The sequence below is a fragment of the Chiroxiphia lanceolata genome, chromosome 8 (assembly GCF_009829145.1).
Source record: "Chiroxiphia lanceolata isolate bChiLan1 chromosome 8, bChiLan1.pri, whole genome shotgun sequence".
Taxonomy (NCBI): domain Eukaryota; kingdom Metazoa; phylum Chordata; class Aves; order Passeriformes; family Pipridae; genus Chiroxiphia; species Chiroxiphia lanceolata.
Genome location: NC_045644.1, coordinates 15,873,896 through 15,995,791, shown reverse-complemented (window position 1 = coordinate 15,995,791; position 121,896 = coordinate 15,873,896). Strand labels below are relative to the sequence as shown.

Genomic DNA, 121,896 nt, shown 5'->3' with positions numbered 1-121,896 from the left:
TTATTCCTTGTAGGGCTTGAGATAAAGTGTTTTACCAAGACTAGGAAAGCTCTAAACAGGGAAGTGACCAGTATTCAGTAGTTGATAAGAAGTCTGGAAAAAAGACATGGAACAACCAAAACAGATTGCTCAGCCTTAATGCTAGATCCATCACTATTAATTTTTTTTCTTCCTGCTGCTATTCTTTTGATTAAGCCTCTTAAAGTCTGCTTGTCCATTTTCCAGTTCCTATGAAAATATCTCATATAATTTCAAAATAACCTTGAAATGATTTATTTTGACAATTTTAATGTTATGAATTCGAAAGAGGAATAGATATATTGGCTTCTGGGTTATCCTTAGGCAAGGGAAGAAATGAATGGAGTCTAATCTATATACTGCACTGTGTATATATTTTCTTCATGCCCTCAGGAAGACCCCAGAACTGAAAACTCTATATTAATTTTTGATGGTTAGTTTCTATTTTGATGAAACATGTTTCTTTATATCTGCAATAATACAGTTGAAGCAGTAAGAGCTATAGGGCTTGGAAAATGTCAGTAATACTTTTATAATTTAATTTTAAACTCATGGCCATAATTGCAGGAAACAGGTTTTGACTCATTTTCCTGAAACTCAGGTTCTATATCCATCTATGATAAAATGACTGAAAATAAAATTGATAGATCTGACTTAGGCAGAGATTTTTCTACCTTGCTTCCTGGACATGAGCAGTGAGAATTGTAGGATATAACATTTTTGACGTGTTCTGAAGGACTGATAAAATCCAAATTCTCTGCTGCACTAAAAATAAAAATCAATCTTGACATGGGAAGGGGGATATTTACCACTGAAGTAGATTTGTGCTGAAATAGATGCAGATGCTGTAAACCTGGTTGTTTGTGCTCACCTTGCTCTAACAGAAATTCGGGGACATACCTAACTGGATCCAACACAACGTTGGCAACAAACTTTAGTGTAGTTCTGTGGTGAGCAATACCCCATAACCTAGGCCAGGATGGTACATAGCCTCCATCATCTCCTCTGTAGCTGTTTTTAGGTCACTGGGTGCTTAAAAGCAAAAAGGTAGTTATGTTTCACTTCTGTAACTGCCACAGATAGCAGTGCATTGCACGGTAAAAGTAGAGAGCAGTATTGGCAATGTGTGGTAAAGGTACATTTAAACACATCTCTAATGATTTTTCTTTTGTTGCTTTAATAACAAAACAGAAAGGGACTTGGTTTATTGTAAATTTAATTTCAAAAGTTGTTTTTCCTTTGCTCTCATAAAGTAAGATTCCTTTTTAATCCAGTTAATTACACAGAAGTAGCTAGTGTGTGGGCTATTCTACAACATATTTGTATACTGTTATTTGGTTGTATTCTAAAATATAGTTCCTGGCTAAAAATAGGCAAATTTTTTTTCCTGGTAAATGGAATGTAATTTAGTGAATTAATGTGCTCTGTGATATTGAAAAGGGAGATTTGGAAAAGATTTGAAAGTAGAAATTGATGAAACTGGACCATTAAAACAGCTGAAGACCTCGTTGATGTTCTGAGATAATTTTACTATGATCAATATTATTTGGATAAAGTCTTTATAGGCAATGGCTGTTTAAAGGAATGAAAGCATTTTTTGCACCTGTCTGGAGTATTTCTGTGCAAGAAGTCCCAGCTGGTAGAGATCAAGTGATGTTTCTGCTTGTGTAGCACCTGTTTTTGATTTCAGAAGGAAAACAAGAAAATTACTTCAATGGGTGGTGACATTAAATACAGCTGCTGCCTGGCAGAAAGCATGTTATCTCCATTTAACCCAAGTGAAAGCACTTCTACCTTTGCATCATGGATAAAATCAAAGCTTCAGGTGTAATCTCCCACAGGAAGAGACAGAAGGGGTTATATTCCCCAAAACTTTCCTGCAGTTATGAAATAAAATTTACTAAGTTTGTAATTTTTATTATGCAAAGGAAGATGGGGATAACCAGAAGGATGTTTTTGACAGAGCTGGCAAGAAGAAAAGGTTTCAGAGTAGAAAATGAGCTAAGGTAGGAAAGTGTTTGTGTGTTTTGAAATAACAATGCTGTTTGGAGCATTGTAATTTAATAAATGCAGTCATACAAGTGACTGTTATTGAAGTATTTGCCTATGTATTTGGTGGTTATACTTTGCTCTTCCCACTATAAAGATGCTTTAGGATTTCAATGGCTGTTCCTAGTGTGTGGTTCATTTCTTTTGTCTTCTGAGCAGAGAGCAGGGAGAGCACAAACCTTAGCAAAATTTCTGATTTTTTGCTTTTAAAATCTGTGGTTCTAATTTATCTCAAGTCTGTCAATTTGAATGCTTCTACCTATGAATCACATCTTAAGCTCATGTAAATCAGCCATTGTTTATGTCTCCCTTGAAGTCAGGTTAAAATTAATCTAGACTTCATGGTCAATTTCTAAAACAAAAAACCCCTAAATATACAGGAATGGAAAATGTGATGGGTTGAGGTGGGTATTTCTTTACGTCATTGACTGATATTATAGTATTTAAACTTTTTGTAGTACCCTGACATGAGTCTCAAAGTTACTGGCTTACACTGTGGTACAATCTGGAAGAGCACTGGAGAAAAAAAGCTTAGGAGTAAAATATGGCAGATGGAGCATTTTAGAGTGAAAATATATTCCACTTGCAGATTTGTCTGGTGGTGTTTCAATAAGCCAACTCATTCTGAAGGAAGCCTTCATCCAAACAGAGCTTTACATGAGTGCTAGTTATATCATTATACAGTTTTCCAAAAGCTACATTACTGTGTAGCTGAAGGAAAACTAAATATTGATCATGTGTCTGTATAAAGATTGTATACAACTGGATCCTCCCTATAAAAGCTCATTTCCACTGATTTTTTCAATCCCATCAACTTTGAAAACCTGAGAAAGAAGGGAGGATAAAATAATTAGTAAAGCAAGATTCAAGTAGGTATTGAACAGAAGCAGGCAATTAGCACCTGATACAAAACTAATTGGATTCTTGGGGAAAAAAAATAAAGTGTGCTGTTCTGAATCCCACATTAACAATCTGTTGAGATCTGAACAGAGGCTTTATCTGGGCTACTTTGACACACAGATATTTATTGTCAATATTTCAGACTTCTGTAAGTTGCATGAGCAGGTGTTATATTTAATTTCATCTTAGCTGCTACTGGATAAAACAGAACTATTTAACTGTTGATTTTTGGTTTTGAAAATGCCAGAGGAAATGTTAAATTTGTTATGTTCTGTGCCAAGAAAAAAGCACAGCTGTACAGGTACCAGAGGAAACTGGTGCACAGCAGCTAAACTGCTGCTGTGAGGATAGTGATGGCAAAGTTCCCAGATCTGCAGCTTGCTACAAATACATTACATATGAATATTTTATATGAAGTGAAATAAACCACAGGAAGCAGAAGTTCTATGTCTCTAACTGTTTTTGTTGTTTTTTTTTTTTTTTACTCAAGTAAAGATGTGACAGTTTAATTAAAGTAGGACTTAGCAGGGTTAAATAATAATAAACCAAGTAGTATTTAATGGAGATTCACTTTATTTACATTTGGAATCTTTTAGAATAAAATAAATTGGGATTTATTCTTTTTCAATGGACTCTGCTCTTCATGTTCCACTATGTGGAGAGAAAAAACCTGTGCTATATCATGACAATTTTCATGTTTCTGAAGTATAATACGTTCAGTACCTCTTTTATATTTCCAAAAAATAGTATGTTTATTGCATCAAAAAGTTATTTGACAACAGTTTCATGTGGAGTGATTCCAGTACTTTTCATTTTGCTTTCATGACTTGATGAATTCAGTGATTATTTGTTTGAACAAGGGTTACAGGGTTGGTTTTTTTTATTATTGGTCTTCTGGAAAGTACTGAAAGGTTGTGCAGTCTGCCTTTAACAGCACACATAATTTTTGAAGTCCATGCTAACCAGCTGTCTCTACCAGTGGTGCCCTGTCTGCTTGGACAGGTTGATGGCTTAACTTCTCCAGGTGTTACAGAGGGGTTGCAAAGCAATCTGTCAGCTCTGTTTGAAATTCACTGTATATGCACAAGGCTGACACCAACGTGGGCTAGCAGGAGGTCACAGAGGCTTACAAATGGAGGTGGCTGCCATCAAAATAATTTATGTTACAATTCTAACTTTACTTCTATAAAAATAGTGTCAAATAGTGACACTATCTGTCTGTGCCTTTCCCCCAAGAAGTTTAGGAATCTGTTGAATGATAGAAGTTAATGTTGACATATCCTTCAGAGATACTGAGGTCCTACAAATTCCTTGAAAATAAAGAATTTTCTACATTATCTCTGCTGGTTTTCTGTGTGACAGCACCCTCATGGAATGTGTGGGGAGAGGGAACATTCGGAATTATTCAAAATTTCCTATCAAGTTAGTAGTTTTCTAAAATTGCTGAGAAATATCAGCAGGCAGATAAAAGATTACAGATCATGCCGAGTATGTATGTAATCTTTTTCTGAAACACAACTTTGTCCCTGTCCATTATTTTCCTGTGACAGGTACAGAAATGTGTCTTTTTAATCATGTGATCATTTCCAGTGTTATTCTAGTACACCAACCAACTTCAGTAACCTTTGTGCTACCGTACTTTTAGGCAATGTACACCATATAGTCTATTGAACAACAACTGAAGTTGCAAATTTTATATTTACTAAACTGTCAGTTTTGTAAGAGACTTGGCAGCAAGGAAGTGGTGTTTAGATGGAGCATGTTATTCATAAGATTTAATTAATGAACATTTGACAATGCCATATGTAAAGAGCTTCGTGTAAGTACAGAAAACTTAAATATTCAAAAATATATTACTAGCTTTAAAGCTTTAAATAATTATCATTAACAAACTTAATATTGCAAAGCTTTCACTCATTAATGAGAGATATAGGGAAAGGGCTGTCAGGTATTATCAAGCAGCCTTTTCATTATGGTACTGCTTGTGCAAGCTAAATATTTTCAGAGTTGCAAAGAATATGTATTAGGATAGTGCCTTATGGAAGGTAAATGATGCTGAAAGAAAGAAAATGTTGCACTTACAGGAGCTGTCAGACTATAGTCTTTCCTCAAAACAGAGTCAGTGACTGGAATAGATTTATGGTGATATGAAAACATAACTGCTTCCCACATCCTAACATACAATATATACTACAATTTTCAGGAAGTAGATGGTAAGTAAATATGGAAATAACAGCTCTGTATCTGTATACTGTTGGATTCAGGAAAAAAAAGAAATATTTTTGTGTGCTTCCTAACAGTGACTCTGTCACTCATATTGTGGCTGAGAACAACTCTTACTTGGAGGTGCTGGACTGGCTGAAAGGACAGGCTGTGAGTGACAGCTCCAGGTTTGAACTACTGGATATCTCCTGGTTTACAGCCTGCATGGAAGCAGGAAGACCAGTTGATTCAGAAATGAAGTATCGTCTCATGGTAAGACAGATCCTGCAGTGTGAATACAGTAACATTCAAAATGAGCTGCTGCAATTTTCTTTTTTAATTTAACCTAAACTGTATAGACTTGTGATCAAATTCAAAAAAAATTCAGAAATTATAATTTTTTTCCCTGAAGTTTACATGAGCAATTCACACAGTTTTAAGAGATTGAAAACATCTTCCCTACCTTCTCTATCAGTGTCTGGTAACGTGAAGTTACTATGTCAGCATGTGTTACAAACTGGTAATACACAATCACAGAGTGGTTTGGGCTGAAAGATCATCTAACTCCCACTATCTTGCCATGGGCAGGGTCATCTTCCACTAGACCAGGTCACTTAAAGTCCCACCCAACCTGGCCTTGAACACTTTCAGGGATGGGACATCCACAACTTCTCTGGAGAACTTGTCACAATGTCTCACCACTGTCTCATAAAGAATTCCTTCTTTATATCTAATTCAAAACTCTCCTCTGTCAGTTTAAAGCCATTACCCCTTGTCCTGTCACTACATGTCCTTGTCAAAATTCTCTCTCCAGCTCTCTTGTAACACCTTTTAGGTACTGGAAGGCTGCTGTTCGGTCTTTCCAGAGCCTGAAGAGGCTGAACAACCCCAGCTTTCTCAGCCTGTAAAAGTTATCATGAAACATGCAACATTATCGTATTTAAAAAAAAAAAAAAAAAAAAAAAGGAGCACTATTAAAGGCAAAATATCCATCAATGAGTCTCTTGTTGCGGTTTTGGTACTTGTGGTATTTGTTCAAATACTTCAATATCATGGTAGATATCCCACTGAGAGAAGTGTATTTTAATGGGCTTTTGATGGAATACTTTGCCTCCTCAAAACAATGCGAAAGTACTAAAACTTTTGCTGTTGTGAGGTGATCAGCTAACTGCTGGGTCCTTGAAGGACGTGTGAAATGAAGCCTGCTGTAGTCTGTGGACATGCATTTACAAACTTGGCACCATCAAATAAAATTGTGCTAAGAGAAAGGAAGTTTTATTGTATTGATGATTTGGTGAATGGTGTTTGACCTTGGAGCAATGGATGATTAAGTTTTCCTCTGATCTATATCTGACAAAATCATCCCTAATTTCTTGGATTGGAGCATAGTGAGAAACAGTGTTATTCAATACCCCCAGTACAAACAATAAATGCTGAGGGTTTGGTAGGGATGTCTGGGCATGCTGTGCCCAGCACGGTGACACCATGTGCCACTGGGCCATGAAATGGGGTGTGTGTGGCAGCAGGATGAACCTGTGCCCTTGTTCTGCAAGCACTTGAGCCTCACAGTGATGGACTTGCACTGGTGAAGAAATTAATTCACGTGGCGAGAGACCTACAAGTCTGGTCTAAAACTCTGTGAAGTAAAATGAGGGATTCCCACTGATTTCTGAGGGTCTGGATTAGGCTCTGTGTGAACGGTGACCCCACTGCAAAATGGTAACTGCAAATGCTGGAACCGTGGCAGGATCTGCAGCGTGTGCTTCCTGTGAGGCAGAGAATGCCTGAATATTCAACAGCAATATTGCACTGTTGACTTCTTCTCCATCCTGATGTTTAGATTAGGAAGGATGATTGCTAAATGCCACCCTTCCCCAAGAAAAACTGTAGCTCCTGATTATCTTTTTCAGTCATCTTTCATTTTCATTGCCAGAAATTATTTTCCAGGTTTTTACATAAAAAAATTACTGTTTAATAACGCTGTGGGTTGGAGTGTGTGTGTGGGGAGAGTGAATACACCAGATGCAGCTGTCACTCTCAGACTCAGCGTGATTCCATGACAGAATATGTGTTTATATTTGAAATCCTTCCAATGAAATATTTTTGCAGTATATTTATAATATTTTCAGTGAATGTGCTGTAGGAAGAATAGACCAAAGAAATTAATATAAAAAGAAAAAAAAAGGGGAAACCTTGTAACTACTGCATTATGTTATCTTGCAGGCCATAAAAATATAAATTCAGGGAATGCAAAGAAGTTCTCTAAACAAGAAATCAGAAAAATGAGTTAAATCCTGTGAACTTTGCTGAGTTTCACATCAGCATTAAAAATAAATTGAAATACCTTTTATGTACATTCTTAATTGGAGCAGTGCATGAAGATCTCTAAATTCAGATATCTCAGGAAATGTCTTTTCATAATTTTTTTCTTTTCAAAGAAAGAAATGTCTTTGTCTTTCTCCAAAATTCCTCTATGTGTTTTGTTTGTTTGTTTGTTTGTTTGTTTGTTTTTAGTCAATGAGAAGTTCGCTGCCTTAGTTTTCTTTTTACATAAAAGTCCTTTTGGAGTACTCCTGAAGCATAAACTTCTGCAAAAGGTACCAGAACTATCAGGAGATGATTATTATACTTTGAGACTGGCTCTGCAAGTAAGAGCTTCTGTTTTTATTGCAACATAAAGATTTCATGCTAATAAATGTAGAGTACAATACAGAAGCCAGTGACAGCTATACCATTAACTTTAAAGCTTATAGTTAAGACCAATCTTAATTATATATTTACTTTAAAGTAACAAACATTTTTGTAAAGCAAACAAGGAAAAAAACCAGAAAGATTCTGGAAGTGCAGCAAATTTAAAAATAATTTTATTGTTGCAGTGTCACCATGCTAATTTTTTTTTTCTTCCTTGAGAAGCAAGGAAGGTGTGAACTAAAGGTTAATTTTCTTTTTAAGTACTAGACTGAACTCATACATAATGCAATTTAATTGGAGTTTCACTGAAGACAAATTTGGTCCATTATGTCAGACTTGTAAAATGTGAAATGAAAGTGAATTAACAAACCTTGAACTTGGGCTACATCATGAAGGTTTTGAGGTAAAAGGAATGGATTGCAGTGGGGGGATGTTTTGGGTGAAATCTCATCCATATGTAGTTAGCGGTAAAATTCCCATTAATATCAATAGCAGTAAGATTTCATCTTTCAGATCTTAAAGAAGCCTATTTGGAAGGTCATTCTTCATTCAGGACATTTGTTTTAATGCATTACTGGAAAGAAATGCCCTTCTCCATTCAAAACAAGGGGAATAAAGTCAGAGTTACAGACCATTAGCTAACATACTAATTACAATTGTCATTAAAGTACATCTTTCTGTGGTTGAGAATGATCCGAGAGATGCTCTGATGTTAATGATTTATAGAGTATAAAAGACTGGTTGACCAGATCTAAGATGGTCTGAATTATTATTGATGCATTTGGTAACAGTTGACTTTTATAGTTAATAACCATCATTTAATTTAATAGTTTTTGGAAATGCGGTAGCTGAACATCCATTTTAAAGGGAATTCAAAATATTTCTCAGGCTATGTCTTTGTCCAGAGGCACCTTTACCACCACAAGCAGATGGGTCTTCTTGACAATAGCAGGACACGGACATTGAGATGTATGCAAGGGCATCCCCATGTGCTAGAAAGTACAACTGTTTCCTGGGTAATGGAAAAGAAAGAGGCAAAGGGGAAGCTTTCAGAGGGACAAAAAGAAAAGAAGAGAACCATAACCGGCTTGGCACATTCAGCAGCCCTAAGAACTGTGCTGCATCTTTTCTGCCTTTTCCTCAGTTAGAACCCAAAAGATCGTAGTTATTTAGTTTGTTTGTGTTTTTAGTTGGTTTTTTGCTTGTTGTTTTTCTTTTGTTGTTGTTGTTGTTTTGGTTGGGTTTATTTTTTGTTTGGTTTGGGTTTTTTTTGTTTTGGTTTTTTTCTCCTAGAAGGCAAAAGAGACTTATTTCTTTGAACAAAGGATTTTCCTCCACATTAGGAAAAGGAAATGCCATCTTTTGATCCCTTGCCTTATCGTGTGTCAGGCAGCTCATATTTAACATTTTCTGAGGCCTTTCACTCTGTTTTCTTCTGAAAGAGAGAGGCTGCAACTAATGGAAGAGATTCTTCATACTGTCAGTCAGTTTCCCAGAAAATAAAACGAAACTTATAAACTGGCTGCTGCCTCTTTGTAAAATGCTGGGTATCAGCGGACTTTATTATTTGATCAATGCTGTCTGGACTTTACAAAACTGCTGGCTGGTTGATCTGTGCACCTTATTCACTGCTGCTTCATTTTCTCTCTGTTATTTCCCTGTGTCATTATACTTCTTTGTGTGTTAAAAAAATAATTTGACAAAGGGCAAAGTAGTCCTCCACAAGATTAATTCTGTAATGAAGCCTCTCTGCTGTACAAACTGATGTTAGTGGTACAGGCTGATTTTTCTGCTTATGCCATGTGTAAAATGTCACTGTGAAGGAGTAGCAAGTGACATTCACCGTTAGTGCAACCTGGATATGGGGTACAAACTTGGACTAGCTCTAGTGATTAAGTAACCCACATTTGGAAATTTTTCAGTGGTTGCCCCTGTGCAGTGTACCATAATTTCATTTTCATGTAGTAATCTGAAAAAAAAGAAAAAGAAGGAATTTTAATGCTTATATTTTTCTCATCCCTGTATTTGTTTCTTCTCAGTACTAGAAGTTATTTTTGATGTAGTGAGTTTACAGGATTCCCCACACTGTTCTACACTGTAATTGCTATTGATGGAACTTTTGGTTTGTCCCATAATCTGTACAAACAATTTTTTCCCATCTGGTTTTCCCACCAATAAGCAATATCAATCCTACTCATGTTCTACTGCTGATAGATCATCTCTATAGTTCTCACGCAGGCATCATAATGTTCCCTAAAAATCAGACTATAGTACTTACTGTTTGGTAGATGTTTTTGCTTTTTTTGTCTCCAAAGTTTCTTCTGTTGTTATATGTAATCAAGTCCCTCTAGTTAAACACAAAACTCTTACTGATTAAAAAAAATGCTCAAATATCTTTGCCAAGGCAGGAAGAGGATGTTTATGCCCAGTCTATCACCTTCTTAAATGCATAAATTTTCTACATTAATTTTGCTTTCATCCACAATGTCAGGTAATGCTGCATGTAGGGCTCTGTGCTTTGTGTGTCTGTGTCCTAATGAAGACAACAGCTTGTTATATATTCTGTTCAGTAACATTCTGTTTGTTCACTGTCTTTGCAGCTGACACTATATTTTCAAGCAGTATATTAGCACTCATCAATCATAGTTTATGTGATTTAAAATCAATTGAAAAATATAATTCATGAACGCGTGCAAAAGTGGATGAGTTGTGTTGTTGATCCTGACTGAAACTCATTTTGGTTATTCCCAAGAGTGGTCTTACACCTAAAATGGCTTTCTTCCTTTCATTGTATATTACGAAAACTACCATATAATTCACTGCTCCTTCAGTTGTGCAATGCATTTTGTGTGTGTGTGAATGCTGATATTTAACTACTCTATATCAAATACAAAGGCAATTTAGCATGAAATTATGTGGAGGAGGGGTGTGGTTGTGAAGGCACATGTTTATAGGTTTGCTAGCCTTTTGTCTGTGTCTTTGAATGCAGGGGAGAAAGGGCTCATCATGCCATTACTGGGGCAAAAATTTCTTCTATGTGACTTTGTGATTTTTTTATTGTTGTTGTTGAACCCTTTCCCTGTGGCTTTGGATAATGCACTGCAATATGTTTTTGACAGACCTGCCCAAAGTTTTCAGACAAAATGACAAATAGCAAAAAATACACAGAAATGCTGAGGACTCCGTGTGTTTCTGAAGTATTCCAGATTTGGCACATTTAATGAAAGCAAAGGAATTGGGTATATAAAGCAGCAGAAGAATCAGTGCAAAATTGTCTTTTTCCTGGTCCTCACTGGTCAGGACACTCACATATTGAGGACTCATGCTCAGGACTCTTTTGCTGGTGGGGATGTCTCTGTATCCTGTCTTTCAGGAGAATTCCCTTTCCATCCTTCAGAGGTGGATTGCCTGGTGATTAGGTAATGCCCATTAGAGATTTGGCATCTGGCTCCTTTTCCTAGATTCAGTGAACATCTGAAAATGATGTCTGAATTGGATCAGCATGTATGGGAATTGACTGAGTGAAAAACCACATTGTAAAGTGAACACTGTCTGTTGAATGAGAAGAGGATGGACATTACTCTTCTGTAGCTGTTTGTAAATGTTTCCTTCACTCTAAAATGACCCCAAAATAGAACATTTATCTTAGTGAATTAAATCCAAATAAAAAAGTTTTGTATCATTTTACCTGCAAGAGGGGAGAAAACCCTATTTTTGAGTCATACAAACATTTTTCCTCCACCACTGAATTTAGCTACAGACTGAAAAAGTCAGTTATTTGAGAATTTATCTTTTTTTAATTTTTGTCCCTTGGATCTAATATTTCTAATCTTACATTGAATAACCTAATGTTTTCTAGGAAAATTTTCTGTTCTTTTGAGCTTATCTGCTCTTAAAGCTTTGTAGTTTTTCAATCCTACTGCAATAGTAGGAGTAGTGGAGACATGCACCATTTAGATGGACTTTTTTTTTTTTTAAATGGCAGTGTTTTTGAAAACTCTCTGTAAGAACTTACTGCAGAAAATCAAAAATCCTAGTAACCACCAGATAAACTGGTACTGTCAGTGCAGGCAATGTGAAATCAAATGTTTTTCCTAGGAGGTATTTCCTAGGAGGTAGGAGCATTATTATTCTCTTGCCTTCTCTTTAAAAGTACATATTTTGGGCCCATGAAATGTATTTTTTGTATTTTTAAGCTATTTGACTGGTGTGTCACCAATCCTTTCTTTTTTTTTTTTTTTTTTTTTCTTTTTAGGACCAATGTCAATCTCCTTTGAATACGCCTGAATCAGAAGTGCCATCATGTATTGCAAGAAAAGTATCTCAGTATTCATGCCAGAGGAAGACAACTTTAAATAACTACAACAAGAAATTCACGGTAATACTAATTCCATCCATGAAATAAAAACTAGTATAAGTAAAATAATTAATATAGTACTTGCATCAGTATTTTCTATGATGCCCTCAGCAAATTTGTTAGTAAACAGGCAGCACAATAACAATTAAAAAAAGTTATAAATCTGCCATTCTTAAATTAAAATTGAGTGCAAGGTTAATTGCATCCTCTAAGTATTGCTGAAAGCTTAACACAGTGGATCTTTAAATACACTAATAGCTTGTAAACACATGAATTTTTAAAATAAATGATAGAACAATAATCTGAAAATGTCTTTTAGCCTTTCATCACAGTCTTATTTGACAAGTTAAAAGTGATGATAAGCAAAAGCTTGGTTTAGGTCAGTCCAGGGTACTTCACAATTGCTATGCTGTCTTCCAGTTTGCTCAGTTGTTTGCTTCAAAGTATGATTCTAAATTTTAGATTTTCAGTTCTGTAGTTATGAAAACAGACTGCATGTTAATTACTTTAACATGACAAAACCCCCTCTTGAATTGTCTAGTTAAATAAAAATCTTGGAGAATGCCTTATATCCTGGTTAATGCTCATAACATTACACATTTCAGTGGGTACGAAGAGCCTGAGACCTCTGGTCTAAATTCCACTTAAGTTTTATTGTGCCTAATGTCTCCTCTTGGCTGGCTCCAGGTACTCAGTGACCACTATGCAATAGGAAACATTTGTCAGAGACTGTGATGTAGTGTAGTCTGAATACATCTGGCATATTTGTATGCATATGTTTCGATTATAACATTAAATACTTCCTCATTTTTTCTAAAGCTTTATTATTTATTTTGTTATTATTTATAATTTTTATGATTCTGCTTTGTATCTGACTATAAATACACACAAATCTTTCAAGTAAATATTATTTGTAAGATCCATATGAAAAGAATAGCAATGGATACCATTTATTTGTGAATAAAAAACATTTACAAGGTAAATACTAAAACCTCTGAGAATTCAGAACTAAAGATAAACCTACAAGAAACTCCAAAATTATCTGAGAATGCACAGTTAAAAATTAAACAACTTAAAATCTACCTTGTAGTGATGCTTTGAAATAATCATCAATTATATCAATTATATAGTACTGTTTATGGTACTCAAACATGTTAAACTGTTTGCTTATTTAATAAAAGTCCCTTTTTGAGCAACATGATCGAGTTTTTGACCCTGTTTTGAGCCTGAGGTTGGACTAGAGACCTCTTGAGGTCCCTTCCAACCCCAGTGGTTCTAGGATTCCCCAAACTGCTTCTTTTGAACAGCCGTTGTGCCCCACCTCCTGTTAGAAAAACAAAGTTGTGAATGTTACCATTTAACCTCTTCAAAGCAGTCATTCTTTTTCACTGTTTACAAAGATCGAATACAAGCTTCTGTAGGGGAAAGTGTCAGACCAAACATTGTATGACTGAAAGATAATGTAAAATACCTTCTTGGAGAAAAAGGAATTAAGTGTCTTAGTTCTACACTTGCTGAAAACGGTGGAATGTGGGAGTCTGGCTCTTTATTGAATTTTCTGTATTATAACATTTTGTCAGACATTCTGAAGGTAAAAAAATTAAAAGTAATTATAAGATAATGGCAAAGTAAAATGATTGCCCTACAATGCACAAAGTTGTTGATTTTTAATTATCATTAACATTTTGAGCACATTCATGTTAAGTGGTTTCTGTTATACGTGTGTTTCACAGAGGTAATCCCTACATTACTTCTAGGTTTATCATTGCAGCGGTCTTAATGTCAGAGTACAACTTGGATTTGATAAACTAATTTAGCTGAACACATTAGAAGCAGGGCTGTTTGATGACTGGAGCACTGAGACTCCCTTCTGTTGTCCTATATATCAAACATTTCTGGGTAGAAATTAGGTTTTGTAGCAATAAAGGTGTCAGTTTTTCACCTTTGTACTTTGACAGCAACCATTCTGAGTTCATGCTATATTTTATTTCTAGAGATGCAACTTGATAATGCCTGTGAGTCTGCCTAACATCTGCATCTTGAGAGTTGTAATGGAAATCCTTAGGGCTGTTGCTCTTGTCTCTCACAATCAAAGTTTGCAATGACAGCTGAAGGACTTGGGTGTTTATGAACTACCAGTACTGACCCATTCCCTACAGGCCTGCCAGTTAGTCTGCCTAATGTCACAGGAGCCTGATTTTTATATTTGCTGTTGTTTTGTTGGTCTTATATTAAACTTGTAATTCACGTTCTTAAATAAAAGTGTTCCAACAGATTTTCAGTGCAAGCACTTAGCCAATGCACTGAAGCATCGGCATAATTCACTTGTGCATGCTGTGGGCAGCCAACCATTAAATGACAGATTTTCCCTGGCTCAATACCATACATCCTGAAAATTAGGTCCAAGCTATCTTGAATTATGTGTTGATGGTAGTATTTTATTATAACAACTTTATTTCATGAGCCTTGTTCCCTTTTCTTACGGATTTTCTGTTTTCTTTTGTTAGCTTGACAAAATTGCTTTCTGATCTTGACTGTAATAGAGGTACAAAGCTATTATTTGCTTACGCATTCTTGGATGAGCTCTTAGACTCTTCCTTTTGCTAGACTTTGCCCTGATATGCTGTATCAAATTCCTCTCTCTAATAAGTAGTAGTTGTGTTTGAGAAAGTTACATTGAGTTTGAGTTGTTACATTGGAACAGTCACTAATAGGCAGTGACATGCATACAAGGATTTGGATGTGCTTATTTCTTGGAAGAGGCACTTTTGGGGACTCGATTTTTGTAGAAATTGATAATTAGTGATAATTTTAGTCTGGAGTCCTGCATATATTTCCCCATGAAAGATCACTTATTAAAACAAAATAGCAGAGATTTGGTGAGAGCTCGTGAGGAAAATGTGGTAGATTAATACTCTAGATGCAATGTCTGTGTTCAACTGTCTCATGTTTCCTTTCTGTTGTAATAGCCAGAAAATAACTTGCAGAAAGTTGCAACAAACTGGTTTTATACCATGGAAGAAGTTACAGAAGGGTTGGCAAAAACTGTGGAGATGTCAAGATTTCGTTATTATGTTCAGTATGGGGCAAATCCTAGCCAGATTATTTTTTATGAGCTGTTGAGTGGTAAGGCTTGTTGTGTGAGGAACAGAGTAAGTATGTCAAATTGTGTGCTAAGGAGGAGACAGCGGCATTGTGTGTCAGTTCATGGACTAGAAACCCAACTGCTTCGGACTTGGGCTTCGTGCTGTCTTTGGGTCACTGTGCATCATGTACTGTGGCCTCATGGTGTGTAGGATGAGAACCACTGCCACAGGTTTTATTGATTTGGGTTGTTCCAGGAATGCACCTGAATGCATAAACCTGACTCCACAGGTGAACTGTAGTTGTTCAGATGGGTAAAGCTGCAAAACAAAAGAACAAATCCTTTCAGTGGAGTCTGTACCTTAGCATGTTTCCTTTATGTTTGTCTTAAACATTAATGTTATTATGGAATATAATATTACAATATTATTCTCTGGCTCGTTTGGAGCTAGCCTCCCTCTCCCACTGAAAATTTACACTTGGAGGCTGCATTGTGTTTTCTTGTGCTAAAATGAAAGGAGTCATTCTACTGTACCTGAGAGGGGTTGCTGGATTTGAATATTAATACCAGACTGCAATAAAATTCAGAAAGACATTCTTTGTGAGGAAAATACAATTTAATTCTTACAGAAGAAACTAATTAAGTCAGAGGCAAATGGTTCTGTGATTCTGAGGCTTATTGCTAATGCTACTGAATGTTACTTTGCTTCGGCTGTTACTCACGGTAATGAGACTGTGGATGTTTAGCATGGGAAAGACGCCTGGCTTCTTTTCTACTCTGTCAGACAAAAAATATTCCTTTTAAATTTTTTTTCTTTTCTATCTACAGAAACATGTATCAGTTATGCCAGTGGCTCAAGCAATTATTATTATTCCATTTTAAAATAGACCTCAGAAGAACCTCAACTTTAGTTTTATAATGAACTTGGGAGCTGTACAGTAGAAAACCACTAACTGAATGGATACTTTTAATAACATACAGTGTCTTACTGGCGTAGCTTACTTCAGTAAAAATTCTCCAGACTGCAGCTCCAAACTGCAAATTTTGTAAATGTATACAAAGTGTATACCTATTCAAAATTAACTGATGGTTTGGTCCTAGGAGTAAATTTCTCTTCTGATTTTTGAGGTAAGTGGGAGTGTGCTCCCTAAAATACAGAATATAAATACAGCTGTACCTTTCAGCAACCCAAATTTTTATATATATGTGAAGTCTATGCTGCTTTCTTGGATTTGTGTATATGTGTAATAGACATTTTGTATTTTATATTTCTTATCACACCATTTTTCATCTAGGGCAGTTATGCGATTAACTAACTGCATTTTTGTGCTGTGTCAGCAGATCTCTTTTCAAAATTGTATTGCTTTCTTTTACATTATGTAGAAAAATATGGAAACTTCTCGTGAGTTCCACTCTGTTTTAAGGAATGAACCTTATATTATTGGTTAATAGGAGGAGCAGCTGAAGCTAACATATTTATTTCTGGTAATGCAAGGACCCCGAGATCATGCACATTATTCTTTCAGCTTCTTTGTTTCTCCAGCTGTGTAAGATAACATGTTAAAATCTTTGCATCTGGGCAAGTATTGGGCTTTTCAGTTCAAATAAAAAAAAATCAGACTGAACAAAAAATAAATAATTTCATTTGGTTGGAAGTCACTTAAGTCAAGGCTATAGGTTGGCTCAAATTGTTTAATTCTTCTTGAAATAAGCACCTGAAAGTATTTATTTTCTCTCTTGGTCAATCCAAAAAGTGTTCACATGCCATTTATATCTTCCCACTGAAACACAAGTAAGGATTTACACTGGGGAAAGAGAGAAGAAAATTATTTGAATGAAAGAGGCATTCTAAAACTTTGATCAGTTTTGAATGGGCATCAAACACTAGTGACACTGATGTTATGAGAACTAGGACCCATCCTTTGGATTTATAATTTACTAAATAAACTTCAAGTAGAAAACAGTTAGTGAGAGGGAAAGCAATTTAACTCAAATTGCTTTTCAGAGTATAATAGTTTTTCAAACGAGTGTCATGTAGGATTTTAATTTTTTTTTTAATCACACTTTGCTGTTTAGCTCTTTGGTGAATTAAATTTACCTGTACAATGGTTTGTTCATATTTTTTTAATTTGTGCTGCAGTAATGTTTACAGGCTCAAGTGAAATAGGAGCCTTTTTTGTAAGAGATGCTGTACAAGCACTTTGTAAAAGACAGTTCAAGCCCTGGAGTGTTCACAGTTCTAATAGGCAGTGAATGAAAGATAACAACAGAAACAATGACAGGGAGGTGTGAAGCAGCTTTCCAAAGTCTCACAGCACAGGAGTTCAATGTAGGCAGGGGAATAAGATAAGTGCCCTGTCCATGAAGCTGTAATGATTTCCTTACAAAACAGGTTAGATTTAAAATATGTTTTTTGGTATGATAATACTGGTGACTTTTGTTCAGATGACTGGTGTTCAGATGGCAGAAACCACCATAGCCTTATGGATTATTATTTTTTTTCTGAGAATCATTCTCATATATTAGTTGAGAATCTTACTCTTTGTGTTGGTTCTACTTTTTTAATTTTTAGCAGTTATGGTATTTTAGTGTGCATTTTTACACATGTAAGATGCTTATGGTAACTTTGCATTGTTAATGACATTTTACCTCATTTTGAAATGAGTTTCTATGTCTCTACATATATCATCTTCCTTATTTTTAACACCACTCAACAAAATCTTTGTGTACTTTTGGATCTGACCCACCAGGATCTGGAGGTCCTTTTAACCCCCAGATTTTTTCCACAGTCCAAGTCTCACAAACATACATTCCACAATTTCAGACACAGAAGTAAAATTTGCAATAACTGAAGAACTAAAATATAGCCCAACTATCACATTTAATTAGAGCAGACCCTGCAGAATACTCTGAAGATTATGAAAATCCCATGTCCTGGAAATGTCTAGAAATTTAACTGGTACTTTTAAATGGGAAATCTGAATGTTAATCTGATTGATAAAGTAATGGCAAGGTGCTTAATGTAAGAAATATGTAGGTTTAGAATAAAGGAGGGGTCAGTAATCTTTCCTTTTTATATCACCATATGTAGACTTCACCAGAGATCTATTAGATTGCAAAGATTTTTCTCAGCTAATGTAGGAGTTTTATATGCTTTTCCCTCTGGAATATTGTTCATTGTGAACTATATCATTCTTAAAAAAAATAAAATAGAATAAAACTTTATCAAAAAGAATGTCAGAAGTAGTTTTATGTAAAAAGACATCTGTAATTAGTTGCAGCATTTGCAGGCAATGGTGTTTTTTTTGTACAGGGAATAATGAATATTCAATAATCTTTAATTGTTTATTTTAAGGAGCTTAATGAGCTTCACGAAGGCAGGAAAACACTGAAAAATGCAAACTAGAATCATAAAAAATGCAAACTAGAATCATAAAAAATGCTTTGATTGTATTTTCTCATTGACTGTCAATAACCTCTGAGTAAAATGCTACATGAGATTGTCTTTTTCAGTAGTGATGGTGACACAGCTTTTCTGAAAACTGCCCTCCTGCTAGTAGAAAGGGACTAATACCTCTCTACAGCAGTAGTGGTGCTGGTATATGCAGGCACGTTTATCATGATGGTTGATTATTCAGTGTAGAATACAACTATTTAGATGTGCATTTGAGAGGCTGCCTGCAGGGAGTGAGAAAAAAACATCCCCAGACTTTTTGAACATCCTAATCAAGAGCATGACTTTGCCAGTCTCTGTCATTAATACATACTGCTGAGCAGCTACTTTTGAGAACTATTTTCTGACAATGTTTATCAGTAGATATTTTAACAAGTAGGTAGCAATCAGTAGACTATTTTAACAAGAAGGTAGCAATTCTGTCTTTTTAGTTCTGCCTCTGATTAATGCTGAAATCTCTTGCCAAACACTGCTTTCTTGAGTATTCATGTGTACAGATTATAAAGAGAGAAAAAGAAAGCAAAAGTAATCGTAATTTTGTGAGTGGAACAGTAAATCTCACTTGAAGCAAGAATTAGCATCTTCTACGCCATAGTAGGAAAGAATTTTTGAAGCTGATAAAGAATAAAAATAGTAACAACTTGGGAGATCCAAAAAACCCCATAGCAGAGGAAACATCTGACTCCTGTCACCCCACTTGTAAAATATAATTTCCCATTTGCTTTTCAGTACTCTCAATGCTGTGTTTTTTCTTCCATATACAAACTGGGATGAATCCTTATTGCTCATGACCTCAAACTGGTAGTTTCACCTTTTCCTGCATTAGTTCTCGTTCTAAATGGAAACTATAATGTGCACCTGTCTTTTACCAAAAAGTATGTACTTGCATACAACATAAGTAAAGATCTCAAATGTGGAAAAAAGAATAGCAGTTGAATAAATCCAACAATTAGCCACTGTAAGAGTTTAAACACAGCTGTTAGGAAACTAAGGTTTGTGCATTATTTTTCTAATAGATTAGTTTGGGGATTTTTTTTGTTTGTTGGGGTTTTTTTGGTTTTGTTTTTTTCCCACCCAAAGGAGCACTCTCTCCTCTCCCTTTGATACCCTGTACCCAAGGGCTATTTGAATGTAAATGGTAGTCAAAACCTCCAAATCAAGCATGTTGCTAAACAGCTGTCTTTCTCATGAAGTCTTTCATGAAATGTTATGAAAATGGAATTGCACAGCCCTTACTGATCAGGGTAGCTGATAAATAAATATGCAGCTAAAGGGAGGATTACTCCAGTGAGAGAGACAACAGGTTTCTGATTCTTAGATCAAGGAGCGAAGTTATGCTGGTGATATAGAGTAAAGCAAATTATATCAAGGAGCGAAGTTATGCTGGTGATATAGAGTAAAGCAAATTATCTGCAGCAAGCCCTGATTATTTTTATACACTTTAATACATTAGTGTGGATAATGTGAAAAGGAATGTGATTTTGTTCAGCTAAGGTACCTATTTCTTCTAGAGAGATACTGTCAAACCCCTTAAGATCGATCTCATATATTTTTTTGTTGAGAGCGAAGTTTTGCAAATCCTAGGGTCAGTAAAGACAATGTTTTCTTGAAGATTTTGAGAAAAACTTTCATTTTGCTTCAATGAGACTATAATGTTTATAATCTAAACAACCCATCATGTCAGATGGTCTATTTTTATTAGGACTGACTAAACAATGATATGTAATATGTGAAAGGTACATTTAATTTGAAGTTGTTCTGTTTTAACAGTGCAAATGATGGTAGCTAAAGTAAAATCTTGTTGTTCTTTAAATCAGGCAGTATTCCCTCAATGCACGATGACAGATGCCATTCTCTATTCCACATTTGTAATAAAGAGTTGACTTCACTGGATTTGCTGTCACATCAGTTAGTGGGCTGGAGACAGACTCACCTGGAGATATTACACATGTAGCATTTAGGATGTACAAGGCCTGCTGGTTTTTACTTGGCTTTATCTTTGAATGCAAAGCACAGTAATGCTAAGATAAAAATCAGAGCAAAATCTAAAATCATTTTGCTTTATACAAGCTATATATTCATTACAAATTAAATTAAATTTGAGGCTGAACATGAACAGTGATCCCATAAACAGAGGACAGGAAAAAGAATTTTAATCTTACTCCTTCCTACTATCCACTGTAGTCATTGCTCTGGTAAGCCATTTGTTGTCTCTTGCTATCTGTATCACAAGGTGTTACTCATTCCAAAACATTTCTGAACAGGCACTTGGGCTACAGCTCCGTGAAGTGGTAATTGCAGGCAGATGCAAAGTGACAGCCACTTCTTTGGGGTTTTTTTTGTAATGCCTTGTGGGTCAAAGAGCAAACAAGAGTAAGGTGGAAAACAGGAAGGATATGCAACCAACTGATGCAGTGGAACACAAGGCTGGGATTTGCCAGCTGCTCTTGAGAGCCTGCCTGAAGAGTAGGAAATGGGGTCTCTGGCAGGAGGGCAGGACACGGTGCAGTGCGGGCGCTTTGCAAGGCTGGCTGGTTCCTAGTCTGTACTTAGCCTGCCCTGGGCCATTTGAATCATGCACAAAAGCATTCTGAATGGTCAAGTGTGGGATACATTTTAGGTAAATATTCTGAACAGTGTAAGTCTCTTCCGGAAACGATGTATTTTTAAACATTTCTGAAGAAACTGCTTAATTTTGCAGTCTTGAAAATTTTTGATATTTGTGAAAGGTTTCACTAAGAACTTGGATTTCTGGCTGCTAATCAGCTACAAACCTTTGTAAGTTCTTAGGTTATTCACAAACTTATTTTGCAGCATTTGTTCTCTCTCAAAACCTCGTATCTTGTAAGGGCAAACGACAACAAAAAATGCCTCTACACCACTGTGCGGTCTGTTCCCCGCATTTCATTTCTAAAAATTGCTGCTATCAAGATAGATAGATGGAGATATATTTATATATATAAGGAGGGAGATAGACCTCAAAGCTGCATAAATTGCACATGGGTAGTTTAAAATAAAAAATTTATATGGACATTCTCCAGGTATTTTTGAGTGCAATGTCAAATAAACCAAACCTTGGACAGCTGAAGAACCATAAAGAAAATGTGCTTCTATTTGCACGGGTTATACATGAGGAAAACGTCTGTTTGTTTCCTAAATTACTAAATAGAAGCATGGCTACATGTTCAAAAAGAAAGTGGTGGTTTCCAGTGTTGCCACAGACTCCTATTTGGTTGTGTCTGAAAGTGCAGATGTCACATATTGGCCTGCTGGATTATTAATGGTTGAACATAATTCTAAAAATTATGGCTCTATTTCACATTGATTTAATAAAATCTGCACAAAATGCAGAAAGCATATCTCACAAAATATCTTCAAATTTGTTACAGATCAAAATATTTTCATACATGTGTCTCTAAAATGAAATTTTTATGATCCCTGGAAAACTTCAAGTGGTTAGAAAATTAGGCTGTTTTATTATTTTTTAAATGAACTTTCTCTTTTCATGCTAGAATAAAGAAGTAATTCTTGAATTAGAATACAAAGTAACCTTTCTAAGGAGTATACTGAATATTTTAAGCTTTTATTAAACTTTAATTTTTTTTTCTATCCTCCCCCCACCCCAGGATGCATTTGAGATAATGGCTGAAAATTATGAGTTCAAAGAAAATGAAATATTCTGCCTGGAATTTCTGAGAGCAGCTTCTTTGCTGAAGTATCTTCCATTTGCAGTAACCAGAATGAAAGACATACAAGGGTTGCCCTGCATAGGAGACCAAGTCAGAGATGTCATTGAGGTAATGTACTTCTGAATTATCTCTCAATTGATTCTTTTACAGATCTACATTTAGAAGTCACAGAGAGCAGCATTGGTATCTGTGTGCATGTACACAGCCTTATGTATTTCCTGTAATAAGTATATATTTTCCTTGTTACTAAGAATGGAATCATTTCTGGAAATCCTTTGTAGTAATGTGAGGTTCTGCCATGGAATCCCCACCCTTAGGAGTAATGGTGACTAGTGAATAAATACAGTGTTAAATAGTGCAGTATCAACTTTGCATGTAATTTTTAAAGGCTTACACTGATTCGGATGCAACAGGTTAACTGTTAATAGTTTTGCTCATGTGACTACTCCCCTTTGCTCACCTGAATGCTTTATTAGAAATACTATTTTTGCAAAACTGCTAAATATTTTAGTACTTTAATGTTAAATCCTACCTTGCTATAGCCAGTTATATATAGTTGTAGCAGAGCCTTTTATCCAAGTGATGGATGAACTTTACATTCTTCTTGGAACTTTGAGTATTCCCTACATTTTTCTCTACTTCCTAACCTTTTCAGGACCCTACATCTTAGGTGCTGTTATTCCAGCAGGCAGCGATGAGAGGGTCTCGGCTGTCTGGAGGGGTCATTGCTAAGTGTTATGCTCCTTGTTTGCCTCATTCCATCAGTTAAGAATGTAGCCTCTGAAGTGCTTTTTGTACTTACTATCTGGGAGCTGGGAATTCAGTTATGATCCCACAGAAAATAGAGTGATTTATTGGGGTTATATTGATGAGGTTTTATGTTTGTTTTGGTTTTAGTTTTTATCAGAAAGACTAGAAGAACTGTACACTCAAGAAAAAATATGTTTGTTCTTACAATGCTTTTACTTTTAGGAGAAGTAAACTAAACCAAATAATGAAATCTAATTTTCAGGACAAGTCATTGATAGTTTATGATAAATAACTGCTTTCTGGCTGTGAATTTATGAGTAAATAAGTACTGTGAAATGTATTCCATGGTCTCAGTTTCTACTTCATCCTTGAGTAAATTTATGAGCAAATAAGTACTGTGAAATTTATTCTGTGGTTCCAGTTTCTCCTTTATTCTTCAGTAATTTTCTGTCTTTAAAAAGATTCCAGAATTTGATCCTGATGCAGTAAAACAATATGTTTGCTAAGGATTCTTTTCATGTTTGTACAGATTGATAAAACTTTCCTTTAGATTATTTGTCTAAATCTTATCACTGAGGTAAGATTTTATAATTGTTTTTTAAATTTATTTTTATAAGTAACATTTTTCTTCTTTAGGAGATTATTGAAGAAGGAGAGAGTTCTAGAGTTAAAGAAGTGTCAAATGATGAGCGATACAAGGCATTTAAGGTAAATCCTTTGAGTTTTGTTGCTGTAGTTTAAAATTTCCCTCCCTATAGTAGAACTTAGACAGAACCATTGATTTTATTATAAAGGAACAACTGATATCAAGTGCAAAGAAAGAATGGTCTTAAATAAAAAGGAGATCGAGAAACTGATAAAGAATAATAGTGAAATAATTTTCTATTTTTAATTAATGTGATGCATATGCAGTTGCTCTTAAGCTTGAACTAAACAATCCCTTTTTCCTGAAAACTAATGCAATGCATACTCTTTGCTGTAAGTTTAATTGAATGTTGTGTTTATTTCTGCCTCAGTTGATTATCATTTTGATGCTACACCATCTTATTCTTGCATTAAGAAAAAAAACAGGTAAAGAAGATGACTCAAATCCATTATAATTCTCTTCGGTGTGAGGCAGAAGGAAGAGGACTGGAGATATTTCTTTGTTAGGCAGATTGTAGAGTCATAGTCACGCTACTTCATAGCTGCAGGGAGTCTAAATCACGTAAATATTGCAGTTCTCATTTCTGAAATGTTCATTGAATTCTCAGTTGGAAATATATAAACTATATGTATATATATATGAACAAATATATTTTTCAATTTTATCTGCAGTTTTAGTCTCTTTAAATATACTGTTTCTGTCTTCAGAAAAAATTAAAACAGAGAGTAAATCAAGTGTGACTGTTTCATTCTCCCTTGCATTACTCACTTTTACTTCAGCTATCAAAAGGCTCTTCCAGTCTCTCTGACCTGTGATACAGGTATGAACTGATGTCCAGTGAAAGTTGCTAATGTATCTCTAGCAATATTCAGAAAAGAGGTGTAGATTCACATGTATAGCAGGATTCGCAAACCAGACTTGCTTATTAATTCATGATTGCACTATTGCATGATTGAGGATCAGCCATTAAATCTGATATTTTGGGGTTTAAGAAAGTATCTTGGAGATTAGAATAAAGCCTATCAGGGGAAAAATTATCTCAAATACTCTCTATGTGTTGTTTCATATGCAAAATTGCAACAAACTTATTGCCCAAGCACATCTTGACATTTTGGTTAAATTGTTTGTAACTGGTTCTTTCCACCAATTTTTATGAGTTTCTAAGAAAGCCAAGAACAATCCCATATTAGTGAATTCCTAGATTTTAATGTTTAGCATGGTCATGGTGACTGCTGCATCACTCATCATGACTTAAAAGGTCACTACTGGCCCCAGGACCATAGTTATTAAATGACTGAATTAAATTATAATCTGTGTTTTAGATGTAGGATCCTTGAATTGACATGGTCAGTTTGGCTCCTTATAGAAGTGGATGCTCCAGAGAATGAGTTCATGTAATTTATTTCATGAGCTGAAAAAAAGCAGTGGCTGCAAACACAATCAAAGAAACGGGCTACAGGCTGCTTGTGCTGCACTGCTGGCAGCATCTCTCAATTGACATCTATAAATATACCAAATAATAATGGATCTTTGTATGGAAAGAAAAAAATGCAGAGGTTTTTTTTTCCTAAAAATTTGAACAGTGGCGCAGAATCCATTTTCTTTAGTTCTCTATCCCAACATTAATTAAGTCTCTTAGAATCATTTAAAACCCAGTAATAGACCCTTTTGAAAATCTTTTAGCACTAGCAAAAACATTAAAAGATAGCAATGTAAGTATTTAAAAAAAGCACATTCTTTCATAAACACCCATGATTCAGACAAAGAAGAGGTAGTTTCATCCATTATATACAAATTGTAGAGTTATTCCTATTTAATATTATCCATGATTTTAATTTTTCTCTTTGCTTTATCTTAATTATTTCCAATTAATTAATTTCTTTAGAAAAACACAAAATAAAGCTAGCGTGGTTGGAATTCAGAGGTTATAGATTCAATGGAAAACAGCAGTTATTTGTGTCTTACACAGCAAATCATTGAATTCCATAAATGTACAAAGAAACTGTGGAAAGCTTCAGTATTGACAAACTGAACATAAAAAATATGCTTTCAGGCAAGCATGAAAGTTTTCCCTCTTGCTTTTATATCGCTATTTATTGTTCATCTGTGATATTGATCCACTGAATAATGCTTACAACTGTGACATTTTTGCTTTACATCCTTTTGTGGGGAATAATTTAGTGTACAAAATTACTTTGGAATAAATGGAATACAACCACACAGAAACTTCAGAGACTGGTAGATTTGGGCATTTTTGTTTTTGTTTGTTTTTTTTTTTCTTTTTCCCAATAGGCAAAATAGTAAAATACGTACTCCAAATAAGATTATGAGATGTATAGGAATTTCGCTTGACTCATGTGAAGACTGAAAATCATAAGGCTGTTTGCAATAGGCAAGGAAACAAAAGTTACAGTTTTTACTTTAAATGGAATCCCATTTTGGAAAACAATATTGTTAGTGACCTTCAACATATGTCTTATAGAATGGAGTATAAGAATTATAGAATGGTTTGGGCTGGAAGGGACCTGAAAGATCATCTCATTCCAACTCCCCTGCCATGGGCTGGGACACCTTTTACTAGGCCAGATAGCTCAGAGCCCCATTGAACCTAGCCTTGAACACTTCCAAGGATGGGGCAAGAATAGATTAGTTGTCTTTATGTTCTTATGATCTTTCTCCATGTAGCACTGAGACCCAATTATCCTCAGTGCAGAATTTCAGGATTGCCGGGATTTCTACTGACCTCATCTCTCAGTAGTGCTACAACACCATCATCATCTGTACAACTGAGAGCTGGTAGTGTATATAACACAAAATCATAATGTCAGTCAAATAACGAATGGTCTTGTGACGCCTCTTATTCTATGAAGGGACTGTAGGGGAATACAGCTACTTAATGTTACTGTTTGCATTTCTGTTAAGAAATGGAGTAAAAATAAGTACTACTCTTATTTCAAACCTTAGTTAAAAGTGTACATCTAGGTAAATTACATAAAGGTACTGGACTACTAGTATATTCTTGTTTAGATTTCACTTTAATGAGAATTGTCCATGTATAAAACCAGTTCTCCGTTCAATGGAGCTGTCCAAAGAAGGGAAGCTGAATCTGTATGTTTGCATTACACTTTTATATATCTTCAATGTAGGATTAACTCTGCCCATTATTTTACTTGTGAAACCTTGTTGTTACCTACTTATTATTAATTCACTGCCCCTTTAGAAAACAACGCTGAAATGTGTGTTCTTCTACTGACCTTAGCAATTTACTTCAGTCTTTGGAGTCGGAGTGAAGACATCTGAGAAATGGTACAGAATGGGTTTGCGAACGGTGGAAGAATTAAAAGCTGACAAGACCCTCAAGCTGTCAAAAATGCAGAAAGCAGGTAAGGTGAAAGTGTCGCAGAAATTTCTATGTCAGTGCTCTAAGAACTTGATAATAGAATCACAGGAGGAGACAAAGGTCATTTATACATCTGTTTGCTTGCTGCAGGGTCTTGTGAATACTGAATTATTAGGTAGAAATAATATTTGGATTAACAGAGCTGCTAATTAAAAATGGTGTCATTCAAAACATAGGAATATGCATACTTTTAAATTGCTTGCATAGATACTAAATATCTCATACACAAAACTATTAATGGTTCACAATTGCACAGGTTGTGAAAATTGGGAAAGCCCAGAACTACTTCTCAGAGGAGACCTGTCTCCATCAAGGCAGCTCTACCTTAGTGATAAATCAAGATTTGTAATAAAGTACTTACAAAATTCTTCCCGTAATCCTAGCACCCCTGAGCTTTAAAATGCTAAACATGATCACATGCAGTGTTACTTCCCCATAGATTTTTTGTGTGTGTGCTGTTTCCCTAAATAAAGGAACTCATTTAAACAAAGAAATTAGTTAAACTAAGAAAAAAATATTATATAACATGAAATTATAATAACGTAACTTTATTTTTGCATTACATTCATGTGGTTTACATCACCTCAGAATCCCTTGGATCAACTTTCCTGCATTCATGTTCCTTTGTCCTTTTTTTCTTTTATGTGTCATATCCAAACGTGAAACAAGCAGCAGGGCTGGGCTATTTCAACACAAGCTCTGTGGTCAAAAATAAGATAGGTGGGATATTTCACATATTTCTGAGCCCTGTACTTGAGTAGAACACCTTAATTTTGGGAAGGCTACCTTTTAAAGCAGTACATCCAAAAATGCCATTGATGGGAGCTGGTAGGAAAATCCAGAATAACTTATAAATATTCAGGTTCTCAGAAAGTGGAGCAATTATTGCGACTGCTATATTGACAAATGACCTGACAAATAATAATGACAAAAATATATATAAACTCTAAGGGAAAGATGAGGAAAGGAGGAGACTGCCTCTGGCCTGTGATCCCTCACACCCAAGAGAGATCACAGAGACTGATTTCAGGAATGGTGGGGAGGAAGGATAACCTGAAGAGGCTGGATCAAAATTTGTTTCTTCCCACAACATGTTCTAAAACAAACCTATAATTTCAGGTTCATGATGCAGCATTTCTTAGTTCTTGCCATTGGATAGGATTCCCTTGCCCATGGTATGAGTTGTGTGGTTTAACTTCTTGATGAGAGGTGGCTATTCACATGGGCTTTGCATAATGCAGTGTAGATTTTGATAATTCCGTGAAGTGATCAGCACTTTTTGCCTTTGATTTCCAGGGTTTCTTTACTATGAAGACCTTGTTAGCTGTGTATCTAAGGCAGAAGCAGATGCAGTAACCTTGATTGTCAAGAATGCTGTATCTACCTTTCTACCAGATGCTTTAGTTACCATAACAGGTGGTTTCAGGAGGTGAGTGAAAACAAATGGGATCACTTGGCTGTTTTATTCAGGTACATGAAAAAGAGATGTTGTGTATTGGAAAAATCAAAGAAGCTTGCTGGGAAGGTATCAGAGTTTGTTTTCAACTTTTTTTTTTTTTCTTGGGTTTGTTGTTTGCTTGTTTGTTTTTTCAAACCAGAGGGCAATTCTATGACATTCCCAGATTGCTGTGTTTTGTTACTGTGAATAGTTGGTTTGTTAGAGAAAAATCTAAGAATAGCTTGATGGAAAAATGATGTTTAGATCATGTACTGTACTTGGGCATCTTTTTTTCTCTTTCACTGGATCTGAATTCCCGAGGCTGAGACTATTGTAATACCATACTTCAAGGAAAGATACAATAGGCTTAAGGCAGTCTAGGATTTTTTGTTTTGGTTGGGTTTTTTTGAGGGGGGAGGGGGTTGGTTTTGGGGTTTTTTTTCAAAGAGATCTTAAGTCACATGAGCTGAAATGTGCTGAGGCAGTTTGTAGTGTTAGAGGTTTACTTTACAGTGAACGCTTACTAAAATGACCATAAAGCAATGACTAAACCAAATATATACTAACATCTGTATAGATGGAATGATCTCAGAATTTTTTTCCTGGCTGATTTTTGTTCCTAAAGCTTTTGGTCTTGCTCTGTAAAACCAAACCTGAAGCTGTTGCTCAGAACATCTATAATTCGTTCTTTCAGCACTTGAGAGCTCTCTTAAAGCCACACAGCAAAGTATTGGGACTGGGAATAGTCTTCAGAAGTTCTGGTTTCCTTGCTCTATGCTTAGGCCCCCATTATGTCCTTCTTGTAGTACATGTCATGCTCATAAAGCAAAAAAGCCCTACTCAGCACCTTAGGTCTCTCGCTGCTTAGTTTGTTATTTTGTAAAACTTGGACTATATTTTAAAAATAAAAATATCTTTCAAAAATATTCTCTTAGAACTCAAAATACACAGTTCTGTAACTCTTATGCAACTAAAACTGGTATGAGAACAAAAGAGAAGAATGCTAATAATTAATGTATCACCTGTGTGATTTAATATTGTAAGTCTAGATAGGTTTGCATAGGCTCAGTCCAATCTAAATTAAGACCTTATGTAATTTGTAATTTCTATATACATGCACAAAGATTGTGCTGAATGCTTTTATATTCTTTGTGCTATCTTATGATATTTATAATTATTCCTTGTATATCCCATATTTATTATAAGAACATTTGCAGCCTCCAGCTACATAATTACTATGTAGCAGTGTGGTCAATCAGAAGCATTAGGCTTAAGTATGAACCCTGACAAGAGTTATAAGAACAAGATCAGATTTTGTATTCAAAACCTCAAGTATCATCATTCTGTGAGCCTTTAAGAGGCATGTGATGACAATCTCTTCACACCAAAGCAAAGAGGGATTCAGGGACCTTGTGTTGTTCACAACTTGTGTGTAACTGATTAACACATGTCTAGACGGGTCAGAGACTTGCAGGTTATTATACTGAAAGCTCCCAGTTTCTTCATTATTTAAGCATCTAATTATGCCTAGTAAGTAATTCTGTGTACTAATTGCATGCCTTTAAATATACAGGAATATGGTAAACTAAGTTTCAATATCTCAGTCCTGAATGATATTTTACTAGCCCATGGAACATAAATGCTATGGTGTAGAATTTGTAGAAAACTATATAGGCACCTATATTTTAATTGCTGAGCTGCAACAGAGTTGATTACATCTGTTCTTTTTTACCCATCTCTTATAGTGGCAGTATTCTTCAGCGAGAAGTATGTGTAAGTTAACTAGCTCATAGTTTTCAATTAACAAATTATGTTTTTGGTTCATTCATGATTATATAAATATTGTATTAAAAGAAATAGGCCAATTTGCTAAATCAAACAACTTGATTCCCTCATAATACACCTTGTACACTACTAACATAAGAGGAAAAAATAGCTCCTGATTGCTCTGAATAATATATTAATTCCCCAGGATCTAGGCTTGTCTTGCTTTGTATACCTGTTTCATAACTTGAAGAAAGTTTGACAGTTGATTGTTTTCCTCCATATTTGACCAGAGAGTTGGAAGTCAGATGTCTCATAAACCTTACTTTACTATGTAGGAGAACTGGAGGAATTGCAAGGAGCAGAACTTCCATAGTGATCTGCAGCCATGGAGATTCAATAGGGTAGAGAACAGGGAAGTTACATTCTTTTTCCCAAACCTATTAAGCACACGTGGCTGGATGTATTTAATGAAACTAGACCTTTTCCTTTAAATTCCTGAAATGTCATGAAATCAGATGATGTAGAAATTCTTTTAATCAAAATTAGAAAGAATAGTATAAAGTTCAAGTAAATAATAGTTGTGGGTTTGGTTTTTTTTTTTTTTAAATTGAGCAAACTTGTTCATAGACTTTTCTTTGGTTTGATTTAGTTTTCACCTTTAGTCTTCCATATGGCTTCTTTTATTAGTCTTGTAAAAAATAAAAGGGTCGTGATGGCAGCCATTCCATATCTTCCTAATTTGAAATCATTCAGGAGGAGGAATTAATAAATTATTGAAGTCTGCATGAGTTTATCCCTTGTTGCTTTCCTACAGGAACCCTTAGCTAACTGCCTGTAAAACAGACTCCTCGAGTTTCAGTTAGCATATTTTCGTATGAGAGGCTGTGAGAATGTTTTGTTTTTCTTGTTTTTCCATCCTTTTTCAACACTTATCTGGGTCATTTTGAAACAGAAATTACAACACTGAAATGCATGGAAATACAGAAATAGAGCAATTGTAGTTATGAAATAGATAAATCACACCCACATGGTGTGGAATGTGTTTCATTGTCTATCTAGGGAGGGTGTCAGCTTGACTGCAGAGAAGGAAGTACTGAATATGCTGATAATGCAATATAAATCATACCATGGACAATGTTATCAGAAAGACTGAATTTGCCATGGAGTCTGTTTGAATTGGCATGGCATCATTTTCAGTGCTCAACCTTTCTTATTTTGAGATTTAAGTTAATAAAACAAATTCCAAGATGGGGAATAGCACCTCATATTACAAGTTGCAAAAGCCACTAAGGGTGAAGTTTCCCTTCTAACATTCAGTTAAACAGAAGCCCAGGGATGGGGAGAAAAGAAACTTTATTCTGTCATGCATCATCCCTGATTACTGTGTTTGTCTCGGCTATATCCAAGGCAGGAGTGTAATTTAGGCTAAAGTGTGTTATCACTTTTTCAATGAGTTAAACTGTGGACCTGAAAACTTTTTTTCTTGGTTATTAAAAAGGTAATTTTATACTATGAAGAGAATTAAGGACTTTTCCATAATAATATCATCTGTATCTCACTGCATGTTACCGAAAATTTGATTCCTATTAGCAACGTGTTAATGCTATTAATAATATTAGCATTGTTGTAGGATTGTTAGTAATGACAAGTAGACAGAAAACTTCACAGTAGGTTTCATGACAGTGAAACAGGAGGAATTTTCCCAATTTCCCTGTAGTTCCCTGTTAATATATGGCTTCAGAGTAACGTCAAGAAAAAGTTATTGTGCACTGAAGCATTATCACCATGTTTTTTAAGACCCTGAGTTTTAGCTAACTTTATTTAGCTTCTGATATTTGAGTTTACCACAAGAGGTGATCTAGGCTGAGGACTTCCTAAGAGCAAAAATGCTTGGAGGATTATATACTATATGTAGTTTATGACTTCAGTCTCTTTACTGATTATTCATATGTCAATACATTCACCCACAAAAACCAAATTTCACTGGAGAAATTCAGAAAAGGATCTGGAATAAAAATTACATATGGTTATGAGAGTATTTATATATATATATATATATAATATAAAGAAAAACTGCATTTTCAGAATGGTTTTCTGATACCCTGTTCATATGATTCCCAAATCATTTAAAAATTTTGTTTCAATTTTCTTGTGTTGCATGTAACACACTGTGGTTAGCTCTGCAGCAGCAGCAATGTATTGCTATGATGTGAGGACATAGTTACTGTATCATCAATAGGCACTTATATTTTAGAAAATTACCTAACCATCCTCTTGGTATTATGATTTCTCTTCTGAGTTTCTCAAATTATATTTACCTAGCCACACTTTTGTTGGTTTCTCCTATCTTTGCCTTAAGATAGAGTGAAGTAGACTAAGGAGACGCTTTGTTTTAGGTAATATTTCTTATTGCAGTTCTTAAGAAGTTGTCCAAGTGTCTTGCGCAATGCATCATGCAGAATAGCTAGTGCCTCTTGTCTGTTATTTGTCTTGGTGGGAAGCTAATTCCTCCATGCAGCATCTGTCTTCAGGGAATGTTTTGTCTCAGACTCTCATTATTAATTCTGTTCTAACATGAGCCTAATTGATTGCTAGATCACTATCTCCTTGCTTCAGTTTTATATTATCTTTTAGAATCAGGTTTGACACTCTGTAACATTTGTAGATAAGAATTGTTAATAAAAAAGCAGTGAAGAGAGCAAAGGACAGGGTCAGTGTGTTTGTCAGGCACCATTGCCATGCTTTTGTATATTACGGTGAAAAAGCTTCTTTTCTGTGTGCAGTGACATTTCCTACAAGGCAAAGGAATGCATAAAGGAATGACATGGGACAGAACTCTGGTCTTTCCTGTTTTGTACCAAGATAATAATTTAAAGATATCCCTTCTTTCTGTCTTGGAGATAAAGTAAAATGAAATATCTGGGATAAAGAAACATTTTGAGAGGTTATTTTACAGATTCACGCACTGGTAAATAACCAGTGTTATTGTGGCACCTTTGTTTCAGAGATGCAACTTCTGTATGGCACCTGGAATCAAATTTATCCAACTGTTGGCACGTGCTCATAAATGAGAGAATGTAAGATTGAGTGTATGAAAAGTATTATACTTCCCAACCTTTTGGTATATACTCAAGACTTTGTGGTTTATTTAACCGAGCTCATCATATGGTCTCTGACTGAACGTCTGGAGAAATCATAGAACACTTGAACGAAAGATTCCTTCATTAAGTTTTTAGGCAAACTCCTAATTAGAGGTTGCTTACTCTGCTTACACTTTGCTTTTACATTGTGCCTTTGCATTTACACTGTTCTTAGAAATAGTTATTTCTATGGGGTTTTTTTACTCCAACAAACAAACAGTAGTAAGGGAAGATATAAACTGTATCCAGCTACTCAAGTCCAAATACTGTAATTTCTGATCACTTTCTTTCACTGCTGTTATGAGAAGTAAATTTTTTTCTCTGCTGCTGTTTCATTTTGTCATGGAGAAATCTGCTATAACAGATATCTGTATAGGCAGGCTGCTCACTGAATGTTGGAGCTGATATGGTAGTTTGCACACACTCTAATTTAAACAGATCCTGGAATAATCTAGCAATTATTCCAGCAACAGACTGAAGAGACTTGACTCTCATTTGTGAGCATGGCTTTTCCTCTGACAAACTGTAGTCCATTTTGGATGAGGCTTTTAATCTGGATATGTTTTAATCTGATCTGGTTGGTTTTAAAGCTTAGTAAAACAGCTTTGCCTTAGCAAACTCCCTAAATTTAAAAATGTTTGACCTTGAGGTATTGGGATGCTGTGAGTAAAAATATTCTGTGACTGGAGTTAGAAGCACTGCAACTGGCAAAGAACAGAGATCATCACTAGTTTCTGTTTTTAATTTTCTGTAACCCATTAAAAATTAAGTTGGGAAAGGAGAAAATCAAATTAATAGCTAGGCAAGTCAATTTAGAAGATAATCTATTGGAGTAATTCAGATACTTCCTTTTGTCATTAGAGCTTTGATTATTTTTCCACTCATTTCATCTATTATTAGCCCTGATGAATCATGAAGTAGAAGCTGATGAATAAGGTATCTGGGAGCTGTGGACAAAAAGAACTTTGTAAGAATCCATGAAATAATTGAGTACTTTCTTTCAAAGCCTTTAGAAAACTTGCTGATGTGAGATTTTTTTACATGCCCTACTCTGCTCAAAGTAATAGAGTAGAAGTACTGTACTCTACCTTTACCACTTCCACAGTTTTTTCAACTCGTTTGAAGGATGCTGTTTAGCTATATATCTCTCTTATCTCTAAAACTAGTTCAAGTGATGGGTCCAGAGGGGAGGTGGCAATGCTGATGATTTCTCTGAAGCCAGAAGTTTTCCACTGTGTGTGTAGAGCCAGAAAACTCCCTGGCTTAGCCTTACAGTTTTCATGATAACCTACATGAACCCCCTACATCTCCTGGAATGTATTTGTGAGAATCTCTACGGTGTTTAGTATTTTCTGTTTCGTATCAAGACTGATGATGACTACTAGGAAGTAAGCCAGAGCAATACAAGTAATGTTATAAAGCAAGATATGAAATCTCAGACTGTATTATTTTGGGACTGGTAAAGTCTCCTGTATTAGCTTTTTTTTTTTTTTTTTTTTTAATTTTCCCCTAACTGAATTAGAAAAAATGAGAATGAAAAGAGAAAGTAGGGGTTTCTATTTCCTTGTCAGGCACTCAATCCAAAATTTTAGTTATGTACATGATCAGATTTGTTACCATTTTAATTCTAGCTTTTGTTTGAAACTGATGAAAAATTTTAAAACTACTGCACTGATGACTGCTTTGTGCTATTAACAATATTTGTCATTATACAGAATATAAGGGGTACTGGCATGAACATTTTCAAATTGCAAAGGCAAACCTTTAGTGGCAAAACAGCATCTTGCAAGTACACTACTAGAAATAAGATAGGGTATTGTCTTTAAAATGGGTTATTTCTTTACAGTTCACATCTTGTTCATTTGATATCCAAATCTCATATTCAATGTTAAAATGAAAAAACAAAGTGTGCAATTAATAGAAGATGCTGTATATATGAAGAAAGAACAGAATGACAACTAATAATGGTATTCAAAATTTTCTTGTTTTGCTTTTTTTTCTGGTTTGCCCTTTAAGGTCACTTCCAATCATTTTTGGTTCATAAGGGTCAGCTGTTTGACAGTTCTAGGTTTTGGAATTATATGGAAAACTTTTTAGAATGCTTGCCACTGCATAAAACCAAAATGTTAATGGCTTCACTAAGTCAAATTAAATTTTAATGGCCATGGTTTAATTTTTCCTTTAGCCCGTTCATATCCTTTAAGTAGCATTAAATGTGATTCAGTTGTCTTCTAATATCACAACTGACCTGAATAGCCTTTTCAATTAGCCTTTTAGATGAAGCAGATCTGATACATTCTAAATAAATAAAGATCTCTTTTTATTGGTTAAATGATGATATTCACAGCTCATTTAGTCCATTTATAGAGATGCAATGTCAAAAGAACAACACTTTTTGGACAATGCTAGTGATAATGTGCACAGATGAGACAAAAAAAAAATCACAGCATCTTTGTTTTGTCAGTGAATGGAAATTAAGGAAGAGGAACTCAGAAAGATCTATTTAAGACTTTAGGAAAGAGGTATGTCTGAGAATGATGAAAATTATTTGACAGGATGTCACACACTGAAAACATTTTATGAAATGGTGTGAAAAATAGTGAGCTAACAATGCAGAATCCCCTAATAAACTTATTCTGACAGATAATCTAATCCTTAAACAGTAGATGTCCAATGTTTTGTAAATTGATTCATTCTATATTAATGTAAAATTGTTCTAATTTAATTTTTTCATGGATTATTTTAGAGTTTACAACTGCCTTATACAGTAATAGAAATTGTTAGAAATCTACCGTAGTTTGTTCAAAAGCATCTTTGATGTTTCCATAATTCTGTTTGATGTTTGTTCTCATTTTTGGATGACAGTTTCTCAAAACCTTCACTATATAACAGAGATAACCTACTGTGATAAAACCTTCACCATGTATCAGGGCAGGCATGGGGAAAGAAGCTTCTGGGTTTACTGCTCAGCATGGGAGACAACAAAAGCCATCTGGGATGTCTGATATGTAGAAGAGCTGGGCTGAGAGTGGTTTGGACTGTAGATGTATCTTTTCTAGTGGCTTTGGTCATCAAAATGCAAGAGAATGGTGTTGTCATTAGGTAGGGTGGATTTCAGCACTGACTTCAGTTTTGCTATGTTAGTTGCTTGTATGAGTGCCAGATTATAGCTAACAACTAACTTGCTTTCTCCTGATGTGAAGTCTTAGCCCTGAAACAAATACCAATCTCTCATGACGGCTGGCTCATTAGACTCACCTAAGTGGAAAGAAGCAGTGACAGCTGTCAGTATGAATTACAGTACTCCCAGCTCCAAACTCCAGTGGTTTCTGCAGTACCATTCTTTAAGATAATACGCCATTAGAATTCCAAAATGTGAAAACAGATTTTGCATTATTTACATGATTTTCTAGACAAGTTTGCCAAAGCGAATGTCTTGAAAAGTTATAAAAGGGGGTTATCATGCAACTATTCATAATTATATAAATATAAATCTATTTATGTAACTATAACAACTATATCAATGAAATATACTTAATAACCTATATTCTACTGACTGTTCCCATTTTAAAAGGTTTGCAATAAAAATTTTTGTGATTTTTGTAATGCTAGGTTAACTGAAAAGTATTCATTTGGCATTTTAGAACAACCAGCATACGCAGTACTGGATACTATTTGCATTCTGAAAATTAAACATGTTAATTACTATGTGCTGGTATGACCTTATATTGAAAATATTCCTCTGGTGTTTTGGAAGGGGAAATGCTTTGCCTTTCCTTGAACACAATTCTTCCAATATACAAGTACATAATTTTTCAGTGAGCATAAAACATAAGTTCACAAAAGGTCTCTTGCACAGGACATAGGCAGTGGTGCTGAGACAGTTTGAATAGGATACCATTTCACCAAAAATAAAAAAAAAATCCAACTGCTCCAGGTATTATTATAACATATAACCTGGGGCTGAGGCAGGGAGGCAGCTTGTATGTTACATAGCATGTACTAAAATTAATTTATCAGTATAATTTAATAAGCTGGAAAACCTGCTTCCTACGGTAAAGTTGAACTGTTGCTCTTTGAATGTTTTGGTAATTTGGGAGTAGATTAGTATGATATGTCATGGGGGAATAAAAGCTGTTCTGATTAAAAAGGAAGATGTGCAAATAATTGGTGCCTAACATTAACATGTAAAAGATGTATTCATAGACTGAAAGAGCTTCATTTTCAAACTCTAGAGAGAATGACAAGTAATTCTTTACATGGAAAACTCAGGCAAGATCAGTGATGGCAACCTTAGAACTATTCTGTTGTGGAGTCGTGTTATATGTGCTGCAATTAATTTGAAGAGTGGCTCATGCAATTTGCAGACTCTTTCGTGTTACTGATATTAGTCATATTAGAAATATGACAAGGGGAGAATATGAATAACTAATTTTCAGTAAATTTTGAATTTTAACACATACTTCACTAGGCATAAGAGTCTAAATTCAGTGAATATTTGATTATTTCTCTTTGGAATTTTATTTTAGTGGCTTTTCAGCAATGTTTCGTTTTTTGTGGGTTTGTTGGGGTTTTTTTTTAATAGTAGGCGATAAGAGAATTTGTATATTGCTGTTTGGGAAAGAGGTTTGATGGAAGTGGATGCTGTCAATTGGAATATTGCAGGCCAAAAATTATCAGTGGTGTTAGAGAATAGCTCTATACACAGAAACAAAGTTATTGAATGAGGTAGATCATGTGTTTATATTTAGGGTTATCTGGAATATATCTATCAAAATATTTATAAGTATTCTTTGTTTTCAGTGAAAATTTTCAATTCTCAGTGAAGAACTGTTCAGAAATGTAATTCTCTTGTCTAGTAGGGGCTATAATTCAATGATTTTTATTTCCTTAGCAAAATGAGTTTTTTTAGTCAGAACTTCTCTTTTGTGATTAGCCTCAGCTATAGAAATTTCATACTTATATTGTGTCACTTCACCTAAAGACAAGGGTATGTGCATCATGGAAGAGGTAGCGAGAGGCACAAAAACCTCTGTGAAGTGTCATGATACCTTTTCAAGATCACTGAAATATTTTGATACAGGTTTTAGCCAACAAATTGAAATGACAACTTGAATTAAAACATTTCTGTCTCCTTTATATTTAACTGTCCACATAAATCCTTCTCCTTTCTCTCATTTTTTTGACAAACTCTACTAAACCCTCAGTGTAAATAATAGATTGAGTGAGTAGAGAGAGAGGGAGAATAAAACTATCAGCTGCAATTATCACTCAGAATTTGTAGCAAAATCAAGCACTAGCAAATATTTTCCAGTCATTAGTGATATTTTAATGTTTGGGGGTTTTTGCCTTTTACACAGATATTGTGGGAAGGCATCATATTTTGAATTGCTGCTCTGAAGAGTCACAATAATTATAGTGTCTCTCGTAAACATTTGACATGAATACAGCTAATCATTCATTGATTTATGAAATGCTCAGCCAGTGAATTTAAATGGATCAATTTTAATGCTTAGACCAGGAAGTATGTTCAAGTGTAATATTTAAAATATATGACTTGAAAAGTATTTGCTGTATATGGATGAGCGCTAAGAGTCTTACAAGCTCTCTCACAAATAAATAGCTATAGAGGAAAATATATTCATGATACTGCATAAAACTGGTAAGTAAAAAATCTTCTACAAGTTATAGAGCATTAGGTACAAAGATAGTGGAATATATTCAGGGAATGATGAAGAAGCAAGATTAAAAAAAAAGAGATGGGAGACGAGATAAAATAATAAGATAAAAGAGAGACATAAAGAACAAGAGGTCAAATCAGACATACATGGCCTTGATGAGATGGAGATGCCTAGTTCGATAGGTAGTGCTTTTCCTTGCGTTTTATCTATAAAATAATTTCATTGCAGTTCACCTACTAAAAAGAGGATGCCTTACAAAATCCAGGCCACTCAAGGTGGGAATGGAATGAAGAGACAGATAGTAACACTGTCTTTGTAACACTGAGAAACATGCAGAAGAAAGTGGCATTCTTTTTAAAGGAAAATCGAATCAAAACTGCATGAAGGGTAACCGAAACAAAAATCTGGCAGCAGTTTTAGACTGAGTTCCAAGCAGCAAAGACAGATGTAAGGTACCATTAATAGGCCAAGGATAGGGCCTGGCTGTGCTTAAGAGGCTTAATTAATGTGCTAAGACAGAGTAGTGCTGATGATGCTTAGCCAGCTTTCCGCCAGACACTTCTAAGTGCACCAGAAAACAAGAGTCTCTTTCTTTTTTGTTTCAGACAATGGTACTTAAGCATCTCTTTCCCTATGAACTCTGATGCCTGTGCCTAAGTGAAATAGAAATAATACATTTTGTCTTGTGTGCAGTGTTTCTTGAATATATGTTGTTTCCTCTGAGAGGTTTCTAATGTCTCAGTGTTTTTGATTATATTTCTTACTGTAATTTTGTTTTTTCGTATGTTTTACTCATAAGTGTGTCAGGGCATCTATTTTGCACTCTATAAGTAAACAATTACTAAGATGAATGATAATATTCTGTGGTTCACTGTTTCCAAAAACGTTTTGCAGGCTCAGGCATCAGGTAGCTCAGAGTTTACAAGATCAAATGCCTGTTGTTTAGAGACAAGAGATCAAAAATCAGTTCTAATTACACTATGTAATGCACTGCATAATTTTTTCCTTGGCTTTATTTCTGGAAACCTGGCTTGAAAGCAGGACATTTATAGCACAGTTTACTTATTTCGATATATTCTTTAGCAGAAGTCAAAGTTTATTATAGACTAGTTAGTTGCTGTAAGGATGGTTGACAGTGCAAGCTAAGAATGATGTTTTCCTGGCAGATAATAATGAGAAAAGCTGCAAACATCAGTGACCTTGCAACCAGGGGATACATTTTGCAGATCCCTGTGAGCAAGCGTAACCATAACATTTTAATTAAGTGTGACATGATCATGCTAGTAGTGTGGGGACATGATAACCAGGAGGTAACTGATGGTTGATTTTTTCTTTTTTTGGTTATGAGTCACACAGGAAATTTTCTACATGTTGGATAACAAGGAAAAGACTAAAAAGGTTTACAATAAATTGTACATGAAATGTCTGAATTAAAAGATATAATCAGAAATAGTATTTGTAGTTTCTTTCAGTTTGGGAACGGTGGAATATATTATGAGTTGTTGCTATACTGTGGGAGAGTTGGATAGAAATCTTTCGAGCAATCTTTTTGAAGAATGGAAATTCAGCATTAAATAGAGAGCAGCAAAACCTGATAAGATAGACTTGGTTATAACCATCAGCTGTGATAGCTGTTCTGTGATACTCCTAGGGGCTATCTTGGACAACAAAAATACCCCAAACCCATTAAAGCCTTATGGATGGATTGCTTTTTCTGTATAAACTCATGCTAAATCACAAAGTAATAACCTTACACTCTGTATGTTATGCTAATGATCAATGAAGGCAGAATATTTTCCTTTTATCTTGGAATATCTTACACCTAGGCACAGTTCTAGTGGGTAAACACAGAAAACACTCCTGATTATTTGATCCCGTTGCAGTGGTTTCTGTATCCAGTTGCACCTAATTTGTTTGCATTAGTAATAATATCTTCATTGGATATAATATCCTCATTTCATTGCTGCTTATGAAATATCTTGATGTTGTTAGAGTACTCATTTGTATCACTACTGTAAATAGTATTACATCCAGACTTAGTCAATGTAGGTCATACCTCCACCATTCTAATATCATAAATGAAAATAGAACAGCATATTGGTGCATTCGAACTAAAAGGTTAGTGAGAGCTTTGACAATTATTTCAGCTGAATCATGACAAAATAGGAGGATAATTTCAACTGATTATTTGAGAAATTGAACTGGCAAGAAATGGTGACCCAGGGAATGTATCTTCACAATTTCACCTGAAAAAATTAAGTGTGTACCCATATTGAAGATGCCCTTCAAACGTCCCATTACTTGAGGTCACAAAACAGTACAGGTTGAAAAAGTCAGGATTATAATCAGAAAGAAGTCAGAACAAGAGTTAAGAGAAACATAACATGACTGGTTCTTTGAGAGACTCTCTGAAAATATATGGCTAAATATTTTATATATACAGGAAAAAGAGCACAGAGAGAACTCTAAGAAGTTACAATCTCAAACAGTATTTCCTTGCCATGGTTTGGGAATTATTAATAATAATCAGAGAAGTTTTCAATTTAGAATTAAATAAACTAAATCAACTTCATGAGCTCCTTAGACTGATGGAGGATCACATCTTGAAGCTGAGCAAGGGAATTGTGTAAAGGAGGGTAACAAGATTTCACAATGGAGAGATTTACTTAAGTTAGATTTAATGACAGGCTTGTCCATACTTTAAAAGGCTTTTCTGGTGTGCTTATACTTGTAGAATATTTTGGAAGCCTTTCTCTGTGGAGATGCAGTGTTCCTTTGATAGCATAGTTTAAATTGTTTTTTTCAAATGGAATAACCTGTTTTAGACCAAAGGGTGTAACTATTTCAGCTTCAGGGAATTGCTGGCTAACAGTGTGTGTGTTCACACAATACAGTTATCTTGGCTAACCACTGATGTAGACCACGTAGCCAAGTTTTGAATTTCAGTTTGTGTTTGAAAACTGATCACAGTTGTTCTATGCCATAATTGTGGTGTAAAATCTGTTCATTTTATTAGTAAATGTTGTTTTCTCTGTAAAAGTCTAATTTTCCCAGTGTATTCCATAGATCAAGAGTAAAGTCCTATTCCCTTAGACAAAATTAGTATATTACAAAATCCAAATGAGGTATCAAAGGAGAGGAATCCCATTTTCTCTGGATTATGCTTCTGTAAAATTCCCACCTACCTTACTTACTGTAGGGGTATTCAAGTGTATGGAAAATCTGTATGTCAGCCCAGTCCTGGAAAGATTTAACAGTTCCCTCTAAAAATTCAAGTGAGAGGGCAATGTTCTTATAACTAAACAGATTGTACAGATGCTTGAAGTTTAAACTGTGCATATTTTTTTTCAGAAGTACTTGAGTAAAACTTTCACATCTCGGTAGAAAGGCTAGACTCAAACTTGCCATCCTGCAGCTGTGTGCTAGCAACCACGCAAATGTTTACATTGAAATTAGTGTATTATATACCATTAGATAGAATAGATTGATAAAATAGCTTAAAGTAATCACAATTCTAGAATTATATCTATTACCACAAAATGCCAGGAAGTTCAACTTCATAAATTGGCTTCTCATGTCTTTGTCACTAACCCAAATGTGTGAACAATAACCTGCACTCTTCAACCATCACACCACCAGCTCAAACAGAAGTGTTGATCCTATTTTATGTTAGAATTTCTGGGGGATATCTTTTTTTGGTTGTCTTTCTTTTTTTTTTTTTTTTTTCCCAGTGGATGCAAGCAATCTATTTCTCACTTCAAGGAATTTTAATAGAAAAACTGTCATGTTTATATAACTTCCAGTACAGCTGAGCAGAAAGCAAATAGAAACCTTTATTTTTATGGTAGGTTGATTCTACAGATTGTCCCATCACTGCCAAGTAAGTGAAACCCAGGCTGAACATTTAATATTGTGTAGACATTTTGAAAAAGCGTGTTTCCTTCCTCACATGAACATTAATATCTTGTTTTAAATTGTTTAAAGTGAATGTTTTGATTTTTGGAAGTGCCAAAGTAGACATGCATGAAAAAGAACTTTTTGATGGAAGTTTCTCTGACAGAGGGAATAATCCTTTTGAAACTCTCAAGAGAATTAGCTAGAGCAAATTAAAATGGACTGAGATTCAATGTACATTTTCAATCTACTGCCAGTGAGGTTCAATACATCAAAACTGGTTCCTCTAAATCTATTTGTTAATTTTTTTATAGTATCTGTATAGAAAAATACCTTTTCCCTTATTCTTTAAAATATCTTAAATATTAGCTTATATGTATTTATAAGATTCTGAGTAAGTAAAATAGAAATGTGATTCTGAACCAAGCAATTTTCTCTTGGGAAAAAAGAAATCTAAACTAGTAAATGGAAACTGCCTTAGTGACAAAATCTTTTTTTTCTAGTTAAAAAAAAAGTATTACTAGTAGCATTTTTTTAATATATGTCTTTCAAGATTAGAAATGCAGACTTTCGTCTCCTTATTTCAGTAAATAATTTGAATGCAGCTGACCTTTCTGTTTTCTCTGCTGCATTATTAATGATGTTGAAGAGCTCACTAAGTTATTGTTCTAGCAATATATATCTCGCTTAGCTGAGGTTTTGATTTGCAACTACTGCTGTTTGAAATGTGGCACCTGAGCATCTCACCAGCTGAGATGGAAACAAAAAACTGGAAAGCTTTCTGACTTATAAATCCCAGAATGTCAATACATTTCAACCATTCTGTTGTACCTTTAGGCATTTGGAATACATTTTTAATCTACAGCCAACTGTGGCCAACTTCCTTACCTGGCAGAACACCAGCAGAATGTGGACACTGCACCTGAATTTGTCTTGAAATAAAGCAATACCTATATATAATGAATAATCCAGATCTAGAAGGGTCCAGCTCTTTCCCAGTTTGTGGTAGTCTGTCCTGAAAAGTGCCAGTCACCAGTTATCTCCAAAGAAGTCAGACAGCAGTCCTAAAAATCTTAATCTTATCTTTCATCATTTCATATTGATTGTTTGATAGAGGGAGAGGTAGTTTTCCTTACCTTAATTTCTTTGTGGTTTTGTTTGTTTGTTTGGGTTTCTTTGTTTGTTCTTCCAAAATACATAATACTCTCTGAATGTTCCCTAAAACATCCGGCATCTTTGAGTACACTGATCTCTTAGTCTCTCATAATTAGAGGTAGTTGAATTTCCTTGTCTCCCAGTTTGCATAGTTCTAAAATCTTCATTAAGGCTTTTAATTAGGCCAAAAGAGACTAGGTATTTTGGGATGTCTGAGCAGGTCTAGTCTGAGATGCCTGCTTTTATAAATAATAAAAATGTACTTTCTATCCAGTCAAGCCTGATTTTTCAGTACTTTCTACACATTGGAATATGTTCTTTTTCCTACAGGTTTCAGAATAATTAAAATTTTACAATTTCTAGTAACCAAAGATGCTGTACTACTGTCTTACAGACTGTTTTTTGAGAGTGAGAAAGCTTGTTCTGTGCTATCATAGAATATGCTGACAGTGGAGTTTACGTATGCAAAACTAGATAGATGTTTTAAGACTAAATTAATCTGCATACCTCACATTTCAGCTGAATATATGAGATCCCAAGTCCATATCAATACTTATTGGAGTGTATATCTTTTTCAAACAGTGTTGAAAGAGGTTTTGTTTTGTCATTGATTGGCACTCTGCAAAATTTGTGTATGTAGGAAGTTTATATGATGTCATTTGAAATGTTTGATTGAAATGAAGTGTAATTTAAAGGATTTGCCAAGGCAGCAAAAGCAAAACTTCAGCAATGTATTTCATGACTTTAAATAAAACTGTGACAGATTGGTGTGGTACATTTCATAAGCTTTAAAGGCTTGAAATTATATGGAGAGCTTCCAGGTACAATTGCGTTATTTATATGAAATTGAGACAGCACTTGCAGTGATTCAGAGCTTAAGCATAGTTTTGTTTTGGTTGGTGAATAGTGAATTTACTTCAGCTGGAGGATTCAGAGAGGCTAGAACTATTAGCAGCAGTCAGTCATCTTCTGTGCAAGCCAAAAAGGGATAAATTATCAACATCAGGGTATAATTGGTGACAGCCACATTCAGGCATCTATGTCATGGAAAGAAGACAAATATATTCTTCTCATAGTGAAATAACTTATTTACTGTGTGGGTATATTGAGTCTGGTTGAGCTGGAGTTCATTTCCCCCTGGTAGCCTTCACAGTGCTGTGCTTTGTGTTTTGCCTTGGCAGCTAGAAGGGTGTTGATAACACACCGATGTTTCGGCTACCGCTGAGCACAGCATCAGCACTGTAACATTCCTTCCTCAGTCGAGGGCAAGGTCCTGGGAGGGGACCCAAGTGGGCCAGCTGACCTAAACTGACCAAAGCCATATTCCATACCGTATGATGTCAGCTCCAATATAAAAGTGGTCTTCCTCAAGATAATATGCACAAAAGTAGTGAACCAGTTTGGTTTTAATGTTTTTGTTTGTGATCAATTTTTTTCCATCTGTTCTTCAAATTTTGACTTCTCCTAAAATTACCATAAAGTTCCACAATATAATGTTTTCTTACATGTCTGTATAAAAGAATCCTCACACAGATCTATTTTAAACCAAATATGCTTTGAAATAACCATTTGGCTAAAGGTACACAGAAGCCAATATATAAACACACCATTCACCATTCATTGCTTTTACAAGGCAGGGAAATATTTTTAAGGTTTTCCATTATAGTATTTTTAACCCATTAAATAATTTTAATGCAGATAATCTAATAGAGCTTTCTAAGATCAGTGAATAAGTGTAAGTTTAGCTATACTGCTGGTTAAGTTCTTCAGTTGAATAACTGTTTTCTCATTTAGGTCTTCTTCTTATTGCATTAAATTCAATATCTGTTAAAGCAAAGCTTAAAGAAACCCCATTAACATGACAAGAAGAGGAGTGCTCAGGTGTCTTGTACTCTGAGAAACTGTCTGGTTCCTTTTGAGTCATAAAAGACACACACAGTCAAGCGTAACATGACATACTTGGTCTTTGAAGGTGCATTTAATGAGACTAGATGAGTACCATGCATTACTATACTTTTTTGAGGCAATGTAGTCACTGAGGGTGAAATTACGTTTCAAGTAAATGTAAGTGGTATTGCACAGGTTTTGCAGTGGTTCTCTTAACTTGAGTGATTTTCACACTCACAACAAAACTTGTAGAAATAACCAGACATGTGGTCCCTTCTGCTTCTTTATCCTGATTTGATACAAGATCTTTTAAGTAATTCATTCTCTGCATTGTTAGGTGTTTCCCTCAAAGTCTCCTTGAACAGCAGCTGCTGATGTGCAATAGCAGTGGTGTCCCGCTGAATAAATGAAAAACCAGAAGTGCTTGTTTTGTGTACCTAGTATTAAAGTTACATTCCCTTATGCTGTCTAAACAAAGTTTCTGCTCCTAAAGGGAAAGGGATTTTTCCCAGTGCTGCTTCACTGCAGATTTGGATTAACTTCAAAAATAAAATAAATAGCTTCCACAGCCATGGAAAATGGGTTCTGCCTCCAGTGAATTAGAATTACTGTTACACTGGGCAAGAAAAATAGCATTTTAATGAAGTATCCACCCTTAAGCACCTTTTCCAGAGAAGACACCAGTGAATCTTTGCCAAATACTTACATAGTTAAGCTGGGTTTATGTTGAATTACTTGGTCAGGTGAAGAAGCTACTCTATGCTATCTTAGGCAATTCAGACCTTTGTAGAAACCTGATTTATAGCTGCCCAGGGGAACACTGGCTTAGTTTTCACTATGTTTTCATTTCAGAGACTGTAACCTAAATTATTTTATTCTTAAATTCTGCAGACAAAGCTACAACGGTAATTTTTTTACCCAAAAATTGCCTCAAAATGAGTCAGAATATCTCTCATAACTGAATGGTATCTGTTCTGTTAAATATATCATTATTTCAGTTTTAATTTTAATTGTCCTTGCTGGTGGCAGAATTTATTTCAGTTAATTTAATTAGATTATTGCTATTTCAGACATTAATCAGCATCCTATTAAACCATCTCACAGATATTAAAGAAGAGCTCTGTAATGTACTCTCAGGGAAGCATTACTCCTCAAGGGACAGGAATTCCAGAATTTCCTTTGGTATGGAATGCAGGCTCTTAGTCAGTCTGGGTTTAGATTTCCAGAAATATTCAACTCTCAATTTTTATCAGGTGGTGCAAACCAAATGCAGTAGGGTGACTTAATAAGAGTCCAGTTACAAAATATTTGTATAAATATCTTCCCACACTGACATTTTCGTCTTGGAAGGGATTTTATCATACATTACCAGTTATGTGGCATTAGAAAGAAGGGAGAATTAATTTTGACACTGACTGGAAACTAGTAGTGTCAAACTGCCTTCAAAGGCAATTATGATCTAATTCAAGTAACAATCAGGAGAGCAGAAATTATCCCAAGAAGCCAGCTATTCCCATATCTGTATCTATCTTATACAGACCACTGATCAGATCTGGGTTTATTGTTTTCCTCATGACTTCAGATGTGTTACTTTATCTTGAAACATGGGGACTGACTCTGTTGGCATTCACTCATTCTGGGCGATACCACAAATGGCAACTGTCATAGATACTTGCAGTGTTAAGATGGGAGAATCCTTCTTGGTTGTTATTTTTTAATAACCATGGTCAAAATTATCATCTAGGACTTGTAATTAGTCCTTGCATAAGGACTGATAATCTCTACAGCTCTGTCTTCCTATTTACCACCCCAGTCCTGCAATTGAAGGGTTTCCTGAATTTCAGTTCTGGAATCAGCATGTTCTTTGGGAAGCTTAGTATGTCTTCTTGTGACAAATTGTATAGATGAGCCTTCTATCTAATTTGATGAAGTATAAAATGGCAGCTTGCCTCTGGCATTCTCATCAATCTTATGTCTTTGTCATGTTTAAGGTGGAGGTATAAAGATCATGCACAGAGAGAACAAATGAAGCTGATGATAGATTTTGGCAAGCTTGAGAGCCTCTAGTTTATTCTGACTGAATGTTCCCTATTCCCCTCTCCCTTTGCTGACAAAGTAGTTGCTGCACAGTGCAAGTCAGGCTTGTGAACAATTGCATTTTGCATTCCACTGTCTCTGCTTTCTCCGTGTCAGTGTTTTTGGATTGTTAACTTTGGTTGAGCTGCTTTTGCACTTCAGTGAGCATTTATTTTTTGCTACCTACTCTATATGTGTGTGAACCACCATTGCACTGACATTGCTGAATCTAAAAGTTGTTTTGAAAATGTGGAGCTGACTTGAATATCAAGAAAGACTCCTGAGTTTAAGCTAAAAGTGATTTGAAGACCAGCTTATGTGTGATGCACAGGGTTTAGCTGGTCATTTATGATAGCAGTGGGTTGGTACAGTATTATGCTACTACTTGTGCTGTTAATACTCTTTACAGTATTTGTCACAATATGTAATTGAGAGTTTCTGAGGAAATAACTTAAAATAAATGTTATAACATTTTATTGTAATTTGGAAGACACTTTCTGTCACAATATAATTTTCTAACTTTTTTTAGCTATTACTCCGTTCCTATTGCAAATGAAACAACCATGTTGCAAACATTATAAATTCTTTCATTCAACGAAGTCCTTCAACATGAAATAACTGTTGCAGGAACTCTAGCACAGATATGACTCTGTTCATTTCCCGTCAGTGTACTAATTATATAACTAACAAAGGTCAAAATCCTTCAGAGTCAATAAAGCCACTTACTCTAGGTCCAGATTTCAGACCTGAGAAAAGGTCAGGAAAAAAAATGTGCTGGAATAATTAATTTCTGATGAAATTCTGAATTCAGTAAATTCTCTTTAGGCAAATTATTCTGAGAATTGTACTTCTTAGTCTATTTTACATTTCTATTTTATTAAACCACTAATAACTTGTACCCGAAGATGGAACATTATGGAACTCACCCTGTGGAACTGATCCATGCTGGGTTTTTTGTATTTTAGTATCCATGATGCTCCTGGAGAAGCAATTTTTTTTATTTTTTTGGTCTCTTTTCCCAGGCAACTATCAGCAAGACAAGAGGGCATGGTCTCAAGTTGTGCCAGGGGAGGTTTAGGTTAGATATTAGAAAGAATTTCTTTACAGAGAGGGTGGTCATACGTTGGAATGGGCTGCCCAAGGAAGTAGTGGATTCTCTGTCCCTGGAGATTTTTAAAAAGAGACTGGATGTGGCACTTAGTGCCATGGTCTAGTAACCGCAGCGGTAGTGGATGAAGGGTTGGACTTGATGATCTCGAAGGTCCCTTCCAACCCAGCTGATTCTATGATTCTAATGTTTTGAAAGTCTGTAGTATCACAACCAAGAATTATTCTTGGCTGAATGAAATCTGTGACTACTTTACAATTCGTAGAATTTTTCTTCTTAGTCTGTTAAAACAGTCCTGGATTTTACCTTCAGTGTAATAGTTGTAGCACTGTCACACTCCAGTACTTCAAGCTTAAAGATTTTTTTTTTCTCTTCATATGGGGTTAATAATAAAACAAAAAAACAAAACAAAACAAAAATGTAGTTCTTCATAGTTTGAGTGACAGTAACTCAGAATTATTTTAATATCTGGCTGCAAGAAATGGTCTATCCCTTGTTTGAGGTCTCAGCAAAGACTGCTTAATAAGGAAATCCACAAGCATGAAGAATACCTGGAATTTGGAATAAAAGCTTATGTTCCTCTTCCTCTCAGAAAACACATGCTGATTGGGGGCAGGTAGTAGAAGTAACTTAATCAGGAATGCAGTTATTAGAGACAGAATTACCATGCTGAACTGATGCCAAATAAGAATTCTACATTGCTGGTACAGTGGGAGTTAAATCAGACTCAGCACAGGGGATACCTCCCTAGAGTAAAAATATGGGATTGATATCAGAACAGACAGAAAGAAGTGTTTGCACTGTATATGCATGTGTGTGCATGTTCCATTAGAGCTGTAATTGCATGTTTGACTGTGAATGCACACTGAGGCCACTATGGTTTTCCCTCAGGAACATGCATTTAAAGTACTTAAAAATTATTTGTTTGCTGTGACTGAAAGGAGTGATTCTGCTACTTATCCAAGCTTTCTCTTTGCTGCTGAAACAAAAGATCTTTATGCTATATCACAATTTTTCCATTTCTTCAGCTATGTGTAATCTTCTGCAACGTTTAATTCCTTTTCCATAGCCACACAATCATCACTTCAGCAATTGCATTTGTTCTTCTTAGATGTTTATGCATATTGCTCATCTATATTCAAGGAAATATTCAAATAGCCTCACATATTTTCAAATCACTTGGGGATGTCTGCCCAGAAGCCGTCCTCCCTGCATTTCCCAAAAGAAGAATGCAGAGAGGATGATGCTTAATTTAATATGTAATGAATTCCCATATTTCTTTCAACAAATAAAGGACTTTTCATTTTTTTTTATGTCAGGTTTCAGCATCTTAGCTAGTATCCAGCTTGCTATACAAATGAATTTCAGCTGCAATGCTTTTAATCTGAGCTCTTTGGAAAGAAGGGAGTTATATCCTCTGATATTTTGTGCAGGCTCTCCACATGCTAAGGCCAACTCCATGTAGTACTGGTGTGAGATTACTTATACTGATTTTCCTAACTTTCTGTATCAAAATGCAACTATACAATAAAATGGTCAGGCAAGTGATAGTTAAAAAAATCTTTCCAGTTTTATGGAAATATTGGTTACATTGCAATTCCTGATGGACTGATTTTTTTCGCTGTCTTTCCTCATAGCAATCATTCTCAGGAAGCTATTTGAGTTACGGTTTTTGTTATTCAGTGTAAAGGCTGCAAATGTTATGGGTAAGACATTGATTAACATCTGAATATTATCATAACTGTACTGTTTCAGCAAATGCAATCCAGTTTCGTCAAACAGACTAATTCAGAACATTAGCCAGTGTCCAACGCTTGAGAATTCATATGCCTTCCTCCACAATTAATATTTTCCCACAATTTTTACAGGAATAAAAGGTTCAGTCACATAAAAGAAGCTTGGAATATCTATGCCAGATCTGTTTCTGTTAACTATTATTTGCCCCTGCTTCACTGTGCTTTATTCTGTGTAGTCAAATGAATGATTTCAAGATTTATTATGTAATTAATTATATGCAATAATTTGCTTAATTCCAGGAACCCCACATAAATTTATGTTTCTTTATTATTTGTTATGGTTGATCAGACATTGGAAATGAGCACCTGTTAGTTGTCATTCTTCCAGGTTCTTAAATATATATGCTTGACTTCATGCAAGTGATTAATGGCTCTGATGTCAGTGGCAGTGTTCTAATGTGTAAAGTTCAGAATGCGTGTGTAAACACTGAAGGGTTTAACGCACATGGAACCTCATTCAACACTTTTAATGTTTTTATGCCAACAAGAATTTTCTCTGAATACGGAATAGTTAGTATTTGCTCAATAAATGCAGTCATGGCTGTGCTGCAATGGTTACAACACAAAAAACCCCAAAACCAAACAACTTCCCCCTCCCCAAATTATTTGGAAGTTTTCTATTTGTGTTTTTTGAGAGACAGAAATACAGGTTGTCCAGCTTGTCCAGTCCAGACTCTGAGACTGCAGGACCAGTGGGCCACCGTCATCTCTGATGATCTTTCAGAGTAGCTATTAAAAATATTTTTCTTCTTCTGAATATTAAGTGCCATCTTCCACAAAAAGAATGTTCAAGTGCTCTTTCTAAGGTGATTTTGAGAATCAGTTGAACTGCACAGTATGGCAGCTGTGAAGAAACATTATTTTAGACTGCCCTGGAAAGTGTGGTACTAAATTGGATCCCTGGTCCAAAATTTCTAGCCAACAGCAAAGTTCCCTTTACATTTTTAATCAGAAGTCAGGCAAATCATTTGTTATTTAGCCAACAAGGAGGGATCTGAGGTAAATCATATAACCTGAAAACTGTTTTCACGCAGAAGTGAATCTCTAAAAACTATTATAATCTCACTTTGAATGAAGTGTGAACCTCTGAAAACAGAAAAACACAGTCTGTAAAGCAAAACATCACAGTGACCCATTACCAAATAACCTAAGTAAACTAAAGATAAATCTAGTACAGTGTTTAAGGTTTTAAAGTCAAAAGTCATTTTTCTGATCATCTAGTACTGCAGGTAGGCCCTTTAGTTAATCACTTCAATGGTTTGAGGGACTTCACCGAAGAATTTTATCCAGGAAATATCCTATTCATTCTGGTTTATTCCGCAGCAGGGTAACAGTTGGATTGTCTAATAAGAGAAGGCTTTTATGTGCATTGGAATATAATTCTAGGAACTTGAAAACTAGTAGGTACATTTTAAAGAGCTGTCAATGAAAAAGAATAAGTGAGGTGCGCACAAGAAGAAAAAAATGTCTAATACAGAGCCTGTAAAATCAAGCTAGGAAAGAATGCCAGGGAAACAAAAAAAATATTGAGATCTGTGCTTTCCTTCTTACTATTCCCATGGTCTCTGAATGCTAAGCAGACAAGACTGACAATGTCACTGCAGTAGAGTATAAAATATTTAAAAAAATAAGTTATACATATTGTGAAGAAAGGGAAGGATCCTGCTGTAGGGCAAAATTGTAAAGACCTGGAAGAAAACTGGAAATAGAGGAAGCCAGTGAAGGAAAACTACAGTACTGCAAGCTTAGCTGGAAAACACTTAGGACTGAGTGTATGTACTGTGAAGAGTGGCAGACTTGGATACATCTGGCTATAGCTGCAGAAAGGGGCTGCTCCTGGAGACAGGCCCTCACAGTTGAAGGGAGCTAGTAGGGAAGATGGTGCTGAACAAATCTAGGACTTAGACTGCAACCTTTCAAAGGAGAAACACCTTTCATTGGTTAGCAGGCAAAGTCCAGCATGTTTTGGCAACACTGAGAAGTGGATAATATTTCTATGTGCAATACAATGTCAATAGTAAAGGTAATAACAAATCATTTTTGACAGAGCCATCCAAACCTATTGTGCTGTCTGTGACTTTACTTTGATGACTATATTTCCTAGAAATATGCCTGAGCAGGAGATGCAGTTACTCTTATAAGCCGTTGATGTTTACTTTGTATTTTACACACTTTAAGGATTTGCAAGGTTAAGAACAGCTTACAGTTTTACCTGATGCTAACACACGTGGAAATACAGTATCATCTTCTGTATCCACTTGAACTCTGTGTAAGCAAAAAGATTAGTGAGTGGTTTTTCAGGATTTTGACACGTAACTCATTGCTGCAAAAATTGGTTTAAGCTCCTCCATTAGTGAAGTTTTGTGAGTAGTTGAGAAATGTCAGTCCATCTTTCCTTAGCTTAAGTCAGTTTATCAGAATTGTCATTGGTATGGCTTAACCATTATGTACTATCTTGGTATTTCAAAATACTCTGCACACATACTACTCTTAAATGTTTATAGGCAATAAAAAGATGAGGAATCACTGCACCAGTCACTGGGCTGCAAATGTCTTAAATCTCTATAATCATGCAGATGTTGCCATTGTAGATTCAGACAATACGATTATTCTTTGCCACACATTCATATGTTTAGGTTTTAATTGTAATGTTTGATGACTTGGAATCTAATAACAACAACAAAAAAGAGAAAATTCTGACAACTCTAAAGATAATTAATTGACTACTGAGAAGCATATACCAGCTTTATGCAAGTCTAGTCAGCCAAGAATTGAACACAGTTAATTAACAGTGCACTGTCTTTTATAGTCTTCAAGCTTGAATAAATGATTAGGACAAAAGCTAAGCTGCAATTTCAGTTCTGGCAGGTGCTGGTTTTCTTATAGCTCTAGTAAGGATTTAGGTTTGGATTTAAAGAAAAGAAAAAGATGATGTAAGTGGATCTGAATAGAAAATCCAAAACTTGATTGTGTCTTTTCTGGTTCAGAGCCTAAGAAACCCGAAATCCCCAGTCCTGTCCCTGATTGCTCTGCTCCTGGGGGCATCTACACTCCTGTTTCACCAGAATCCCAGCATTTCCAGGAATAAGCAAGTAATTTCTCAGATCCTGCTTATAACCAGGTAGAATGTACCAACTGAACAGATTATCACTGTCATCTCATAGGAGGCCTAAGACAGTCTGAGCAATTCTCATGCACATTAAGAGGGTGTGTATTATTTTTACTAAAATGCCATTGCAGCTCTTTTTATTTTTAAAATACTACTCAAATTTTATATAAAATCCTTGTGATTAGAGTATGTAAAAAGTGGTGTGCCAGAATCAAATCCCTGCATCTCCCACAATTCATTAATGGATTTATGCCACCCTGAAGTGAAAAATGGGAGCTTTGTAGATCCAGAAAGAGAGTGTACAATGTCGTGTACTGACTAGGATGCCTATTTAGAGAGGAAAACTCTTAAGACTCTGCTTCCTGTACCAAGCACTGGCTCTGTGTTTTGCGTTTAACAGCCAGTGAATGACAAATAACTTGGCTATGTAAACATCAAATGGTGTTCTCCTTCCTGGCTGAGTGGATTTAATTCAAAGCTAATAACAAGTAAATAACCTGTGGACACTGGCATGGACCCAAAGGCTATCTCTGAAGTCTGGTCCTGGAACGGTACCCCAGAAGAAGGCAGAAGGAGAGGAGACTGAGGGAGACGCCTCCTGTGAAGTAGGACCAATGCCAATATTCCTAACTGAGAAAAATAAGACAATAAAAAGATGAGGAATCCCTGCACTAAATACTGGGCTACAAATGCAAGACAAAACCAGGCAGTGATAGCATCAATTTGGTGTTTGTTTTTCAAAGGAAGTGTTTGTTTTTGTTTTAAATAAATGATGCTTACTTAAGTCTCTTCAGTCTCTAGATCATGGTAGAGCCTGTCTGTAGCCCTGTGCAAGGAACCTGCTCTTTTGAATGTGGTGGGGATTTGAAAAAGACTGCAGCCTGCAGAGTTCTCTTGGCGAGCTTCAGGAAGGAACAAAAGATTGAGGTTTCATCTCTGAGACACTCCATTAGATCCATTCTGGGATTTCATAACCCATTTGAAGACCATGTATCTGATGCCTTGGTGTTTAACTTGTATATAATCAAGTCCTGTGTCATATCTAATCTTTAGGTATATAGTTAGCTAGAAATACATGTGTTTACATACTTTCTGAGCTGGGGACAGAGCACCTTGGTACTATCCCTTTCTATGTGCCCTTTATGTATTTTTATAAATACTCATGGTTGTATGGTTGTATGTGGACACACACAAATGCATACCTACATATATGTGTGTGTGTGTGAAAAACCCTTCTCTGCTGAAATTTATGGCCACCTTCCCTTCAGTTTCAATAGAAGGATGGTCTGAATCTATGTACACTTCACTGCACCTTTTTGCATGATTTACAAGCTGTGAGCAACATATACAGGTTTTTTATTTACTACATTTTTTTTTCTACTTTAGGGAAAGTAATACATTCTTCTAGGATGAAATACCTTATTTGTTAAAGAGTAATAGTGGAAATTAGACTAAATGTTCCAGTAACAGCCTTACAGACTCAGTCAGAAATTATTCCAATGTGTATTAGTTCAACAAGAACCTGAAATATAACTCTGACAATAACAAATATTTTATATTGTGTACTTTTATATGAGATTTAAATTCTCAACCTTCACAAAAAACAACCACTTAAATAAGTGTTCTCTGTCTTGGAAAATAGATGGCCAGTGAAATACCTTGGGTTTCCTGAGATTTTATGGCTGGATTGATGCAGGATTTTTTAGATGTGGTTAACCTAAAATATGTATATGTTTAGGAAGCATTGGGAATCAGCTCTCAATTCTACCATCTTCCAATTTCTTTGGGGTTTTTTGTTGTTTTTCTTTTTAATAATTTTAGGCAAATTTTTCTATGCCACTCTACATCTCTAAGGTAAGAACAGTAAATTCCTTCCTTTTGAAAAAAAACCATTTTGAGACATCTAAGTAAAAAGTGCTTTGTAAGAGCTTTGCATTATTATTGTAATTTGAGAGATAATGAATGGCATCCTACAAAACAACTTAGAAAGTGTTACACGGAATGCTAAATGTTTTCTGATTCCTTGAATTTGAATTGCTGTTCAGTTTCTAAGCCTAGACTGATGTTTTGTTTGAAACTTCTTTTGAAATCATTTTCACCTGTTTAAGCAATTTTGACTTTGCTGCAAACATGGCACCATAGTTACATTATAGTGAGTTAGACTGCTTGTCAAATGCAAAACCTAGGCTTTCATCTCCTTACATCTTTCTGCTAATGCTGTTCAACTGTCCATCAGTTCGAAGATTTCCTGTCACACAAATGGCATTTGACAAGTCTGCCTATCAGTTCTGTTCCTACAAATTTCTGAGTTTAGGAAATCAGGTTTAGTTTCAGGCACTATTTTAAGAGAATAAATTATTTCATGAAAAAAAGAAAAGCAGATATTTTATTTTGCAGAGTTTTTGTTTTCATTGCTTGTATAGCAGTTCACAAATTCTCTGAATACTTGACATGGTGTTGACTGAAACACACCTGAGCTATAACATCATGTACCCTTGTGAACATCAGCAAGAGCGGATTTTCCTGTAAACACATGAAAAACATGTGGAGACATGCTACACTTAGGTGCTACTACTCCAGATTTTGTGTGCTTACTCCACCACCTCCGTAATGCACCTAGTTGCAGAAATACTTCCTTTGCTCCTTTCTCATGAGGCTGGCCTGTTTACAGTCAATAAATCGACGTGTATGCAGTTCTTGTCGTACTATTTAGACCAAAATGAAAACCTTCTACAATCCTCAGATGAACTGCACTGTAAGATAAATTTTCATGTGTTCTTAAACATTTTATAATTCTGAAGGGTAGCATTCCAATAACATGCTTTTTGCCTGTTTTCAAATGATAGCTACATCTTAACCTAATTTAGTTTAAAGCATTTGGTAAGTGGATGAAAGGCAATCTGAATGCTTAGACTTCAGTGGAGAAAAACAAAAGGTCATGACATAATTTTTCATTAAGACATTTGCAATTAAACTTTGTGCACTTGATTTAATTGTGTAATAAACAAGCTTTATTCATATTAAGGACGAACTTTCCTCAAAAAACCACCCACCAGTCTCAATCTCTGCAAAAAGCATTGTTATATTTTAAAAGAGAAAAAATGCAAAATACTCAAAGGATTTATATCTGCTGCTAAAAGAAACAATAAAATTATTCATAATCACAGTTTTGTACATTAAAGTGTCCATCAAAAGCAAAGAAGAATGTTTTAGCCTGTGGTAGTCAGACTGGCAAGTTTATCTGCTGTTACTGCACTGGATTTATAATATGTAACATGGTATTTTGATTATGCTTTTCTTTTTATCCAGAAATGACTAAAACCTTCTTTTCTGGGACTTAAGGGGAAGATTTAACATCTGCAAATGGATCTGTAGTATCTAGTCAAAAAAGAGAGGAAATATATAAAAAAGCTTAAATTATTATTTAAAAAAGAACACTGATGGACCCCATAATAGAAATAGAAGATTCCATTTTGATTATGTAGCACTGCTATCGCTTTTTTCTGCCAACTTTTTTTATAATGCAGCAAAAATATTCTCTTTGAAAGCAGTGTGAAATTCAACAGGAACTTAACTCTTTTAGTCTCTTGTTATTTATTGCTTCTAGGGGTAAGAAGATGGGACATGACATTGATTTTTTGATCACCAATCCAGGACCAAGAGAAGATGATGAACTTCTGCATAAAGTTGTTGACTTATGGAAAAAGCAGGTATGAACTAAAGAATATTCGGCCAAAGAGAGATGTTTTAAACTCCACTGAATTAAGCCTACACACTGCTTAAAGAATGTTATAGTCCTTTTTACAGCCGACTGCAATGTTTTGAAATTAGTTCTTGTTCTATTAATCATGATGATCTAGGTGCATCCTCCAGCTCTGTATGCAAGAGTTGAAGGTTATATCAGAAGAACCCTACACACATTTTACTATATCTTACCCTAAGAATAAGCAATTAGTCAGAGGTGAGAAGTCAAGCTAGGTAGAATTTTGAGTGACACAGAAAAACTGTTCTTATACTTTTAAACAAAACTATATTTGTTTAATTTCTCCTTGTGATGGGAGCAGGTTCTCCCAAGAGAAGCTACTTCGGGGAGATCCAGCTTTAAGTGTAATGGATTTGTGTGACCTAGTGGTGTGAAGTGAGTAAGTCTGAAAGCTTGGGTACCAAGCCCTGGAATTCTGGCTTCCTTTCAAACCATAAATTAGCAATTTTCCTGGCCTCCATAGAAATATTGGAAAATTGACATAGTTTCCCTTGATGTCTATATTTGGAAGAGTGCACATATCTTCAAGGTCCCTTCCAACCCAAACGATTTTATGATTCTATGATTCCATAGAGGAATTGTTCATCTAAGGCCGTGGGGCTTTTTTGTTTTGTTATTGTTGTTTGGTTAGTTGATTGTTGTTGGGTTTATTTATTTATTTTTTCTATTCAGTGTTCTTCAGTTTCAAGCAACTTTAAAGTTGGAAGTGTCTGAGTTATAATAGGTGAAGGTAGCTAAAAATATTGCCGGGTCAGAAAAATATATTATGTTGGGAATAATAAATTTTTGTTTTTTCTTCTACTTTCTAGTCAACTAAGATATTTTTCAACATTAGCTGCTGGTCCTTTTCAAAGGAATGGAGTACACTGCAACAAGTAAAAGGCCACCACTTTGAGGTGAATCATCAAATGCCTCTGTTAAGTCAAGTCAGTTTTCAGTGCAGATAGCCTGGAGAGAATGCTTTTGAATTGATTTTGAGCTGTGTACTTTAATTAATGTATAATAGGTTAACACATGAAAGACATTAAAAACATTCGACTAGACAAAAGCTTATCTGACTTTATAAAGTTTTCTGTTTCAAGGTGGTCAAAATCTTTCAGCTGGCTTTAATGGAAGGGCTTCGAACTTGTTTTTTCCTGATAAAATACATTATCTGAATTCCTCTTCCTTCATTTGATTTTTGGTCTTTGAAATATTAACAGACTATTATTGATTTTTTGTATTTCTCTCATTTCTATCCTAAGTCTGTATGGAAAGTGTTTGTGCTGGAGTAGATTGCTAGCAGGTACAGTGTAGAGTGCTCCAAATAAAAGCAATGAAGCTACAGCAATTAATGAGTGCTGAGGAGATACTCTATTTTTATCATTTTTATCATTTTAGTATTTATGTACAAGTTCTTTTGCAGTCATTCTACTCTCTTTACTCTGAGAAAAGTTGCCTTTCTTCTTGGAAGGGGTTTTTTAACCTTCTTAAGCACACTTGATTCTCTAGGAAGCCATATGTGCATCCTCCAGAAATCATGTTTATTATAATACAGCGGACAGGAATGTGACAACAGACCAAGGCCTGCCCTGAGTGTAGTCTTCCATACTTTCTTCTCCACCTACATTACTGAGAAAAATGGCTGATCTGAGAAGTCTGACCACTGACTTCCTTCATTAAATGGAATTGAAAGGAAAAAAAATAGAAAATTAGTTGTTCTTTCTGATTTTGTTGTTAAGGATACAATTTGGCAGAAGGGAGGTCAGGCAGATTATGGGATGTCAAGGGTGGCCAAGAGTTTGATAAAAATATTAGGATTCCTCTAGAAATCCCAGGATGAAGAACATGTCAGAAGCAGAGATGTACAATGACCATAGAAACAAAACCCAAACAAGCTGGGAATAGTTTAAAGCTGTGGACAAATACTTCCTGTATTCTGTTTGTCCTCCAGACTTTTTATGGTTTATACTGCTAGCTCTACTGCCTCTGTACTGTGGCACTTGTAATATACAGGCTTTTACTGGCTCTACTAAAAAATAACCTTCCAGCAAAATCAAAATGCAAAAAAAGAAAAGGGAATTATACACCTCTTGCCTTTTTTATTATCTTTGATTTCTAAGGGGGAGAGGAAGACACAAAAAAAACCCCAAAACTAAAGTACTTTTATACTTTTTGCAGTTGTCTGCTTCACAGCTTTCTACTTTTGTACTACTGCTTCAAAGCCCAAATTCATCAAAGTACATCACTGAGGTCACGATGTTGACTTGCTTTGGCAGCTCTTAGTGAAGGATTCCACAATGTTTAACTTCTAAATTATGGACCTCAGCCTATTTAAATAGTTTAAAGGGACTTTTTCTTAGCTGAAAAATTTAATGTAACAGGATCTTTCCATTGAAAGCTGCTGAAAACGAAGTGGCTAAATCAACACCATCATGCTCTTTGATGCAGCATCACCACAAATAAATGGGCTGACGAACAGAGAGGACAAAGTCTTCAAAGCAGAGTGGCAAAATGGAAAAGCTGTGATGCAGTACACAGGCTATGGTTTTAATGGTTCCAAAAAGTATCATAAAGAAAGTAGGAAATTACCTCTGTGGGTTAGAGCTTGAAAGTCTGTGGGCAAACAGGTTGAGCCATCTGTGTCAATGTAGCTTCATTCACATACTGTGAAAAAATATTTTAGTTTTTTGCTGAAAACATACAGCTATATTTAGCACTCTTCCTCTTGTTATATACATACTTTCAACAAAGGAAGAGATACTGTTACTACAGGCATTCCTGCTCTCAGTTTTCCCCCTTGTATTCATGTAAGTATAATGTTGCATTCTTCTCTTGGCTTTTAGGAAAATGAGGAATGTAAATGCCTGCCTATGCTTACTTATTTTAGTATATTAGCGGTCTAATTTAAACTCTAGAATTGACCTCTAGAATAGAAGTGATCAGGAAGGGGAAGGCTTGATGTCCCTTTAAAGAAAATGGTGAGGAGCAAGTAATGAGTCTCATTTTTTTCTATTGCTGGAAAGAGATTTTTGGAAACAGTCTTCACAGAACAGCAGCACATTCATTATTGAGTGACAACTGGATTTGAGCAGCAGCAAAACCTGTTTCTAAGGCAAGACACAGAAATGGTTAAGAAACTGGAACAAAGAACTTTTTGTTTCAGATAAAAGGATGCAAAAGGATGCAGAGCTTCTGTGTGAACGCATATTGTCTTACCTTCCTTCTTGATGAATTAGGAATTTTTTTATTTTGTTCTGGCTCAGCTTCAGCAGAAATTGAGGAAATTCTTACCTAAAATAGACTATTGCAAGGTGGTTAGAGCCCTGGACATGAGAGAACTTGGCTTAAATTGCTTTAGGTGGAGTATAGGGCTGAATCTGAATATCCTGCTTTTGAGGTTATTGCATGAAGTAGTCAGAAGCGTTCCATTTCCTGCTGTGTTTTAAGTGAAGATCTGGATAATAGTGGTGTTCTTAAGAAATGTGATCTTTCTAGGGTGTATTGTATAGCTGTATATGGGTGAGTATGTATAAGTCTCCGTCTGTCTGTCTGTCTCTTTCCTGCTCACCAGTGCAAATCATTATGGCATAGAGAGGTGAACACCTTCACTCATGGACTCCAGTGCTGAGCTGTCCATTGCTCTCATAACCAGGCTGCTCTGGACATGCTCAGAAATAGACCACTCTTATGCACAGAGAACTTCAAGATGGAAAAGGGACCAAGGCAGCTGCGTGGTTATGCAGCAACTGCAAAATTTTGTATTGCTGATCAAGCTTTTCATGCATTTTCTAGTGAATCCTCACCCTAACAGGCCAGATTGCTCCCAGGCATCAGTTCTTGAGCTGTTCCACTTTATAGAATTCCATCTGTCTCACCTAGGTATAGATTTTTCTGAATTAACATGCTACATCCTATTTTGGATTAGATATAGGCATTTCACTGAAAAAAAAGAAACCCAGTTTCACTTTATTAAACCATCTCAGAAAGAAATATAGAGCAAGAACATATATACATTTCAGAAGAACATACTGGATTACACTTTCAGATGCTGTAAAATGATCCCACTTACCAACAATTATGAGCAATGACAGCATGTAACTTTAAAAGTGGAAGAGGTTTTCATTTAACAAAAAATTACAGAGAATTCTAGTGACTTTATGTGGATTGATTTTTCAGCAATTGATTTAATATTTCTCTAAAAAGTCATACTTTTCCTCAGCTTGATCATGGATTTACTCTAATATCAATGCTATTGATGTGCCAGCACTCAGCATATTTAAGTAAAAGTGCATAGTCATTCTAAAAATGGAAAATTGTTGTGAGTATTAACATAATTGTCCTAAAAAAAAATAATTGTTTTTTATGGTGTCATAAATTTGAGAAATTAAGATGCCCGCATTTTAAAACTAGGTTGTATAAACAAGGTCTATAGCACTTTATGGTGTAGAGATCAAGCCAATATTTGCAAAGAACTGCAGATTCCCAGACACAGAATAATGAGAAGGCTCCCTTCCTGCACCTTGCAGTGGCCAGAACTTCATGCACTCTTCATAGCTGACTGCTCCTTTGGGCAATGCTTTTTCAAAATGTACAGAAGTGCCCTTTCAGCACAATTTGGAGTGTTGGTGATGTTTGGAGCCTAATCAAATTAGGTTAATTGGAAACAGTATCCCAATGGATATGACCTAGGCTTTGGCTCCTATTTGAAGGTGATACCCTGACTTTGAATCAGGTTTCAATTGCCTGTTAAATTCAGCACTTGTGTAATTGTTGCCTCATAGCATTTGGTTTAAGTCGAGGTAGATATTTATAGAGAGATATTACTCTCTTGCTCTTCCTATCAGCTTTAGAAATTGCCCAGACAACAAACTATGAAAAAACAGTACAGAATAATCCAGAGAGAGGTAGTCATGAAATATCTTTATAGTCACACATATCAACCATGGCCACCTGCAAATACTTAAAATGTGTTCAAGTAGAAAACATGGTCAGCAAGGGGAAACAGCAGTAGGAAGGTTCTGATTCTGAATTGTTGTAATTTCTTCGTGATTGCTTGATGTAAAATCTCATGGACCACAAGGAGCATTACCTTGAAATTCCTAAATATGAAAATAGGATGAGAAACAAAAAAGAAAGATATATAGAAGACACCCATCTTTAAACACTGGTTTAACAAGCAGAATTTGTACTCTTCAAGCAGGTGAGAGATCTCAAAGGAAGGATCTTTAGTGAGTGTGCTATCCAGGATGGCTTTAGGTAAAGGGAATTCCTTCATTTTTGGTGTGGGCAAAGACTTACATGTCAAAGTTACCCTGTTTTCATTTACAACTACATATTCCTGTAATGAGTAGAAAGCTGGAAAAAATTACTCTGAAAAAGCTTAGAAGACATCATCTATAACATGATAATACAGCCAAGTGATAGAATTAAGATACTGATGAAGCAGAGGATATAATATATAAGTAAAAGTTAAACATGAGTGTCTTAAAAAGCCTGATTATTTTATGCCAAGGTAATACACAATACTATTTCCTCAAGAGCTTGCAGGTTAAAAGTCCAAGTATGGGGTACTGGTGGCCATGTGTGACTATCCCCAGATCTCACCGAGACAAAAAAGCTCCCTAGGTACTAAAAGATTTTTATAGGAATGGGAAGAATGTCAGAACTTAATCAAAGCTTGAGGTCATCAATTAATGGCCGGTGATCAATGAGATTGAAATAATTTTTGTTAGCATTAAAAGCAACAAAATTATTCTGAAGGCAGGCATAGTTTCATAAAAAAAGAGTGAGATAATAAGCATTAACATTCAACAGCTGTTTTGAGCCTATATTCGGAAATTGCAAGCATCAGTGCCTTGTGACATTGGAGTAAAATTAAGAAAGAATTGCTGTTTTAAAGATGGATGTGAGCGAGCACCTGCTAAAATTAAGCATTTTCAACTCAGCAGACTTGGAAACTAGTAATCCAAGAGAAGGAGCTACATAAAGAGTTTTCTCATATCGGTTTATAATAAATCTTCATAATCAGGAAAAATCCCAAAGTGAAAGAATGTCAATTCAAATCAAATAGTCATCATTGAAAAGGTAGCCCAATGACCCACAAAACAGCCTGTAACAGTTTTCCAGTAAAATAATGGGATCGTTAATTTGAAACTATCATCAACAAAAACCTGGAGGCTGAAAATATAATAATACCTATCAGTGTCTCTTCATGGAAATCATATCTTGTTAAGTGTTTTTGTTATGCTTTTTTTTTGGTCAGAATTATAGCTCTGAGCAATGAAAGTAATTTTATTGCTGTAAAGTGTTCTCTAAGGCATTTAACATATTATCCTGTAAAGTTACTACACTTGCACTATATAAAAGAAATAATCAAAATCTGGTGTTTAATATGGAGGTATTTTTCAAAAAAATCAGTTCATTGTTACTTGTGATCATGAAAGGTCTGATCGGGAGACCATTGTAATTAACCGCTGACAGCCATCAAATACAAACGCTTCTATACAATCTCAGTTCAGTATTGCAATTAAAAAAAAACACACAAAACTAATATGATTCTTTACAACATATTAAGGGATGTGTTAATTAACAGTCAGGAGGCATTCTTGACCATGTTTTTTGATGGTGAGACTAATATAAGAATTTCTAGTCTGGAGGAAGAAGAATGTGTAAACATTTGAGGAATTTTAAAGCAGAAACAAAAAATTGATCTAAAGACCCAAAGAGATGTGCACTCCCTTCAGGGAACAGACATGGTCAGGGCCCTTGCATCTCTCTAGAGACTCCAGACCTTGTCACAAGGAAACCTCATGCAACAGATACAGTCCAAATGCTCAGTTTGGAATCTGTCAAAAAAGACTGTGCTCTGGACTAATTGGCTTTTCCAGGTGTCTGCCATGTGGGAATACATTGATCCTTACTCAGAAATTTCTGTTGACATAACTACAAAAGGCACAGGACAAAAGGGCGGGGGGAAGAATTGCAAATACTGTCTCCTTAGTGCAGGGTAGGGTATCACTACTGTCAGATGTCTCCCAGTGCAGATTTCCCTCAAATGATCTGCTAATATTTTTTCAGAAGCTTCTGCTGTTTCATACCTCTGCTTAGCCCAGATTTGGCATGGCACAGTTCTGTGTTTACTGAAATTACATTTTACATGAATTTTTGAGACAACTGTCTAGAAACTCTGGAATGACAGTAAAACCAGTCCAGCAATTCAATGTGAGCAATGTCTTCTCTTTAGGGCTTACTCCTATATTGTGATATCATTGAATCAACATTTGTAGAAGAACAACTACCAAGCAGAAAAGTTGATGCCATGGATAATTTTCAGAAGTGTTTTACAATTTTAAAATTATATCAGCCAGGAGTAGACAACAGCAGTTACAACACGTCAAAAAAATCGGATATGGCAGAAGTCAAAGACTGGAAAGCAATTCGTGTGGATCTGGTCATAACCCCCTTTGAGCAATATGCATATGCTCTGTTAGGTTGGACAGGCTCCAGGGTAAGTAACCACAACAGCTTAAGTTGTCCTTGCATTGAAAACCTATTTTTGTTGTTGCAAGACCATTCAGAGTTCACGGATTTTTAAAAAATGTTCCTGATCTCCAAACATCACATTTCATGTTGTCATCAACCCCTGGTCATAGGTTGGGAGCTGATGAATTCATCACTGACATTTATGGATGTCTCTCTAAGGGAGTTAACATCTATTTTCCTTGAAGCTTAGTGTTTAGGTTCATGGACTGGAGGGCTAGATTTTTAGTCAGTCGTGTTGTCTTTTTGCATCATACTTCTGTTAACAAGCAATTTAAATGGTTACCAAGTAGAGAGATGATTTGGAAAGTGTCATAGAGTTTTACAGGAAATTAAACATTTGAGGAATAGATGTTCTGAGTTGGAACTTAATTTGGTCCGTAGGAAATTGAAAGCAATTTGACATCCTTCTTTTCGGATTAGATAAAATGTTTTGTTTCAGTTGCATTTTAATTGACTGTTTTAAATTGTAAACACTGGAAAACTTTTAAATTTACACATTAGTTTTGAAGTAGAATATTTTGATGTATGTTTTAATAAGTTAAGAAAACTTGAAATGACAGCTGTTTTCACAATAGGCACTGTAGTCGGTTGGTATAATATAAAATAGTACACTATTTTCAAAATAAAAAATTCTATCTAAATGCAAACTCAAACCTCAAATGATTAATCTCTCTCCAGACAGAATTATTTTTTTAATCTGTTCTACATGCTTGCCTTCTGATGTTCATTTTCTTAGGGAGTGATTACATGGTACAGTGGAGAGCTTGTGAGCCTGCTCTGAATGATCTTTTTGATGTGCTGGAAGCAGTACAGGTGCATTGCCACTCTGTTCTACCCAGGTTAATTGGAAGCAGGAGGGTTTAGACCAGGCAAAATGTTGAAATTGATGTGTTCTCCTGCTGAGCTTATGAGTTACTTCAGTCACTTTTCTTTCTGAGATAACAAAATGTGTTTATTTGGATCTTGGATTAAGTTCTGCAAACTTTGGGGTCTTTTCTTATCCTGGAAGTGTCTGGCTACTTAACAGCCCTTTTTCAACTCTCTAGATGGGTGTCTATACTAAAAATGCACAGTGTGAGGCCCTTTAGTTGAGTGGGCGATGACTTCATCTTTCTCTGCCTCACTGAACTTCTACTCCCTTTGAGCCAATTCACCTACAGTCTGTGGGAGCCCATCATAGACTTACTTTCTCATAGTGTGCCCAACTAACCAACTGAAGTGATGGACCCTATCAAAACATTGTCCTTTCAGATGATTAGTTTTATCAGTCTGCAGTCCTTTAATAGAGGTAATTTTCACATGTTCGTTTATTATATGGTTTGGTGTTAGGACTCTTAAACAAAGGATAACAATTTTGGTTTGTCAGAATGGCTGATAGTTGCTGTATCTTTCCCAGGAATTTGGACGTGATTTGCGGAGATACGCTAGTCACGAAAGGAAGATGATATTGGATAACCATGGGTTATATGACAGGAGAAAGGTACTGTTCATTCTCAGAAGTAAAGCTGCTGTGTTTTTATTTCTGAGCTGGCATTTTCTGTCTATTTTTGATATTTAAGTATATAGAATATTTTAGCTTGATTATCTATTTTGTGGTTAAACAGTCCCACCTTCACAAGATTTAGTTGCACTGACAGAACCTGATTAAATCTGAACAAGTAAGTCTGGAAGCCTTTTTTTGGCATTGATGAGGTAATTTCTGAAATTTAACAAGAAATGTACATTACACAATGGTGATTGGAAAGAACTATGCAGCCTTCACAAAACTGAGGATAATTAATCTATAAGTATTTTAAAAAATACTTTACTGTCCCATTTCAGAAGGAAACATTACTGTGTCTCAGGAACAATTTCAACCAGTATTGTGCTAATGTTTCAAAGGAAGAGGGGATATTGATGGTTACAGGTTGAGCTGGAAGTCTTGAGGAAGTTTTTGCGGGGTATAACACTAAGCAGAGATCAGGGATCATCCTGCTTTTAAAGCCCTGCATCCAGAAGTCTCTGTAGAATTCTGTTTAGTCAGGCTTGCCAGTCTGGGGAGTATTTGATATAATTTCTGGTATTAATGCTCTTGGCTGCAGTAATACTGATCTGGCTTTTGTCTGGCTTCATGTCTGTACTTGTATTAGTGTCTCTGTCAGACCATTTAAATAATAAGCAAAAATCAATCTTGAAGATGTTTATTGATGTCATTATAGGGGAAGGCAAAAGTACCATGTCAAGATTTTACATTAATCTTTCCTATATATTCGTTATGGAATGGAGACTGCTTTTAGCATCCCTACTTACATGCAGTATTGTCTCATTGCTTGTTTGTGGTGATCTAAACCATCACTCCATTTCAGTTGTCTCCATATGTGCCTTCAGGTTCAAATGCTATTTCACGTATCCTCATTTCACGTAGAAATCTGGGGAAATTATCAGGCTAATTATCCATTTAGTCAGGTATCCTGTCTCCAACAATTGTCAATACTAGATGCTTAAGATGAAAACATAAAATCACATAATTGATAAATGTGCTATCAAATGTCCAAGTGGAAAGTTACTTCACAAACTCAAGAATGATGTCAGTTTATTTCTGCCTGTCTTATATATTTTGAAAATATTCAAAACATAAACTCTGTCTTGACATTATGACAGATTTATTATCTGCAAGTTATTATGTGCTCTGTTAAGTAGCTTTTGGGGTGTAACAGATAACTGCACTAGGGAAAACCAGAGAATTTAAGAAATACCAGTGTTATTTTTTTGTGTGCAGCAAAATTTTCCTGCTTGGTGTATGAGTATGTATCATATCTACTGCTTTTACCTGGAGCCCTGGAGGCATTCAGAGATGCAAAATGGACACCATTCATTCATTAACAACATCAATCAGTATTGGGGGTTTTTTAATTTTCGTTAGGCTTAATATCTGGCATATCATTCAAGTCCTTCTGGGAAAGAAAATGTGAATTTCCATATGTATTTCACTGGACTAGCCAAGATGTTTCACAGATAAATGATGAGTTTATCTTCACAATGTCCTCTGGGAAGAAAGATGTTCTTGTCTTCCCAAATTTTCTTGTAAAGAGCTGAGGCAGAGAAAGATTTAAGGCCCCAAAAATTCACTGGTTTCAAGGGCCCCCTGTTTGCAGTGTCTGACCTGAAATTTCTCTTGTGTAGTATCTGTCTTGTGACTTTGAAACATATGAAGAAATATGTGTATCCATGTCATGTTTCCCAAAACCATCAGCTCTAGCTGTAGCTCAGTCTCCACACCTTCTACATGTCTGAGTCTCAGTTTACACTTCTTCAATTCCTCAGTGCTCTGCAACTTAAAAGATTTTCCTTATTCCTTATTATAACACAGGAGTTCTTGACAAGGACAAAGAAAAAAACCCACAAACAAAACTACAAAACTCAAACTAAATCAAACCCACAAAAAGCAGACCAAACCTTCAGGGCAAATTTCAAGTATCTTGACCATAAAATCCTTAATCTAGGATTTCCATATATCAAATGAAGTACTTGAATAGCTCAGTTGTCCCTTTCTGGAAGGAACTTTGCTTTTGAATGTCCATCTGTCATCATGGACACACACAAACGATATCTAAGTCTACCATTTCTCATTTAATCCCATATGCAGTCAGTTTACTTTCGCATTTTATTTTTTTGCTGTAAACCACAGATGTATTACAGATTTCAAAACAAGAAGTCATGTTAATCTGTTGACACAGCAGAATGCTGTTCTTGTTTCTGCTGCAGTCTCAAAAATAGCTAAATTACATTATCTGAAATTTTCCACAAAGAAAGTTCCACATATGCAGTATGCAAAATTTCAGACCAGGCAGGACTTGAAGTTATAATCTCCTTAACATGGGACCTTTTATCAAGTAGTGTCATTCTAACAAGAAGCAGGGAGACAATTTCCCAGCAAGTATTCTAATATTTAAAATCTAATGTGTTAAATTAAAATAATTTTAAAAATTATTTTAAACTTTCCAATTTTGTATTACGTTATTCCCAGAAATGACATTTTTAATAAAAAAGCCTTCTCCACTGCTATTCAGCGTGTAATGTAGTCAGAAATGTGCAGAATACAGCTATGATGTCTGTAACTGTGAAATTTGAGATGATGATACACAGTGGAAGAGGAAAAGTTTGCAGTAAGTTGTGTAGCTGCCAAGGTTGATTCATTTTTAGCATCAGCAGGTTAGTGAGCTTAAAATAAGGGATAAAAAATAATTAGCGATTTTACACAAGGGAACATATGCCCAAATCATGAAACGTTTAGGGTTAGTTTTGGGTTTTTTCAATAGTTAATCATGAAGAGTAGAGAATCTACTTTATGGTAATTCTAGTGCTTTTCTTTAAAAATTAAAATACTGAAACCGTGGATGTTTTATTGTATCATCTTTTAAAATTTGATTGGAACATGTCTTTCATAAGGACATTTCTCCTTGTGGCAGGAAATCTTCTTTTCTCAAAGCTAAAAACAATCAGGAAGCAGATATCCCTTGTGCAAGCTGCTCAAGATCCCCCAACACAATCTTAATTAAGGTTAATTAGACACCATAGGTAAAAACTGAATCACATCTTTTCCATATTTCTCTCCTTGTTAGAGGAGAGAGGTTACCTTATGTCACCTGCTCTGTCCAGGCAGACAAACTTTCACACACAACTCTCTAACTGTCACTGGGCTATTGACTGGGATATAATTCGAGAGCTGGGACAAATCCTTTCTGCTTCATTCTTCTTTTATTAGTCTGTGTGTGTGTACAGCAAAAGGGATAGAAAGGTCAGGGAGAGTCAAACTAATTCTTGATCCTGATGAAGACCAAATCCTTTCCTTGAAAATACCTGCCTGTCATCGTTTAAAATTTCGCAAGCTGGTATAAGAAGATAATAAACCATGCTATGGCAAATATACTTTGTTGGGGTTTTTTCGGATGGAATGTAACAGTGCTTGTAAGAGAATGTCATTCGTTATAAAAGAAAACAGTCTCCTGATTTGTTCTACATTCCAATATATAATTCAGTATACTTTATGCTTCTATATTAATATTTATCAGCCCTTTGGCACTGAAGCTTGCACTGGCCCACTGCCTGAAATGTGTTGTGTGTCAGAGAATCCCAGATTCCAGTGTTCAAAGGGACTTGCATCAGGAGAGAGTCCTGGTTACTTTAATGTATTTCCAAAGGGACTCTGACAGGAATTGGGAGCATTAACACAACAGTTAGGAATCAATTACGTAGCTTTGCAGAGGGGAACAAAAGGAACAGATATTTTCTCCTGGGACTCATTACAAAGTTACACTGTGAAATTATTCCTTAGCCTTGATTTATTTTTTTCTTTCTAGTGTGACTCTTTTTGCATATTTGTTGGTTTTGGAAGACAGTGTGCAATTATCAAACTAATGGTTTTTTCAGTTCTGTAGTAAAAAGGTCATTTTCTAGATCTTCCTTTGTTAGGAAAATTATGGCAAAAAAATTGAAAATTTACTACCAATTATCTGTCAGCCTCTCTTACATAAACAGATGAGTGGATGTCCAAATCTGTGTCTCTTTAGAAGTGTGTACTAAAGCTGTGGAAATCAGCACTGGCATATACCAACCTGAAGTATGTAGTTTCTGTGATTTACATCAACTGGGGGTCAAACCTTACTATTATCCCCACTCTTATAGAATGGAGTTTGTTGATCAGTCATGAGGAAGAAAGAGAGATCATGTGTTCCCAATGTCTTATAATATTATTGCTGTTACAAGTGGCATGACACTTTTATGAACAGGCCAATAAAATTCTCATTGTAAAACTTTCCTGGTTCGTGAATGAACAATATGCTCTCTGAGTCAAGTAGAAGTGCTTTTGGAAAAAAGAATTTAATTTTTCTATGCAAACCATAATTCAAGTCAGCTGAACTGTAGCTTCTTCCTCAGAAAAATTAAGATCCTTAACCTGGAAACTGTGAGATCACTGGTTGTTTTGACAGTCCTCCATGTTGGCTTGAGGGTCAATTATCCCTTAACACACTATAAAGAATTTTTGTTTACAACATGCATTGTGTCCAGACCTAATCAGAAGCTAATAAGAGTGCAAATGCTGATCTCATTTTTTTATATAATGTGTCCATCAGTACCCCGTCTGAACTGCAGTTTTCAGTGTGTGTGCATATATACAGCTGAAGGAGCAGGCTGGAAACAATGTGATGTTTTATCCATCAGGTTCTTCAGGGTTGTGCGCTGTCTGGGCTCTGAACCTGGAAATGTCTCAAGGGCACAGAGAAATCACTCTGATACTTCTGTGTAAATTTTGCACATACTGCTGGTGTTTTGGATCCACAGAGAAAACAATCAAGAACAGCTGCTAATATGTGTGGAAGGCATGTTAACATGTGCAGCCTGGAAGTAATGTCTGGAAGCCACCTACCCCGCTCACGCCTTTTTGTACTCTGCAGTAGGTCCCCCCTTGCCTGGTACACTTGTCTTTTCTTGAACCACTGTGTAACTGGATGTTGTGTCAGGCTGGTAAACTGACAAGATTACAGTCAATCAAAGGATCACGTACCAGTTCAGATGTGTGACATCAGAGGGCATATTCAAACAACTTTCAGGCTTTCATGTTCTCTGTTCTCTGAATGATTTCTGATCCCTCTTTTAATCCTAATTTGGCTTGTCAGAAGGCAACACGAGAAAGGATTTTGACATTTGGCATGAAGTGATGACTGTGACTGAGCTTAAGAGAGTATACATACTGTTGTGATATGGCCTAAGGAAGAAGGATGGTCCAGAAGTTTGACTACTAGCTTCCAACTTTGTCACAGTGTAGCCAAATTTTCTCTGTAGTTTCAAGCAGATCATTTAGCCTTCCTTGATATCATTTCCCGACAGTAAAACCTAATTCCCATGATGGAAAGAGGCAGTAAGAATAAGTAGTTGACCATTGCAGCATAAACTAGTTCAGTTTGATAAAAGATTTTGATCACTCAACATTTTACCTTTCCCTATAACTTGGAGAAAGAACAAATGTTTAATGAAGAATTTCAATTATGAAAATTTGCTTGTTCTCTTAATCAGAGGGAAAGTCAAAACATTGACGCTGTTTGCAAAAGGATTTGCTTTCTGAATGTCGGCTTTGGAAACAATCCACAGATCAGACTGTTGCAAGCATCCAAAGATCAGACAGCTCTTGGGGCTGCAAGCTCTGAGGTGCTCACTTGGCTGGCTGCTCCAGGCTCATGGAGCCAATAAACCCTGGGGATCCTGGCTCTGAAGTATTTAAAATCACTTATTCGAACTCAGGCTCCCAGTAGCCTGTCAAGTAACTTATTGAGAAGATATGCAAACTGGCAGGAGTTCAAATACGCTTAGATTTTTTCAAGTGCTTGGTAAACTACATGCTATTGGATTGTGGGGTTTTTTTCAGGGCAATAGTTTTATAATTACATCATTTTTATGGCACACCCAGGTTTAGGTGAGTAGGAAAATTCCAACAAACTGAAATTCATTAGTGTTTTCCTGATTAGATCTGTTCAAAAGATAATGGGATATTATGCTTGTGTGACTATACATGTGTTAAGTAGAAATACTGTTCCCTACAACTGTTTTTCTCTGGGAATCCTGGGGAGTTGCATTCTAGTGGTCCTCAGTGAGCAAAATCTATATATAATGTTTCTCAGTACAGCTTGCTGTGAGGATGCTCCAAACTTAACTACAGAAAATACTTCTGAAAGATCTACTGTTCTGTGCAAAGCCCAGCCCTAACACTTATACTATGGATAAATTTGACTTTTTAAAATGCAGGATTTATCAACCTTTTTTACTACTGCTTCCTAACTAAACTCTCTATCTGAATTAATTAAAAATTAGTACCATTTCCAAGTACTTCAGAACCTCTATGAAAATAAACTTCTTTTTGTTGTTGCTGTTTTTACCTTTTGGTAACTATTTGGAAACTATTCTTCAGAGTAAAGGAGGTGGTTTAAAACTTCCTCACTACATAGAATTTCAGGTGCAGTGGGATTCCCTATTGCTCTTTCCTTTCATTCAGAGTATATTTATTTTTCTTGATGCCATTTACTATTCAGCAGTTACTGAGAGCCAGCTTTGCATAAATCGGGAACTATTTCAATTTTCCCTGAAGTTCTGAGTGATATATTTCCTTAAATTGTTATCTTTTGAGCATGCAAGTTAAGCTGAATGAGCCATGGCGGGGGGGGGGGGGGCTGGATGCATTAAATTGCTTCAGGTACTTTTCTCAAATTCTGTTTTGTGGCAGGAGATTTCTAGGGTTGGCACACGGTACAGCTTTATGGCTAGATTATGGCCAGGTAGAAAGTGTCTCTCTCCCTCACCTTGGAGATCCTCAAACTTGTCGTGGGTTCTGAGGATTGAGTTTGTCTTGTAAATTCTGATTTTTATCTTATATAAACCCATATATTTCCACAATATTTCAGAAAATCACTTTTAAATCCAATTATTATTTTATGCAGTTCATGGCAGCAAAATGAAATGATGTAAATTATTAACATTGCTTTTTTGCGAAAGAATAGGTGGGTTTCCTAGAGTATAATAGATTAATTGAATTATTAGCATATGAATGTTCTTGCACTGACATTGTAGGTTGATGTTTTTTTGTAAGAGAAGGGTCATGAGCTCAGTGTTGTTTTGAAGAGTCATTGGAGCAGAAAGCAGTTATTAATTTTATGTCCTATGTAAATTTAAGATGGAAAATAGCTCCCTTAATGTTTTCTACTAGAGAAATATTGGAAAAAATATGACATTATACAGATGACTGATTGATGATTGATGACAATTTTGCATTTAAAAAACCTTGTGTAAATTTGAATGTCATTAAATGTTATTTAGTTGTTGAATAACAAGAGAGGTGGTTTATATAACTGCTCTGAATAACAAACTCACAAGGGGCACCAAAAACTTTGTAATGGGACTCAGCTTTGCAAGCTATTAACTGCTGTGCAATTACACTGAATATAGTAAGATTCTGTGATCCCAACTTTTTTAAGAGAATATTTACTTTTTTCTTGAGAATATTTACTTTTCTTCCTGAAACCATTATAAGCATGAAAGGGGTAATTTATCTTTGGATTTCTTCCACACTGTGAAGCTCACGTGCATTCAATAGTCATCATCAATATTGCACAGTTTTTACCACTTGCCTGAAGAACGAATTCCTATTTAGGAAAAACCTAACCAACTTTTCAGACAGGGCTTACCTTGTCTGCCTTTGCATATATCTCTAAAGCCAAATTATAGTGGCGATTACAGTCTCAGTAAATTACTATTTTATGACTGTAATGCTCTGGTGAGCTGGCTTCAGAGTGTCTGTAAGCATGCTGAGTTCTGCTACTGCCCATCTTTTGCCAGAGTAGCTGCTTCACAGACAACCACAGTGTTTGCAGGAGGTAGCCCGTCCAGTGATGCCTGGCAACATACTCGATCTTCTAGCATCCCTCATGATATTCAGTTTTTTCTCTGGCTGAGTCTAAGTCTGTGTTGTGGCTTTTACAGTTACAAGCCAGTGGCTTTTATTGTGAAACATGGCTTACCTGACAGTGACCATGTTTGTGTGAAAAGTTATGTTCATATGTCCATGTGGTGGCTTGGCTTAGAGGACGGAAACAGCTCTGAGGAAGCCAGATTGATTGCAGATGGCTGGGCAGTTATCTGGACTTTCCAGAACTTTCCAGATAAAAAACCAGCTTTGTTTTCCAAGCAGGGATTCTTTTCTTTCACTGCCCAATACAATAATTCTCAAAAACATGTATCACCAGGAAGAAGAGCTGTCTATTGTTCTATAACCTCATTTTATTACATAAAGTTGTGTAATATTAATCTGTTTAACCGTGTATTCAGTAGTTACTCTTTTTAAGTTGGTTTGTGTCATCCAAGAACATGTATTCCACACTATCTTTCATTGAAAAAAGATGCTTGCAAAAGTACTTGCACAGTTAAAGAAATGGTTTTTATGATTCTTTAAAAGTTGGATGTTATAGTCTTATTTTGTCAGATGCTGCTCTAAAATTATAAAGTTATAATGGTGATATAATCAGCCTTGGGAACATCTTGATGTATTAAACATTCTGCAGCTGCAGAGTTTGCTTTAGATGTCTGCAACAATGACTGGATTAAAGGTACAGTAAACATAAAGATCCAAAGTTTATAATATTGATTTCCAATGTGCTCTCTACAACTACCTGAGAGTGTGTTATAGCAAGGTGAGGGTTGGCCTCTTCTCCCAGGCAAATAGCAATAGGTTGAGAAGACACAGTCTTAAGCTGCTCCTGGGGAAGTTTAGGTTGGACATTAGGACACTAGGAAGAAATTCTTCACCAAAAGTGCGATTAGATATTGGACTGGGCTACCCAAGGTGATGGTGGAGTTATCGCCCCTGGAGATGTTTAAGAAAAGACTGAACATGGCACTTGCTGCCGTGGTCTAGTTGACATGGTGATGTTTGGTCATAGTTTGGACTCAGTGATCTCATAGGTGTTTTCCAACCTAATTGGTTCTGTGATAACTATAATTAAGCACTGAGTCACTGTAAACAGTTGCACACACCTTCATTTATGTTCCAATTCTTCTCTCTCTCAGTGGAAATTGTGTATGTGATTTGGCTGATTTGTTCTTTTAGCACCTGGTCTATTTTTAAAAATTAAGAATCAAAATAATCTACTTTCTTCCTTAAATTAAAAAATTATAAAATTATTAAATTAAATAAAAAAGTTATTATGCATTTTCTTCAAAACTGTTCTTCTCCTCAGTGTTCTCTTAGAATTTTAAATGTTTTACATACAGCATATGATTGTTTGCTTTTACAAAATGTGCACGTAATTCACATATATATATATATTTAGCTACCTTTAATACCTTTGTAATAGCAAGCTGTACATCTAACACAAAGATAAATATACCTAATTGTTGTTTCCTCTGCTTGATGTGTTTTTTGAGCAGTTCAGTGAAACCTTTATTGCTAATGAAAAGAGCTCTCTCAAAATGCGTAAGTAGATGCAGATCCTGAATATTTCGACTATACTTTTTTATTAATTTTAATTTCTAGAGCAGTACAGAGCCAACGATTTTCAATTGTTTTAATTCAATTATTCAAGGAGTGTGCTGGGGTAAGTTATCGAATGTGGAGCAGGTAACATAATCTCATATTTTCTGTTAAAAGTAAAAAAGGAAGTTAATTGAGAAGAAGCTAGGTAGAGAGGAAGCTGGAAAAGGAAAGAGCCAAGGGCCAGAGTGGAAAAAGGCACATGGAGTGGGAGTCAGAATGGGAAGTCTGTGGTGGATGTACAGATTTGATAAGGAAGTGCAGAGTGACTGGAAAAAGCTATGAGGAATGGAAAGGATATATTTAATTAGCAGCTGCATTGTGGAAAGGCATCTGGGTTGGTTGAAGAGACTGAAAAGGGGTGTGAAAAAAGAATTACAGGAAAGAGATATGAATGGAAGTTTGATAGACTGAAAAATAAATTAAATTCATCAGGCTAATGCTCTAAGATGGTGAGAAGAAATGGGTAAACTTTCAGTTGCCCCAAATAACTGAGTTAACTCTGAATATGGCATGAGTAGAGCTTGGAGTTAACATTAGAAATCAGAGGGGAGAGATCAACAACTTTGTATAGGGAAGTAGTGAAGACAGGGAGCTAGAACAGATAGAGATTATAAAGGCTCATTTTCATAAGACTGATTGATCCCATATTGGCCTGCAACTCAGGATTGTGTCAGTGCTGTCAGCAAATATTTGTTAGCCCTGTAGCACAATATATTTCCTGCCTAGTGAACAAAGCTTAAGAATCTTACAGGATTTGAAATAAGCAGTATTTCTTTGAAGAAAAAGAAGTCTCTATGCATATACATAGGAAAATTGAATTAAGGTTAATATTCAATCAATCACATTCTGGGATTTCTTAAATTGCATGTCTTTGATTTTGCAATCTCAATAATGTTCTTCTGGAGTGGTTTGTTTATAATAATCCTATATGAATTATTCTCAACTGAGTTTCATAAAAAACAGGATTCTGCATTTTTCTTGTTTCCTTCAGTCATGTGAAGCTTTATAAGGCAAAATACAACAAACCAACTTAACAGTATTTGACAAGCTAAAGATACTGTAAATAACATAGAGTAAAACATGAGTATAGGTACAGTGAAAAAGGAAATAATCCCTGTGAATATTTTCGAGGACTTTGTGATAGTGCAGAGATTGTCAGAGAACTGCAGGGGGCAATAAGTTTTTGTTCTGGTTTTGTTTACAACAGTGTGCTATTTAGTAGGTTAAAAATTTTTACCTGGGTTGTCAGATAGGAATTTCCAAGTTTCTTTTCACTTTATGTGCCCCAGACTGAAAACGTATTATTGTAGTCTGGATAGGAATGTATTATACTCTTTATTTACTGTGGAATGCTTTTAATTATTAAAATTGTAATTGGAGCTTGGATGCATAACAATGTAGTGTTTTGTAAAAAAGTAACCATACATCTGTCATTTTAAACAGAAAATGGTTCCTTTTTATGTACAGCATGGTCTTGTTTACAAACTGAATTTTAACAAGTAGAAAAAGTGCTTGTAATGTTAAGTCAACAGGTAATGTCTTTTAATATTTAATTTTTTTAAGTGCTAGTGCTTCAGCACTGGTCGTTTTCTTTCTCATTCATCAAAACTACTTGGAATAAGTAGATTTCATGAAGAAAACATGAAGATATTTTGTTATGCCATGTTATGAAATAGTTAATAGGATAAGTGCCTAGAATATCCTAGTATTAGCCTGATTTTTTAATTTTACTTTATTAATTTATTATTTACTGTTCAGAAATTTAATATCAATAAACGTATAACTAGAGTTAGTGACAAGTTTAAGAGAAACATTCCAGTCTGGTATTTCTGATTAAAAGCACAGGACATGTGCAGTGGTAAAATGAAATGAGAATTTATGATTCTGGCTTCTATTACCTTCAAAAATTATTCATGCCCAGAATTATTAGAATAAATTCCACTGCATTATTTTGCATCAGTACCATTACACATGATTTTGCCTGAGGGTATCGAGTCAATGGATAATGCCTGTAATACTGCTTTTTCAATCATAGTTTGTTATAATGTCATTTCAAAGAGTAATTTTTTCTCTCTTGATTTATTTATCATCTTATTTGTAACTGGATTAGGAACAGATTAGTTTTTATTTTAAAGCAATCATGGTGATGTGAATATTACTACAGAAAACACCAGTTAAAGAGAAAAATTTGGGGATAATATATTGTCAGAGGGACTTCAGGTTATTTGCTACTGAAAACTGTTATGATACTATCAAATGGAAAATGCACAGCATCTACATAGTGTTGTGGAATAATATTATTGAACTTGATGACATACTTCACATTTCTAGCTCAATTAGTACTTCAGCATTCATGTTCTATAATTATTCCTATAATAAAATTGTTTGTGCTGTTGATAGCCTCATTCATAAGCATAGCATAAATATTTAGTAAAATGTCTAATTACAAGCAAAGCAAAAATCACCATCAGCCAGTCTTAAAACCAAACCTCTCCAAAAAACCCAAATGAAAAAGATTGGGAAAAACAAGGAAGGAAGAACACCTGGAGGTTGTTAGTGATATTGTTTAGGAAAGTACTAGGAGACAGATGCTCAGTTATTATAGCAATCCACAAAATGTAAAAAATGTGTGTTGACCATAATGAAATTAAATACTGATAGGTAATTACTACACAGTTCCTTAGGGCTTGTTTCTGTCATGGTTTTTTTCATCAAGCAATGTCTCGTACTGAGAATGTATCTGACTGACTAGTGATAACAATGAGGTGCTGTCCCTCTCAGGCTGGATAGCAGTATGAATATGGAGGACCATGGAGAAGTTTCATTTTTCCATGTTACTTTCTGGCAGCATTCATACTACCCGAGAAAATAACTGAATACAATTATTTGAAAGCTCTTATATAATTATCTGGAAATTGCTTTAATTAGCCTTTTTTATCACCTCTCTTCCTTCCCCTCCTTCTCCATAAAACAATTTTTGCTCACTGTGAAAGTTACAGATTACAGTGATTCTTGTTATCACTTTGTCTGCCCTAATGAGTTCAGCTAGAGATTTCAGAGAAGTAGCCACTATTTTATGGATTGGTGTTATGTTGTATTCCCACACTTTCATTGGAGATTGAAGGCACTCAAACTCGTATCACTCAGTGCACTGCAGGAATTTATGGATCTTCCATAAGGCTTTCTCTACAGCTGCTTTACAAAATTCTGGTTCTGTAATGGGTATAAAATTGCAAAGCTATTTGATACACTGAAGCTCAGAGGCAGATTTATGTTTTCCACCAAAGATGTACAACATTCATTCTTGTGAAGTTAACAGCAGCATAGAGGAGGAGGAGGAGAAAGTAGATGGCTTCCTGATCAGTGTTTGCAAAATATATTTTCAATCTTGGTCATTACAAGTCAATAAAGAAGGAATGGAGCTGGTTGCAGTGTTGAATATAGGCTGCAAGGCACAGCGTGACAGACCTGAATGACAGATGGAAATCCTGGTGCATGGGCTGCACCCATTTATAGATGGATGGAGGTGGTGCAAATCCATCTGTTGAAAAGAAAGAGATACATGGTCCCTGTGACTTAACATTGATGTCACCAAATTCTGTTACTAATGTCAGTAATTTTTAAGTCTTGACGGCAGCACGAGGCTCCTCTTAGTTATTTTAGTAAAAATCTCTATGTATTACCGTGTGTATTCCTTTTTGACATGCAGCATATAAATCACAGCCCACTCCTATTTAGGGTGATGTTTAGTGGCTGAAGTTCTACATGGCAAGCATAGAAAATAGCATGGAGCTAGGTGTTTAGGGAAGATTTTAAAGAAATATGCATGGTAGAGGCTAGCCTTTCACTCACACCTCTTGTATTATTATGAATCATACTAACCAAGTAATGATGCTTGTCTTTAGGCTAGTAAACTCAAATATAGACAAAACGACATAAAAATGATCTCAGAAAGATGCTACTTTTCTTTGAAATTGATTCCTCACTACTGTTATGGGGAGTTATCATGAGTTTTTCTCATAGGTTTCTTCAGACCTTGTGGCTTATACTGTTTAGAGCTAGTAGCTGCACCAGTTAATCCATAAGATCTTTCTGCAAGAAATTACTCCAGAAAGTGATTTCATTTGATAACGAGGAAGGTGGGAATATTTTGCAAATTAACAATTTTTGAACAGGAAGTGATTGAAACACTTTAAGTTTGCAACATCCTTCTTCACCCTGCCTTGTAGCTGTTCTTTTTGCTGCATCACTTTGCAGGCTAAACAAAAGCTAAAAAACAGTTTAGTGCTTTTCACTCAATCTGCTGCAGGTCTTTATTAAGACCCAGATAAATTTGTCTAGGCTATTGCTTTTCCCCCACCTTCTCTTTTCACTGCTTTCTATTCTAGGTGCCCTTCCTTTTTTGCTTTTTGGTTGGCTGGTGGTTGGAGTAAATTTGTGTAGTTCTGTAAATTTTGGCTGGAGTAAAATGTTCTGACTCATTATATTAGAGATTTGAGTCTGAATTTACATCTACCTGAAAAAAAAAATCAATTCAGAAATCCCTGAACTAAAATTCCACTGAAAATTTCTCTTCACTGTATTTTCTTTAGTTTTCCCTCCCTATCTTGTCATATGTGTTGCATTCATTCTCCTTGTGAAAGTACTGAACTGCAGAAGCTCATCAGCATGTTCAGTATTGTAAGAAGTGTTAGCATAGGAGGCACCATTAGAAGGTCATGTCAAGTTAATCATTCAGTAACTCCTCCATGCTGGTTTTGTTTTAGTCTTTTTCTAGCTGTTACTGCCATTCTCCATTTTGTCCTCTCTCCTCCTTTTTTTTTTTTTTTTTTACTTATTTTTAGCAAACCTTACTAGCATATCCATATGTATGAGTCCACAATAGACCTAATTGAATTTGGTGGGCATCAAGGATATACACAACTCAAAGTGTTTATTTTAGAGCTTGTAATAACTTAATTGTCAATAAATAGAATCTTCAATTAGTTGTGCCATGGAGTGAATTTGGGTAATTTTTCATCCATCAGTCTGTATAATCTGATTGCTTCTCTTATGATTGACCTTTCTGAGAGAAGATGTAAGATTTCTGAAACAGAACATATGTTCTCCCTGTCTGTATTGTCTTCTCTTGGGCTTTCCTGACTCAGTTGCTTTGACAGTGGTCCTTGTACTTGCCACATCCAAGGATTCCTAGACATCTGCATTCAGCACATTCTGTGGTTGGCCTTGGAACTCCAGTTTTTGTTTGAAAACTATGCTTTCCTTGCCAGAGGTTGACTTTTTTTGTGACCTCAGTGTTTTCAAGTTTTCTTTTGATTGTGAGCTAATGGAGATATTCAGGCTAGTGAGGCAGAACAGGCTTCCCAGGTGGAAAGCAGCAGTGAATTTGCATGATATCATAAGGCTTGTTTGCTAAGGTTCACCAGAAATTCATGCAGCTCAAAGTAGTCAAATGAAAAAGCCTGTAGCATTGGGATATCTTTAATTTTGCACTGAGACCTTACTTTTCTCCTCACTGAATTTGTGTACTGTCAGTCACAGGAGCTTTTAACACTCAAAAATAGGAAGCAACTGAAATTGTATAGGTATAAACCATTGGTGGGTGCCTACACACTTTTAGCTTTTCAAAATTTGCACAGTTGATGTAACAGCATATTTTTTGCTTTCTGATCTCTTTGTTCTTTCTTTCTTTTCTTACCTTTCAGACAGCTCTCATTTCTGTTTTTAAAGAATTTCGTAGTGCAAGCCCCAAATTTTCAATTTTCCTTGCAAATTTGATCATACAATAAATGTGGGTTAGAAGAAGTTGCTTAGGGCTATTGTCACATATTACATTTAATAACCATATATTAGGAAACAATTTTATGTACTACAGCTACTTATTTAGAAAAATTTCAACAATGGTTGTTATAGCATTCATAGATATTCTCCCAGAAAAGTGGTGGTTGTTTGCACCTATTCTAACTTGTTGGTTTTATTTCTGTATATGGTTATTTCTAACATTTTCACAGATGAGAATTAATTTAATGCACTACCCATTTATTGTCAGAATCTTGCACTGGACTCAATAAAATATGACCATTGAGTACAGAAGGTAGCTGCAGTCAATTTAAGGATTGCAGGAAATGTTACAACAAAAAGACTTCAGTGTATTGTTTTGTGGACATGTGATTATGCAGACATTTTTGATGCAGTGATCAGACAATCTCAAGAGTTGAATACTTTTGGCATGTTATGCAGGAGTTTAGGTCAATATAAACTGAAAGCCTCAAAATAATGAAACATATGCCTACATTGCAAGGTATACATTATAAAAGGTTGATTTAGTAAACATAGCAGCTTCCTAAAAGTTTCTGCAGTACTGGTGTGACCTGTGTGCCGTGGTGGTGCATCAACACTTGTTATAGCAAAAATGGCCCAGGGACAGAGACCAGAGAGGATAACGCTCGGATCAGGTAAACATAGAGGAACATTCCCATTGCTAATCATATGGAAAATACTTGTTTTTTGATGGATTACTTATGTTTCTGCCTTCACAATTCTTTCTGTAAGCTCATTTTATTAATTTAATTAACAGATATTTTTTCAAGGATACAAATGCTATTTGGGCGAGTGGGATCAGAGAAAAAGGGAGCGTGTGCAATTCAATAGCTTTGTACTATTAATCCAATAAACCATCATGGTACTTTCAATCTAATAAGCCATCACAGTATATTCTATCAATTGTGGGTCTGGTGTTATGGTGCACTGCTTCACTGAATGCCATGGCTTTTCATATCTAAAGAAGGGCTTTCGCATCTTGTAAGCTATTGCAAGGAATCTAAGCAGCAGCATCTCTTCATTAGTCCCAATTACCTTTAATTAAAATCTTCAATTGACTTGGCATAAGTGATGACTGGTGAATATGTCACTAAAGTGACAAATACATGTGTAAGAACTTTAAGGTGCATTGTAGTATTTTTTACCATGGTTGATTAAGCAAGTCCTGTAATTATCATCACTCATCTGCAACTGACTTTATCCACAAAACTTATTTTTAGAATGGACTCTATCCAAGCACAATGAACAGTTAAGTTCCAAGCTTGCAAATGACAGTCTGTCCTCTTCTTTTCTGTTGCTCATTTATCATTGTCGTGCTTACAGCCTCTGTAATAATTTCAGACATGTAAAGTAATGGGGGTTTAGACTGCTTGGTATTTGTCATTCAGTATGCTGGAAGAACTACAGTGTTAAATATGATCATATTGCCATTATATCTTCATTTTAATGATTTTAAAAAGAAGAGGAAATATTAAGGTAATTAAACTGATGTGAATAGGTGTCATATGTGAAACAACATGAAAATCAGTAAGAGAAGGCAAAAAGATTAGATTGTAACATCCCTAAACACCCTGTGTAAGAATTTGCCATTTTAAAGTATGTGACATAATCCTGGAAACAAAGAAAATGTTAGAATAAATGTGTATGTTAATGACATCCCAGATGCTTGTCTAGAAGCAAAATTGTATCAAAGGTTTTTGTAAATTGTTAACAAGATACTGTTGGCAATATTCTTCGTGCCCTCCCCACCTCCCTCCCCCAATTTATTTGATGTAATAGTATGTCAGAAGGAGTCCAGACAGTCCTTAATGATTATGGCCCTTCAGGGTCTTTTGCAAAAGGAGGGGGTGTGACTCCTACACAATGTCATAGTTTTCCAAAGGATAATGAAATCCACTAAAGTCTGATTGCATTCTTTCTGAATTACAGCTGTAAAGTTAGTAAAAATCAGAACTAAGAAAAGAGTAGGAAAAATGGGGTATGAAAAGAAATTATTTTTCTTTAAAAGGGTACAATTTGGCTGTGACTTATTCAAGAACAAATGTTCAAATAGTGTATAAAGCAGAACTTTGTCAGTAATCAGTTAGGAAACTTCATACTTAATTATTGTTTCTCAGCTAATACCAAGGATTATAAGGATTTAGAGAAAGAACTTAGTCAAATTTCCACCACATATCTCATCTTCAGAACAATGGATTGCACATCTACACACATTGTACATACCAGCCTGGAGTACTTCACTCTCCAGCAGATTCTGCTGGTTCAGAACGATCAAATCCCATTTCATCAAGGATACTGTACAGTACTAGCTTTTATTTTGAGGTATTTGTATTCAAACCAATTTTTTAAGTTCATCTCAAGGTGGGACAAATAGTAATGAAATGCTACAGTGACAGGCTGGAAGATATTTATAGTATTATTCAAGTAAAATAGATTACTTAGTTTGGTATTTGCAACATACTGTTATTACCAAGTCATGTGGTAATAAACAGTAGAATATCAGTCTACTTGGAATCCAGTTAAATGTGTGCTTTTCAAGAGGACTGTGCTGTTGGCCATTGCTGATTTATATAACTGAAACTAGAATTCTACTTTATTAAGTAATGGTTTAGTTTTGCTGGCTTCATCGTATTAAAATGAGATACGAAACCAAGTGACAATAGCAGTATAATAGCTATTTGAACTTTGACCATGAGAGTTAGGACATCATAAAGTGGTGTCTTCTGTGTCTCACTCTCTGCTTCCCTTTTATCAAAAGTATTATTGATCATTAATGTCAAAATGAAAAATAAGAGGTAGCAATTCATATAAGAAAACATTTAGTTGGCAGCTGTTCTACATTAGGTGTAGTTAATGGTCATGTTTGCAACCACAGATGTAATATTTACATCCATTGAAATAACAGAATTGATTAAATGGGATAAGAGAAGAGTGATACCAGCTGCTCCAGAGCATTGTTTTTTGTAAATTTGATTGATGTTGATGGGGCATGTTTTGGATCTGCAGAATATTAGTAAGAAGATGAAAAAGAATCACAACTAGACAAGCAGTTCATTACTTTTCTTGAGCAAAAAAAAGAAAAATCAAGAAAGAACAGTAGTGAACGCAATAATTGTATTTGCAAACACTGTATAAGCTCTGCTTAGATTGACATAGAAGGAAAATCATAGGTTTTGATTAACATTAATAACACATCACTAAAGCAGTTTGCAGATATCAGCTAGAGATTCACTTAGAAACATGGCTTGTAGCTACTGAGAATGGTATTGAGCATCAGATACTTTGTATTAAAAATTTTCCCTGTCAAGCAAATGAAATGAGTTTAGCTTGGAGGAAAACATAAAGGGACAGAACAAAAGAAATGGGGTCCTCAGATATGAGGAGCTTTTATTGAAGAGTGTCTATATCATCTATCTATGAGTGTAAGATTTTTTTGGTTGTTTTACTTTTTTTTTTTTCAGTACTGTAGCTGCATGATTGTCCTCTTGTTCTTAGTAGTAACAAAAGAGAAAGAAAAAAAAAATCCCTAAAATCTTATCCTCCCCAGGAGATATTTGAGGAACAAAATATCCCCAGTACTGTTATCCAACTGGCAGTTATCAATGTCTTCTCTCCTTTTATTTTATTTCTGCTCTTTACTATATGGAAAATGTATCAGTTTTACCCTGGTCAGTGCTATTTGTAGGTTCCTTTTATTCCACAATCTGACATGTGAAAAACTTCCTAGGAAAAATGAATATCATTTGTCTGTGATTTATAAGCAATCTTTGCTATTGCAGACACAACATTGATCTGTCAGTTCACAGTTGTGAATCTCTGGTGCCAGAAGTTGTTCCACCATACCATGGGCCTGCTCTGAAAAGAGTTATTGACTCCTTTTGCTGACCCACTGCCATGGGTATGCTGGACAGCACAGCCCTCCTGGAGGCACTGCTTGGCAGCAGAGAAGGCAGAGGTGCTAGAACATGTGTTCCTATACTTTACAGCAGTCAGAGATTTTCCTGACTCAAAAGTTTTTTTTAGTGGGTTCTCTAGACAGCATATCCTCTTTCACAGTAGAAAGCAAATCTAGAATATTATGAAGCTCAACCCTGAAGTTTTTATGACGCTGAAGTTTGAGATTGTTCAGAGCTGAACACCGATTGAGACTTAATATTAAGTATTCTGTTTCAATAGAAAAGAATTCTTTCTTGCTTCCGAACTCCTCTGAATTGTGAAGTTCCAGCGTTTTAATATTCACCTATCTTAGCAGATGTTTTAATTATTATTGTACTTCAGTGATGAAAGGAATGCATAAGGTTGTGTGATTTACTATACCAGTCATTGTAGGGAAGGTAGGCTTGTGATTGTTCCTGTGTAAAAATACTATCCTGTGTTATCAGAAGTACAGATATAAAAAAACAAAACTAGACTTTCCTGTAAAACATTCATTAGGAGTGTTTTTGTAAAAAAAAAAAAAAATTACGCTTTTAATGCTTGGCTATACGTATTTAGTGTAACCATCAAATCAGCTTGAATGCACTTATAGAGAACATTACTGTATTAATTTAAAAAAACATTAATGATTTTATGAAGAAAGTCAATCTATTTATTCTCATGGAAGGGAAATGAAGGTTGGATTTGAGTTCTAGTCCTGATACTTGTGCACAGAGTCTTGAAAAACTAAATCAAAACAAAGTTCTAAACTAGTCATTATAACTGAAAACATCAAGCAGCATTAACATTCTTTTTTAACTTGCTTTCACATTTCAGGGTTGGCACACTGATGAAGATTGTATTCTGTAGAGAATACAACGGGTAGAGCTGTCAAAAATTAACTCCTTTTCAACAGCAAAAAACATCAATTGAAATTTCTGTCTAACACCCTTATTGACTTCCTTTTTAATTTTTTTCACAGCGGATCTTTCTCAAAGCTGGAAGTGAGGAAGAAATCTTTGCACATCTTGGCTTGGATTATGTTGAACCATGGGAAAGGAATGCTTAAAATGATTTACCACAGTACATTCATCAATTGAAAGCAATGGTCTTTCTGCCCATATCTCAGTGTAATTTAGATATATAATGCAATATGTGTTTCTGTGACAAGTAAAAAATTTAAATATTAGACATCATTTGCACATGCTAATGTTCCTAGAAGAGCTCAAGCTTTTCAGAATCTTTTCCAGTCTTTTCTGTGTTAGTTTACGATGTGGAAGTGATAAGATAGAGCTTGTTTTGGGGGAAAATTTGAAACTGGTGAGATTTTTGCTTCTAATAGGAATTTAACATTCCTGTGAACGATACTTGCTTTTTAAATAGTCAGCTGTGACAATACCTAAATAATTCAAAACATTTGAGCTGAGTCAAGAAATTACTGAAAGGTATGCTTATTGTTAACTGAATTTCTTAAGTATTTTACTGAATCCATATATAAAATTGCTACTGTATATAAGGCTTAATGACCTAGGCAGGACCTACTTTGCAGTCTCAGCAACTTGAGGCTTCAGCTGTAATATTTTTCTACATAAGGCTGTAAACAAGTTGATAATTCAGTGACAGTTAAAAAAACATTACACAGAAAGGGATTTTGAAAAGAAAAGTACTCAGTACTAAGCTTCAATTGTGCAGAAAAATACTATAAATTTGGAGTACTGATCTGGACTAAAGATGATTCAGGTTATGTGGTGTGATGGTCCTCAATCAGGAATTTGAATTATAACCTGCATGAAAACAACTGTTTCAACTGGTAGGCTGGTGACCCTCGAAGATGAAAGCTTTTCATTGTCTGTGCTCAATTTAGATAGCAGGAAATTTATTTATTAGTAGATATATATGCACTGGAATGGAAGTTTACCTGAGCTATTGGCTATTGGCTACTCCAGAAAGGTATACTCTCTTTTTAGTCAGAAGTTTACCTGGGATGTGAAATAAAAATAATCCTATAAAGTATTTTGGTTTCAGAAAATGTCCAGGTAGTTTTTGTCACTGTAATGATAATGAAGAATTTGTAATATGGTTATCCTTTAATGAACAAGGGCATTTACTACTTTAGGACATGAAGCTGTTCACTGACCAGTCATTGTCATTTGTAGAATAAAGGTGATTAAAACCACCAAGAATGGTCAAATAATTTTCTTTCTTAGAAGTCTGAACTTTTTTTTTTCCTCAGTTGAGGCTGACTACACCTCTTGAAATGATGGGGAAAGAATGGCAGTGACAGGGCAATGCACAACAATTATTACTTACAGTAAAGGCTTCCCATATTCAAACAATATTTGATACTCAGAAAAAGTATTCTGAATTTGTTTACTCATTTTAGAAGACTGCATCATAAACTATTCTAAAACCTCAGGTGGGGATGTAGAAAAATGTGATAATGGCAGGAATTTTCTTCTTGTCTGTGTCAAATCATCCTATTTAAGTGCAGTTTTGCTAAATGAGCTGAAAATACAATGCTACTTTCTAAATTGCTCTAACTATGAAGCACTGGCATTGGTTCCTGCATTATGGTGCTGAAGTGTGAAGTATCTACTCTGTGTTTTGCATCAGGGTGCTGACACTTACGTGCCAGTGGCCTTTTTTAGTCCTAGTGCAAGAGAACAAAAGCCTCGTCGGAATATTCTTTCTATTTGGCCAACATTTATCAGAAGTTATGCATTCCAGTTGTGCTGTTTCTGCATACTTCAAGCCACAGAGGAAATATGAAACATTCTGAATTACACATAAATAAATAACTTCCATCTTGTCTGCCTATACATGACTTATAATTATGCCACCTATAAGGGAGAAGATACCAACACAACTTCTGGCGGCTCCTTCAAGATTGAAAGAAAACAGCATATCCCTTTATTCTTTTATTTCCCTCAATTTTTCTGAGCTTTAGTTAGAATACATCTTACAGCTTACTCACTGAATCAACTATTAAAGAATACTATGGAACTGTTAAATGAGGGGTTGGGTTAAGCAGAAGAACAAAGTAAATGACCAGGATGGTTTGACCATGAAGAAGATAGTTTCTGTTATGAACACCTTCACTGAAGAAGCTGGTACCCCAGTCAGTATTATAGGTACCATAGGCAGGATCATCCTTGATAGCACCAGCCAAACTCATCGTGCATGGACTGGCAGAACCAGAAAAGCAGAAGCTCCATTTTTAGTAAATTAACTCTGAATCATAACATATGCTTCTTGCATCAATTAACTCTAGTCCTGCAGTTCTGAACAGTCTCAGCCCTGTAATCATTTCAGTGGTTCTTGATGGTGCTAGTCTGAGCACCATTTAATTACAGCTGAGACTGTAATTAAAAAAGATAAAAGTTATATAGGAGAGCTGGGATGAAACAGGTTAAAGGAAATAAAACCTTTATCAGCTGAGCATGTCTGAACCCATCAGCTAGTGAAAACTCCCTACAGTGTGGTGGAACTGTTGGAGTCAATGGTAACAATACTTCTGAACTCATGAAGGACAGGTGAGGCCTCAGGCCCTGAAAAAGGGCAAACACTTGTAACAAGAACAGACTAGTATTTGTAATAGGAGGAAGGGAAGAGAGAACTTTAGATCAGTGCACTTAATATTTCCTAAATTGCTAGGATGATTAATAGACTATATTTTTAAAGCACCTAGGGGAAAATAAAGTGATAGGTTATTGGTAAGTTGTTAATCAGAAACAAATCATATCAAACTAATTCAGTTATAAAGTCCCTGGAGGCTGTTTTTTTAAAATGTCTGTCCCTCCTCCCCTGCTTTAATGCCAAGGCAATTTGGCAAGTAGTGAGTGGAGAAGGATCATTGGTTTTATAGGCATCTACAGACTAACTCTCTAAAAATTTTCAGTAACTCTATCTCTGGGAAAAAATGTAAAAGTTAAAAAGAAAGCCACCGTTATTTTTTTTGTTCATGGTTTATGGTAATTTATAATTTGTCAATCTGTTAAGGCAAAAGCAATGAGATATATTTAGATTGATGGGTAGTAATATAGTTAATGTCTAAAGGGCTAATATACTGAAGGAAGAGCTAATTCTATCTACACAGCTTTACAAAATTGCAAATCCAAGCAACCTAAATACTCAATACAGCTGAAGCCACATGGACTTTCTGCAAAGTACTGGAAATCTGAGAACCGTTGCTACTATACATAAACAAGCTCCAGAATGTTAAAAAGCCCCCACCAAGCCCAAAGATCTGCATGCCTCATAATCCCTAAATGAAATGTGTTTTCTATAGTTTATGGGCAGAATTGTTTGGCTTTCTTAGGTGAGACTATTTTATTCCTTAATATGAAATGCATTCTTTTACTTTTTGAACAGCTATTTCTTTCTGTTATACAGTTCTCTTTGGAAACTGCAGTTAAAATAATCAAGTCCTGGGTCTGAAAGGTTAATTGAAGCCACATAAACAAATGAAGACACAGAGCTCTAAAAACCTTCCTCCTTAAGAGGAGGACCAAGCAGTCTTTATCCCTGCTGTGTGGGTGCACTAAGTGTCTTTTATTTTAATCAGGATGCATCAGATGTAGCTTCGTTTAGCTGATGAGGCTCCTTAGGAAAAACCGTCTGTTGATAGACATGGTTGGAGTTCCCTTTTTAGTGATTAATTTATTTAGGATTAATAGTCTGGTGTTTGTTTAAAGCTTCTTTTGTATGATTTGTGGTGTTTGACCCTCATCTCCCTGGTCTTTTCATTTTTTTTGCTTTTCACAATGTGCTGGTTTGGGCTGGGGTGGAGTAAATTTTCTTCACAGTGGCTGGTATGGGTCTGTGTTTTGGATTTGTGCTGAACACAGCATTGATAATATGGAAGTTTTGCTATTGCTGAGCAGGGTGTACACAGAGCTGAGGCCTTTTCATGCTGCCACATCGATGACGAAGCTGGAGGTGCATGGGAGGTTGAGAGGAGACACAGCTGAGACAGGTGACTCCAACTGACAAAAAGGATATTCTAGATTATATGGCATCATGCTCAGTATATAAAGTGGGGGGAAGGAGGAAGGGGTGACTTTTGGAGTGATGATGTTTGTGTTCCCAAGTCACCATTACACGTGGTGGGGCCCTGCTCTCCTGGAGATGGTTGAACACCTGTCTGCCCATGGGAAGCAGTGAAATTAACCCCTTGTTTTGCTTTGCCTGTGTGTGTGGCTTTTGCTTTTCTATTAAACTCTCTTTATCTTAAACCATGAGTTTTCCAGCTTTTACCCTTCCGATGCTCTCCCTGCTCCTGCTGGTGGGGAGATGAGTGAGTGGCCGTGTGGGGCTTGGCTGCTGGCTGGGGTTAAACCACAACACGTTTCCTTGTTTGAAGGTTACGTGGAATACAGAGGAATTGTATGTTGTGCCACCCTGACCTAAGATCCTCTGCTAAAGCCAATCAGAAGTATCGCTTCACACAATGTCAAATGATAACTGGAAACGGCTCCATGAATGCTGTTCAGACCCCTTCAGAATAATTAATTAAAAGTATGTATTTAATGACTTCTTCAATAAATGTGTATTATAGGCAACGCATAAAATCTAACACTATTTTTCAGCTAATGCCTCCAAACAAATAGCATTCTCAAATACTATTGATAATACAGACAATCCATATGAGTTGCATTTGTGGGGGGATACTGAACTACACATCCCACAAGCCCAGGTGCTTTGGGGAAATGTTGTATCACTTGGCTGATGAAAATGAATCACACCTGCAGCTGGTGAATGACCATGGGGTGAGAGATCATGTGTAGGGTAAGTACAAAGGCTCATAGTTTCCTGTGTTTTCATAAGTAAACACACTTGTTTAAAAAACAAGCTACTTTTTAAATTATTATTATTGTTGAAGGCATTTGATTCTAGTTCCTTTGTGACTGTGCAGCAAAAAATAATGCTACATGGTATATTTCTTTTTGCGTTTCATTCTCTCCAAAATCAAAATGCTAATTCAAAGGGATTTTTGGAAATGACAAAACTTCCCAGATCCTTTGCCACAATTTGAAGTTATAAGGTAGCAACATTTACATTGAAACCAACTCAGAAGCATTTTTTTTAAATAAAGAAATCTTTTCTAGCAGGGTTAGCATTGTTTCATGTATTTGTTTATATACATGAACATTGTATGTCCAAATTATCATAAGTTTTCTGTTAGCTTCAATGTCTTTTTCTCCTCAGAAAGCTGTGCATTAAGATATAATAGAAAATAGAAAGGAAGGTCTCAATTTTTAAAGAATAAGTGCTTTTTCTGCTGGAGTTGTGTAGTTTACATTCCAGAAGTTGTTGGTTGCAACACTGGGGGGAAAAAAAGAGTAAATAATAAAAACCTTGTCCCAGCACTTTGAAAATAAAATAGTAATCTTTGTGTATTTCTAAACATTAAAAGAGAGATGATTTGAAATTGTCTTCATAGCTGGATACATATAACTTCAAATATGGAGCTTGATGAGGTTATTTAATTGTGTGACTATGTGGGAGTGTTTCTGCAGTTGGAAACTATTGTTGATGATACAAGTCTGAAAATGTTCAATTTTTAGTAGCCTAAGGAAGGGTTGAAAGACCATTTGGGCCTGTGGCTTTCATAACTGTACTCTATGAATCCCATACTTCAACATGCAGTGGCTAAGAAATTTTGCTTTTACGCTTCCCTGACACTCAAAAGATCAAAGAGACAATGTTGAGAGGATAGCTAAGATCTACTGCTTCCAGTGATCCTGAAGTCCTTTGGTTCTACTTTAAATTATTTTATGATGTATGAATTTGGAGTTTATGTTTTAAACTAAACTAAGGTATCAGAGACATAATTTTCTGCCTTTTGGCCTTTTACAGTATGCTTTAAAATGTGTTAAAGTCTGCTAGAAAGTATATTTTGTGTTGGCGTTATGTGAGTGGGAAGTGGTTGTTTTGGAAACCCTTACAGACAAGTTGCAGGGCTGTAGCTGTTCCAGGGCTCTTGACAAATGATGGATGATTTAATTTGAATCCTTCATGATACTAGCACTAAAAAAGATGCCAAATACCACAACTATCAGTATCTTTTTGGGCAAGACATCATAATTACTGAAGGAATATGTATGTTTTTCTCCCATTAGGTCTCACCCCTTGCCCCCCATTAGATCTGACTTTATGAGGGGAAGAGGACATGTATCTGAAGAACTCCACTGTAAATCACAGAACAAGTGCTCTCCTCCTCCCTGTTGAAGGACTCACAACCCCTTTCTTTGCCTATTCACCTGTGGTTCCCTTTGGCCACATATGATCAGAAGTGGGGATATTGAACATCTTTAAGCAAATTTCTGTCAGATGCAAATAAAGTAATATTAAATATTTAAAAAAATGTGCTGCAAGCCTCACTGGTACCTGTGTGCATACAGGGAAAGGTTTTCAAAAGCATCCAAGTGAGAAAGAAACTGTGGATCAGTGGGACCCTCCACTATGAAATTTAGTGACAGATGGCTTCTAAGACAATCTGCACTGGATGACAAATGACTTTTCATTAAAGCTTGCAAACCACACAAAAAATGCCTCCAAGAGACATTTCAACTGACGTTTAATGATCATACAAAATTACTAGCAAATCAAGAATTGCAGGTTTTTAAAAAGGAGAAAGGCTGAACAGAGAATAAATGTTATCTAATACGAGGGAGAGATGAACAGGTATGAAGATTATCAGAGCCATCAATGATGAACTTAATATTACAGTTATTCCAGTCCCTGAGAAATCAAAATAAGAACCTCAATGAGGTGTAGTAAATCCCCCTAGAAGCAAATATTTTTCATGCCGAATAGGGTGAGTACAGACTAAATCCCTGAAAAACAAACTTCAATGTACAAGGTAGGACAAATTAACCACAGACAAATGGGAAAGAATAACAAAAATTAGTAATAATGAGCTCTTACGAGTTACAAATTTTAAGATAAGGTTGTAATACTTGTAAAACAATAATGCAGGCTCACCTGAGAGCTGAAGTATATTACAGTGAATGAATAGAATTCCAGAAAAACAAATGACTCGCAGTATGAAAAATATCATATGGGCTAGTTGTGAAAGCCCATTATTACGAGTAATGATTTCTTGCTGTTAGGAAAGGGGAATAATATCTTCAAAAGTATCCAACTTCCAGAATTCATAATCTCAGCAATTCTTTTTAAAAGCAACAAATAGGATTGACAGTTATTTTTATTGCAACAGGACAACTGTTCATTTTCCCTTTTTAGCTCTTCAGAAAGATCACACAAACAGCCATATGATGTTGAGTACTAGTTGAATTTCACTGCAAATAATTTATCTAAAAGCAGAAAGAGACAGCAATCTCAAATGATTATGCTGATACATCAATCATAGTATGCTACCGGGTTCTGTAAGGGAACAGAATTTTAAGCCTAAAGTTCTTAGCTTTTTATATGTGTGATTCATATTCCTGCTGTTGTATGGATTTCTGATTGTTAAAAAGTTATTTTTTATCTTTTGATCTTCATACAAAGCTGATCAAGAAAGTATTTTTAGGAATTGCCATGCCACATCCAACCAGTGGTCATTTCACTACTGTGTCCTTTCTTTAATCTGTGGGGAGTTTTTTCACAATTTGTATAACACTGCCTTGGTCCCTTATGACATATTAGTAATTTCTGTACAAAACCAAGCAAACTGTGTAACCCCAAATATAAGACACCTAACAGCATCACAGTATTGGGCAATGTTTGACTTACATTTATTAAGAGATATTTGCTCTCACCCAGCACAAGCTGGACTTCAGGCTTCTGGATCAGGAGACCCGTTTCAGCTTACATTGTGCTGATTTTAAACTGATGAAAAGTTATTGCCTTTAAACGAGACTGGGCTCGTTTATGCCAGTAAAAGAACTGCTTTATGCTTGCAATGTCTATGTGGGATGAAAAAGTATTCTGACAATGGGAAGTTTGTTTGACTCAAGGAAAATCTGTAATCGTAGAAAGTAACCAAAGAGAGAGTTCATTTATGGGAATCTGAGATACCTTGGATACTGTAAAAACAGAATACTGTTGGGACCTGCACATATTATTTGATCAATCCCTTTCAGGAAGTTACTTAACAGGGTATTCCAGATACTTCTTAGTGACATTCTAGATTCCAGAATCCTAAAATAATGGGAAAAACAATTTATGGTGAGAATAAAAATCCAAAACAATTTGGATTTTTTAAATTTAGCAGAATACTAAATTAAAAAAAAAACCACCATACCTAAGAATAGTGAAGTTACTAATATTATCTGGCAACATATTGTTCAACTTGCAATTATTCCACTTTATTAATGCCTGTGAGGACTTCATAAAGTAAGTTTATCTAGTTTTATTGCTGAGAATATATTACTCAAAATTAGCTCATATCTTAGAAAATTAGGAATTCTTACAAAAGTAGTTCCATCTTTGAAGTTGAATATTTAACCACCAAACCCAGAGTAAGCATGCACAGACCAAACAAGGATAATAACAAACTGTTAACCTCTCTTGCAACTTTCTTTTTATTTGTGGGTTTTTCTTAAGAAATCTTACCTTTATATAAGAAAAATCTTACCTTTCTGTGCAACCGAGAGAAGAAATTTAGCTTCCTGATTGTATTATCAAACTAACTGATTTTTACAAAGATTGTGTGGTTATTAAAAATATCAAACCACAAAACTCAATTTATGGAATGCATTAGCATTCATCACTGATAATGCAAATGTGAATTATATCACAGTACACTCAATATACCATCTGCTCCAGAAAGAAAAACATCTGTTGGTAAATGTAAACTGTGGAGCTTATGTGGTATGCAATATGTTCAGATACTGTCTGGAATAAATAAATTGGTCATTGACAATGTATTATGTTAGAAGCATTCAACTATTTTCTTGTCTTGAAAAGAGGAAGAGCTCAGCTGCAAGTATGTTTTGAAATGGAGGAAATTATTGTGCCATGTCCTATCCAGATGGCTTTTGCTGAAGCCAGTCACTGACAGGCTGCTGCAATCATCATCAACAGTTATGAGATGCTTTAAAACAGAATGGACATAGATGAATATACTTCTCTACAGTAGAAGTTTCTGTGCTTGAACTTTCATGATGGTGATGACACTGCAATTTGTGACATTGTTGGAATTGGCTATATTTTCTGGCTTCTATGATGAAAATCATGAACATGAAAAATGTATATTCACATGTATGAATGATAAAAAAGATTGTTGCATCTTTGAAAATATAGTTACTTTCTTGTGTTGATGCTATTTATAATTTTTAATGTGCTGCACTGATATAAAAATGGAAAATTGGCACTATTTTTATAATTCTAAGGGCCATGCTAGCCCTTATAAAATCTAATCTAATCTTATAAAATCTAGCCCGCATAAAAGCTAATGTATTTTGGTTTTTTCCCTGATTAATTTTTTCAATACATTTTAAGCAATTAGAAAAAAAAATCTTTTTCTGTTCACAACTGAATGCAATAGCTGAGGCAGAGGTAAAAGTCTGAGAATGGCGCTGTTCTGCCTCCATATGCTGTCATAGAAAAGGATAGCACCAAGAGTACTGCGGAAATTTCCTTGACAACTCTCTATTAATTTCTTGTCAGCTCATGGAAAGCACAAAGAGCTTTTCACATATTTAACAAACTCTTAAGTACGCAGAAATGCATATTTGAACATATATCTAAAAAGGCAGAAAACCTACCACAATGCCAGGATTTTTATTTCAGTTTAAACCTTTTTTTCCTCCCCTCCACATTGTGAGAAGGATTTTATCACCATCTGTTGTTAAACAAGTCAAACTAATGTTTGTGCTACTGATAGCTGGCAGGTTCTGTTTGTTAAAGCATCTTAAAATGCAATGTTTATTCACAACAGAATATAAGCTCTTCTGTGGTATTCACAATGCTGGTGTTTCTCCGTTTTGGAGTAATCCAGAAGAATAGGAACCCTTGCTCAAGAAGACTTGGGCTTCTATAATTCTATTCTGCAAGAACATTGATTGCTAGTCTCCACATTGCTTTCAAACAGCTCTTTAGTTTTTTGCTCCAGTGCTGTCCTTGCATCTCTTTGTTTCTTTTCTTCAGTTTTCCAGCACGGTCTCACTCATTTTCAGGCCACAGATAGCAGTGGAAGAATGCTGTAGACAAAACATGTTTTAAGTCTTCATTGGATCAAACTCATCAGTCTTTGTGGTACTGCTAATATCTGTGGTACTCTTCACTCCGTGTATTCATAATCAGAGAGCTTTTTATCCTGAAGAAGGGTATCTGAAGTGAACCTCACAAATCTTTTTATTAGTGTTAGGTAGCACATTTAGTCACCTGCAACAGAAACGACTGACCCAACACTTAGTGAAAAATCTTTGCAAAAATAAGCACTAAAAAAGGGTAGATGTAGCAGTTTGTATTGCTACATTGCAAGAAAAATATCATATGTATTTATAGTCAAAACACTAAAAGGGATCAATGTGTGAACTAAACTCTTTGCTGCATATGGTTTCCCCAGCTGTACAACCAGTGCTCTAGCAAGAGTACCTGATTTTAACCCATCATATGTGATAAAAGTGAGCCATATGTTTTCTCTTAGTAGACCTAGTTTCAAGTTTTCCTTCTGTCACTCTCTTCTGGAACTTGTGGTCTGCTCTGTTTTAAAAGATAGGGGTGCAGATATGTTTTTCAGGTTTCCTCTGTACAACTAGAGATGAACTATACTGTTGAATATAAATAGTTTTAAAAGTTCCAGAGAAGACATAGGCAACATTTTTTTTTTAATAAGCTCCGATTTGTCAAAAAGCAGATTTGGAAATATGGGCAGGTTCACAGCTATCATGCTGTAACAAATAAAAGCATAGCCCAAGATATCAATATCAAGATAATTAAAGTGCAGTCTATCTTTCTTGGCTGAAATAAAGATTAGTTAACAGAATGGACATAAGCTTTAAATATCAATCACCAGACTAGCAGCTCTCTTCCCTTTTTCGTATTTGGTCTGAATGTTCAATACAGGATTAGTTATGTACTAAAGAGAAAAATAACATCTTACCAACCTTTGCCAGTAAGAATAATCTGCTTTTATTTTTTTTGGTTTAATTTAGAAGGAAAATGTTACAACATATCTGGTAGTGGAGATCAGACAAATTATTTAAGAACAATAAAAATGCCTGAGGGAAGAAGGTGTTAAAGAAAGATAAGCGGAGTATCAGCATCCATGCAGGGGCACATAAAGATTGCCAACTACTTTGTCCTTTAAGTGCCAGCATGTAGATTAGGAGCAGTACTGGGCCAAGAATGGAATGCTCTGAGAGACATCAGAGCTGATCTTATGGTCTGTAGGAAATTTAAAATCCCACAACAGTTTAGGGTCAGCAACTGACCACTGGTCTCCAAATTACAGACAAGGCTAATATAGGCAGTAGGAAAAAAACTACTTTAAATCTCCTCATTAGAGTCCCATGGTGCAGTGATGACTGAAAGAACACAAAGAAATGCATAAAGTATTGGAAGTATTTTGAAATGTTTATATTTGCTCAGTCACATAATTCTGAAATAATAATTCTAGGCAGATATAAAGGAAATAGAGTTTTGGAGGCAAAAGACATTTAATTGAAATCTTACACAGATTGAAATTTTATGGAGCGATTGTCCTAACAGCAACCAACCAAAACAAAACAATTTGGTTTGAAAATGGCAGTCAGAAACATTTGACAAAAATTTAAAAGGTATATAAAATTATGAGCAATAAAGTTTATAAATTTTTAAGGCAATACTTCATCTCAAGGAAACAAAAATAAAACTGTAGCTATATGATCAGGTTTTTTTAAAACTGTTTAATGCAAGTTGCACTCCATAAATCTGGGACATTTTAAGACAGTTTTTTACACTTGGCAGGAAACAGAGAAGTGTATGTTGAATCATAGGTGTTGGTGACTGCTGTGGAGATGCAAAATACAACTTGATCACTGGGAATCTGAAGAAGTCAGAAATCTTGTTTGACAGTCTTTAGAATGAAGGAGGAAAGTCTGAGAAAACAGATGAGGGAGTGAATTTCAAGAAGCAAAGGGGATGTGAGGAGGGAGGCAATAATAGAATTTGTAAGAAGCTGCTTTTTCCTAGGAGAGATTGGAGGTGCTGGCAGTTGACAGGCCAAGTTGAAGGGCTGTCTATATGTTTGACAACAGTGGAAAGTGGATATAGAAGAGCTGGAGAAATAAAAGTTTCTTAAATAATGCTTTAGTAAATAAGGCCTGAAGAGAGGAAGTTGCTATAAAGCTAGTTGCTATAAATAAAAGTGTGAAGTTAGACTTGTAAGGAATCGAAAGCAATGGCTATGACTTTCCAGATCTCAGTTCACTGAGCAGTCAACCTGTCTTTTTCACAAGGCTTCAACAAGCAGGACAGTGTAGGAATTCTCTTCCAGTGTAGGGTGAGATGCAAATTGCCATGTTTTTGTGATCACAAAAGTCCTTCTCTTCTCTTCTCTCAATCTGTTTCAACATAAAAATGTCACATTGCAATGTCAAAGTAGATCTAAGGCTCTTAAGAACCTTCCATTTAAGAAGAAGTGGCAACAAGTTCTGTTTCTTGGTATCACACTAACAGCAAACAGTAAAGTCATGAGTACTACTACCTCCTTTGATTTCTATGTTTAAAATTTATTTTTTAAAATTTAAAATTGTACGTTTAAAATTTACATTTTAAAATTTAAAATTGTATGTTTAAAATTTACATTTTTTTTGCAGAGCATCATGGTTCTAATAAACTGTTGGATATTTAAAATATGAAAGATGACAGGTTGATTATTTTTTGTTTTTACAATTTTTAAAGCTGAGAATGTAACATAAATAATAAAGTATATAATTTTCAACTGGTGAAGAAACAGAACAGCAGTTACCTAAGAACATCAATTGCTATTTACCAAGATATTTTTGAGAAACTCTGATACCGTGGTGAGAATATTACATATGTATTCAAAATGTGTGTTTATTATACCCAGCAGTTAAATTTAAATTATTATAAGCTGTTTGGCATTCTAGTTGTCACAGGAAATACCATGATTTCTGGTTTTAACAGTGGACTGTATTTCTAACAGAGATCTTGCACTATTATTTTCAGTTGGTGTCCACAAGATATGGTTTTAGCTTTTCTTTAACTTACATGTCTGCTCTTGTTTCATCTCTGTTTATGTTCTGATTTTTCTACTGCTCTATCAATTATAGACATTTTCATGTCACTCTAATTTAATTTTTGTAAACATTATCACTCTCAAAGAAACCAGGAAGTGTGAATACAAGATGAATTTATAATGTGTAATAAGAAACATTTGTTTGGTTTCAATAGAATTCAATGGAAGCCAGCTCATGGATTAGATGCTGGGTATAGTTTCCAGCTTTGCCTTGGAAATCCCAGATTTTCCTGAGAAATCTGCTATTTTCTAGTTCCATATGCACCAATGGTCCTAGGGTGGGTCTAATGTGAGGAGGAGAGTTGGAAGCTGTGACGGTAAACCAAGGCAGTTCCAATGAGATGAAAGAGATACCTGGAAACAACTGAAACGTAGGTCTGGAAAGAGGAATGAGAGATCTTAAAAAGAAGAATAGTACAAAAGGTCTGCAAAAAGCATCTATTTTCTGTGTAAGTTTTGGTGGCTGTTCTGTTAGTGTGCCTTTCATCTTAGGAAAAGAGACTCTTGGTCATGGATGGTAGAACTACAAATTAAAACTTAAAGAATACAGACCCAGTTTTTTTGTTAAGTAGACTCTGTTAAGGTCAGTAGTAGAAAATTTTGTCCCAAGAGGAACCTCTGTTGCACAGTTTAAAAGCTATCATATTTGCTTTTTCAAGGAATTCTCTAACAGTGCTCTATAACAACTGTTGCAGGAACAAAAAGCCAAGGATTGCCCTTGTAAAAAATTCCAAGATCACTGATCCTTTTACTGTAAGGTTAAACAATTTGTTCCCTAACATTTTAATTGGGTTAAAAGATCAAAGATGTGACATCTAGTTGCCTTTTTTCTTTTTTTAATCCTGCAATATCTGTCTTGTGCTTGTAGAAAGACCTCCAGAGATGTAACTAGCCTCCACTAATAGAAGGCAGGATGGAAATCCACCATGAATTTAGTGTGACCATTGCATGTGGAGAATGCTAACAAATTATTGTAGAAGCCTGACAGGTCTCAGAGTTTTATAACCCAGACACCTCAATTATCATGAATTAAAATCTACACTGGAGTTTTTTGTAAGACAAATATTCTATTTTTCAAGCTTAAAAACTCTTCCATTCATGTACAGCTTTCTTAGCGTGATATTTATGTAATACAATATTGAACAGCTGAAGGAGTGCCTTGAATATACAACATGCTCAATTAGCCAATAACTGGTGATAAGAATTCCTTTACTTAATAATTGTTAGTATTAAAAACCTTTATGAAAATAACATCATTTTTCAAGACTATCTGGTATGTCTGTAATTTCAACAGTCCTATGAAATGAGAAATATGACTGAGAAGCACATTGGAGGCATGGCATCAAGATATATGCTAGTCTTTGTTCACTAGGTAGATTGTATAAGAGGTACAGGAAAAGCTATGTACTGGAAAGATCCTGGTTTATTATAGGCTATGAAGCTTCTGGTCTGTTAATGAACAACCACTACACTGTACTTTCAGTGAAATTAATAAATAGTAGGACTATTTATTTATTGGTCTTTTCATAAACAGTGCTTACATGTATTGAGGACAATTTAAATGAATGTGTCATCAGTATAATCCTAAAAATAACAAAATGACAGAATCAGCATCTACTGGTTTTTACTTGGATTGTTTTGTTGTTTGTTTTTTCTTTGCTAGCATACAAAACAGAGCAAAAGGTAAATCACTGCCAACTGTATAAATATATGCAACATATCTTTGTAAATATTTAAATAACTGTTAAAATAACCTTCCCAGTTTTTGTACAATAAGTTGTGAAAACTGGCAAGTGTAATTCCAAATGTTCTGCTTTCACAGTTCTATAATCGGTGCAAAGATATAATGGGCTTTATTTTAAAAGAGGATTCACCCAAGTGTATTGTGTTTGTTTTCATTGTTTTGTAAGACTTTAGAAAAGATTTGAAAGGAAAAGTAGCATATTTTGCAGATGTACCACAGGGATTTAAGTAAGCATGCAAAAACTTTTGTACACTTTTTGGATTGGTAGCTAATAATTCTTCCTGAAAATCAACACATTTCATTTCTCCACCCAGAGCCACCTTTCTGTTGAACCAACACATTGATCAAGTACTCAGCATCTGCAATGGTGGCTGAACCTTCCAAGATGCAGTTGCGTCTTCGCCAAGGTCACACACCACAATGACTAAATCACCATTTGCTACTTTTTTTTCCCTGCTCCAGATGTGTGTCCATCAATGTTGCAGTGCTGTGGGAATGGAAAAGTTGTGCAGAGACTGTGCCTCTTCTGTGATGCTGCTAGACTGTGTAAAGCAGTCAGGAGTTGACCTAGGCATTCTGTACGTGAGGAAATACCTATTTTACAGCCATTTTACATGGGTTCTTTGTTAGACCTACTTATTCCCTAGGAAGAATTTATCTTTCTTTAACCTGCTTTGGAAGTGAACTGCACACAAACATGAAAAGACAAGCATACAGAAGCACAAGTTTGCTTTCAAATGAAGCCAGTGAGAAAGAGGCTGTTATACTTTAAACTGCCACCAAACCTCCTTTAGGAATGCTTTCTGATACAAACAAGTAAGAAAACTAAAGCCTTCAGGGAGCATAAATGCAATATAAACTGGTGAAGAACAGCTGATAAGAGGAAACAAATTAAAGGAATCAATTTGATACTTCTGTTTAGCTGAAAATGTACAAAACAGAAAAAAAATCCACATAAAGAGGTGCCCGGATATTTTTTTGCTTTAAGAATGTATTTTATATTTTGAGATTCATGTTTCAAACTGGATGAATGTTATGCTGTACAGTGATAAGAGAAGAAAATATGCACAGGGTTATAGTAAGATGAGCTGACACTGTGCTCTACCCTTAGTTATTCTAATCTCTAATGAGTTGGACATAATTCTCCCTTTTTTGGTATTTTCCTTTGCTCCATTCTGATAAACATCCATATATGATCATGGAACATGCCTAAAACATTAATATACTTACATATTAGGATATAATTTTCTATTCTCTGAAAGTGGTGCTGGCTTCTCAGAGATGATCCTCTTGATTGTTCAATCATCATTCCTTAGACTTACACTTAAAGAGAGATGTCAATGTACCTTAAAGCCACCCTCCAATCTTCCCCTCCATGTTCACATTCCATTATAATGAACTCTGGTAGAATAAGACCTCAGAAAGCAATGTTTTTACAGTCTCATTACCATCTAGTATATTAGACCATGGCAAAGACATAGCTTAACAAAAAATATATCCTGTTACATCACTTGGCAGCAATGGTTATTTTAAAACTTTATCTAAGGCCTTTAAACTAAGCTTTCACCGTCTGTTCTGCCTTCTAATTATACATGCAAAAAGAACATATTTCACAAATATATCATAAAAGTGGATAATGTAATTGATTAAATTATATTGCTGCATGTGTCTGTGTTTGGTTATTCAGTGCCTTTATTTTGTTTGTACCTCATAAATCACTCTGGATACATTGTATAGTGACTTTTTTTTTGGCAAACAGACAAGAGATGTACTCTCTCACATTTGAAGGGAGGCAATGAACTGATGATAATGATGGATGGAAAGAGAATACCAGAGAGGTACAAATACTGTCAAACATCAAGTATGCATGCTCCAGTGCTTTGAAGGAGTTAGACCAACCTGCTCTCTCACACTACTTCAGAACATGAGGACCTACTTGGCAACTGTCTTACATTAAATAAAGTGCAGGCAAGAAATCGCTTGCTTAAATGGCTCCTGACATTCTGCATATAACCTTTCGCATGACATTCCCAGATTGGTGCATTGTTCTAAATGGAAATCTTGGAGCTTTGTTTTGCTAAGTCATTCAGGTACTTATATTATTTTAAAAAAATGCTACAATGAATTCTGTTTCTATTACATGCTAAGTTTAACTTCAGCATGTCTAGGGCTTTAGGGGGTAAAACAATGCCTGTATGTTAAAGCAGCTAGGAAAAAAGGAAGAGCCACAAGTGGAAAGAAACATTACTTGTAATTTGTTACCACAAATAGGAAATTTATGAGTACATGGATTTCAAGTAGTAGTAAAGCTTAAAAATTAGTGTAGCCTTTACAATACTTAATTTACTTAATACTTTAAAATCCTTAAAACTAGCAGATTTTAGTGAATCCACAGAAAACTCCTGTTGGGAACTGACATCCCAGCTTAAGGTCTATTTTAATGAAAGTTTGCTTAGGCAAGATGAAGTAAAAATTTGAAGTACCTTCTACAAAGACACTAGTCTATAGATTCCCTTCAGATTCGACTGTCTGAAGATGTACTTAGTACTATCTGCACTTCCATTTCATTTTCAGTGTTTCTGCACTAACAGTACCATCTGCACTTCCATTTCATTTTCAGTGTTTCTGCACTAACTTTTCTACAGTAACATACTTCATGTCCCCTTTGCTACCCATGGTATTGCCGAAGTGTGTACATAAAACACGTTGCACAAGAATGCACTTGTCTGGATGAAAGAAAATACTAATGATGAAATCTGTTTTGCAAGATGCTTAAAAATAAACATGAGAACATTTCATTCTTACATTTTCTAACATTCAATCCACAATCCATTTAGCAGTCTTTCTATTTATGCTGTAGATTCTGTGATTTCCAACAGGTTTTAGCTCCCAAAAAGCTCTTATCTATTGTTATCGTCATCTCCTGATTTAAGCAAATAAGGAGAGCAAGTTCTTCATGACAATACTGGATATTTAATCCAGGCCATTACTTCAGTAGTTTGCCCTTGGTCTTCTTCCAAGGACTATAGTACACACCTCAGTCATGTCCTGTCTGCTGCTCTTTCTCTAATGCCTTCTTCCCTCATTCTGACAGGTAACTTAGAAAACCTGCCACATCTTCCTTACATCTGATTCAACTGGATGTGAATGGACTGAAAGATGAAATACAGTGGAACAAAATGATCTGTAGCATGTGTAAGTATTTTAACGAACATTTTAAAATATTTGTATTGACTTCACAAGTATTTCCTAAGTATTAACAATGCAGTCCAGCATTGTTAATCCAGAGCATTTACCATGCTTTTGCCAGGAAATAATACGTGGTTATTTCTTTAAGAGTCAATGCTTTTCTCTTGTACTACTACATAAAATAGAAATGTGTGCTTAACATAAATTGGAGGTAAAATAAATATTTGATGGAGTGTTAAAAAGCAACCATGAAAAGTTAGGGAAGCTTAAAACCCCTGCTAAATTTCTAGATGGGTAATAACACTGTTACTCATAATCTGCAATGGTGTATTGCTCAGAAGGACAGACAAAACAGGCTGGTATCCAATTCGACACCTATATAAATCAATAAACCCCATAAACTAGGTGTGATACTTCATCTTAAAATGCATGGACATATGCAAAGTCTTATTTCTTTCACAGGGCTGAGCTAGAACACACATAAGGAGATTGGAGGTCGAAACACAGATCGTAAATGGTAGGATTAAAGCTTTAGGACTAGAGCCAAAGCCACCCTAATCAGTGGGATTTCTTATGCTGATTTACAATGGATTGTTAACTATGTCCTGAATTATTTATTCTGAAACCTGAATAGATATTCCTTAGTTCATCCAAGCTGTTGCTTATGAATGTAACTTTTGCAACTAGCCAGTCCTCTGCCATTAGTATAACGGCACATTTTCACATATTCAGTGTCACAAAGGTAACTACTCTCTGAAACCAGAAAAATAACTAACTAATCTGAGTTCAGAGCAGGTTACTAGTTTTGGGGTCCATTATACCACCTAACTCAAATGGCTGAACCATTTAAAATGTTCATATTCTTCTGGAAGTCATCAACAAGTGAGAAGTCTTCTAGGAAAAAAAAAAAAAAAGGAAAGAAATTATTCCAAATGCAAATACCTCCAATCTACAGCTGTATTAGGTTGAAGCAAGACCTAATTTTATCTTCTTTTTCCAGTTTTCCAAACCACTATTCTCCTTTCACATGTTCTGTACTCTACTGATCTACTATGCTTCTCTCCATTTTTTAAAAGATTTATTTTATATTAGATTTTCATTCCTTTATATTATCTTTTTGTTAATTTGGTTTTTGAACTTTAGTGGAATGCAATTCTTATATTAGAATCAGAGTTTAACTTTCAAAATCACATTTTCCTCCTAAGTTTGAAACTGGGAAAAGTACAAAAAAAAATCCTTATTATACTTAATCTTTAAAAACATAGGAGAGTCAGAAAGGAAATCTCCAAGGGTTTAATACTTTTAAAAAGAGATTAATTCTTTCTCTAAAGCAATGATTTAATATGGCAGATCTTTTGAGTTTTTCCTGTAACTGGGGATCAGTCTTTTTTTATTTTCAAGTAATGAACAACCACAGAGATACTGACTCAGCTTGACAATGTTTATAGTAGACATTATTTAAGCTGTAATATAAATGGTTTTGAGATACGAAGTGAGTTGCAAAAAGAGTCTAGGAAGCTCTCTAATCAGCAATGAGAAATTTTCCACAAGATAACTGTACGTCATCTGCAGAGCAGAGCTCTTTTGACCAGCTACCCAAATTCACTTCATCACATGCTGAAGTTTAACTGAACTTTGCTGACTCATGGATCATAAAATCAAAAGTGGCTATCGGGGTCATTCCTGCTGCCCTCCAGCATGGGCTGGAGACCTTTGCTGAATAAATCACTATTCCAAGAACAAAAGTCTTTTCACTGTTTCTGTAAAACTCTGGTGATGACTCGTACCTTTGAGTACCATTGACCCAGTGTTTCCTAGCTACCCTGTTCAAATGCCTTCCTTTCCTAAAGCTTTATACCACCTAAAACCAGCCCCTGAGCTTATTCTGCTCACAGGCTCTGGGACAGACCTCTGCTTAATGGCCCGTGGCCTCCCACTGCTGAGGCTTATGGTGTGGCCGGGTCTCCATGGGCTGTGCCAGGACCAGTGGCAATGGCAGGCGCTGCTGGCTGAGGGTGAGGGAGGCCAACCCTGGCCTCTGGTGTTTGGCACCATGAAGAAATGGCTCGCTGTGCTCCAGTGGCTGCCTCACAGTCTGCTGCCACACACATCTATGTGCCAGGACAGGAGCAGTCTATGCAGAAGATGCTTTTCTTCTTTTTTTCCCCCTCCTGCCCTTAGAAACAAGGATTTTAGTATTGTCCTGTCTGCCCCACAGTGCCAGGGCAGAGCTGGCACCTTTACAGCATTCACAGCACGGGTGTAGGTGACATGGCCATGACTGAATCCCTGTCAGGATCTGGCCCGGCTGTGGCTCTTCTTTGGAGACCAGCTGCTGTCTCAATCCTCCCAGCAAAATTGTACCCATGTGTGGGAGCAAACAAAACAGATCTCCCTTTAAACAGGGTCCCCCTCTTGGTGACACTGTGGTCTGGATGGAGCCCAGGAAGGTGGTTGGCCATTGTAGCCGTATTTTAGGATTTCTGAGTGGCCTTTAATTAGTCATTAACTTACACAAGTATGTCCCCAAAAGGGTAATATAAGTCTACTTTGTAAGTGAGATTGTCTGCTGAATTTAAATGAGTACATAAGGCATGCAGTGGTAGAAAGGGATACCATATAATACAGTGAATGCTGATAGTCATGCTTGCAATAGGTACCAAAAGGAAGTGTGGATACATTGCTAGCTTTCCATGGCAAGCAGTACAGATATTTGGAGATGGAATAGTGTGCACTCCAGGTGGTGTAATAAGCACACTGAGAGCTCCCTTTCTGGCTCACCAAACTTAAAATTGAGACTGTGTTCTCCATGCCTTGATTCTGCCTTTGAAAATAATCATGCTCCTAATTAATTCTAAAGGGTATTTATTTTTAGGCAGAAAGAATCTGTAAAAACTGAATGGACTGGTCTTAAAAAAAGAGAACAAGAAAAAAGTTAAAATGAAAGAATAGTACTTCTGGTTTTGGTTGGGTAGGTGTTTTGGGTTTGGTTTTTTCTATGTAAGAAGAGAGTAATAAGATAGATTTATTTACTTTACATGCTTGTACTTACCTGTACTTTGAGAAGTTTTGACATTTAGACTTAAAATGGCCAAGATCTGTGTCTATACTTGAGCCTGATTAGCATTTATACTCTGCAGCTGATGATGAGAAAACTCATCTGTAGCTTAAATTTCCATGAGGGTCATGATGACCACTTTCTTGGTTTGATAATATATGAATAACCTTCCTAGACTAATACTAATTAACTTTGTACAGTTTCTACTGTAAATTATTTTCTGAGCCACTTAGGATTGCTCTCAGCCAATTGCATACATGGCAAAAGGTTAATTGTTTGTGAAAGACAAAGAAAAGGGCACCTCTGTGACTCCCAGTAGAAATTAAGAAAATAATGAAGTCTTTCGGTGGGAATTCATCTACTTCAAATGTGATGTACTGACTGCAAAACTTGCACAATATTCAAATATATATTTTCAACAGCAGTGTTTGACAGAGTGTACATTTATATAAAATGTACATGGATTTCTGCTTTGTTCAGATGCCTGGCTAGCAACAGATGTGATAATTTAAATTTGTAAGTTTTGAGAGGAATTATATCACAGATACATACAAAATACATGTATTTCCTATGCTGATCAAGGCACGCTGAGTTGTTCAAATTAGCCTACAGAGAGCAGGAAATTCTACTTATATACATGGCAACCACTATCAGGCAAATAGAGATTGCATAATTATTCTGGCATGAAATATTTATGCAGCATATAATTACCAGAAGAGATGTGAATTACCTATTGCAACCAACAAATGACAAAAGGAACTGCATGTGATGCCACAAAATGATGTAGTTTTTTAGAACTTAGATCTGATTTGTAATCCAGACTTTATAGAATCATCTTCATTTATTTTTAAGATATTTATAATACAGTGTCTCTTGTTTCTCTTTTGTTTCTGACTTCCTTTATGAAGAAGTTAATTTGCAGAGGTAATGGGTGAAGAATTCTGAAAATAAAATGAAAATTATTTCGAAAATTGTGTAAAAACCCTTTTCAAATTAGAGAGGTAATTGTGATCTTGTCAGGAAATTATTTCTTCATCCTTCAGCCAGGTTGCTTTTGTTCTACTCAAGTAACATGTTTTCTTCTCCCTCATGCTACTGTTTGGCCTTGTACTTTCTCCTCTGTTCAGGTATCTAGAGTTAATTGTGTAAGCAGAGCTGAGATCAGTTAGCTTTGATGAGTCTTATATGTGTAAAGAATTCATAGGTGAGGAGAAAGGCAGGTTTTTGCAAACCAGAATTGTAGAAAATTGTGGGGTTTTGTTCCTTGTGTATGCTTACACATACTGTTCATTAAAAATTCTGTAAAAAAAAGCTGTGATACATAATAAAGACCAGAAAAAAAATATTTTTGAAATTGGGTGTTATCATGTGGGAAATCTGATGGTGGAAATAAGGTAGAAGTAAAAACAAATGCTTTTGGTGGTAAAAGTTATTCTGATGATTTCACTGTGCATAGATGAAATGATTGGGTAGGTTAAAACCTGAGCCTTGGGTGGATTTTAAGGTGCATTTTACATTTATCTTGCATAATTTAACACCACTTTGATTTCTTGGTCATCAGTGTATTATCATGTCTTGGGTGAAATGACGACATCAGTAAATTCAGTGGGTCAATATAGAAAACTTTCCTTGCATTAAAGATGCGCCAGACTTCATGCTTATATGTATTTATTTATTTACTAATGCTGATTGACCATGAGAAGGAAACAGTTTGTAATGGAAAACCCTTCTTGCTTTCTCCATAATTACTATTTCCAGCTGCTGCAGGTTCTCTAAATTGGCAGACATGGCATTTCCTTGTAGGATAGGCCAGCAGCTCCTCCCCTTACCAACAGCAGTAGAATCAGCAACACCAATGACCAGCAGAGCTTCCATTGCCTCTAAAACGTCTTAATAAGTGAGTAACAGTTGAGTAGATGTTGTTATCACTGCTGTGTAGATAAATAAAATGAAGTATAGAGCAATGCATTCTATTCAGAAAAAAAAGTCACACTGACATTTTAAACAGTTCTTCCATGATTGGAAAGGGAAAATGAATCATTGCTAGATTGGAGGCAGCAGAGAGAGGCTGTAAAACTAGTTATATTTACTGAAAATTTAACAAGGAGTCATGTCATACCAGTTTGAAGCAAAAAAGGTATTATCTTCTGGAGAAAGTTGCTTTTGAAAAAATGAATTAAGATGATTTTGTATAATCAAATGAAGAGAACCTTTAGGCTGGATTATGGGCTGTCTGATTATCTGGCTGTAATCTATACAAACATAACCTGAAAGAAGTTTTACACCTGTAGGTTACTGACATTTTTTCTTCTTTATGGAGCTCAATAAATGAAAGTTTTAGTACTAGAGGTTCTGAAACATGTTTTTGACCATATGGGAAAGCATAATCATTGTAGGAGAGATGAATATTGAACATTTAGAACTAAAGAATAAACTAGGAAGTATTCTCTTCTTATGGAAATGATACTTACCACATTCCTGGAGATAAAGGTTGGAGTCTTTTCAGTTGAGATCTGTGGAGTCATGCTGTAAAGAAGACAGTTTTTAAAGGGTTGGTTTTGTTCCCATGTAAATAGAAAGCAAATTAAATAGTTGTTACAGTGAATAGTTATGATTGCTTTACAGTTCTTTTGTAGTTAAAGTTGTATGCAAGAGACAAATAACAAAATAGATACTGACTTCTTTTTACACTTGAGATTGGATTCAGATTTTTACAGAGCCTTCTGTTGAAGTGTTCAGGTTGCACAAACACAAATACTTGACCTTTTTTGGCAAATGCTTTCAGTCATACAGTTGTTTTCCTGTCTTCTGCAGACAGGTCTGACTGAAGAAGGTACTACATTGGCTCACGTACCACTGTTTGAAATTTGGTGTGAAAAATACTAAGCTTTAGGGTAGAATACAAACTATGTGATGAGTGGTTTGATTTTTTTGGCATGTAAACAGACACACTTTGGCAATATCTGTAATTGAAATAAAGGAAGAAGGTTCAGATAAACACTTGTGCAGAAAAAGGTCTATGGAAATCTGCAAATACATTATTAAGAATACTTGTTTCATTTAGGGTTTTTTATTTTTTTCTTGATAAATTGCTAGCATATTAAAGCTTTCAGCACTTTGCTTCACATTTAGCTCACAAAACTCCAAATAGACCAGAAACATGAATCTGAAAGATCTGTTTTCTTTTAAAATTTTAAAAATGTTCTGGCTTGAGTTATTAGGATGCTTGGAGAGGGTGATTTTTCTGCACCCATTTAGATACTACTTTGTTCTGTGTTTTTTACAATTACTCTTATTAAGTCATTGTTGCTTTTTTCAAAGAAAGAATTAGAGAAATCTTTGTGTAGTCTGAAGCTTTTCCTTTTCTATATTTTCACAGGTTAATTTCCATTGTATGGTTGTAATTCTTCTATAACAAAGAATAATAACTATTTATTATCATGACGATGTAAAACTATTAGTCAAATAATACCATTTTAAAAATTGTAACACTAATTTATAAATGTAGATTCAATAAAACATCAATGAAAATGTCATAAGAAGAACAAAGAGGACATAATAATATTCTTCATTGCACTTGATTTGTCAGCTTTTAACAAAATTTGTATTTTAGACTTAGTTTGTATTTAGACAGATTATTTTAAGCTAGAAATTTTATATTTTTGTGTATTATGCTTTTTTTAGATATGCAGGGTTATTAGGACCACTGCTTCTTTTCTGTGTTGTTTTTTTTTTTTAAGATACATTTCAGATTAGCTTTTGCAACCTAAAAAATATGGAGGCTCTGTTTTCATCTGTTCCTCGATTTAAGACTAGTAATATTTACAGAATCTCTCTGTTTTAGGTGCTGATGAGTCCTTCTGAGAGATAATTTGAAATTTCTGTTTGTTTTAGAATACAATTTTCTTTATTCATAGCAGAATTCATTATTTAGTCTGTATTTTGCTTAAAAAACCGAAGGTGGTAGAGTGTTTAGGTTTTCAACTTAACGAAGCAATTTACAATTACGAATGAGTGCAGCTGGGCCACATAGTAGTGCATTATGTTCTTACAAAGACCACAAATCTTATGCAATTCTGGTGGGTTGAAGGCTTGTAAACACCAGTAATTTAAAAAGTGATTTATGTTGGTGTGGCAATGATGTTTGTACTCATGCTTGAAAATAACATGCACAACATGAGAGGCCACAGCTATTAGTGCTGAAGCAATTCTACTAAGGCCAGAATAGGGGGAAAGAAAAAGAACATTATCTGGGATTACCAGTGTGCTGAGATAAACAGGTTCAATATACCACGGAGTGCTTCCTGAAGAGCTGACACTGCAAGGTTCTCGGCAAGGTGGTCTTGGAGATGAGGGGAAGGCAAGTGGTAACAGTGACAAACTGCAGCTGTTTGGCTAAAAAGTAGTAACTCCATTGGAAGCTTCCAGTCATAACAGAGCTGTGATCACTTCAGATGGATAAGGAGATGAACTTTCCGATTAAACCTCTGAGAGAATTTTGTTCAGTGCCTCTACTATATAGGAAGCCTCTCATCAGCTCACTCAGCCACTTCTATGGAGTTGCCTAAAATGTTCTATCTTTAAGCAATCAAAAAAGTATTTGAGGAAATAGTTCCGTAGGTGTCTATACAGAAACTGAACAAAGGTTTCAACACAGTTTTATGGTCTGATGGATCAATTTGTTTAGTTACTTTCTCTCACCCACTGTAAATGTGATATTAGAATTAAAATACTATTAGAATTAAAATTGAGTGTTAGACCACTATATTTGGAAGTATTATAAAGTTGGTTATCGGCTTGAAGAAAATGAGATAGGCAATTTTGCACAAAACACGTTCATTTAAGTGATAGTTTGTTAACTTCTGGAAATGTTTGAACATTTTCTTGTAAATGTTGTAGTCCAACTGCCATGTTTGGAGATTAATTTGGACTTTATAGAAGTTGGATGAATTAGTGAATAAGTTACAACTCGAATATCCTGGTATTAGTAAAAAGTACTGTTTTATAGAGGAGGAGAAATCCATTGTTGTTGTAAAAAGAATATTTAATATGGCTTACACACTCTATTTTTCCTTTGAAGAGGATCTAGGAGAGACTTGCTGCTTCTTAGAAGTTGTACAACATGACTTATGCATGCATTCTTTTGAAATGCTTGGGCAGTACTAAATATTATAATGTATTTTTCTGTGCCTTTGAATACTCAACCATAATGTTTGATTCAAAACAGAAATTTTTCTCTAGAAGTAAAAGCACCCAAAAATTATATCAGCAGGTACTAGAGATATTTAGAAATATTTTATGTGAAAAGTAGTTAAAAATAATCTCCTTTGCAGTTAGAAGTATGGCTAGAAATTGGTTTGTGGTACAGTGGAGGATACTAATTTTCTTAAGACATGACAAATTCTCTGTCCTTGGTAAATATTTCATATTACAAACCTGTAAATACTTCCTCTGTTGGCTGAAGCAAATGGGAGAATTGCTAACTATCCATTTAATTAGATATTTTATTTTTTGAAATTTGAAATCTACATTGTTCGAAACTTCTAAACCTTCTCACTAGAAATGTCAGATATGACGGCAGAAATCACTTGTACCTGGACAGATGTGTCTGAGTTTACTTATTATTAGTATTTTTAGTATTCTTCCTGTAATACCAGAGATAGCAGAGTGTAACTAACTTTATTAGTTTCAAAACAGTGCAATTTGCTACTGAACATGCTGAGAAAATCACAGTTTTAATAATGAAAGCTGGAAAGACAAATGTTGCAATTTTCAGTAACACGATTATGGTTTGTATGTGGCTAAAGATTTTCACACATTACAGTTTTTATTGTGCTTCATATGTGCCTCTGACATATTCTTGTTAATGTTTTATATTTTAATCATAACATAAGCAGGATAATCCTAAATAGTCATGGTTGTGTGTCTCTACATATAAGAACACAGCTACTCATTTCATGTTCTACATATCATTGATTACCCTGTATATATATTGTATATCATTCTGTACCACAGTATATTAAACTACATGCAAAATATTATTCTTGACTATTTTCTTTATAACCCCATGGTTCTTATGAAAAAGTTAGAACAGTTAAGGTTGGCAATGTAGGTGTTATAAATATTTCACAGTCCCACATCAGCCTCAGATCAAATGGTTTAAGACAAATTTGAGTTTAGAACCATATTTGAGCATCCTAACTCCTTGGATACCTCTTGCTTTCATGAGGTTTTATTTCCAATGGTAGAAATCAGTTGTCGTCTAATTTTAGTCTATGTTCAAAATAAAGGTGAATGCTAGATTCTTAGTTCTGACTTGTGCAGAACAAATGATAAGAATTAAGCTTTGATCTGCAGAATTGAATTCTTACATGGCTCTGTCTTTATGATCTCTGCAATTCACAGTGCATTTCTCTGACCTACACTTTTTCAATTAATCTGTTTCTAGAGGCTGCTATGAAGAAAGCAAGCAAGAACAGTTCTGACATATGCTCTAGGGCCTTTGCTACACTGATGTATTAGGGAAACTGCTTATGTACTGCAAGACTAGGTTATTAGTTAATTGGTAGAAGACCTTAACAGGTATGGTTTCTATAACATATCTACAGGAGAAAGTTCATAGCACTAAATAGACCTGGAAAATTCAAAAGGCCAGGGAAAATAGACTATTTTTGTACCCAGGTAAAGAGGCTGAGCCAAAAATGAAGTGTTAGCCAAAATTCATCTCTTTCTGGCTGACCAAAGGCAGGAAAAAAAGGACTTGAAACAGTTTTCAAACCATTTGCTTCTTAGGACAATCTATGTCTTTGCTTCTTGATCACCAGTTACCACTACTACTGCCATCTCTAGTTTGTTTTTTTAACTAATGATGTAAGCAGTCAATAGTATAAGTCTGTAATGTATATAAATATATTTGACTTCTTAAAACTACTTTTAAACACATATATTTATAATTTACATGTAAGATAAATTTATATTTTTGTTCATTTACTCAATGATCCCTTTTCTCTATATCGTTCACTGAGAGCGGTTATTACAATGAAATCCACGATGGATAGAAAAATTTATGCTGCCTCTGAAACAGTAGTAAAATGGGTGTTGGATTTTGTTATGGTGGTTTTGTGGGGTTTTTCTTGTGGTTGGTTTTTTTTTTTCAAATAATTAATAATATATTCACTGACAATATTAACTATGATTTATAAACAAACCTGATCTTTCAAAGAATTATTCTTACTATCTCTTTTAAAATTTTTCACATAAAAGCAAACAATTTATGCAGGCCACTGAGGAAATATTTGTTTCCCCCAAGCTGGGATCAGGATCTACTGGTGTGTGGCATTGTTTAACAAAAGAATTCAGGAACATGAGCAATTGGGAGATTTTATTTTCAAGTTCAAGATATTTGAAGCAATCCTCTTTGTGCACTTTGAATCATTTTATGCTGGAGAACATATTTTCTCTGTATAAAAGTAGAAACTGCTTATCTCAGTGGTGAGCAAAGTCTGTGCCTCAAATACAAATGAGTGAGTAAACTGACATCTGAGAAATGCTTCTCTGTGCTTGTAGGGAAGCTGAGTTTTTGGAGGAATACTGCCAGTCAGTCAAGGCTTATAAAGGGTGGTCTAAAATATTTTTTTTCCCCTTCATTTACAGTGCAGATGGTACAAGCATTTATTCTAAACAGAATGTATTGTTAGAATAGTCCAGACAGACTATGATCAAGAGACCACAAATGGGAACAATTTGGTTTTGAAAACTTTTTATCTGATTACAGAGATAATGACTTGAAAATCAACCTGGCAATTTTGCATGATTAGAAAAGTGATGTTCATTTTGATTTCTCATCATGTTTCCAAGTAGAAACAGATTTCTGCCACATATTACATATCATTTATCTCATAGATGATTCTACATCTGAGTTTCAATCAACAGTTTCAACTTCTCCATGAGAGGAGCTGTTCTGTTGTTTTGACAGGCAAAGACACGTCAAAATCATGTATTAGTTAACTTTTTCACATCACTGAGTCTATGTGAAAAGCTTAGGAAAATGAAACCAGAGCATAATATTTAGTTTTTAAGTTTTTGGATTACATCAAGTCTAACATTTATGCAAACATAGACTCCTTAGAGAGGATCTTCATATTGAAATAAACATTCATATTTATTTGACCCAACTGAATGACTATCTAATTTCAAATCCTTCATTTCCAAATTGTCCAAGTGCATTTAAGGTTATGGGACTGCTTCTGGTCTTAGACACTTCTACTGAAAGGAAATAGGTTGAGACAGTGCAGTTGATCTATTTTTATATCTTTGGATGTCTTTCTTACAGAGCACTGTCATGACTTCTAGACAATTCACAAAGTTTAATGTCGTATGCTATAAATAAAAACTTTCCCTGTTTTTTTTTTCTTTTTTCTGCAGCTTCCATTTGTAATCCACTTTATGCAGTTCTCAACACGTTTGATTAAAACATTGTAATGTAGAGTAGATGAGATTTATGGGCTTCTAGGCCTGTTCTGTAAATGAGTTTTAGTCAAGGACTTGTCTCTAACACTTTCTCTGTTGTAGTCTGAAGATGCCAAGTCAGTACAGGATTTTGCCTTTTTCCTGTTCTATAGGCTGTGTATTCATACACATTTTATTGAGCTTGTCTGTGTTTTCTGTTGAAAATAAGAATGAAATCATTACCGAGAATCACCATTTGATGACAAAACTGACTCAAGTTACAGAAACATGGTGACACTGAAATTTATTTTTTTCCACTCAAGTTTTTGCTTGGGCTTCAGTCAGTATCCATCTGAAAATTCACTTGCACTGTAGAAATGACTCATTATTTCACTTGAGATGTTTTAACAGTAGAGGCAGAACACCAGCAGAATCCTTCAAAAGTTTGTGCTTGCACCAGTGCTCTTCAAAATATTCACAAATTTCTTTATGAAAAGGCATAAACAACGAGGTGAAAATATTTTGAAGGCTTTATTGGCTTACTGATTATTCAGGGTATTAAAGAAAAAGGTGAATTATTAAACAGTTTCAGAAGGATATAGCAAGACACAAGACACGAGACTGAAGAGTGAAACGAAAAAAATCAATCCAGATAAATGCAAAATTGTGCAGGAGAGTGAAAATCCAAATATCACATTCAAAATAATGGGCTCTGAGCTGGCCATTACTACACAGGAGTGAGAACTGGGGATTATGGTGGGTCCATGAATATGTCAAGCCAATATGGACCATAAAGTGTTGTGAATTAAATGGAGAGAAGTAGGGAACAAAGAACATAGAAGTACTAGACTCTACATTCATGCTTTATCTCTGTAACTATGGGACTATAGCTCTGCTCTGATTTCAAAAACAATGTAGTAGAGCTGGAAAAGATTCTGAGAGAGACAGGCAGAACAATCAAAATGCTGCAATAGCTTCCATACAAGGAAATGCAGAGAATTTAGAAAAGGGTACACTTAGAAATTTGGAAGCAGGAAATCCTCTACTTGCCCTCCCTTACACGTTGATTGTTCTGCACAGTATAAAGTGAATGTATTTCCTATGGTGTTGATCTGTAGCATCACAAGAGGTTATCAGAATTTCCACAGGAATACTATTTCTCCCACTGTTGGATTTTGTTGTTAGGTGTGCGCAACCTTTAAGTGTTTGAGGAAGAATATAATTAATTCTTGCTCTTATTTAGTTAAGACTTTATACTTAATTGTTTTACTTTCATTCTCTGTTTCTGCTGCTTATAGTTTTCCTCATTGCATTACTTTGCTCTGTAGAAATGAAAGGAAAAAAACTCTTAGAAGAGAATCTGGGGCTGCTGGAGTTAGCAACCTCTTGTAACACTACTTAAGAAGAGATAACATTTTGGAAATGAAGGATGTTGAATCAGTGTACAGAACTCCCATAAATTAGGAGGAAAATTGCGTTCAAGCAAATAGCATTTATCAAATTGAGATGGAGGAGAATTCAAGGGAATACAAACAATAAACAGACTCATTCAAGTTATTTTTTGATTCTGAATTTTCCCTGGTACTGAATCCTCCTGCTTCTGTTCCTTGTGCCTGTAAATTTGTTGATCATCAGTATGTAACACTGCCCACCTTAGCCAGTGACTGAATTTGTCCTTTAAATGAATAAATAACTCATGTCCTTCTCTTGTTTCAGTTATGTTTGCATCCAAAGCTTGTTACTCTCATCTTCTTGATCTTGCTCTCCTTATAGAAGGAACCTGTCCAATTTTGCGCGTGTGTGTAAATCCATGATGTTCCAGCCTCTGCCTAAACACTGTTGTTTTTTTTCTGCTTAAGGCCATTTTATCTCCCATCTTGTCATAATACCACAGAAGCCAGAAGGACTAATTTGATAATTTAGTGCCATATAGCACAAACCCATTTAATTTTATCCACTTATTCTTATTTTAAACCTCATAATCTGAATTAATCGATTTCTGTATTTTGAAAACTTAGTTGTTCTATGTCCATGGTTCAAAAAAGCATTAATTGCAGGAATGATATTGGATCTGAATCACACATCACCAAGAATGAGACTGCCATTTTAGCATTTGTATGCTAATTCCAGCAATTCAAAATCCATTTGATTTCCTAGATGCTGACAAAGGATCGTAGAAAATAGATGACATATATAGTAATGGGAAAAATTTATCACCAAAATTAAGTTGTAAAGAATGGGGTTGATTTTTAGATAGCACTGACAATCTTTAGAAAATCATAATTACAGCATTATTAGTCATTCATATTATCTAATACATCTCCATTGTCTAATCATAGTTCATCAGGGACAACAAAGATGTTGAAGGGTCCAGAACACAAGTCTTATGAGGAGTGGCTGAAGGAGCTGGGGGTGTTTAGCCTGGTGAAAAGGAGGCTCAGGAGAGACCTTATTGATCTCTACAACTATCTGTAAGAAAGTTGTATTGAGCTGGGAATCAATCTCTCATCCCAAGTAACCAGCAATAGGACAAGAGGAAATGACCTCAAGTTGTGCCTCAATGGCCTCAAAGGGAGGTTTGGATTGAATCTTAGGAAAAATTTGACAACCAAAAGAGTTGTCAAACATTGGAACAGGCTGCACAAGGAATGATTGAGTCACCATCCCTGAAGGGATTAAATTTAAAATACATGCAGATGTGGCACTTTAGGGAGATGGTTAGTGTTGGCAGTGCTAGGTTAACAGTTGGACACATGATCTTAGAGGTCTTTTCCAACCAAAATGATTGTTTGCCTTTATGATTCTATATATTTGGAGCTAGCTAGCTCAATTTTGGACTCTCATGACCGCCTTACTCAGAACTAGTGGCATGAAGGGGTCAACACTCCTCTTTTTTTTGGCAGAGGTCACTATCTTTTCCATCAAACCACACTAGAATGCTCATCCTTCTGACAATAAGAATTATCAGATTTAGCATGTGTCAAAAGCTTACTTTTCATTGGACAAAAGAGTAAATTGGAAAGGAGGTGACCAGTGTATTTCTTCCACAATTGTGAATCTTAAGTCTGAAAAGGTATGTTGTCCACTTACAGTTCTTGTGCTGTGAGGTTTTGTTGTTGTAGTTCTAATAAAGCGCTTTGTGGATTGATGCTAAGAGTGGTGAGGGCTAAAGCTTAGTGCAAGACCTAAGAAATCAGAACAGTTTTAATTGTATTTTAAGACTACAGAGATTTTTCCTAGTTAAAAATATTGAGGACAAAAAGAATCCACTGCTCACTCTTTGACAGACTGTGATCGAAGAAATCTCTCACTTCAACTTTACCTGTGACAAATAAGGTAAGTTTTCTGAGTTTGATAAGAAATTGCCTTATAATTTTTCAGCCATTGCAAACTGGAGCAATTAATCTGCAAGTCCCACCCTGTCCTTGAAGAGTGTGCTTAGCTTGTGTTACCTGTTTGTCGAGCCACTTAGGAAACACTGTTAGGATGATTTCAGTATGAAGGTGAAAGAGAACACTTCTATTTCATATCTTTTCTAATCCTTATGCAGGGACAGATGCGAACCAATTGGTATGGCTATAGCACTAGTATGTGTTTCAAGATTTTCTCAGAATTTTGTGCATACATGTTATTAATTCTAGTCTTTTGGTTTTGTATATTCACTTCCTAACAATGTATTTCTTTTTTTCATGGTTACTTATTTTGCTTTAAAGCAAGTTCCCTGTTGCATTAGAAGTCAGTCTCATATCTGTATGGGAGTGACTGTCAGGCTGTGAGGTTGTTTTTGTATTCATCATTCTGTATTTTGTTCCACCAACTGCTTTTAAGAAGTTTTTGAATGGTGCTAAGGAAATGGAACAACTTGTTAGTACCTTTAAATTAGCTATGTGGGACTCTGCATCTCTTCTGAAAAAAAAAAAAAAACAACACACAAAAGCAAGCAAAACCCAAAAAGATGGGGGAGGGCATACTAATTGAAAGTGGCTAAAAAGCATTCCTAGGTTTAAATGCATAAGATTATTTCAATTGGAAAAATTATGTCTCTTTTTCCTTGAAGTTTTTTATGTCTTGAAAATAATTACATAGCTCTAGGCTGCCTGTGTTGAATTGAGGCTGAAGTGAAAAGTCATGTATTCTTTTTCCATCTTCTGAAAATGATAATTTTCCCATTGTTAGAGTCAATCTTCTTTCAAAGATATAATGACATGTTTTCGTCTTATCTATCGTTAAAACATTAAATCTTTTATATGAATTGGTTGACAATTTTTGAAGGATAACCTTTTCAACATCATAAAATAAATGGAAGTGGTGAAGGATTTAGATTCAAAATGCTTTACCAGTGCACTAATAATTTGATGAGCACAGCTATCATTTTTCTAAAATGGCATTAGATTAAATCTTATTCATCCAGCAAATCCTTTTGAAGAGTCTCACCTTTAGAAGCTGATGACACAAACCAGCTTGAAAATGTGATTGTGGTATTTGAAATGCCCTGTCACTACAGTCAATTATTTATGATGCATGAAGAGTATTCTGTGTTTCTTTACAAAATTCCTTACCTTAGTATTATTATTTTAAAGCTAAACTTACAGGGACATACATAGTTCCCTCTCCATAGTAAGATCTTGTCTCTGGTAACTTTTTTCTCCAGGCATTCATGTCAGCAGCACACAACCATGATGTGAAAGGAAATTGCTTCCAACGCCTCTAAAATTGCTTGCTTGCCTTGAATTAATCTTAATCGAATTTCTGTCTGAGATGTTTAAAAACTTACAGAATCTCAACCTTTGAGCACAGCTTTGCTAATTTGATTCTACATTCCATAGTGACAAGAAATTTTGAGGCCTACAGGGTTGCTGTTGCTGATAACGTTTCTATGTGGGTGGCGCGAAC

General features: G+C 35.4%; 1 protein-coding gene across 2 annotated transcripts; it reads left to right on the top strand.

The window, feature by feature from the left end:
- Window positions 1-1,821: 1,821 nt before the first annotated feature.
- On the top strand, window positions 1,822-88,530 carry DNTT (DNA nucleotidylexotransferase). Of its 2 annotated transcripts, XM_032694427.1 has the most exons (11): window positions 1,822-2,024; window positions 5,268-5,442; window positions 12,116-12,238; window positions 22,383-22,553; window positions 23,832-23,903; window positions 27,101-27,224; window positions 28,538-28,670; window positions 57,900-58,002; window positions 65,281-65,544; window positions 66,976-67,059; window positions 87,353-88,530. In XM_032694427.1, exons 1-11 carry the CDS (start codon window positions 1,822-1,824, stop codon window positions 87,437-87,439), a joined length of 1,539 nt encoding a protein of 512 aa, XP_032550318.1. In that variant the 3' UTR covers window positions 87,440-88,530. The 2 variants fall into 2 exon arrangements, with proteins under 2 accessions (XP_032550318.1, XP_032550319.1); XM_032694428.1 differs by lacking the exon at window positions 65,281-65,544.
- The last annotated feature ends 33,366 nt before the right edge of the window (window positions 88,531-121,896 follow it).

Bases quoted from the DNA above. Each gene is read 5' to 3' on its own strand.
- DNTT (XM_032694427.1), top strand. From the start codon at position 1,822: ATGGATAAAATCAAAGCTTCAGGTGTAATCTCCCACAGGAAGAGACAG. The intron at 5,443-12,115 runs GTAAGACAGATC...TTTTCTTTTTAG, and splicing joins AAATGAAGTATCGTCTCATG to GACCAATGTCAATCTCCTTT. The intron at 23,904-27,100 runs GTAAATCCTTTG...TACTGACCTTAG, and splicing joins AGCGATACAAGGCATTTAAG to CAATTTACTTCAGTCTTTGG.